The sequence below is a fragment of the Salminus brasiliensis genome, chromosome 18, assembly GCF_030463535.1.
Source record: "Salminus brasiliensis chromosome 18, fSalBra1.hap2, whole genome shotgun sequence".
Classification (NCBI taxonomy): domain Eukaryota; kingdom Metazoa; phylum Chordata; class Actinopteri; order Characiformes; family Bryconidae; genus Salminus; species Salminus brasiliensis.
In genome coordinates, this window is record NC_132895.1 from 21,993,900 (window position 1) to 22,138,078 (window position 144,179).

The 144,179-nt window shown below is 41.9% G+C and overlaps 4 protein-coding genes across 5 annotated transcripts; 2 read left to right on the forward strand and 2 right to left on the reverse strand.

The window, feature by feature from the left end:
* Window positions 1-4,942: 4,942 nt before the first annotated feature.
* cldn2 (claudin 2) lies at window positions 4,943-7,680 on the forward strand. Its single transcript, XM_072662033.1, has 2 exons — window positions 4,943-5,261; window positions 5,589-7,680. The coding sequence occupies exon 2, from the start codon at window positions 5,751-5,753 to the stop codon at window positions 6,585-6,587; it is 837 nt and encodes a 278-aa protein (XP_072518134.1). The 5' UTR covers window positions 4,943-5,261; window positions 5,589-5,750; the 3' UTR covers window positions 6,588-7,680.
* A 1,024-nt stretch (window positions 7,681-8,704) lies between these two features.
* On the reverse strand, window positions 8,705-21,915 carry rbm41 (RNA binding motif protein 41). The gene is made up of 7 exons (XM_072661799.1): window positions 21,888-21,915; window positions 16,464-16,580; window positions 16,034-16,235; window positions 12,889-13,093; window positions 12,215-12,705; window positions 11,173-11,320; window positions 8,705-10,571 (listed from the first exon to the last, which is right to left on the reverse strand). The coding sequence occupies exons 1-7, from the start codon at window positions 21,893-21,895 to the stop codon at window positions 10,402-10,404; spliced, it is 1,341 nt and encodes a 446-aa protein (XP_072517900.1). The 5' UTR covers window positions 21,896-21,915; the 3' UTR covers window positions 8,705-10,401.
* A 2,620-nt stretch (window positions 21,916-24,535) lies between these two features.
* klf8 (Kruppel like factor 8) lies at window positions 24,536-66,151 on the forward strand. 2 transcript variants are annotated; one of them, XM_072662267.1, is made up of 6 exons: window positions 24,536-25,044; window positions 44,848-44,958; window positions 53,018-53,486; window positions 58,100-58,211; window positions 61,286-61,428; window positions 62,386-66,151. In XM_072662267.1, exons 1-6 carry the CDS (start codon window positions 25,018-25,020, stop codon window positions 62,565-62,567), a joined length of 1,044 nt encoding a protein of 347 aa, XP_072518368.1. In that variant the 5' UTR covers window positions 24,536-25,017; the 3' UTR covers window positions 62,568-66,151. The 2 variants fall into 2 exon arrangements, with proteins under 2 accessions (XP_072518368.1, XP_072518369.1); XM_072662268.1 differs by lacking the exon at window positions 24,536-25,044 and adding an exon at window positions 44,473-44,605.
* Window positions 66,152-72,586: 6,435 nt separating this feature from the next.
* Window positions 72,587-84,164, reverse strand: klf5l (Kruppel like factor 5 like). Its single transcript, XM_072662428.1, has 4 exons — window positions 83,901-84,164; window positions 78,642-79,425; window positions 78,468-78,527; window positions 72,587-74,568 (listed from the first exon to the last, which is right to left on the reverse strand). The coding sequence occupies exons 1-4, from the start codon at window positions 84,156-84,158 to the stop codon at window positions 74,390-74,392; spliced, it is 1,281 nt and encodes a 426-aa protein (XP_072518529.1). The 5' UTR covers window positions 84,159-84,164; the 3' UTR covers window positions 72,587-74,389.
* Window positions 84,165-144,179: the final 60,015 nt, after the last annotated feature.

Here is a 144,179-nt window from a genome sequence, read left to right on the forward strand (position 1 = left end):
TGTAATGCCGCCAGTAAAGGAAGCTCATAGTCACCAGTTAGCGTCACACATACAGTGTGTTAGCACTCTTGCTTGGTTGCTTGGATCTCAGAAAGACTTCCAATGAATTCTCTCACTCTGGGTAACACCCCACTGTCTATAAAGTAGATGAAAGCATTATTTTATTGCTCAGCTAAAAGCAGTAGCGGCTATTCCGAGGCCCGAATTCTGCTTTAGATGGGAAGGCCATGCTGTAGTGTGTCTCTCGACACCAGGCCTCACACCTCCATCAGCACACTTTTCTCACCTCCTCTACTGCTCAACTCTCTCTGCTGGCACCTCCATCCCTGCCCATGAGCTCAGGAGCTCCATTCCCACAGCAGCACCTACACAGCCTGCCTCTAAATTAGACCCAAACATACAATTACCACTGACCTCATTTTGACCTGCTGCCAGTTAGCAGCAGAAGTTTTATTCTGCATGAAGTTCATCAAAGTAGTTTGGGCAGTTCTGGTCAATATTTCCGTGACTGTGAAGAGTTATTTGAGTAGAAAAAGAACTGATCTCTAAAGTTAAAGATTAAACATTGTTTCTAGGATTTTAAGCAAGATCAGTATATTTATTTTTGTATTTGTATCATTGTAGAGAGGGAATAAAATGAAGGTATCACCATGGAAAATTTGGGCACCCTAAGAGACTCGAGCTCTTAGAAAACATTTATCAAGGTCTCAGACCTTAATTAGCTTGTTGGGGCTATGGCTTGTTCACAGTCATCATTAAGAAAAGGCCAATACTCCTCAAACCTTGTCCAACAATCAGCAGCCAAGGTCTCTTCTAAGCAGCTGCATAACACTCCCATTAATTATGGACTAGGCAGCTGGGCAATATGACGATATTTTATCATATCATGATAAATTTTGTTATTGTGATAAACAATATGCTTTTCTAGGCATATTGAGGAAATCGTGTTGAATAACAATCACTCTATTCAGTATGGGTATTCAGTAACTGAATAGCAGTTTTTAAGAATCTGTCGCCACTGATGTACTTAGTCTATGATTACGATTATGATGCTAAATGTGATAAATATTGTGTATCGTGAAAAATGTCTTAAATATCGTGATATAGTATTTTTACCATATTACCCAGCCCTATGACAGGTAAAAGAAATTGTGGAGGTCAAGTTGAGATCTGGAAGGCCAAGTAACAAAAAATTCAGAGGGCTGCTTGTAGAATTGCTTGAAAGACAAATCAGACCCCCTCCCTGTCGGAACGACTTTTAAGAAGATTCAGCAGACTCTGGAGGGGTGGTGCACTATTCTACTGTGCAGCAACATCTGCACAAATGTGACCTTCATGGAGGTCATCAGAAGAAAACTTTTACTGCATCTTTACTCTATAATAATAATAATAATAATAATAATAATTCAGCATCAAAAGTTTTCATCGGAACAGCTAAACAAGCCTGGTGCATTTGAAAAACACCATGAACTATGGGCTGAGGAATGTTTTGTCTGCATAGAGAAAAGTTATGCCTTGAAGTAAAGTGTGAAAAATGTCATGAAAGAATGAATTCAATTAAATTCCAGCTAATTCTGGAAGCAAACACCACACCTTCTGTAAAAACAGTTGAAGATGAAGAGAGGATGGATCTAAGAATCATTATCTAAACACACCTCAATGAACCACCTCTGGTCCACTGAGGCATAAGCAAAATCTTTGGAATTGCCCTTACAGTCCTGAAACAAGCAGTTCAGCAAGATGGCCCAAGAATCTCACAGAACTAGAAGCTTTTTTTCTGTTTCCCAGAACTGAAAGACTTGCACAAGTTTTGGAAATCAGGTCATCTTTTACTCGCTTAACCATTCACAGCTATTTTAACCAGGGTGGCCAAACTTGTGCTATGCATGCCACAGTCAGCATAACGTGTTCAATGCTAAAGACAAATACTGTTCAGATTTCAGTAACGTTTCAGTAAATTGTACGCTGTTTTCATACAGTATTTGAACTGAACAACAGTGTCCTCTAGAGACAAATCAGCACAGATGTAAGAAGGGAGGCAGTGTGACTAGTTTTAATGTCCTGATTCAGAAAACTGGACTTTGACCAACTGCATGCAGCTCCAGTTTCGTTTTTTAGACCAGAGCCTTTCCTGCTTAGTTCCTTTTGCACCAGCTGAGATTAAAACCTGTGGAATGCAATCACACACTGCAGCCTTTTAGATATCTGTTACTTACAGTCGAGTGCAAGCGTTTGCCTGTCCCCAGTCAAATGATGTGTTTCGTTGATTTTCTTTACAGAGACACACGTCTGCACAGTTTATGATGGCCAGATGGTTACAAAATACATACATCAACTATATCGAAGTATAGCGATATTATGGATCACAACATTTGAGAATCTCGATTCTCCAAAAACACAGTATTGATTTTAATGAATAGTTTACATGCAAACATTGGTGGCAGACATTGGTGGTTCATTTTGTGTTGTTTAAACCCCGACCCCTAGCTAGGTAGCAGTGTTGTACTCTGACTTCAGATCCCACTGTTCTGATAGGATAGGATAGGAAGGTAACTGGTAGTTATTTTATGCAGATGATGGTGTTTTACTAAAATTGTATTTAAAAAATGCATACAGAATCGCAATATACTGCAATATATGGAAACGTAACCTCTGTGATATGTATCACAGGTTCTTGCCAATACACAGCCGATATCAAAAACATAAAAAGTTTGTAAAGCTATTGCTATCCTTTTGATCTAAGGGTGCCTTATTTTGCTTGCTATTGGTTGCCAACAAGCCAATTATTACACCGGGAACAAAGAACTTACTCAGGAAATCCTACAAATACATGGAGATGACATTACCATCAGTTCAGTGGTGCAATGGATACGTTACTATACAGACACTAATCAGCCATAACATTAGTACCACTGACAGGTAAGGTGAAAAGCATTGATTATCTTTATCTACAGTGGCATCTGTCAAGGGGTGGATATGTACGTCAGTTCTTGAAGGTGTTGTGTTACAAGCAGAAAAAATGGACCAGCAAGGGACAACTTTTTGACAAGAGACAAATTAAGATGGCTAGAGAACTGGGTCAGAACATCCGGGTTCAAAAACATAAAAAGTGGATGGTACAAAGATGGGACAGATTTTCCCCAACAGTATGTTCCCCAAAATTTGTGCCATACTGAAGGTTGTCATTTGAAAAAGGGTGCCTAAACCTTTGCACTGACCTGTGTAATGAGACAATTACACCATAAAGTTGCTGTCATACAAAATATAACCTTGTACCCGCATATTTGCCGTTTTTCACTTTTTAGGATAATGTGAATCTGGCAGTGGTTCTTTACATTGTAAAATGGACCAATAGAAATGCTTCAAAATGATGTGGATAAAAAAATTACATTGACTTCTATTGAAAGTTAAGCAGGTTTATTTCCTTCTCTTGTAAAATTGCTATTTTGGACCTACAATATTTTTTATGTGACAGTGATGATATACTGTATATCAATATTATAATTGTCAGAAACGCTAAATGAGGTGATGGAGTGCGTTGGTCTGCTGTTTGCTGAGAGTTTAACAGCTTTTAATTAAAGTTTCACAGGGTGTTGGTTTACTCTTCTAGTCAGTGAGTGGAAGCAGATGTTGGATTACGTTTTAATCTCATTACCACATTGGTGACATGTGAGCAGAGATTTGGTGAGATTAGGCTCAAGTCTAAACCAGTCTAAACTATGCATGCCCCCCCCCCTTCTCTCTCACTCTGCCACACTCTCTGGGAACAGCAGTCGTCTCAGTAACAGTATCCTAACTTCCATCGCTCTGTATCTACCTCAGAGAGAGATTAACTTGGTAAGTGTGTGTGTGTGTGTGTGTGTGTGTTTATGAGAGAGAGAATGAATGACATGGAGGCAAGGAGTGTGTGTGTGTATTTAAGATTCATTCAAAAGCAGTTGTTTAGCTGCTAGGCTATATATATTTTTCACTTACTGTAGTTTATTATACATGTTTGCTCTGTAATGAATGCAGTGCTATGGATATATTAAATATTGGAAATCAAATATATATGCCCATATGTGCAGTTTGTAAAGCTATTGCTATCCTTTTGATCTAAGGGTGCCTTATTTTGCTTGCTATTGGTTGCCAACAAGCCAATTATTACACCGGGAACAAAGAACTTACTCAGGAAATCCTACAAATACACTGAGATGACATTACCATCAGTTTAGTGGTGCAATGAATACGTTACTATACAGACACTAATCAGCCAAAACATTAGTACCACTGACAGGTAAGATGAAAAGCATTGATTATCTTCATCTACAGTGGCATCTGTCTAGGGGTGGATATGTACGTCAGTTCTTGAAGGTGTTGTGTTACAAGCAGAAAAAATGGACCAGCAAGGGACAACTTTTTGACAAGAGACAAATTAAGATGGCTAGAGAACTGGGTCAGTTTTTATTTCAGAGCATTTCTATTGGTCCATGCATCTTAGAATTTTCACTATGGAGGACAGCAAAAATGGAGAGATGAGATTTTGTCTGACAGTGACAGTATGGGATTGCACAGAAGCTTTAGGCCTTAAAGTGAAAATGTTCCCTAACTGGGCAGTATGTTTTTTTTTGTTTTTTTTTACAAATACAAACAACATTAATACGAAAAGTGGTTTTACCTCACTGTGTTCATTAAAACATCCCCAAAGATCTCCTCATGGGAGTCCAGTATTATTTATAGTTAGCATCCAACACCTGGTTTGGCAAACCAGTGCTTAATGATGGTAAATGAGGTGAGCTGGTGATGAATTTAGCAGGCCTGGAGAAATCTAGAAATCTAGCTCTCACAATATCAACTACTTTCTTCAAGATGGGAGATTCTTGTTATTTTTTACTATACTAATGTTACCTGTAGATACAGTTTTAAATAATGTGCCAGGGTGCCTTAAACATCTACACAGTATTGCACTCAGACATTTGGGCTGCAGCTTATCAGAAATTCCACTGAGTTTAATCCTTACTTTTAATCAAAAATTCAGCTTTTGTTTTTTCATGTCTGGAAGCGAAAGAGGAAGGAGCGGCCGTCCTGTGACTGACACTGTCCTTCATTCAGTGGCCTTGTGTTTGTGATGGGGGCAGTAAAGCTCTGTTTTGGGGTGAGTAGCGGGTGAATCTTTAACCCGCTTTGCTGCGAGGGACTGCATACATGGACTGTGGAAGCCATCAGTATTTAGACAGTCAAGGGACAACAGGAATACACAAACAGAAGAGAACACAGCACAGGTAAGCGGAACAAACCTTTATCACTCTGATACACTTTGCCTTCTTTTTATTTGATATACTAGAATACTAGAATTCTATTACCAGGTATATTTAGCTTTATTACTGGTATGAAGAACAGATTTTGCACTTTTATTGTCCAAACTATTGCTAAAAGCACATACTGAAAATAGTTTGGCCCAAACATGGTGGTTTAAAGGCTGGAAAAGCTTTGACATAACAAACATGAGGAAGACACATGTGGCGTTATTCTCACAGTACTACTTTTGACAGGCTGTGCACATGTAGAATAATCAAATAATTCGTCTCCTCGATTTCTTTCTTTGGCAGCTGACTTCACACTTCAAAGTTTAATCCAACCCTGGAGTTCACAAGCTTCAACTAAGCATCACTTGTCCATTTTGTTGTCCATTTTACATCTAGTAAACGGCCTTCAGCCTGTGTGAATTTGCAAGGCTGCACTTAGGTCTTTGAGGCGCACCAGGTGCTGCGATGGCCGCAGCAGCGTTGGAGGTGATGGGCTTCTTAATTGGTTTCCTGGGTATGATTGGCAACTTGGTGGCCACCATGTTGCCCTACTGGGAGACCTCCGCCCACATTGGCCCCAACATTGTCACAGCCGTAGTCAACATGAAGGGCCTGTGGATGGAGTGCGTCTACCAGAGCACTGGGTCCTTCCAGTGCGAGACCTACAACACCATCCTGGGCCTGCGGAAGGACCTGCAGGCAGCCCGGGCGATGATGGTTATCTCCATACTATTTTCTGTGATGGCCTGTGTGGTGTCCAGCGTGGGGATGCAGTGCACCGCGTGCATGGACGGGTCTTCTGTCAAGGCAAAGGTGGCTGGAGCTGGAGGGTGCCTGTTTCTGATAGCTGGACTTCTGTCCCTCATCCCTGTGTCCTGGAAGACCCACGAGGTGGTTCAGACCTTCTACCAGTACACCATTCCTGACAGTATGAAGTTTGAGATTGGGGACTGCCTCTATGTTGGACTTGCTTCTTCTATCATGTCTTTGCTTGGGGGAGGACTGATGAGTGTATCCTGCTGCGAGGACCTAGATGCAAGTCGAGGGTTCCGGCGTCATACTGGGGGTTACCCTTACCCTGAACGGTCAGGGGCTGGCGGCACAGCCCGCGGGGGCACACATTCTGTACCCTACCGACCAGCCACCCTGCAGACCGGGATTAACCTGAACACAGCCACCAAGAAGCAAACCCTGGCCAGCCAGATCAGTACCAGTAGCCACTCCACTGCTGCTGGCCATGGCTCCAAAAAGCCTGCAAGGCACAATGCGGCAGCCAGCTACGATGTTACGGGGTATGTCTGAAGATGTCTGCTTTATTAGGTACCTTTGTGCCATCGGCTTGAAAAGACTGCAGTGGATATATTGACTACTGACTGTAGTGGCCAACCCTGGTGTCAAAGTTCAAGCAAGCGGTCAGGCAACGGACTTTCTTCACAAACTGTGACAGCATGTTTGGAATACGCAGTGGGCCACGTCTGTAAATGAAAAGAATGGAGGTGTCCTAGTACAGCTGTCCAACTGTGCCTCTGTTGGGTAAACACACCATGTGTTACCATTTCCCAATTACCTGTTTTTCGGATGTGTAAGAAACGTCTGTATAAATATCGGATTTCTGCATTTTTTTGAAGTACTGAAATTGATGGAAGCTGAAGAATTTTTCTAGTATTTCACATTTTGTGTTGAACCTTTTTTTCTTTGTTTTTCTAAGACACAAAATAGGGTTCAAATGTGTGATCTGGATGTAGATCTAGATACACTAGATTATACTGTAAACTAAACTAAACATTTATTCACCGATCAGTATCAATTTATTCAAAAATAATAGTAAAGTATACAAATTAGTGGTGTTGATCGATTCAGAAGTTTAATCACGTTAATCACTATTATGATTAATCACAGGTTAAAATGCTAGCTAGCACGCCCTTGAATTTTTGGGCAGGAGAACAACTAGCTAAATTTAATTTAACTGTAGCCCGAGGCTAACACGATGAGGCTCAGAGGTCGGACACAGAGGCTTTAATAGAGAAAATGCTTTACCGACTTTTTAAGAGATAAATGGATGATCAATCATTGGGCTGGGTTACGCTAAGAGCTAAGAGAGGAGCGGCTATTGGGAGACAGCACGGTTTGGACATCTTGTGGAACGGTTAGCAAAGTCCAGTGCTCTTCCTTAACCAACACTGCATTGTCCAAGTTCTGTATTTGGTACAAATCAGATGAATGATTTACAGTTTGGGAGTGTGATCCACTGCTTTGGTATCAGTTGGATTGATTTTTTGATGAGTGACTGTTAACAGGGTGGGGGGCTATCGTCAGCTGGCTATCGGCTAGCTAGAGTGTCTGTGGAAATATTTCTTATTTCCTATATTTCCATAGATCTTCTATTTCTGTGGTTACAATGTCAAAACCACTCATCTGAAGTTTAAACCTCCAACTTCTTTTTTTTTTTTTGTTATGATCATAAAACACGTTGCCTAAGCCTACCTCGCATTCTCAGTATTTTTCCCTTTACTTTTCACGCTGATCTCACTTGCTAAGTTGTTCCTCCTGGTTCTGACTCACTGTTAGGAACATTTTTCTGGGTGGTTTGTATAAAGCTTACAACAGTCATTACCACAAAGCAGCTTTACTAGAATCCGGATTCAAACCCCCTAATGAGCAAGGAGAGGTCGGCAGTAGCAAGAGAAACTCATGGCAGAAAAGAGGAACCTATTGTGAAGATACAGTCCAAGCTAGATTTAAAGCACAGCCTCTCAGATAGAGAACATATGATATATTCCAACAGCTGACTGAACGGTATTCCTTTAAAGGTGCCCTAGAAAGTACAACGCTAATTACACTTGCCATAGTTAAATAACGAGAGCCCTTCAAGCCCTCTGAGCTTCAAGGACGGCTTGGCTTGACCCACCATCCTTTAAAATCCATTGAAGACAAGCACCCAGGCATTTTTCTGTCCCCTGGGTGTCCGAACAGCAGAGTCGCTCGCTGTCTTCAAAGAAGACCCACCTCTTCCAGTACTTGGGTGAACCTGTGTTTAGTAGCATCTAAGCTTAGAGGTATCTTTTGGATTCTAGTCTATACAAACTAGCTATGGGGATTTCCTGAGTAAACAGCAAAGCACTTTTGTAAGTTGCTCTGGATACGAGCGTCTGCTAAATGCCCTAAATGTAAATGAGAGCTTTGGTACACAAAAATGACATACCGTGAACCGTCTCTCCAGTTGGCTAACCAAACACTGTGCCAAGAGGACAGCAACACTATCCGCTAATAATAATAATAAATATTTACAGTGTTTTGTTAGAGTGTTAAAAACTATTGTACTGGGCTCCTGTGAGCCGCCACGGTGCCATAAACCAGCCAATAAAAGCAGATCTTATCATTTCCTTGAAAGAGCCCACCAGAAAAAAAAATCAGCACGTTTAATCCTGGGTCAAAATAACAGGGTTGTAAATGGGCGTGTAAAGCCACACCAAAGTCACATACTTATTATTTCTACATCAAAGAACAGGTTAAAGTAGAATAAATGCATTATATGGCACCTTTAAAGGTAGGCAATTTAATAATAGTTAAAAAGAGGGCTGCATCAATACACATTTTTAAATCAGTATCACAATAATCCCCCATTCAGTACTGATACTTAACCACTTATTCAATATTACATTTAAACTGCATTTTAAGACATACAAGCCATGAAACAGGGTCCCCTGTAAATCTGGTATTTTTGTTACTTTAAAGAAACCGTATCTAATAAAATAGTAATTGTTTGTATTCTGAATTAGGGCTGTGCAATATATCGTTTCAGCATTACCATCGCATGATGTGTGCATGAGCATTGTTTACATTACAGGACATGCATATCAAATGATATCAAACATGTCATTCTACATGTCAACGTTTTTGCTGTTTCTCTCATGTTCTCATGTTCCATTACATATCAAGAAGAGGAAGGTTATATCTGCTCAATATCACTTACTGTACTTCACTCTTGGACACATTGTAGTGCATTATTGAGATCATCATGTTGGATCACTGACTTTTTTTCTAATATTGCAGAAAAAAAAAAGAAAAATCTATATATATGGCAATGTGAGCCCCACCCCCCCAATGTTGTGCAGCCCTGATTCTGAATTATGAAACAATCTAGCAAAATGCTTCACTAATAAACAAACAAAAAAAATCCAGTGGATAAAATGACTTAAATCAAGTAATGTTAGTCTCTAGTAGTAAAATGACAACACACTGTGATTAAATTAGTGCTGAATCAGAAGCTACACTGGTAGAAACACTGATCAGAGCAGTGACACTGCTCACTGTAATCTGTAAGTACTGTAGAAATGTAGAAATAGAACAGTCTTCAAAAACAAAATAAACTAACGTCCAGAACATTGAGTGATTCGGTCTTTGCTGAACGTGATCTGCTTTGCTGATGACCTGCAGTGCAAAAGTCAGTTATCATCAGCAACATCAGGACACCATTAACAAGAAACTGCAGAGCTGCTGCAATATGAAAAGATAAGACGAATGAGTCTATCTGCATTTCAGCACATCAACTGACAAGCCAAAAATGGGTCTTCAGGGGTTCTTTGGTCAAGGCAAGGCACAGCTCAAAGAACCACTGGGATGCTTAACCGTTTTTTGTCCTGGTTATAGGGTTCTTCACATTGGTGGAATCCTACACTATACACACAGCTTTAAAATAAAAAAACAGTAGATTATATTAACTACGTTTAAAATTATTTTAGCTGCCACACACAAAACGCTGCGGTGTAGAGCATTATCTAAAAAAATCTATAGAAAACGTGTGTTTACTGAGGTCTTCCTGGCTTTACCGCACACATGTACGGTAGCCTTAAAGTAAAGGCATGCCCCTGTTCAACTTCACTGCTGTGTGTTTGACAAAGCCAGAGGAGTAGGATGGATTGTGGTGCCCTCTGCTGGTGCGAAGGAGAACCAGTATCTAAATCAGAAGAAGGGAAAACGTCCGAACTCTGCTTTACAAAGAGGTTCCACTGAGATCACCGACCATGCTTTTTAAAAATGTACACACTGTTTTAATTACACATTTAATATTTACAGTGTTTACAGACGGGTAACGTCAGTATGACAAGCGAAATGCTTAGCTCTTGCAGTCTTCCACAACCCTTTGTGCTGTAGGTGAACTGTGGCCTGCAGACGAATCCTCACTTTTTGCATTTTTCCTCTCCCGGCCAAACTCGATGACAAGAGGCTTGTCCAGCAGCCTGTAGCCATTCAGCATATCCAGAGCTGCCTGTGCAGTCCCTATATCTGCAAAGGCAAAATATTCATTAATACTAAAAGATGATTTCATGGCTGTTTAGCTAAATAAATGGTGTGAAATCTAACTAAAGGTTACATGGTGAGTGTATGCAAAAACCTCATATCTTCAAAATGGCAAATTTATAGAAGAAGGAAGGACCTGAGTGGTCCAGTGGAAGGCGCTGTCACTATGACCAGAGCTTCGCTAGTTTGAATCCCGGTCATGCTGCTAGCCAGGGCTCCGAGGCGTGTTAGCCTTCACCCTCCCAGTGTCAGGAGCATTGAATGTGATAGGGGGAGAATACGTCTGGGTCGGGTAACTGGCATTCCAGTAAGAAGTGTTTCTATTGGTCGTTTGTTTTAAATTTTGACACAGGGTAAAGAACAGCCAGATTCACATTTTGTTCAAAACTCCAAAAACATTCAAGATTTTCGTGTGACGATGACGATATGCTTCTGTTTACAGGGAAATTCTGAGGTGGTGCAACACATCGCATTAATGCAGGGGCGAGCACATATACCCCATCTAATGGTATGGTGAGGAAATACAGTCAGTAGAGCTAACAAATGCTTACAAATACAGACAAGAATATTAGACAGCAGGTAATACCAGAGAATGTAATGAAGGCTTGGCCCTTCAGTCGACCCGTCAGCAGGCGGTACAGAATCGGCTTGGTGTCATCCTTCTGAAACCTGGAGAAGAGAGACACCAGCTGGGCTAGAGACGCCCGGGGACTCATGTTCTTCACACACAGCACCTAGGCAGAAAACATGTGCGTTAACAGATGCATTTGCATGCACTTTATCCTAAGCACTCATACTACTGGAGTGATACAGCACAGATGTGCTGGTAAACAGTACATGTACAGATCAAGTATCAGTTAAGGTAGGGATGTGTGATGATATTGGAATCATATCAGTGTCAGTAGATAACTGCTGCCTGGTATGACTGGAATCCGAGATGTTTTGATCAAGGCTTTCCGTAACGGGCCTGTACCTCTCAGCTTGTCCAGAAATGAATGTAATGCATTCAGAGGTGGCATAAAGCGCAAAGTACACTTTCCGACTGAAGGGGGAGCCCAGAAGCAGGAAATGCCAGCTTCCTGCGTCTGGGCTCCAGACCACCGATCTCTGGTCCTCCTGAAATCGGTGGTCTGGAGTTCGCTTCAAGTGGACTGATGGTGTGGTCTGATGTGGGTGTGGTTGGTAATTTTTTTTCATGTGACTCCTTTGACTTCTAGCCTACATCAGGGCTGCTCAATCCTGGTCCTGGAGATCTCATCATTCTGAAGAGTTCAGATCCAACACAGAAGACTCTAATGTTCAGTTGCTCATGAAGGCTGTCATTATTTGGATCAGGTGTGTTAGTTTTGGGGTGGAGCTAAACTCTGCAGGGTGGTAGATCTCCAGGACCAGGATTAAACAGCCCTGGACTACATGATTAAAAACCTTCTGTGAGAACGGCTCCTTGTTTGCACGGTGTTCCTGCATGGTGAAATGCCATGACCCCACGTTGTTCTTCGCTGGTTCGAATGAATTCGAATGGAATCCCCCCCCCCCCCCTCAAATGAGCCCAGAATCTGTTTTGGGTGTGGACTTGTATTTGGGGCAAGTGTAAAAATGCTCTTAGTGCTGCTAGAATGAGTACCTACATTGGATGGCTCTCCACGCTGGTAGTTCTGAAAGCGCGAGATCTTCCTGATGTCCTCTTCTGTCTCCCGATTATTCCTGATTTCCTCATTGGAAATCTCCTCTATCTTACCATGGACCATTACTGGACTGTTCTGGTCCTGTCCAGACGAAGCAGTAAGACGTCCGATTGGCTGGTTCACTGTGATTTTCTGTGGTGCAACCAATCTGCTGTGTTTCTCTTCATTCTGAGATTGCGTTTGATGATTTGTGCTGGTGCTTGTGTCCGGCTCATGGCTTACTGATGATTTAGTGCAGTCTGGAAGTGGTGGCTGGTTATGACCGGAACCTGTCTGGGTCAAATCACGGTTCTTTGAAAGAGCTGGCCGAGGCGCGTAGGAGTCCGCCGTGATGCAATCAGAGTCTATCTGCTTGTCTTTGAGGAAGTCTCTATACAAGGTGTCCAGTGGGTTAGAGGAGGCAGCCCCCTGCTGGTCATTTGGTGAATCTTCCTCTAGAAATGAGAGAGAATTAAAAACACAGCATGAGAGGTCAGCAGATCCAAGAGTAATGCACCTCCTTAGAAATCAGGTGTGGTGGTACACTGCTGCAGTGAACGTCTGTGGGCCACAATAAACTGCTTGGACATATTGATCTAACTGCAGTTGACTCTCCCTTTGATTCTACTTTATCTAACCTTGATGGTAGAGGGCAGTGAGAAAGCTGCAGCGGTCGTTGCCATGGAAGAGCGCTTTCTCAATCTCCATCTCTCTGCGGGAGAGGGCACGGCTGGCTGAGAAACGCTGGGGTCGTGAGAGCAACTCCGCCCGCACTGCCATCTTATCCCGAATGACCTGGAGCCGCTCGTCCCTCGCATCTGGCGCTACATTCACTCCTCGGTTCTGAGAGGGAGGAAAAAAAATTAAATAAAGAGCCCACACTACTTACAGCTATTCTAATGTGAATAATGCATATAAAGATGCAGTATCACATTTAATATTCAGCCAGAAAAATTGTGTGGATGATCAGACTCAATTTGATGAATTTGAATTATTTGTATCTATACAATCATGCTCACCAATCTAGCTTAGTTTCATACACGCCTACCCATTTTGGCATTTCCAGATAAAAAGCCCCTTTTTAGCCTCTTTAAAGTGTGTTAAGCATATGGCTGAATGGTTCTCACTGTGCACTGATCAGCCAGAACATTTAAACCACTGACTGGTGATGTGAACTAATTAATGACCTGGTTTCAGTGAAACCTGTCCAGGGATGGGACAGCAATTATGGGATGGCAGCAAGTAAACAGTCAGTTCTTGAAGGTGATGATGTGTTAACAGCAGGACTAACGGACGAGCATAAGAATCTGAGCCACTTACAAAAGGGCTGAACTGTGATGCTAAAGCCACTGGGCCAAAGCATCTCCAAAACGGCAGGTATTGTGGGGTGTTCCCAGTATGCATTGGCCAGTACCTACCAAAAGTGCTCCAAGGAAGGACAACCAATGAACTAGCGACAGGGTCATGGGCAATTAAGGCTCGTTGATTTGATCTAACTTACAGGATTTAAAGGATCTGCTGCTAACGTCTTTGTGCCAGATACCACAGGGCGCCTTCAGAGGTCTTGTGGAGTTCATGCCGCAATGGATCAGAGCTGTTAAAGCAGCACCAGGGGGACCTAAACAATATTAGCTAGGTTGTTTTAAAGTATGGCTGAAAAAAAATAAAGCATTAAAACGCACATCATTTACAGCAGTTGTAATTCTGCAGCAGAAACAGTGGGACCTTTGTTCAGCAGCAGCTTAATGGCTCACCGATGCCCTGTAAATATCCACTGTTTAACAATCTTTGGTCAATAACAGAAGGCATAAAATAAGACTATGGTTGTTACTATTGATTTTATTAGTAATCCAGTAATCTAGTGCTCAGTTTTATTAGAATCAATCAACAAGGTAAGAGAATAATAACTAAGTGTAAAGGTGAAGGCACACGACCAAACTTTTGGAGGCAAACTTCAAAGTTCCAAATTTCACAACTGTTTTAGAAAATCCTGAAAAGTAACTGTCCGTGGCACACCAGTCAAACACCACCCAACAAAACAGCAGATTCTCATTGTTAGAAAAATGGGAATGAAGGCTTGTAAGTTTTAAGCCATTTTCAGACAGGACTACATTTACATGGGGTCCTGAGGTAATTCTCTTTTTCTCAGGAGCTCCTCTGGGAGTTAATTCCCATCTGGATCGACTAGGTCCTCTGGTTGTCCTCTGAGAAAATTACTGCCTTGAATTACCTACTGTTTTTCACTTAAACACAGCGATCGTCTGATCATTTTAGACCAGTCAGGTTTTGCATGTATCTCTGTATTTTTGCAGGCAGATGCCGCACAAAAAGCGTTGGGTCATTCCTGTGCGCCATATTTTGTTTCCAGGCACCTTTTAGAGCTTCTCCAGTGGAGATCAACAACTTTCCAAATCGCTAAAGAAAAACTGGACAATGAAGAAAACCCTGGTTTTATCTTCTACACATGTTTTGCACCGAGCAGCACCACCAGCTTTTTAAAAGGGTCAGCTACACCTCATATAAGATGGTAGAACACCAATAATAGCACTGCATCTCCCCAGTGGGAGCGTATGAAATGTTCTTTGAGTTTTTTGGCAATAAGCAAGTCCTCTCTGTCCAAAACAGTGTGCAAAAGTCTATTCGCAGTCATGGTCAACTGCCCGAACATCAGCACATGCAAACAAACACAAATTTAACACAACGAATTTGACCAAACATTTCCGGAGAAGCACAGAACGTTTGTGTTTGTGCCCGGCCAGTGTGCTTGGGCCTTTAAAAAAAAGTGCCATTTCCCCACCCACACAGTCCATATAAGACCTGCAAAAATACCCCTTTAATGAACACCAAGATACACTCAGCAATACAATAGTAACACCTGTTAGGGCCTTCCTTTGCTCTGAAACCTCAATTCCTCATGCCATGGATTCCACAAGTTGTTGGAAACATCCTTTGAAGATTCTGGTCTGTTCTACCACATCCCAAAGCCACTGACTCATTGTCATGTTCGTTAAAACCAGTTTAACCATCTGTTTGCCTCCATCCTTTGAGACCATCCTTCGGTTTCCCCATTCTTAAACTGTCTAGCTTTCTGATCTGATCTGAAACCTGGTCTGGTCTTCTGCTGCTGTCGCCCATCCACCTCAAGATTCAATGTGTTATGTATTCGCAGATGCTTTTCTGCTCACCACAGTCACACAGTCGATCTGAGTTACTGTAACCTTTCTGTCTGCTGCAACCAGTCTGGCCATTCTCTATTAACCGCGCTCATCAACAAGGCGTTTCCTTCTGCAGAACTTCCTCAGAACTTCCTGGCTGTTCTTTCTTTATTGCACCATCCTCTAGAGACTGCTGTGCTGAAATTCCTAGTCCGACCAGCACCAACACCACAATCCTGCCACACTCAAAATCTCTGACATCCCAATTTCCCCCCGGCTGATGGTTAATGAGGGCTTTACTGAAAGCTGCTGTCCTTTATCTGCATGCACTTCTGCTGCCTAGATAGTTGTAGGAATGAGTGACATATTGGTGTTGTGCTTGAAGTGTACAGTACAGGGCATCCAATCAGGACAGAGGTCATTTATATATACACACCAGTCTTAAAGTTACAATAGCCAAAACAACCTGCTTAATTGTAAGGCACCGGGGAAGAGCTGGGCAATGGTCATATGAAAACAACATGGGTGATTATGGCTGGTCAAGTATCAGCATCAATTTACAGGTCAGGCACCACTGCTGTCCGATTACACTGTCCTACTGCACTGCACTAGTATTACTGACACCTACTTTCCATTCGCTCTCTGGCTGGTCCCTGCTCCTCCACAGCTCTATCTCGGTGTCGGTGAGGCCCAGCTCTCTCAGGCTGGCCTGCTCCTTCTCTCCGTCCTGCAGTGCCTGGAACTGGGCCAGGCTGCGCACCCCCGCTGCTTGCTCACCGAAGGGTTTGTACAGGGCAGCTGGGGCAAAGCATTTCTTCTTGGCTACACAACTGTGGGCACAAGAAAAGGACTGCTTGTAGCAATGAACAAGCACAACAGCTCCCGCTGTCCTAGCTGCTGTAGTTGACTCCAATCGTCAGTAAACACTTCTAATTCTAGACCTTCTGAATGTAATCAAATCCTGCGAGCTGCAAATGTCAGTAAACAGCTTCTGATTTTGCACGCCGTGAACATGCCTATTAGTACATCTCAGTAAGTGGGTGGAACGGGAGAGTTACCGGTCGACATCGACGTCCGTATCGAGTTGTTGGAGCAGCAGGCTGTGGAGCTGCCTCTGCCCCTCCGTCTCCTGCTCTTCAGGAACCGGGCCATCGTCACACACTTGACGAGTGACCCTGCAAAAGAGCCAACAACATCATGAATGCAGAGGTTACTATGACTTACGAGCTCAAATGATCTCCTCAAATCATGTGTTTAGCATTCATCACAATCTGATTAGGAATTTGTTTGGGCCTACTGGGGACCACAAGGCAGGAATATCCCCTGGACAGGGCACCAGTTTATCGGAGGGTACCACACACACACACACACACACACACACACACACACACACACACACACACACCTAGGGGCAATTTATCACAGTCATTTCACCTTCAATGTGTTTTTGAGAGGTTGGAGGAAACTCCCACCACATTTCTCACAAAAAAGATTCCACAACCCCTGGCCTTTGGAGCTGTGCAGGAGACACACCTGCTGTACAACTGTGCCACACTACAATTTAAAATGATTACAAATCATCATCATATAAATTCTAGTTAGAGTTATTTGTGCTCATTTTTGTAATCGAAAGAAAAATCACCACATTTCCAAAAGTCATAATAATAATAATAATATTTGCTCTTAAATGAACCAAACAGGCCATGTAAGTAATGTTGTGGTACGCAGTTTATGTTTTGTGCATTGACGCGAGTAAGGGCACATTTTTCTCCCTTTTCTCTCTTTGGCTAATCTATTATTGTATAATAATATTGCCCCTACTTTGGAGTTTCATTTATTTTGAATATATATATATATATATATATATACACATATACATATATATATATATATATATATATATATATATATATATATATATATATATATATATATATATATAGTTAATTTTAGTTTTCCACTGTGTTTCCCTTTTTTAGGAACCTAAAGCTAAATTCCGAAGCTGATGGCTGCATGTTATGTTACTAAATGTTATTTAGTAAGTAACTTTCCGTACTCTGAATAATTGATTATTCGTTTTGATAATCAATATATTATTCAACTACCAAAACAGTCATTTTTGGAGCTCTAGATCATATATGTTTATAGAATATAGGATATAGGACACCAAAAAGAGTTCCACTACCGTTGGAGCAAAGAAACTGCAGAACGCAGCATCTAGTAAACCGTGCTAAACATTTTTAAACAATTACCCAACCACAGAGGATAATCACAGTATTTCACGAATACCAATTTTGACAAAAGGGAGTGGACTGTGACACACCTGCCTTACCTGTATTCCTGACTTTCACACACCCACTGACTAACTGACAGTCTGAATACCGTAAGTCATGCAGATCTGCTCTGACTTGTTGATGTAAAGCCATGTTTGTACACATCAGCCACCCACTGAGCTCCTGCCTATATGGTGAAAATTTGCTTATGTAATGCTTCACTACAGGTCAGGTTAACACACTGACATGCTGCGATCTGAGGCAAAAAGAAACTCCAAACAATGTACACTTTTCTTTTCTTACCTTTTACTTCGTACTTGAGGGGAAAGATAGGATAAATTACTACTCTTCAAGAATATATTTTTCTTCAATTTTCTGTTTAAGAAGTTTCTAAGAACTATTGGTACGGTAGCCTCAAACTTTTTATGGACAGTACATTTAGTTTATTACAGTATAATGACTGATGTGACACTACACTTATACACTTATAGATTATACACAAACTTGAATCACAAACTGTCCAGAAATGAGACTTGATATAAGAAAAACCCATCAACAACAGGGTTCCACTTCAGGACAGCCTCGATTCACACCCTTACGAACGTCCTCAGTTAATTCCGTCTTGACTGATTTTCTAGTTTGATGCTGGAGTGTGAAGTATTCCTTAAGGGTATGAGAGAATGTGTGATTTGGTGCAATAACAGCACCCTCTCGTAATTCCCAAGGTTTCATCTGGGACAACCCGATCTGTTCTGCCACACAATAGTCTTATCATGAATACCCCACTACCCACCACTCGCAATATCACCTGGAGCCTCCCCTCTAACTAGCTGAACATATAAACTACTAGCTTATGATTTAAGTATGATATGAGACCTTAAGCAGAGATTTCATGTAAATACCATTGTGTATTGTTTATACAACATGCAGTCATTTATTATTATTTATTTATGTATTTATTTTTAAGGCCCAGGTCAGTTTTGAGAACTGAATTGAAGAACATTCTTCTTACTTTCTACTTCTTCTGGTTTATCTAAAGATTTTTCATCTTAAGAATAATAACTTAAGAAGTTGTTAGGACGTTTGTTAGGAAAGCTTTTGGGAATCTTTCATGAATAATAAAAACCTTTGCCGGCAAAGATGTCTTGTCTCGAGCTTCACATCCTGCACATTGCCAGGAAACAGATATTTGCACATCAGCATTTTTGAATTTGACACATTTGAGTAATTCAACTGAATTCTGTGCTGATTTGCTGCAATTTTTTTTTTATAAATGCTGACCCACCAGACCATAAAAATAGTACAGTAAACAGTAAAACTAACCCCAGCCGCAGTTTTCAAATCCTTGACACGAGAAGATATTAGAGATAAGATTATTCAATCAAAAATTATCCTACAAAACTTGAAATTTAAACTACTTGCGTCTTATTTGTTTACTGCAATACCCATTACAGTAAGTATCAAACAATATATACAGTAGTCAGTAAGTGCTGCAAAACTAATATCTAACTTGTGTTGTTTCAGGGCAGGACCTGGGCACACATAGGGCTTAAAAGGGTAAAAACAGAAACTGTAAAAAGCTTTAAATCAAAGTACTAATGTTCAAAAAGCTGCCATTTAAAAGGTGTAATTGTTGGGAAGCAGTGTAAATAATAATAAAAATGACCGTAGTTTACATTTGTGGTCACACTGCATTTGTAAAGAAAGCCAAGAGGATAATAATGTAGCCCCCTTTTTCTTTACACCTCAGTGTAGGGATGGGTAACATGACAGCATTTTTTTTGCTATTGTGATAAATGAAACTGCTTTTTTGTGAATATACTTGGCATCTCTACCCTGGGTCCCTGAATCGGCATTAAGGTAGTGCAGTACTGCTTATATTGGCCACATTTCCTTAGTCCTTTCTTGTAAGTACAAACTGTCTCCTCCAGCTGGCTACCTGCTGAATTACAACATGGATGACTGTCAAGGTCCTCTCAAAATGTTATGTGTATGTACATAATGGCTAGGGAACCTTTTACATATGGTTTTTAAAACAACGGCTTCTTAAAGTTCCAATGTTGGTAAAGCATTCAAAGCAACCATCTTCATTCCTACACTGTAGGCCAGGGCAATAAGTAGCGGCAGATTTAACAACTGCTATCCCCGAGTACATATAGTATCGGATATTAATCATAATACGGTAAAACACTGTCATATCACCCACCTCTAGAACCCTTTTTGCTGAGAGTGCAGTTTAGGTGATCCCAAATGGCCAAGCAAGCATAACACCAAATTCACTCTTTCTCAGTTTTACCAAGATTATCTCAACACCAAGATGGAAATTAGGAAACTGGGTCCTGACCTGAATTCGCAAAAACACACTTACTCCCTCCCTCTGCACCACTAAAGCACTTTTGAGAAACTGGGCCCAGTTTCATAGGGTGACACTTTCATGTCATTTTCTTTTAGGGAAGTTTCATCTTATTCAAGACCCTTTAAAGGGCAACACAAAGCACCTGAAGCTGCATCTCTGGAGGTCAGTTTGCAGCAGTGTCCTATATGGGTGTCAGAGTTGCTAGTCTGTTCACATGGACAGTTCTAGCCAGACGATCACTGTGCTGTCCACTGTGGGTGGTAATGCCTTCTAAGACATATTCCCTGTACACCTGTAACACTGTGGATTAAGCCCCAGCTTTGGAAATGGAATGTCGCATCCATCTGGCTACCCATGATCAGGCCTCCCTCAAACTCTGATAATCTCCCTCACCTTGCTGTGAGCACATTGGCCAGTGTTCAACCTCACAACTTATAACTTATACAGGTGTGGGCATTCCCAAGCCATTCCCTGAGGAAGTACCACTGCATGATCAATTTATAAAGTGCTCAGCCATGACTTTTTGGCAGGTCAGTGTCTAAATACATACAATCTTTTTAAAAGTACGAGAAGCCACAGAATTCTATTTTTTACTGACAGGGACCCTTTGGGGGTGGCTGACTGGCTGGCTGATGCATCTGTGCCAAAAGTATCCAGACACTAGATATTTAATTCAGGGATACTGCAGAAATCTACTACCACAACACAATATTTTAACATGATGTACCTCAATACTTTGAGGTTAAACTGAAACTACAATAGAATAATACTACAAAAGTACAATATTTTGAACTCAATATTTGAAACACTGCACTGAACATGGCTAATTATGCTCTCTGTACTGAATTCAGTTCACAACATCTACAGAAAAGCCTGAAGTGACATCACTTATGCTTACAATGTCTAGAATTGTCACCATGGGCTGTGGAGCTGTGATCTCGAGTGATGAACACCATTGGGATGTGTTGGAGGGGTATAGCTAATCATCCAACACCAGCAGTAAGACAAGACAACCATGTGAACCATTTGTGACGGACACAGGTGGAATATGGATCCCGCCTTTAACCCATCTGTGCAGTGAGCGCACACACACACAAGCTAAAAACACACACACAGTGCTGCGGCGCCCAGGTAGCCGAGAGAGTCAAGGGCCCAACAGGGGAGGTATCGAACCCATCAATACCCTGAGCTCTAAGTGCTGAGCCACCACTGCCCCAGCACCTGATCTCACTAGAGCCTGTATACTGGCAGAATGCAATCAAATCCTCACAGCAAATGTACCAACATTTATGGTTAAGTCTTCCCAGAACAGAGGAGTCTGTTGCTGCAAAAAAGGTTCATGTAAGCCACTTAGAGGTACAGATCTGCACTGATAAACAGGATAAATGTGCAATGATCAAAGTTTTAAACCGGGAATAATAATGATAAGCTAAGTAAGAAGAAAAGCAGTTACAGGTAGTGAGAGTTAATGTACTCCAGACCCTTTATGCATTGTCCTGCTTACAGCAAGCCATCAGAAACGGGGAGCATGTCTAGTAAGTATTGCAGATTCCGTGCTCCACATCTCACACATACTAAAGACACCAGATCTCAAATCAAAGCATGATTCATGGATCCGAGTCTCTGTAAAAGAGAGGTCTGTTACCCAGAGGTGAGGGCTGTCAGCTGGGCTAACTGCCTACAACCGTGAACCGCCGCTTAACGTTACAGCGATAGTCTTTAGCTAGCTACATAATGCGGAGATTTACACTCCACACAAACAAAAAAAAAACAACCCATATATGTTCAGCATGTTTAGCAAAAAGAAGACATGAAGGTTTAAACAGACACTCGGTTACACGCTCGCTTCTTACCGCTTCATCTTTTCCAAAACATACCCACTTCCTGTTGTGAGCGGAAGTGTTGTTGTCGAAACTAAGAAGTCTGGGATATGTAGTTGAACGCTGTTTTAATGAGTGTTTTAATGCTGTCAATGAGGCTTCAGAAAGCAACGTGTTGTGTTAATTAAAGAAATAGCTGGCAGTCAGAATCTGTAAAAATCCATCTGTTATTATTATTAATAATAATCATGCATTTATACGGGTCTTTTTGTACAGGTAACAGCTCAAAGACACTCAAAAAAGTGCCAAGAAAAAAAATCCATGAGTAAATCTGTATTAATACAGCTGGAATTTCTATAACATTTCTATAGGCAATACCATAATTTAGCGAATAATACTGTATACTACAATTACAAAAACAATTACTATAGTTTACAACAGGTGGTATTATTACTACACAGGGGTATTATGAAATGTTATGAAAAGAATATTATTGGAAAGAAATGTTATTGTTCCTAATAGTACTTTATATTTATTAAAACAATCAATTCATTCATTTTGGCAGCTTAAAATGTACATATTTGGATTTTAGACAACATTTAAATACAGCCATTGTGGAAGGGTGTGACCATGACATGCCACACCCTTTTCACACCATCCACAGTTTGGGCACCTTTGGTCAAACACTGCCTCTACCGCTGATCAAACACCTGGGAGCTTTACAGAGTCAAGACCTACGAACATGAGGCTTATAAATCACAGCTTAAAAATGATTTTTGTAGCAGTTAAAATGATTCAGTTCTACATTTGTATATGACAGTGTCTCTTCAGGTAGTTCATGCTGGTATAGGAGTATTTTTAGGTCATTGACTTGTTATAGAAGCTATTCTCCTTTCAGTTTCAGCCTTTTAACAGATGGTTTGTGCAAATAAACCATTGATGTGCAATACTGTCAATGCCACTGGCGGCAACGCAAGTCCAAACAGAAGGACAGATTCGCCCCCATGCTTCACAATTGGCTTAATCTGCAGCTCCTTTTTTTTCTCTGCACGTACCTTTGCTGATTGTGGCCTAAATGTTCTACTGTCACTTCGTCTGTCTATAGCACTTGTTTTCAAAACTCACCTGCCTAGTCTGGATGTTCTGAAGCATACCTTAATCGTTGAGTTTTGTGATGAGGTTGCAGTTAAAGTTACCTTCTTGCGGCTCGTCCACGAAAATGATGTTTGTGCAAGCAACACACCACCTTCTTGACTCAGCTAAACCTTCATGCAGGTTCTTGGCAGTCATATGGGTTTTTTGATTCGCCTTTCATACCAGTCTGAGAGTGTTTCCTGGTCTTTCAGGTCTCATCTTGACCTTCACAGTAACCCTGATTGCCACCATTTCTTAAAAACAGTTTGCACTGTAGAAACTGCTAGCTGAAAACCCACCTTTTCAAAGCGTTCCCTGCCTTGTGGGCATTGAGTTCTTTCATTTTCAGAGGAGACCATTGCTGCTGAGAGTAGTAAAAGATTTAAAGGGTAGACGATTTATAAAGTGGGTGACATGGCCGAATTAATTATTTTTTTTAATGATGAGCCCTTGCAATACGAATAATTAAGAAGGCCAATGTCTTTCTGTTTCAGACATGCATTACGATGTGCTGAAATGAATGTTTTCTGTTGGATTCGCTATAAAGGCTGCATTTACTACAACTACGAGAAGTGCAATTTTAAAAGGTGTCCTTTGGTCAAAGGTGCCCAAACTTAGCATTAGACTGTATATGCTCCCAAAAGCACTTAGAGAACAGTGGTGCTGAATATTCAACGAGGACTGTCTATCAGTTACTGTTGCATGCATTTGCACTTGCAAAGGGGCTTTTGTAATGCACCACACTAACAATGCTTTTGCACGAGTGTGATTTTGACTCCTAACGTGGGGAGAAACACACAAAGTGTTGGCCAATATATGGCTTTTAGGCTGTAGCAACATTTTCAGTGATATTGGATGAGGAGCATAACGTCCATGACGTAACACCCTTTGAAGTGCGGTGCTCTGGTTGCCAAGTGGTTTGTTTTCACGCTTTTGTTGATATTTTCCTCTTTATTTTTGTATTATTTTTACGTTTTAACGTAATAATTAAATAATAATTCATAAATAATAAATAAATAATTAAATAATAATGTAAAATAATAATTAAATAATTAAAGGAACCGGTTGTCGATGAGATTGTGAAAAATATATATATATATATATATATATATATTATTCCAAAATGGCCTGGAATGAAATATTTCTCCTTGGCCTCCATTGAAAGTTAATAAGAGTTTTGTATCCTGTAAAGTTATTATTTTTTATATTATTTATTCTGACAGCGATGTTGTATTACTGGTGTGCATCATTCACTGGGGGGCTTTAGAAATGTGTCCGTCAACAAGTGTAACAAAGTAAAGAAATAAAGGTAAAGCAGGGCAGGTTTGTCAGATCCTCTTGAAGCATGGGGTCGTTTACTTTATTTAACCGCACGTCAATTTCATCTGATACCGAGTTTCATCAGCATCCCTCAGCTGTGCTCCGAGGAGGAGGAAAGTTGCTGCCAGTGGAGAAAGCCAAAGAACATCCGGTACGTGCTGACGTCAGTAGGTGAGGCGGCAGGGTGTGTTCAGTAAACCGAGCAGGAAAGAAAAAAGAGAAAGAAAGAAAGAAAGAAAGAAAAAAACATGGCTGCGATGATATTGAAAAGCTGCGAGCAGGCGGAGGTTGAGCCGAGGAGAGCCGGGCGCCGCCGCTGCTGCTGGTTCGAGCAGCTCTGCAGCCTCTGACTGACGGCGCGGAGGGGTGGGGACGCAGGGTGGGGTCAGAAGCAGGGGAGAGGCGGAGGAGAGACGGAGAGCCTGAGAGCCCAACCCTGAACACGGCAACAACACACTCTCTCACACACATACACACACATACACACACTGAAAGACGCTTGGGGGGGAGGAAAGAGGATTTTTTCGACGCCGGGGACATGATTCGTACGACTCGCTGAGGCGACGACCATCACCTTACCCTCCAAAAAACTGATCCGAAAGGTGGAAAACTGCCGTCGACATTACTATTATTGAAACACACCCCACCCGAGCGACCCCCCCCTCCACTCCACCCCTTTTTTAACCACCGCACCCGCTTAGCTACCGAGATGCACACGGAGACTCGGAATAAGAAAGTAAGTCCATTTTTATTACCCGCTATTGACTTGTCGAAACTGCAGGACCAGAACCGCTGTCAGCCGGTTCTGCGCTAAAGGGAACCGTGTCAACAAACCGACCTAACGCTCCTTCCTGCGGGCGGTTAGCTAGGTTACAGACTTCGCCAGCTGCCAGCCCGGATAGTGGCAGGGCGAGCGGTGAGGTGAGGTGCGTGTGCCTGGCGAGCCCGCTGGCTGCGTTAGCCGGGTCAGAGCAGCTGCTGCAGCCCGGTGACTTTACGGTAGATAACGCTCCCGTTAGCTCCGGCCACCTATTCTCCCCTCGCCGTTAGCCTAAGCTGCGCCTCCTGCGCAAAGTTGGAGAACCCGGCCAACTCCTAAACGAAGTTCTGTCGGTTGTCGGTGGCGAGCTGTAGCTAAGGCTTGAACAAGGCTGTGCTCGACCGGTCCTCGTCCTCTCCGTCTCGGGGCAGATTGTGAACCGGTCAGTGCAAGGCAGGAAGGAAATACAGCGAATGCAGCTAGCTAGTAAGACACCATCTTAGTTTCTTAAAGCGACAGAGACCTTAGAGCGATAGAGGATCTGTTCAGGTCTGTGGTGTGTGGGTAGGTATGTAGGTACTGCACTTTTGCATCTCCCTTTTGTTTCTCTCCAGCCCCTTTGGCATTTGAACACAGCTGAGGTGAAACTGAGCAGAGAGCTGTGCGAGCTGTCCTCGTTTCCTGTTGTTGGCTGTGGGTTGAGGAGCAGTTTGCCTGCAAACATGCTATGGCTGGCCCTTGTTGAAGGTCTGTGAGGGTTTTGCAGGTTTCATCCTAGTCTCATCCGTATCACCGGTCCAGTCACCTTCACACATCTCCGACTAGTCCTCGGGACCCTCGGATGGTCCCCAGCTCTGCTGTGCCTATGTGTATGGGGCTGTCCGAGGACGTCCAGAGAACCTCTGGCTTGGTGGTCTTATAGAAAAGTGAGTGGACTTAGGGTTAGCTTAATGTCTTTGAGCTACAGATCTTAAACAGGGTCCACTCATGTCATGTCTGCAGGGAGACCTCTCAACCAACCTAACCTTGAGTTCAACCACAAGGCTGGTGAATGTTCAGCACCATCGAAGCTGTCATAGATGTTCTGCATAGGTGGGTTTGGCCGGGCATCACGTGCATTAAGCATGTATTGCTGTTGTGGCCTGTGTGGTGGCATTGACATCTCCTGACAAGATCTCCTTGCTAGCTCATTTATCTTCACCCTCCTTCTATTGTATAGATTGCAGTTTAAGGCAGGATTGTGCACCATAACAACCAAACAGGTATTTGTTTTGTTACCACTCTTAAGTGCAACGCCCTAAGCCCTTTTAATGTAGCCTGGCTTCAGGGGTGTAATCTGGAAGCATGTCCTGAACACACACCCGCTGGAGTGGAGGCGCAGCAGCAGGCCCTACCGTTGGTGGAGTCGGGGAGGTGAGTGGAGTGATGTACTGCCATTGGAGGAACGGGGAGTGCTCTGGCCTAGGCGTGCCCAACAGCTGGCAATCATTAACAACTGTGGACAAACTTTGGTCAAACTAGTTAAACACTCACCGCCTGTCCGCTGGTCCCAACCCTTGGGTGTTGTCAGGGAGACATCGTGCTGGGGTGGCGTCACGGGTCGAAGTGTCTGCTGCTGGCCAGTCCAGCCGGCTGGTAAAGGCTTGTTATGAAGGGGCAGGCTGTTTTGGACATCGAGACAGTTAGGGTCCATCACTGTCCTAGAGAGGGCATCTATTTTTAGGACCTGGGTGCCATGTCTTGTCTACGGTACTACTTGCGCTCTCTCTCTCTCTGGGTGTGACCAAGGTTATGTTTTTGCAGGGAGGTAGAGGTGCTGCCAGGGCTTTAAACCACACCTTGCAGTTTCTTGCATTCTCCTTTCCTCACTCACTGCCTCAGACTTCTATACTGTGTACATCTTTTCAGTGTCTCTACCACACCCTTAACATATGCTCAGTTCTTTGGCATCAACTACACCCTTAAAAATATGGTGCCGAACGAGCTTTGAAACAAAGCCTCAGAAAAACCTGTTGTATCCGAGGCCTTTTGACCTTTTCAATGGGAATTCCCCTGATTTTTCAAAATATCTGCATTAATCAATCGTTGAGAGATGGTTTAACATTTCCCTAGGTTTGTTAACACTAGTGGTGATGGGAACCAGGGGTTGTGATGTCCGTAACACAAATATAGCCATTTTATGTACTGCCCAAACCACTAGTGAACCCATGTATGAAAATTACAATCATACAGTCTGAAAATGTTATGTTTTCTTCAGGGACTATTTTGTCTTGTAACGGCCTGCGTGCACCTCCCTGTCACCAAAAGATTAAACAAGGTCTAAAATGAAACTAATGTCAAATGTAAATCGATGGCTCAGGCATCAGTCAGCATATTGGTGACCACTTTATGTAGTACGTTTTTGTGCTGTGGCTTTTAGAGGCATTAAACTCTTCACCACCACTGTAAACCGTTCTGACTCAAAGAGTTTCCCTAGAAGGGAGCATTTTAGACCAGACCGCTCTAAATGACTTTCAGTACATTTTAGTCATTAAATTATGCAAAGATTCGGGGCTCCTAGTGGTCCAGCGAATTAGCGAAGGCGCCATCGCTATGACCCGAGGATCGCTGGTTTGAATTCAGAGTTCTGCTGCCTGCCATCAGCAGCCGGAGCCCAGAGAGAGCACAATGGCCTTGCTCTTTCTGGGTGGATGGATGGCTCTCTCTCGTTCTCTCTCTCCCCACATCACTTTAATGTGAGGTTAGGTGATTAATCAGAGCTGGGTACCCAAAAAGAGGCGGTGGATGATTGCGCATGTGTTGGAGGAGGCATGTGTTAGTCCTCACCCTCCCAGTGTTGGAGACATTACATGTAATGGCAAGTACTAATGAGTGGGTTGGGTAAATTAAAAAAAATTTAGTGGAATTCTTTCTTAAATCAAGGTAATTTTTCACTACTACGCAAGTCTTACTAGTCGTCATTAGAACTGTACCTTCAAGCCAAGAACCACTTAGAAACCATTAAAAAGTATACGCTTTATATCAGTTGGTTTTCTGTATAGAACACTACACCACTCCATACTTTACTCTATAGGAGTAGTCATCAATCACCTAGGTCCATCTAATTTGCTGACACGCTTTCTTAGTAGGCCTGACCAAATACTCTTAGACCTTTACCCCTTCTTAAATGCTTTCCAGTTGTAGCTCTTCCTTTTCAGTGGCCGTATGCGGAATGACGTTATGAATGACGTTATGGTTGGTGGGAAAGCTTCATGTGTTTCGAGCTCTCTCAGCCGAAACCGCGTTTTCAATATGTGTGAAAGTCGGATCTGCCTTTTATGATCTGGTAATACGGAGTCATAAAAGATAAAAGGTTTTCACACACAGTCGAGTGTAAAACCTCTTCTATGCAAAGTGCAGCCTGGGGTCAGTTTTTACACCTGCAGATCTGAAGTTATTGTTCACCGCATAAGGCCGTACTTGGTACTTGGAAGGTGCCTAAACTACAGGAGTTTACGCATGGATACAGTGGAAATGTTGGTGTTTCGTTGAAGCTGTCCTGTTCATAACAGACAAGCAGATGTCATAACCCATTACAGCTGTGCGCCCACATGGCACGTTACGTCTGGGTGATTGATGGACTCATAAAGAAAACATGAGGAATGACATCACTTTGAGATCTATTAATTGACTGCTTTGGAAATGTATCAGGTTGATAAAATGCAGTAATCTGAGCCTTTTTTTCTGCTGCTGTGATGGAAATTTAGGAGACCGTGGTTGGCACCCTTATTCACCCTCCCTCACTCACTATTGCCTTCGACCTCATCCTTGCACTCTGTTTCTGGCCGCTGTAGTTTCTCTCAGATGCCTCAGACGCCTTCTTCCTCTTTCACCCATCAGTCTCGCCTTGATGGTTCTCTAAATTCACTCAGCACTCTCGTTCTTACTACCCTGACGGAGCCCTGCGTGGGCCGAGCAGGTAAAGAAACATCTTGGGTGGGGGGGGGATGCAGGGTCTTGGTGCTTTGTCGTTTCAAGAGCTCTTGAGGTACCCTTACAAATACCCTGGGCTCTGAAAACGTCTCCAAGCAAAACAATGTCTGTAGAAAACCTAGGGTGTATTTCACAAAGCAGGGTTAATCAGTTTCACAGATAACTAGCACCCCGAGCTAAGCGTTGCCCAATAGAAATGACCCTCAGCTCTTCACCTATTGGACAGACCTGCCGTTTACATTGTCGGGCTGAACTTAGGGATGCTTTGTGAGATAGACCTCTTGAACGTAAGGCTGCATAGTAGTGTTGTTTATTGATTGTTATTGCAGTATTGCAGCTCTAAATGTTGACCATTCTGTCCAATCTAAAGCTTTCCAGACGGGATTGTGGTGGGGCCCGTGAGTCAAAGCTTTCACATTACCCCAAATGTAGTGGATTAACCAAGACCTGTATATTTGTCTGAACTGAAACCCTGGAGTTTGTTGGAGTTGACTAATAATTAATGTGGGGCTATAGGCTAATCTAGGTGATAGTGCTTCAGAGGAAGTGTTAGGGGAGGTAGTGTGAAGTAGCACAGCAGTTTAACAGCACTCAGCAGCACCTTTGAAAACTTAAAAAATATATTTAAAAAATAGCCAAGACAAATCAGTAGATTGAAGGAACCTTCCTCTGTTGAGGCACTAATGAGAGAGCTGTTAACTTTTAGCCAACTTTAACTTCAGTAATTGTCATCTAGCTAACATCAGCTGTAGCAGTTTAACATCTAGCTAACATCAGCTGTAGCAGTTTAACATCTAGCTAACATCAGCTGTAGCAGTTTAACATCTAGCTTACATCAGCTGTAGCAGTTTAACATCTAGCTAACATCAGCTAGAGCAGCTAGCGTGTAGTTAACATCATTTAGATTAGTTTTAAATCTAACTAACATCAGTTAGAGCAGCTGACCTCTAAGTGTCATCAGCTAGAGTGGTTAACATCTAGCTAACATTAGCTATAGCTGTGTAACATCTAGCTAACATTAGCTATAGCTGTGTAACATCTAGCTAACATTAGCTATAGCTGTGTAACATCTAGCTAACATTAGCTAGAGCTGTTTAACATCTAGATAACATTAGCTAGAGCTGTGTAACATCTAGATACCATTAACTAAAGCTGTGTAACATCTAGATAACATTAGCTAGAGCTGTGTAACATCTAGATAACATTTAACTAGAGCTGTGTAACATCTAGATAACATTTAACTAAAGCTGTGTAGCATCCAGATAACATTAGCTAGAACTGTGTAACATCTAGATAACATTTGCTAGAGCCGTGTAGCATCCAGATAATATTAGCTAGAGCAGCTTTGCATCTAGCTATCATCATCTAGAGTGGTTAACATCTAGATAACATTAGCTAGAGCAGTGTAACATCCAGATAATATTAGCTAGAGCTGTGTAACATCCAGATAATATTAGCTAGAGCTGTGTAACATCCAGATAATATTAGCTAGAGCAGCTTAGCATCTAGCTAACATTAGCTATAGCTGTGTAACATCCAGATAATATTAGCTAGAGCTGTGTAACATCCAGATAATATTAGCTAGAGCAGCTTAGCATCTAGCTAACATTAGCTATAGCTGTGTAACATCCAGATAATATTCTCTCGAGCAGTTTAACATCTAGCTAACATCAGCTAGATCAGCTAACCTTGTTAGAGTTGCTCAGTCTCTGCCTTCTTGCCTTCTCAGGCTTATCCTTCACAACCCTCACTCACCTTAGCAAATATAACATAACCTACATAACTATGGCTTACATATTATCAAGATGTTCTGAGGCGTAACGAATACCAGTATTCGGAGACTGGCACTGGCACTGGGTTATCCGAGCACTCGGGTACCCGTGGGCTCCTAGTATCAAGTGAATGGGGTGATGTGGCACCTCTGAGAGCGTGGTGATTGCACAGTGATACGGTAAAGCTCTCTGAAGTATTAGCATTCAATGATTACACTTCTCTGTTTTTACACAGCCCTCAGGATGGTCCCTCAGGTGATCACACATGTATTCCTGCATGTGGGCGTGCTGGCAAATGTCTTAATTTGCCCCTATGCGGAGCAGAGAAGATAGAAATTGCCGAATGTGAGAGCGTGTGAACTAACGCAGCCAAATGGTTTTTGCATTGAAGCTGAAGACCAGAAGAGTTGAGTGGGCTTTTTCGGAGTGAACTTTGGTGACAGCGATGGTTGTGTGTGTGTGTGAGCCTTTTTTTTTTCTTGAGTGTGTGTTTCAGGCCTGCTGTGGTTGCTCAGAGTGGTGAAGAGTGGCTGAAGGCGGAAGCGATGAACATGCAGGAGATATGATCAAGAGCTGCTGCGTTTACTTTGTAGGAGCTGCCTGAGGAGGAGCAGTGCGCTTATGCATATATATATATGTGTGTGTGTGTGTGTTTGCATGACCATGTTGGGGTCTTTTCAGAAGCCTATTTCAGGCCGGAGGAAGTATGTGAGGGTTAAATAAATGAGCTTGTGCTGTGTTGGGTGGTTTAAAGGAAGTGTTTTTTTTGTTTTTTTCCCCTCCTCTTTCCCTGGTGTTGGAATGGGTGGTGATGAGGCTTGCATGGGTGGGGGCTGTAGAACTGAAAGCTTGTAGAAGTGTGTGTGTATGTGTGTGTGTGTTGGGTTGTAGTAGTGGTGGTGGTGGTGGGTGGGGGGGTGTGAGGATATTGTCCATGTCTCCCCAGATTAGAGGCGATGTGACAGAATGACCCCCTACCAATGCAGCACAATCATTAACCAGGGAAAGAATCTCGTCCCCATAGCAACCCCTGCAGTTCTGCCAAACTGGCTTCAATGAGGGAAAAAAAGGAGCGGAGGTGGAGGGGGTGGGGTGCTCAGGGGTGGAGAGGGTGTGTCTGAATGTGTGTGTGTGTGTGTGTGCGCGCAGCTATTGATGTTGGACGCAAGCTAGCAGCATACAGCTGAGTTTTTGAGGGCGAGTGACTTGGTAATTTAGGCTCAGATCCTGTTTGTGAGGCCGTCTAATGCGCATGCAGGTTCTCCCAGCAGGCCTCTTATAGACCTAAAGACTATGTGGGTCAGATTACGCGTATTAACGTGAATTTATTGTGGAGGGGTGTGGGTGGGTGTGTGTGTGTGGGGGGGGTGGGGGTGCAGAACAATACACACTGTAAACCGAATGCAGTTAGATTTTATGCCATGGAAAACACTCACCGACATCAATTGAAAGGATTTCCCCTTTTCCTAATAAAGACGCCCCATGACGGTTCTTAAAGAGACAACCGTGAAAGTAAGGAATGGCACTCTCCTGTAATGCACCTGAAACCAATTACACACCAATTGTGTGTGTGTGTGTGTGTGTGTGTGTGTGTGTGTGTGTGTGTGTGTGTGTGTGTGTGTGTGTGTGTGTGTGTGTGTGGGTGGGTGGGTGTGTGGGTGGGTGGGTGTGTTGCGTGGGGGTGGGTTTATCCACAAATGAACTGAAACCACACTGTTAAAAATACAGGTGCCAAACTGGGTTCTCTGGTGCAGCCATCTCCACAGAACCTGTGTAGTTCTCTAAAAGCAGTGGTCCTACTCGAACCCCAGGTGCCAAAAGGGGTTCTCTGGAGCAACCTTCTCAGTGGTGCTTTCCGGTGCTTTCTTTCCTCCTAGCACATCTGAATCAGCTAACTAATTAACTCGTTAAAAAGTGAGTGTGGCAAAGCAGAGGAAATAGAAAAATATGCAGGGCAGTGGGCCTCTAGGACCAGGGTTTGGGAACACTGCTCTGACCATTTTTGTAAACAAGATGTAAAAGTGTGAAGAACCTTTTTTTATAGATTAAAGAACTTCTATGTAATGCTGAAGGTTGTAAAGAGGGATGCAATATTTTTCGGTTTAGTAGTAAGAGGGAGTGGCTGAAAGGATACTTTATGTTAATGTTTCCGTTTTTTAGTTTAGTTAAGCTTTTGAAAACCAATTCTGGGCTTTGCGGTGTCAATTTAGGGCTCTAAGCACAAGCAGCTTATACACCAACCACAAGCTAACATGCTGGTGATGATACACCAGTACCGTGGTATGCACTTTCCACTGTATTGTCCCATATGCTTTTTGGTACCTGGCACCTGGCTAGTTTTCCAGTACTAAAGACCCCCTTAACCCCCCCGAAATGTAGCTGGTGATGTCGCTAAACACCACCACTACGCTTCAAAGACTCAATGACATTATCTAAACATGTTTTCAGATGGTTGAGATGATTATCTTATTTAAAACAGCCTTTTAAGAGAGCAAAGAAAATTATTAGCTGCAAATAAATCTCTTTGGTAGCTAGTTATGTTCGCATCAAGCTAGCCAGGTCAGCTTGGCGCTATTTGTTATTCTAAGGCAGCGCTATTTAGACATTTTTAGCTCGAAACAGGCACACTGCTAACATTTATGCTGTTATGTGTCACATATATGTCATAGATTTTTTTAAGGTAACCCTTTATTTAAGGGTCTAAATTGGAAGTGGGTTGTTATTACTGTACCATTAGGCGGTTAGCTGGCTAGCTTCCTTCCTCATGTCCAGCCAGATAGTGAGAGCAGAGTATACTGCCAGGGAACAATATACAACATAGACGTCATATAAAAGCATTAGTAAAATGCTTCTATACAAGACTTTCTATTCTAAAAAGCTTAGAGATTTTGGTTATTCGGCAAATGGCTAGTTCGTGCTGTATCTCTAGAGTAAGGATTCTCCCTGGCCAGCCAGCGCTTCTCAAGGTTTACATGTCTCGTTCTAGTCCATATTTGGCTCATTTGGAAAGATGAGCAAGCAGGTACCAAAACGTACCTCGTACCATGTGCCAGGTTCCAGATTTGTGGAAAAGGGGAAAGCAAAAGCGCCGAGTAGAGGCCTTAGAGTAGTGTAGGGTAGCACCATGCAGTGGAAAAGCACCATTAGATGCAGTTCAGTACAGTCTGATACACTGCAGTACAGGTCAGTGTAGTAACAGTGTATTAACCGTGCATATGAATACAGTTTTTAGTTCATAATTCAGTTCACTTCAATTAACTACTCATCTGATTCCATACGATTCAGATGTGATCGAATCTGATTCAGTTTAGTTCGGTTTCAGCAAGTGTTGAGGCTGTTTACACCAGTCTGTTTAGTTTGAATACACGTTGGTGGCTCCGTCTAAACAGTTGAATGAATCTACCCTGACTTGTAGCTCACGGCCTTGAGGCTGACTACCATGTGGAGTCATATTTAAGGAAAGAATCTGGGAGAATCAATGTTTCATTCGGCTGTAGCGAGGGGGGGGGGGGTGGTAAATCTGGGTTCGAGAGTCGCTCCGGTTGTGTGTGAACGTGTTGTTCAGCATCGAAGAAGTGTCGTGTTAAGCTGCAGAAACCACAATACAAATCATGAGAGCTACTCATCACTGCAGCCCTACCAGAGACCAAACACGGTAGGCTTCTCCTGCAGCTGTTTTTCCATGGAAGTCGAGTAGACCATCTACTCAGGTATGCACTCTGTGAATAGCAGTGTGTGCCCCTATGCCTCTAAGGCTGACATCACCAGTTCTCTCTCTCTCTCTCTCTCTCTCTCTCTCGCACACACTCGTTTGCTCTCTCACTCACTGTCTCTTGCTCTTTCAGGATGATTCTGCTGCAGACATGAGCTGCCCTCTCGCTTGCTCTATCTATTGAAAGAGAGATAGAGAGAGAGAGAGAGAGTGCGCGCGAGCGAGCAAGAGCAAGAGAGAAAAACTTCCTTCCTGTCTCGGGTGCTAATCCGCCGCACAGTCAGCGAAGGGCTTGCGGAAAAAAAAAGACCAGGCTGACAAATATAGCCTGTATGATCTGTAGAGGTTTTTATCGTCCTGCTGGAGTCGCGTTATTGTTAGGGGGAAACAACAGAAGTTCTTTGCTTTTTGGTGGGTTGAGGATTTAGGCGGCGGATTTTGTGCCTTTGTGTATCTTCTGAATTTGGGCCATGATAAAGGAGCCCCGCGTAGCTGAAGTTCGGTTGGGGCTCAGTACTAGTAAGGCCTAAATAAGCTAGTGTGATATGGGTGTGTGTGCGTGAGGGAGGGGAGGCCTGTGGGAAGTAGCAGCAGGGTTTGCGTCAGCAGGGTGTGGTGAGATAAGAGCTTGCTGTCTCTGCTGTGGTGACTGTGCCAGCCATTTGGGAGACACTCCTAGGCGTGTATGTGTGGTGTGTGTGTCTGTCTGTGTGTGTTTGTCTTAGCATTCGCGTCCAATAAACTGTTGACTCCCAGCTGTCATCTGGGGGGCTGTTAAGTTTTGAAGTGCTGTGCCGAAATGTGTTGATGGGGTTTTAGTGCATAAGTGACAAACTGAAATAAAATACTGCCACCATGGGTGTCCCGGGTCTGTCCGTCCGTCCCTGAGGTCGTCTTGATACCAGAATTTAGGCCTTAATACCGAGATCAAGTGTAGTTTATTAAAGCGCCATACCGAAATGAGGCTGTACTGTAAACCAAACGCCTCTCATTGTCAAAGTCAAGTGGCCTTCATTGTCATTCCTCAGTGTTCAGAGTAACGTGTATCCACTGGAATGAAATGTTGCTCTTCAGGCCCATGATGCTACACACGAAAGGAGCACGTTAAATCCGAGGATGTAGAGGGCTGAAGGGGGGGCGGTAAGATATCGAAGCAAAATGGAACTTAATCAACAATGGCCTAAACTTAAGCCTGTCCACTAGGACAAGAACTGATGGACATTCCTACTGGACAGTCCTTAACTTTGGGCTTAAGCTATCTGGCTTTGGGACAATAAATACACAAGACGCTAACTTGTGTCTCAGCGAGCTGCCACTGTTGGGCCCTTGAGCAAGGCCCTTCACCATCTCTGTTCCCTGGGGCGTCGCAGCGATGGCTGCCCACTGCTCCGGGCACGTGTGCTCACTGTCACTGTGTGTCCACTGAACGGATGGGTTTGAGGCGGAGGCCAAATTCTATCTATGTCAAACACTAATGGTGAATACGGTTGTCTTACCTTGTCTTATCTAAACAAGACAACAAAGTGGGGCTAGATGGTATGGCTAAAAATGTGTATCACGGTATTTTAATTTATTCATATATTATCATAAGTTTTGCCAGTAAAACTGACTGTTAAATTGCCTTTCTTTTTGAACTCGAGTCCTATTAGAAACCGTAAGCCTGTCTTCATAGGTTGCCAGTGGCTTACTTTACTACTGACCTCAACAAAGCAATAGCAGGATGCATCAAGTAGCCTATATGGATGGGTGTAGTGGTAGGCTAGGGTTGCATCCAAACACAGGGCGTCTTGATGGTGTTTAAACCTGGCTTTTCATCCCAACGTGATCCAATCAGCAAACACGCATGTTAATGCCGGGTGTAAACAGGCCCTCTATGTCTGTTGTCCCTGTTTTTATAGGTGGGGGGAAAAAAGGTAGGGGGATATTCTAAAAATCTTTCGATGTAACTGAAAAACTGTGGAGTTTCTGTGGAGCCCTTTCAATTGTTCTCTGTCACATGAACTTGCTGGTGGACATTTTCTCCACCTTGGCCTCTGCAAATAGAGGTCACAGCTCCAGTTCACGCCCTGCTAAAAAGGAAGGGTGGAGTTGTCAAAGACGAGGCCTCGCCTTAGTAGAGTATTCATGCATGCATGCCGTTTGGGGAGCGAGAGCAAGAGCGAGAGACTTCGCTAGTGTATCAAAGGACGGATCAGAGGGAGCTCTGCGGCCACCGACACAATCAAAAAGTCTGGAGTATCAAAACGGGGAAGAGCCCGGCGTGGCCTAAAATCAGAGAGACGCAGTCGCGTACAGAGGGAGAACAGCAGAGTCGCTTCAAAGGCAAGTCAAGAGGAAGCGTGATGTGGAGACACTGGGAGCGCGGAGCTCGAGCCGCAGTGTGCACCCGTGGGCATTTAGATGGAGCTTCAGTTGAACTGACGCTCTGTAGGCCTTAATACCTGTCAGAACAGCGTCAGACAATACCATACTAAAGACAAGAGTAAAATAGGAAGGCAAGATTGATTGATTGATCGATCGATTGATTGAACATCAATATATCTGTTGACTATTATTTGATTTATCAGCCTTAGCGCCCCCTAAGCTTTTTGTAGTGTACTGCAGGCTGTTGAAATGAACGCAATTCATTTGGAAGCCGGTTTTTGAAGAGTTCCCTGCTCTGACACATCAGCGTAATCAGTGAGGATCAGTTGATAAATAAAATTAGGTGTGTTTAAGCTCTAGGTGTGCAGCCGTTGATGCCGTGTTGGCTGTTGTTCTTGGTTCTTGAGGCAATGCATCTGCTTGTCCAGATTTCAGCATTTTGACAGATCCATTTTTTACATGAACATTTTGAACAGTTAAACAGAATGTCCATCTTGGGCAGAAGGGTTTCACAGTTGTTCACAGTGCTCCCAGTAGGAAAACCTATTTGGGCATTAGAGACTGGATACTGGAGTTAGCGTATGCTGAGGTAGAAAAGCAGCACTGTCACACATCAACAAATGCTTCATAGTAAATCATTTGAGAGGTTCAAAGATATCGAACTGTATGACATAGGAATCCTTAAAAAAACAATAAGCTGCTTTCCTAATGTCAGGATTCCTGAATGGACGGTCACTTATCAACCCAAGCAGTCAGTGCCAACTAGTTTAAAGAAGAATAGTGTCTCTGTCATTCCCTGACTGCTTTATGTCACTCTGGAGAGTTTGGCAGGACGGTGCTTGCAAGAACTACGTAATCTATTTCTGTCCAATTTCTGTGACCTCTTGGGTTAAAAGCAAACACTTTCACTTTCAGTGACAGTTCGATATCTCTCAGCTTGTTCAGAAATGCATGAATAAAATGTGTCCTTTAGGGTACGTGTCCACTGCATGTAAATTAGTCATGCAAAATCTGGTATAGTGCTGTTGGTGAGGACAATGATGTGCAAGGACAAAATAGGGGGTTATTCCATTAAAGGATACTGAGAGAGTGCACTCATGGGAGAGGTGTTCAGGGCCTTGTAGCTTTAAGAGAGTAATGCAAAAATCCAGAGGGAGAGAGAGTCCTTGCTGCACAGCCCTCTGCTGTGTGTGTGTGTGTGTGTGTGTGTGTGTGTGTGTGTGTGTGTGTGTGTGTGTGTGTGTGTGTGTGTGTGTCACTAACCCCTCTGCCTACTCATCCCCCCTCTTTTCCTCCCTCCCTCTCTCTCTTATACACACCACACAGCTGTGACCTTACATGTGTATTCTCATTCTCATTCTCTCTCTCTCTCTCTCTCTCTCTCTCTCGCTCTCTCGCTCTCTCGCTCTTTTCTCCCACTTCCTTTTCCTTCTCTCTCACTCACACACTCTCTCTCTTTCATTCCCTCCCCTCTTTCTCTCTGTCGTTCTCTTGGACCGCCGCTTCGGCCACATAGAGGGACGCAGCGACAGCGCTGACTGGTACACAGAACAAGATGTGCCCCAGGGCCTAACAGACTGCATTAAAATTACACTGCCCTGACATATTTAAACAACACGAAACGCATACGCGCACACTTGCAACCCCCCATCCCCACCCCCAATCCCACCAACACCACCATCAGGGGGGCTGCTCGCTTAACTTTAATCCCATATTTTAGCAGTAAATGGCCACCATCCTGCAAGAACAGTGCCTCCAAGAGTCTCTCCAAGGGCAAATTTTCCCATTTGGTCAATAGACCCCTTTCCCAGTAAACCTTATTTGGTTGTGCTCTGTGTTTGAGGATGTGGGGGTGGGGGTGGGGGGTGTGTGGCTTCTGGAGAAAGCAATGACAAAAATAAGTTTACATGTCAGTCACTTACATCACTGAGGTCAGTTTGCATTTTAGTCATGATTTTTGCATGTAGCGAAAAATTTGAGTGTAAATACAGGGCTGTAAACAGGCTCCTGAAGTGCTTATGCACTGCAGAGCCACTAAAACCATGTTTCTCCTCACGATCTGGCTGTATTTGGCCGCTGAAACTTTTCAAATGATGGTGTTCATCAAATGGAGAGCTTTGTTTGGCTTTCCAGGTTTGACCTAGACCTCTGCTGGGGCCTCTTTGCGTACCCCATTAGCATATGATAGCTTGCTCTTTAATTGAGATGAGAAGGGCCGAGCTGACTTCATAACCTAGTGGCGAGTGCTTTCTCCAGTAATGCTTTCAACCGGGTCGAGTGTGCTAGCTTCGACTGTTTAGTGTCAGACGGGAAAGGTATGTACCAAATACAGGCTTAAAGGAGCTGCTTCTTCTACACATTGTCTATTTTTATAGATACGACCCATAAGATAAGATTTGGCAATTATTACTGGTGTTTGGGTCCTGCTGGAAGGAGTTTTGGTAGTCGAACGCATTATGGAGAGACGGATGTGTTTACACTGCTATAACGTGGCTCAAATGCGTCAAAATAGTCCCCCAAGGAACCTATTTTAGAAACCTTCTTAGATCCACAATTTGTTTTTAACCATTATCAACATTACATCTGAAAACCAGTGTAAAGTCTGTTTTTGAAAATTCTCCAAGGTGGAGATTTTCGAAAACGCTGTTTTCAGTGTTGTTGTGTGGACGGAGAAATCAGGGTTTAATGAAAACGCATGCATGTTTTGGGTCGAGTCTCAAATACCGCTTTACTCCCTATATAGTGAACTAGGTAGATCATAAAGCTACAAATTCCACACGCAGACAGTACTAGATTTCAGATTTGAACACATGAAGAAATGTACGTACTGTTCTATTCCAGATATATAATACTCTTTTTACACACAGAATCCGTACTTTCATGACTTGCGTAGTACACTACATAGTGAGTAGTGGGTAATTTGGGATTAAACCTCTGTTTTCTTCCTTTTTCATGGGCATTTTTACTCTCTTCATGAGGTCTTATCGTCCCGTACAGGACTGGCATGCTCATGCAAGCTTTTCTGCCTCTATGGATGTAAATATTCTCAAAAGTGGAGAAGGGGAACTCTCCATTTAAAAAAAAAAAAAAAAAAAAAAAAAAAAAATCCCAAAACGAGTGGACGGGGACGAGTGAGACGACCTGATTTCCAAAAGGTGTTATTGTTAAAGTTAATGCTGGCACATATTGCAAATATTTGAAGCAACTTCTATTTCTGCCCCCCCCCAAATTTCCAGAAAAGGAAGAGGGCCTGAAGCAAATGTTTGGGCTCCCTGCATGGTCAGTACTTGTCAGTACCACAGCAACACCCCCTTTGGCAAGTTGTCTTAGTCCTCAATTTGACCTCCTTACGTTAACTGTCATTTCTTATTTACATTACGGCTCCCTGAAAATGCTTTGCTGTCTTCTTATTGCCTTCTCCTGCTTGGTGGCCATTAGTTATTTTAATTGTCAGGGTGCTAGTCAGCTGCTAAAAGGACACAAGGTTTGAGGAGTCAGTGTATTCATAAGTTTTGAAATTAGTATCATCTGGTCTTTCCAAACGGTGGCTGGGAACAAGCCGGAGCCCTTACTACCTAATTAAGGTCTGAGATCTCGGTAGAAGTAATCGGAGAGCTCGAAGAGCTTTGTGGTTGACCATTTAGGACAATTTCATATTTACCCAAACAGAATGTGGTTGAGATGAGGAGGAACATGTTGATTTTTTATTTTATTTTTTTCCCCACCAAGAATTACCATGCTATGGTGATGAGAACATTTGGGGAACTTCAGACAACCACAAGGTTGATTAGAGGGGATTTCTATACTCAATCTAGATCATTGAAGCAGGGCTCAGAAGGTACGTTATGCTTGTTTCTGACAGACAGACAGAATATGCTACATGTGCTCTGGACACTCCCTTTAGACAAGCGATCAGTCTGTTGTTTGGTTGCTGGTCACATTTGTCAGTATGCGCTGGGTCTCCTGTGTTGTCCTCTCCTATCTCCCCAGCACCCCCACCCTGTTTTCCACTGGCATTGACTTGGGGAGGGACCGCATTGTTGACCCCCGTCTTACCCTGCCTCACCCCTCATGTCAAACCTTACACTCCTACTCTCCCACTGCATCTCTCACAAACCCTCCCACCTCCATCTCACCACCAACAGTAGGAGGGGCCTATCCAAGGGCCAGGTTTTGCCTTCTGGAATTTGGCTAGAGGTTTGGCTTGTGTGACTCTTTATGGACATTATGGAAAGTAGGAGTTCCCCGTCTGCCCTCTATAAAGTCACCCCGTACAGTTCTGAAAACCGCCCAGCCCTGGCCCGCGATCGTCTACCCCCAGTGATGTGTGTGTGTGTGTGGGGGGGGTGTCCAGTCGGGGGCCCGAGCCGGGGCGAAGCAAACTTGCCAGCTCAGGTTACGTGATTGTGCAACGCGCTGCTTTGAACACACACAAGCAGTGCCCTTCGGAGTTGACTCTCGCTCTCTCAGGGCCTCATTTGGTATGGGTTTAGCCTCTGGTGGTTTTATTAGACCTAAGGAACCTTCTGCTGTGAAGAAGCAACCCCCAATGGACATCCTCACGGGTTTATTGGTAACGGTACAGTCGTTTTGCGAGTTTTGTCGAAGTGGGACTTTTTAAGACTGGAAAGCCCCGAAGCTCTGATAGGACCAGCCTTGTAGGATAGTAGCAGTCATGTGGCTTTGGGCCTCCGAGTTCTCTCAGAACGGTACAAAGCTGCATTGACTCACCAGAGGTGGTGCAGTGGTGGGGGACTCCACATCAAGAACCAGAGGCTTCCTGGTTCAGTCCCAGTGTGGGCACCAGGAATGCTGACCTTCTCTTGGAAGGTTGTATATTCAGATGTCCTTTTTTTTTTTTTTGCCCAAAGACTTGTAGCCTGAAGTTGCCCTCGAAGGGGTGGAACTAGGCAACATTTTGAGTTCCATAAAGCAGTTCAGACGGTTACACAACGTCAGAGAGGAAATGCTCATTTCTGTGGTAGAAAAACTTGAGCAAACATGACTTTCCAGTTTAAGTGAGTCACAGCAAACCTGGTCCTGATGATAATATTAACTGAGAAGCTACGTCCTATCCTTAGCAGCGGCAAGATTTAAGACGGGTCCTGTGGTAAACAGCACTAATTAGATTGACTCTCCTCAGGTCTACGGTCAGTCTGGACATGGTCTGGACTGGTCTTTTTGTATAATAAGTTCTCATTATACTGATCATGCCTGAGGGTTTTGTTTCTCAGCTGTGATTATATAGAACCTTTAGAGCAAGCTTCAGCTAATGCCAATGCTGTGAGTGCATTAAAACATAGGATCAGTTCAGTGGATGGAGATGGACACTCACTTGCAGTACAGCCTTTGTGAAGGTTGTTTCCCATTGAGGGTTTTTATTTTGGTATTATTTTTGTTATCTTAAGCCCTATTCCTACGGGATTACATGGGAAGGTGGGGGTAATGTCATTTTACCACAGGGGGTCTGTAACGGTAATGGCTGATTTGCACAGGATTAGAAATCTCGGTATGAATGACATAGAGGCTTAATATATGAGTGTAGGGGATTTCATTTTGCCGGAAGTGTGGCTTCTCTCAAAGTCCTCTGGAGAATCGTCTTGAATGGAAGATTTGAATGTTGTATCGTACAACACATAGACTTGCTTTCAGTAACTTTCACTTTTGCTATACATGCATGACAGCTACAGGCCTCCTTACTTGAGAAACCCTCCAAAATTCCATTTTTACAGCATGTGCTGGGATTTTCTTTTACCAGCATGTCATTTTGTATGGGATTAACGTAAATTAACTTTACCAGTCATTTTATAGAAGGTATAGAGATCTGTAAAAATGAATGATTTGAGGGAGAGAATGAGTGTGAGAGACTTAAATCGCTCAGATACATTATTAATAATTATAGTCCCCCCACATCCCAACTTAAACTGATCCCGTCTTACTTGGTTGGATGTCATTGTGGAATTCTGTGTCTTTGAATAAGCTTAAACCGGTTAAATGCAGAATGGTTTCTATTGCACCTTCCCCTTGAAGCCGCATGCTGTGCTTCGTTTCCGGGATGGACATGGGGTTCCTTACTCAATCAATTAGTTCTGCTTCGGTCTCCCTTGCCTTGCCTAAGGTACTCTGCTAGGTGTCATGGAGCAAAGGGCAAACCTAATGGAAAAGAAGTGTCGCTGATGTCTTCGCCCTGGTCACTGTGTTTAATAAATAAGCAGTAAATCGTTCACTGCAAGCTTCCCAAGTGTTGATTTGTGTGTCTGAAGCGTTGCTAAAGGTAACGGCTCATTCAGTGAAATTAAACTCATCAGTACTTCTGTGGCATCCCTGCCGCCACACTCTGCATTAGGCTGGCACTGAGGGGCTAATGCTAATACCCATACAGTTGATGCTTTTCTGTACATATCTGTTGGTGCTGATGCTGATCCACACATTTATAAACTGCAGAAATGACCGCTGAATCTACCTGGACCAGCATTAGCATGGAGAAAAGGTTTGGTCAGAAATGTGGAGCAAATCTCCATTTTGGTAAATAATATATATATTTATTATATAATATAATATATAATATATAATTAATATATATTATTAATAATAAAAAATATATATAATATTTGTGTTTATGTGGGCAGCAATGGGAAAATGAGAATAGGCCAAAAGGGTGTGTGTGTGTGTGTGTGTGTGTGTGTGTGTGTGTGTGTGTGTGTGTGGTGAGCACTCCCTGGCGCTCATTTGCTACCCACGCTCCACTGGGGTAGGGGCTTACTGCCATAGGGGTTTGGGAGCAACTGAGTGGCACGAGGAAGCCATGACCCAAATTGTGCGCTCGCTCTCTCTCTCCCTCTCTCCCTCGTTCTCGCCTTCCCTTCCCCTCTAATCCCTTCCACGGCCATTCTCTAAACCTCCCACTCCCCCACTTGACCACCCCACCCCAACTCTGTAACTTCCTGCTGGGGTGTGGAGAGGCCTGGAGTCACACCCACCCCACCCTCTTTTATTCCTTAAACTACCCACAGTGCAAAGCTCCCCAGGGAGTTCTAACACCACACACACACACACACTCACACTCAGGCTATTTCAATCACAGATACTCTCAGTCACTCAGGGATAGATTGGTCTACAGAGAACTGGAAGCTTCAATTTCTTTTAACTTTAAAGATCACACACACACACACACACACTTTGGGGACCTGATCACACTCTCAATAACGATGGATGTTTATCTTTGTGTGTGTGTGTGTGTGTGTGTGTGTGTGTGTCAGTGTCACTAAGGTCGGGGGAGGGGCACATTGAGTACAGCCACACCCCAGCTGATTGGGGGCCACACCTCTGTGTGGAATCTACTGCAGCTGGGTCACATGACCACTGGCACCCACCCCCATGCTTAAGCACTACCACATTGCTCTCTCTCGCTCTCTCCTCCCTCTCTCTCCTTCCTCACCCTTAAAGAACTGGGTGTGACTGCTGTGCAGAGAGAGAGAGAGAGAGGGAGGCTACACAGGATTGCTGACTACTCCTCCCTGCTCCCTGTTTCAGTTGCTCGCGCGCTCTCTCTTTTTCTCTGTCTTTCTCTCTCTCACTCTGTCTCTTTCTCTCGCTGCCTTTATTTCTTTCTTCGGTCGCGTCCAGTCTCAAGGCCTAGGCTAGGGCACAGTCTGTCCTCCAGTTTGTTGTTTGTTAGCCAGGATCTCTGCATTTCTCTCAGTATAGCTCGTCAAAGGTAACATGTACGTTGCTTTTATATGGCTTCATATTTGCTCTTTGGCATCTCTACCACCTTCATGAATCATCTCTCTGACCCTCTCCTATCTTCTGTGCATGATAACTAGCAGCACCTTCCTCTGTTCTCCATCAGTTCCCCTCTCACTTATCCATCTTCTGAATCAGCCTCAAACTTTTCTCATGTGAACTTCTCAGCAGCTAGCGGCATGTGGCTAACGGTGCTCTGCTTCTGTCTTCCAGTGCCAGTTGTCGAGTCCTGAGAAATCCAACGCTGCCACCTCAGATCCCCCCGCCGAAGAGATGCCATCCATACAGATCAAGCCGGAGCCAGAGGAGGTGGAGTGCACGGTGGTGAGTGGCCTTTTGTATTTATGTATGTGTGAGTGTGAGTGTGTGTGTGTGTGTGTGAGAGTTTGAGGGGTGGGGGGGATGGGGATGGGGATGGGGATGGGGAGTTGGGTGAAAGATGGAGTGGGTGGAGACAGGATGGAGGGGGTTAAGGGGGTGTGGTCACAGGGAATGAAGGGGATGTCTTTCAGAGCTTTTGTGGAAGGGCATGTATTATGGTGTTTGTTTATTGTAGATGAACAGGAGAGACTAAGCTTTGAAAGCTTCCTTGATGTTATTAATGATGCACTATTGTCTTCTCACTCCATTAGTGATTAGTCTTTCCCAGCAGTACCATCAATCCGGGTGGGTGTGGGTTCTTCCCACACGTGCATAGCCTACATTAACCGTCCCGTAGGCATACAGCACTGCCAAGCGCTTCAACGCGCTTGAAGGAGAATGCTGATCAATGAAATTTATCATGGCAAGCTTGTGGACGCCCAACCAGCTGGGTCTGCTTGCCACCCTTACTTTGCAGTTGGAATGTGGCCAGATAGCACAGTTGTCACATGACCAACACACCCCTTCAGTGTTAAGTCACTACACGTTCACTAATTATTTACGCGACCCTTTGTTAGCATTGTGTATTCGGTGGGCATTCTGGGATAATGCGAGCCATCATACGCTGTTTGGACAAAAGTATTGGGACACCTGCCTATTCATAGTTTCTTCCGGAATCAAGGGAATTAAACAAGAGTTTATCCTGCTTTTGTTGGAGTAACTATGTCTACTGTCTAGTTATCTAGTTTAGGCTTTCTACTAGATTTTGGAGCATTGCTGTAAGGATTTGATTGCATTCGGCAACAAGAGTGTTTGTGTGGTCAGGATGTTGGACGATCACCACCCATCCCCAACTCCTTCGCTCATCCCAAAAGTGTTATACTCCTCTAAGTCCATACCTGCTATTCTATTGGCAGTACTGGGTTCAACTTAATGTCCAAATCTTCTAACAAATGCATTTAACTACATGTAGTATAGTAGGACTGGTCATACGCCAAATTTGGGACATTGTGAGGCCTTCATGAGGCTAAATATGTGTGAATTTAAAAACTGAGTTGTAACAAAGGTGCTTTTGTACCGTGTGGCTACAATTAGAGCCCTTTTTTGCCTCTTCAGAATGCCCGAAAGCTGTGAAAAGCAGGGTTGTGCGCCACAGCTGGATGTTCCCCACTCAGAATATCTACTCTACGTCGACTAGAGCGTTCATACTTGCATCGTTGCATGCTTTTTGTCTTTTCATCTCTCTCTCTCTCTCTCTCTCTCTCTCTCTCTCTCTCTCTCTCAATACCTTTCCATTTCTGTCCCTCTCTATCTGTTCGTTCCAAGTCTCGGCTAGGCCCTAATAGGATATATCGAGGGAGGCTTCCGTTCTGCTGTAGTCATGGCAACGGGGCTCTGGCGGGAGTTGGAAAGGCTGTGATGTAGGCTGCCCACACCCCTCCTTCCACACACACACACACACACACACACACACACACACACACACACACACAGACACACACACAAGCACACTTGCACACTCCTCACTCTAACCCACCCCCTCACAACACTCCCACTCCCACACCCACACAGTACACTCCCTTAGCCATGAGGGACACGCTGAAGACCACATACCTGCAGGGGTGAGCACACACACGCAAACACAACCACACAACCACCACCACCGCTACCATTTCCACCACCAACGCCATCCAATTGCACGTGTGTACTTTTACACGCCATACATGGCCAGTGCACACAGCGCTCGTGTGCACATAGGAACGCACTCATCCTGGAGCTAACGGGAGCATTCATGCACAAAAGATGTGCTCCACACCCTTTTCATCCTCCTCGTCATCGTTACACGCACACATACTCACTCACACACATACACACTCGCAAATGTGTGCTTCTAGCCAGCCAGCGATGAAGTGAGGGGCAAATATTGCAGTGAATTAGATCTAGTTCACCTCTTGTGAAGCTGCTAACTGGTAATACTCTCAATACACAGCCACTGTACACCTTTGATTGAGCGATATCTTTTAATGCAGTGTTATGCAATAGGTCAGGGGCTTTCAGTTGCAGTGCTAAAGGGTCACAGTCCAGCACAGTCTAGTGATTTGCCGTTTCAGAATATTATGAACATTAGAAGTGGGAATAGCCACCCTTGGCTCGGATGACTCTTGCAAGATGTTGTGGCATGAACCGGATTAGGTGACGGACGGTGTTCATTGTAGAGGTTAGCTGGTCCGCTGTGGCACGGTGATTGCTCTTGTTCCCCTCTGGCACCAAAGGCCCGTGGGGGACCTCTCTTATGCCATTGGGAGGCACTCAATGTGCCAGAAATCCATTCTCAGAACACCTTCACTACAGCGGCTCTAGAATATGAAGTTAGCAGTTCTAGAAATGCTCAATCCAGCCCTTCTGGCACCAAGCAGTCACACCACGCTCAGCATCACTGATCGAGCTAATTGATGAAAGAGTAGGTGTACTAGTGTTTCTAATAAAGTGCTTGGTGTGTGCGTGTGCGTGTGCGTGTGCGTGTGTGTGTGTGTGTGTGTATACACATAGAACTGTAAATACACTACATGATGGATGTTAATAGTATTACTAGCTGTGGCATTTGAGCAGGGCTGTGGTCCTCTCGCTTGTTGGAATAGTTGTCTCAGGGTGCGGCTGGCTGCCACGCCCTCTCTCCTCTGCCGGGCAGGGCATTAATATCTCCCTCAGCTGCCTCTCCCTCCCTCCGCCTCCTCTAGTTTATCATCCATATCTTTGCTTTCACACCCCGCCCCGGAGATGTGGGCCAGGCACCACACATGGCAAACAAACAAACGGTCCTGGCCAACAGAATCGACCGCTGCAGTAGTGCCGTGTCTTTAAAAGAGACAATTCGAGGGGAAAAAAGCCTGAAAAGTCTGACTTCTCTTCTCTACCATTAACATAGTTGATCCGCCATGACGAATATATACAGTTTGCTTATTTACTTTTGCACTTGAACTACTTGTCTAAGCTAACAAGTGAAGGAAGCTTATAGGCATCAGGTCAGCAGCATTTCCCACTGCTTATTACCTGCTATGTCTGTCTAAATCAAACCAAACGTTTAAACGTTCAGTAAACACAAGCTAGGAGCTAGAAACCCTCTTTAAAAAATAGGAGAACTGTGGTGTGGAAGTTCTGTGAATCTGGCCCCTGGTGTTCGGCATGGCCTGTAAGTGGCTGTATTCCCCGCCGTCGTTGGCGTTGGTTAGGAAAACCAACTTGTAATTGTTTAGAAATAGGAGCAGGGGTTCAGCGAAGGGAAGTATGCAGCGTGAATGCAGTGTACTTGCCTCAGTTGAGCTCCTGAACATTGGACAGGGAAGCTTTTGTGGCAGGTTCGCTACACAGGAGAATGGAAGGCGGAGCAAATACAGCAATAAAAGTATCCAGAAGAGAAAAGCAGAGACTGCGAGGAGAGTGCACTGCAGTTTACCTGGTTTAATAGGGATCGGTTCTATTTCTTCAGCTACGGCTTTTCTCAGTAATGTGATGAATTGTGCAGTCCTCATCGTTTATCCTCATGAGCTGCTATGTAAATGTGCTGTAGGGTTTGGCTAAACACAGAATGAGCTCCAGCACTTGTTGGAGTTTGTTGTTTGGGGACCGAACATTTCACTGGGCATGGGATGGGCCTTAATTATGTGTAAAATATTCATATTAAAAACCGCCATTTTTTCCCCCAAAGCTGTTGGTTAACTGATAGCAAGACCTAGGCTATTACAAGTACTTAAAGCATATAGTTAGTTGGCAACCTTTGAGCTCATTTGATTAATAATCTCATTGCTAACCGCTTTCCCCTATAACTCAATTTAGCGGGCAGCTGCCGAACGCAAACTTGGTTCCCTTCTCCCTGAATAACCCCATGAGGGTCACACTGCTCCATCATCCCTTCCTTCACTGGAAAAAGTGTTTTTTTCCGCAGAAAACTGACATGCAGTTGAAATGCTACCAGGACACTCTCTCTCTCTCTCTCTCTCTCTCTCTCTCTCTCTCATATACACGCACTAACGCTCAGTCATTCGTTCTGCAGTGCAGTAGTAGGAGCTTAGCTCGGAGAGGGGCAGCTTTGTAAAAGAGTGCCGCGTTCTTTCTTTTCTCTGGCAGCCTTTACTTAAAGAAACTCCCTCTTCCATCTTCTCCATCTCCTCTGGCTTGGAGGAGCTGATCCTGCGGATTGTAGTCTGATGTAGTCGGACCACTCTGGAGGATCAAGATCAGGCAACGGACCAGAAAGGCCTCGAAAGCTGATCTTGTCCTCCACCCGTTGTAGCTGCATGGACTCACAAACCAATTGATGCTGAACACCTTTGGTGTTCACGTCCGTGCCTCGCTGCTCTAAAGGGCTACCAACTCCATCTGGCAGCACTCCTTTTTTTTTTTTTTTTTTTTTTTTTTTTTTTTTTGGGAGTGTTGTGCTGCCACTTTGTACTTAGCTGCTAATCTGGCACTTTTTAATTAAATGTACAGAAATATCCCTTTCTGGGGGGCTTCTTCCGTGGCTCTTTCATCGTGGTCTCCTCTCAGGCTCATCAGATTAGCTAGTTAGATTGGCTGGTTTGCGCTGCCTTGCAAAACATGAAGTATCAGTCATCTGTATCCAATATGTGGGAATGTTCTGTTTGCTTGGGATGCGTGATGATCTCTGAATCACATCAGGATGGGAAACTGGAACTTGAGCACACACCCATGCGGCTGGGACAAGACGCCATCTTGTGAGGACTAAAAACAACTGGATCATTCGGATGTCTTCATTTCATAGTACTACATCAGTCTACTTCCCGCTATGCTACATGAGCCCTACACCAGCCTGCTACCTTACACTAGCTTACTATCCACTACTATGCTACACCACTGATGTAGCCACAAGGTACACCAGCTTAAACCCCACTACTACACTACACCAGCCTACTATACTACCCACTACTATGCTACCCCAGCCTACTACCCACTACCCTACATGAGCCTGCTTACCTGCTATGCCACACCAGACTACTTCCCAGTACCCTACACAAGCCTACTTCCCTCTACCCTACACAGGCCTACTTCCTTACACTAGCTTACTATCCACTAGTACGCTACACCACTGGTGTAGCCATTATGGTACACCAGCTTAAAAACCCACTACTACACTACACCAGCCTACTGTACTACTCACTACTATGTTACACCAGCCTACTACCCGTTACCACGATACACCAGCCTACTACCCACTAAAACGCTAAACCAACCTACTACCCAACTATGCTACAGTAGACTACCACCTACAATGGCTAATACTCCCCAATCCATTATTTGGAGAAGCCAGACCTTCGTGTCTGACGTAGTGCTGGTGATCCTGGTGGATTTCCTGGTGGATGTACTTATTGTGCTTCAGACTGTTTAACTGACACTGGACTACTTCACTAAAATAAGGCATGTTTCTCATACAGCTACTGTTTGTTGCCTGCATACAGGTGTTGTTCACACACCACACACACATGTACTGCATATGATCACGAGAGATTACCGCCCGCCCCCAATCTTCCAGCACTGAATTCAGCGCCGGGGTTTTGTTAGAGCGTTAGCTGGCATCTTATCGACTCGCCAGTGTATTTAGCTGGCAGCTGACAAAAGCTATTGAACGTACGTTAAACACCATGCACAGATACCTGATAAGAATCAGGTCACTTTACTGATGCCTTTCCCTCCCAAACTGAAGTGAGCCTTGAGCAGGGGGTGGGAGGACGGGTGGGAAAATAATATATATATATATATATATATATATATATATATATATATATATATATATATATATATATATATATATATATATATATATTCACACACAGCTGAAAGCAGAGAAAGAAGAGAGGCGAAGAAGGAGAAAGGTGGAGTGGAGGAAGGGTGGGGATCGAAAGAGGGTGAGGTGACAGGGTGGAGGACCAGAAAGAGGGAGAGGGAGAGAGGGGGCGGGAACGAGGGAGCGAAGGGGGAAAAAATGAGTCAGCTGATACCTCCCAGTTTCCATGGCAACCAGAGGCCTTTCCCACCCACTCTTCTTGCTTGCTTTCTTTCTTTCTCTCTAGCTTTCTGTTTTGCTCCCGCACCCTGCCCACTCCCTCTCTCGTTTTCGTACTCGTTCCTGCGTCTGTTTCCCTTGCAGCCCCTCGGCTAGACCTGGCCACCTTCTATTCCCATCAGCTCCTCGAACAGTGAGGAGCAGGTATGGGTCTTGACTGCTTCATTTGGCCCCTTTCTCTCACCCCAGTTTCTCCTGTGTTGGGCCTGTACCGCTTGAATTCTTGTCTGAGTTATGGCAGTTCAGTGCCTTGCCCCGTGAACCGGAAACGGTGTAATCCCTTCGTTAGTGCGTGGAACTCCAGCGACCTCATTAACGAAGGCACGGAGCTCCCGCTTTGGCGTTCAGTGCTAGCTTTACAGGGGCTTCACGAAACAGACAGCCGCAATGTAACCGTAAAGGGCTTTTTCTAGCGAGTCCAGTGCCTCGAGTGGCATACGCAGCTTACTCAGGCTGTGTTTTGTAATGAGGTGTTTGGCTGTTAGCGTTGACCTAATAAGATTTGGTTGAATTCTCGAAGGCACTGCCATGGCCTGCACTCTGGGTCCTACTAAGTAAAACCTCTCTGCAGCATGATCTTATAGCCCTGAGCTGGGGGGACTGTTGGAGCGAAGCTCTTCTACACTTACACATACACAGACACACACACACACGCGCATGTATGCAGTATGTCTAGATGTTTGTGGACACCTCTTCTAATGAATGCACCCTGTGATGACACACAAAGTCCCTGTAGAAAAATCAATGCCAATAGAAAAAGACTCTCTGGATAAACTCTCAGATAAACCTCGACATATTGATGCTAGGCCTGGGCTAGAAGGGTATAAAGCCCCCCCCCCCAGCACTGAGCTGTGGAGCAGTGAAACGGTGTTCTCTGGAATGATTGTGCTTCATCCATACTTGGGATCATCCAACATCCTGACCTCACTAATGCTCTTGTCGCTGAATGCAATGTAATCCTCACAGCAATGCCTTCCCTGGACAGTAGAGACAGTAGAAGGAAAAAAACAAAACAAGGAATGAGCAGATGTCCCAATACTTTTGTCCATATAAGTGCATGTACATACACTCTTAAAAATTCAGATGATACCATTGTAATAGAAATGTGTTGAGTGTGTGTGAAGAACCTTTACCCCCATACATGCATCTCTGTTGCACATGGTCCTTTATTATTTTGTGGCATCTATCCTAAAAACCAAGAGGCTTCAAATGGTTCTTCAAGTGTGTAAACTCCAGTTTGGGCTGTACGTCATGTCTGTATTTGTGTAGCCGATGTGAGTTAGTGCTTTGTGTGTCTGGGCAGGGCTGGGCTGGGCTGGACAAGACTGGGCTGGACCTGTGCCAGACCCAGGCCTGCTCCTCTACTGCATTGAGGCCCCATCAGGCCAGCCATTGTTCCTGAGCTTGAAGAACTTTCTGCCCAGTCCAGCGTTCAGCTCCCCAACACTCCAGCCATCCGATCACATGCCAATCACCTCCTCCCTCTGCTCCTCCTCTCCCTCTATCTGTGCGACTCTATCTTCATCTTCCAACCTTTCTATTGCTTGTCCTGTTTCGGTTTCTCTCCTGCTTTGTGGTCTCAGTCTCGGTTTCCTCATTCCTTTGTCTATTCTTTCGCTCCTTCTTATCTCTGTTCTATCTGTGTCCTCTTGACCTGTCTCCTCCTGCTGTCCTTGCTGCTCTTTCCTGTCTCAACCTCATCTTCCAGCACTTTAGTTTCGACTTGTCTTCTGCTTTCTGTTCTGTACCTCCTGTTTCCTCTTTTCGGCCTTCTCTGTTCCTTTCTCCTCTCTGATCGTCTCTCTGGCCTCTCACTGACCTTTTCTTGTTGTCTTTCTCTTTTGTTCCTGCCTCTTTTTTTTTTTTTGTCCCTCAAATGTTTTCATATTCTTTCAGTTCCTCTATTCCGTGCCTTATTTTTCTTTCTCTTCTGTGTGCCTATAGAAGGAGGAGCCTGTAGATGACTGCCCCGAGCCGACAGACCTCAAACTGAAGTCCTCTCCGCCTCCCCTCTTCGTCATCGACACGCACCCGGCCGACGCCGACCAGACAGAGCCCGTGGACTTGTCCCTCAACAAGCCCCGGCCCTCCCTCCCAGTCTCCACCCCCACCATCGCTCCGGCCAATCCGCTGCCGGCTCCTGCCAGCATCGCCACGGGAACGGCCATCCCAGCTGTGCTGTCGCCGGGCTCCATCCTGGCCTCCACGCAGGGCGTGGGCGGTCAACAGATTCTGCACGTCATCCACACCATCCCCTCCGTCAACATGCCCAGCAAAGTGGGCCAGCTGCAGACCATCCCCGTGGTGGTGCAGTCGCTGCCCGTGGTCTACACCACCATGCCCACCGACGGTGTCGCCACCGCCGCTATCACCGTGCCCCTCATAGGAAGCGATGGACGTTCTGAAGGATCAGGTATGGCTTGGGGTCCGCCTTAATCTACCTGTCTCTCTCTTCTCCATCTCACTGGTTTATTTAGTATAGCACACACTGCCTTGGTGTCAGGTAGCTGACAGCATGTGTTCCCTTTGTAGGGAACTGTGGAAGTTCTGGTGGAGGACTAACAAGGCTGAGGACTGTTTAGGGACCTTATTTGAGCTTAACTGAGCTTAACTGAATTTGTTTAGTTACACGTCTAGGGCACATCGGTCAACAGTCTTCAGGCATTTACATACCTAATTATGTCCAGATCTCCTGATCTAGTCGGACAGATCTGTAAAGTGGCCCATCAGGCCAGATTTTTTTGGGTCATAAGCCAGATCAAGCTCGTTCAAACACAGGTGGTGGTGTTAATTAGCTGATGAACTCAGTGTATTGTCTTCTGCAGGACTGGATCTTAAACTAAATTAACAGCACAGCCAGAACCAAACTCAGAGGTGCAAACAGATGTAAATGATTTAAATACACTCTGTCCAAAAGTTTCCAGACACCCTTCTCAATTGAGGTTGAGTGAATTTAACTCCTGTTATGTGCACCTGCTGCTGTCACAATCATTCCATTGTAAACACTTTACGCATTATTCTAAAGCATTGCCCATGGAATGGGACACACTGGAGAATTATAGCTGTAAATGGCTGTAAGGTCACCATGTCCAGTGCCAGGTGCCAGGCTGTGGTTCTCATTGAGTACCGTTATGATTGGTTGAAGTAATCATCCAACATCAGTAGATGACCTCACGAAAGCTATGGTGGCTGAATGCAATCAAATCCTCCTCGCAGCATTGTCTCAGTGTTCCAGAACCTGAGAGAACCTGAAAAAAGAGGCTGTTGCTGCAGGAGAGCATTATTAGTACTAGACTAGTCTTTTAGTGCCTGACTCTGGTGGGGGGTTGTCTCCACCCTCTGGTTCACCACTCCCTCTCTTGCACAGTCACACCCTCCCTCTCGGCCTTTTTTTACAGCTTTGAGCACATCCTTATCACATTATCAGCGCACAAGCACATGTTCACGCACACCAAAGAGAGAGCCAACATACAAAAGCCTGAAACAAAAGCCAGGAGCTTTCACTGACAAAAAGGTGCCTCAGCCAAACCTGCAGAACAGTGTCACATGGACGTGGCAGTGACTCATTTCTTACATTTTTTAAACACTTTTGCCTTTCATATGGTGGATGTGATGTGGGGGGGGGTGCAACTCTTAGAATTGACACCTGTGGTCGACATTACGTCAGAACCTGCAGTGTTTTCGCTGCAGCTGCTGGAAGAAGTAATCAACCAGTTGATGTTGTTTTTTGCACAATTATTCATTAATAATCTTTGGATGTAATACAAGCAATGAAGTTTAATTTTAAATGAATGTAAATTAATAGCCACTAGAGGTGTAATTATGGGTGGGCTATATGGTAAATATTACTATATTATGATATTTAAAGACAATTTCACGATACACAATATTTATCACAATACATGCTATCACAGATTAAATAAATCTTAAATCTTAAAAACTACTATTCCGATACTCTCCAGTACTGAATACGGTGCTTTTTTTAGTTAACATCTGCTGTACCATTGTAATTACACTGTTAATAATGAAACCTGCAGTTGATCAGTGCTCATTAAACCCTAACAATATCATTGATATGCTTAAAAAAGCATAATGTCCATCATGATAGCAAAAGTTATCACGATGATAAATGTAATCGTACACAAAAGTACAGTACGGTGCAACAGTGGAGGCGGCGGGGTTAGAGCAGGAGCTGTTGGGGGTAGCGAACAAGACTACAGGTACCATAGCAATATTCCTAAAGCACTACAGTTCCCACAACACCAGCCGAATCCAGCGGTTCACTGCTTAAGGTTTTCGGGTGGCTTGTGTGTGCTTGTGAAGGTACCGTAGACCCCATTTTTTACTCGTGTACCTTGTATTCTCCATTTGACTGCATGCACCAAACCGTGGCCCTGTACCGTGACCTAGCGTTCCCAGACCCATCCCTTATAGCCACTATTTAGCAGCATTAGCTTGTGTCGCTGAAAATGAATGTAAGCCAGTAGCCACCATTTAGCATTATGTTCGCAAAATGAAGCTTCAGCAGATTGCGAGGTTGAACTCCCTGGTTCTTCATGGGTTCTTTTTTTTAAGAGACTTTAATGGTTCTTAGCCTGGTTAAGAGGTCCTTCACACATTGCTGTTAAACATTTTGTAGATGGTACCACTTTTTAAAGGTTCTATATAGCTTCTGTATATCATCACGAGTTAAGGAAGCCTTTTTCAGTACTATACAGATGAAGGAGTCACCGGGTACATGTGCTGACTCCCACCCCCCACCCCAAGTCTTCAGGCCGAAATGGTTCGCCTGAACTCCGCCTCTGGACTTTTTCTTCGCATTGCCCTTTTGACTTCACAGCTTTCCACTCTGCTCCAGAAGAGGCCAAGAAGGAAACTGATCCAAATGATGACAAAAAATAAGTGAATACTGCAAAGAATGAAAGGAAATGAGCATAAAAACGACTGAATGACACTCGATGCGGAGGGGCTTTAATGGCAAAACATGACTCTGGGCTAATCTTTGGGAAATGGAGAGAATTCCTGCATTTTTTTTTTTACTGTTTAGTTAAAAAAAGACTGGGAGGAGTCTTCTCTGGGCATTACCGAAAAGCTTTGAATTGGGCTGGTCCGAGCTCTGCACCCAGTTCATTAGATCCGAGTGAAATGTAATGGGTATGAGTATGAAGACTAGCATGACAAATTATGTTTTTTGGGTGGGGTTCTCCTTTGGAGTGGCTTGTAAAGAGGATTAGTTTCACTAGCTTTTTGTGTGGAAAAATATGGAGGTGGAGGAGAAAGTGAGCTGTGTGGAATACTGGTGTAGAAATGGCATGCACACACTTGTGCTAACACAAAGAGAGGTCCGGATGTGGGGCATATACAGTTTATGTATTGTGTGTGTGTGTATATATATATATATATATATATATATATATATATATATATATATATATATATATATATATATATATAAAAATTATATATATAATTTTTTTATTTTTTTATTTTGCATTTCTGTTGAATATAATACTGACTATGATCATTTGTGATAAAAAATGTATGATATAGATATATAGATGTTTTTCATGACCGTATGCCCTCAAACTGTATGGACTCTGAACCACTTTAGAAATGTCTGAACATGAGCTTCAGTAGATGTTGTCAGTGTCCCACCCATCTTAAATATTTGGTAATTTTACTACTCATATACATCTTTCATATCTCTCAAACAGCTAGTTTTGGACCGAACTATATTTTTACGACTAGCTATATATGCAAAAATAACTAGAGATGGCAATATTAGTGTTTTTGGTGCTGATACTGATTGGCATGCGTCTTTCAGCTTGATCGGCCAATAGCTAGTACTGATTGAGGGCGGGGCAGGATGCCACATTAACCTTTCCAGGCAAACTTGGTAATGCATTATCGTTCATGGCTTCTGTAATGTTCCTGTACTGTCTCTAAAGATGAAACGTACTTTTTGGAATCAACCACGTTTACATTTACATTTTACGATTCTCACTGCACTGGCCTGTTACTTTCAGTGAGTATCCGGTTAGTGGGGTTAAGAGTCGTTACTGTGCTTCGCTAATGAGTAGTGGTCATTTTACACATTCTAACATATTTGGGTTTTGAGTCTGAATATTTGGGTCTGAAACTGTAAAATAAAAATATTAATACATTAATAAATAATAATAAATGCCAGACTGACTGAGTGGCCAGAGTTCAACACTAGCTTTAATGAGCTGCTGCAGCTGTGCGTTAGCTCTATAGTTTCTCTGTAGCACCTAGTGGTTGAATAAGGAACTGCGGTGCCCTTTGACAGAGAAGCTGTAATCCTTAACTCGCAAACATGATCTGATCGGCTTTGGGGTTGGGCTAAATTAGAGACATATTGGCTGATTTTGGTCTGAAAATAATCTGATATCGAAACATAGCCGATTGAGTGTGTGTGTAGCGAGGAGATGGGATGCTTTGCTTTTGAATAGTGAGAGTTAGCTACCACAAACAATGGACTGTACCCATCCCCCTTTCGTCCGAGAGAAGATAAACTTTGAACAGCGAGGAGCTGCCTCTGCTCTTCTTGCCCCCCCCTCCTTCCTACCTCCCTCCTCCCTCCTCCCTCCAGGGGGTTAAAGGTTGCCCCTAAAGAGAGCTCAGCCCACATCCTGACCGGCCACACCTAGTTTTAATTGGAAGCTTTGAGGCTGATTGAACAGTTTCTCCCTCTCATGGACGTGCTGGAGGAGCAGTGTGCATTCCACGGCCACACCTAGTTTTAACGAGAGCTTCTCACCAGTTGGGCTGAATGGGAGAAAAGAAGGGGTCCGGTCATGTTCTGGAGGCGATGTTGTGTGACTTGCTGTGTTTTGGTTTAAGGGGTCATTTCAAGTGCCTTCTCTGGACACCCAGCTCAGAGACCAACGCACCTAGCCTTGAAGTGTCGGCCATTCAAGACATTTTTTTTTTCTTCTGTTGGATAAAATATGCATTCTTTTTCATCTTTTGTTTTCCTTTCTCTCTCTCTGTTTTCTGCGTATTCAGTGCGAATCAAGCCTGGCTCGACCTCTCCAGTAGAGTACCAGAGTGACAGCGATGCGGAGAGCGGCACAGAGTCCGGATCAGCCACCTTCAGGACACAGGGCATCGACAACAGGTGAGTGTGTGTGCCTGGATGTAGGTGTGTGATCTCAATTAGGACAGTCTCTATAGGCCTGTAATTGTGTTTTATGTGTGTGTGTCAAGTCCCACTAGAATGGCATGACCGCATCACTGCTATGGACACTTATATAACCCCCCCAGCATGCTGGAGCACCACCACTGCTCTGCTCTTCTGGGTGCATGTACTTTGTGTGTGTGTGTGTGTGTGTGTTGCTGGGCAGGGTTCTCTCTCCAAACTGGGTGTAAACAAGGTTATGTAACACGGTTTGCCGTCACACCTCCTTATAAGTGCTCTGAAAGAGGGAGTAATAGGGGGAAAGAGAGAGAAAGAAGGAGAAAAGTGGGGGTGGAGGAGAAAAAGACAGGATGCTGGACTGAAATCTTTACTTTTGCCAGCATGCTGAAGTGTGTGTGGATAGAACGGGAGAGCGACGAGCAGATAGAGACTGAGGAAGAGGGAGAGAGAGAGTGGGGGAGAGTTAGGGAAAAGGGAGTGAACTGGTTGGCAGGCAGGGAGGGGTGAGGCAAGGCCATGAGGAGAGAGAGAGGGAAAGAGAGAGGAAGGAAAGGAGGGGAGCAAGAGACGAGCTGAAAAAATCGAGGGGGAGGGGTACTTGGGGTGGGAAAGGGGAGAGTGTAGAGAAAGAGGGAGAGAGAGAGAGATCAGCATTGGACTGGAAGCACTCCAGCTGTATGGAATTTCAACTTTCACACTCATTAGCCCCCTCTGGTGGTGGTCTTCCAGGCCAGAGCATATGGATACCCAAGTGCCTAATATCCCTTTACTGTAATAATGAACATTTACAGTTGCGTACTGTAAAATCTGATTTCGTTCAGCCTTGTGCGTGACAGCTATACTGGGTTTTGGCAGATTCTTAAAACTTTAAGGTCGTGTTTTATTTTACCACTAGCTGTATTACACTCTCAGGCAATGTCTGAAGAATTGGTGGGCAGCCAATTGTGCCAGAAGTGGTCCTGTGATCAGAATGTGACTATTGATGAAGGGCTAGAGCAGCACAACAGAGCTGCTAATAAAAAGAATCCTAACCAGCAAAAGAAAGCAGTTAGTTGGTTGGTTAGCAGTTGCACTAGATGGGGAAATTGAGACGAGGGCTAGAGACTTGTAATAGATGTAATCGGTGTGCCTCGTTTGCCGTAGTCGAGTTGGTGGGCATTGCTTTATACTGGAAATGTTGTTCTTGTACCTTTTTAGTTAAGTTTTTAAGAAGGCATAAGAGCACTGAATTTGATTAGATGTTGTTGGGAATGGGTAATACAACAAAAATATGACATCACAGCCTCACAGTACTTAAAGACTTATTACAGCACCCGAATAGGTGAGTTGGAATAGAAGAGTTGTTCCTGGAGGTGTCGCATTTTAAAATACCATCAAAATACATAAATTGTTATTTAAACTTGTACGCAGATGACGTAAGCATATCTTTACAAGAATACACTGATGTCTCACACTGATGCCACATGTTTAAGCCACAGCGCTAGCATAATCACTTTATAGCTTCTTCTTAGCGCTTCTAGAAGAATTGGACTAATTTCACTAATTATTATTTCAATATTTTTATTTGATCAGTTTTTAGTAATTATTCCTAATGGATATTGCTGCTGTTCTGCCTGATAGCTGATAGTGGCCTCATCTAGGGCTAGCCTCTTGTATCCTGTGCTTTCACTTCTTTAACTCAGAGGCCTGGTTTGTGTCTTTTCTGAGATCCTGCAGAGGATGTGGTTATGTGCTGCTCTCCGGTGTTACTAATAAACAGTCATGGCAAAGATTGTCTCTGGCGCTGCCATCTTGAACTAGAGCTAGAATATGAGCTGTGTTTATGTGCACTTTGGGGGCGTAAATATCGATGAGTCAAGACTGTCAGTTTTGAGCTTTTGGAATTGGCCGGTTTCACAGGCTTATATGGGATTTGCATTTGAATGCAGACCCAGCCGTGTTTGAGGCTCATGGTATGTCACTTACTGAAAAATTGAGTTCTCCATTCTAGGGCCCCTTTAAATTAAGTTCAGACTTTCTGGAGCTCAGTTGACTCGTCCCACCATTTAGGCTATTACTTTGTATCGTTAAGATCTTGCATACTTACTGCAGTACTGTGTAATCACCCGTGTTTTTAAGTGCACAAATAAAAGCGGTTGACTGATGGCACAGAAGAGAGCAGACTCTGAGTATTTGTGCTGGAGTGGACAGAAATTAATTTATTCCCACCAGTGCCCATTACATGATTGGATCAATCGGGGAGCATGAGGTAATAGAGAGTGCTGCGGACGATGCAGACAAACACTGAGAAGGTGTCTGGAAAGTTTCACTGCAACATGCGCCGTAGGCTTCTTTTAACCCCTTGAACCTCAGCACCATTGCATATTATTCAGTTTCTAGTATTTATTAGTAGTAATACAAGTAGTAATTCTCAGTACACAGTTTCATACTATTCAGTTACTAATTCAGTACTTACTGTGTACTTAGTACATACGACTTATTCAATTATTAGTAGTTATTATACAAATAGTAAAAATTTTCATCTCTATTATTTATTCAATTAAAACTAAGAATTTAGTTCCTACTAATTACTCAATACCTGCTAATTATTCAATAAGTATCAATAACTATAAATGATTCAATAACTAAGTATTCAATAACTATTCATTATTCAATAACTACGTAATCAGTACTTGCTAATTATTAATTATTATTGTTATTATTGAATGAATTCATTATTTTTATTAAAGCTCAGAGGCATGACTCTTTGACAAGACAGGTCAAAACTGTCCTGAACATAAAACAGGTCCAGTAGACTTCCAGTAACCACCAAAACCACCTCTAATATTTCATCTTATGGTTGATGTGAGTGGATGAATGCTCTAGATCCAGTATCCATGCACGTTCAGCCCTGTAGTCAAATCATTTACTTTTTGGCTCTTTCCATAAAATTCATTCAGTCATTCATTCCAAAATCAAAGTTGGTGTTTGGGATGGATTTTATTCATGTGTGTAAGGTACAGTGTTTCAAGCTGGAAAGTCCAACCTAACATCTGTTCTCCTCTTCTCTTTAGTTTAAACACAGACGTCGACATCCAAGCAGACCCTGACTCCCCGGACATGAAGAGACGGCGCGTGCACATGTGTGATTATGACGGCTGCAACAAAGTGTACACAAAGAGCTCCCATCTAAAAGCCCATCGTAGGATACACACAGGTTTGTGACTCGTAGTTCCTTTTTAAGAGAATAAAAAAAACTCCCCAAGTGTGGATATCAGTAAAAAAGAGCTAAAACAAAACAAAATGAGAGAGTTAAGAGGAGCTATCTGACAACCAGGGCTGCCACGAGCCAATGAGGTGAGGAAAGGCTTATCGTATACTTAAAGCCCCGGTGAACCGTAATCCGTGATTTCTTTCTAATTAGGTTAAGCCTGCTCTTGTGGGCCCACAAGGTACATGTGCAAGGCATGCCTTGTTAATAACCTTTACGACAGTCTGCGATCTGTAGCCAGTGTATTTCACCATAATTGGCCTCTTTAAATGTGAATTGGGTGGTTCTTATGTTATGTAAAGCTTACATAAGCTGTACCTTCACCAAGCACAAGGCTGATGTTACGTGTCCAGGCAAAACAGCTTTAGCAAAACTACTGCGTTCCTCTTCGTCTCTCGCTCTGGGAAGTGAAGGCTAGAAAGTGAAAGCTAACCTTCCAAGCATAACCCCTTCACCCAGTTCCCCCTTCTCATGGCGTCGTGCCTAGTTCTACAGACTGAAAGTGCAGGGTAAAGAAATGTTAAGCAGATGTGCTTGTTACAATATCAGACAGTTGTCAGATAGAGAGAAGGCCTGGCTAAGACACTTTTCAAAAATCAGCTCACTGATCAGACCTGAGACTAGAAGATATTAGGACAGATCTACAAAGGGTTCTTTAAACAATACCATAAGGTTTTTGTTTCCATAAAGAACCATTTTGCAAAACCAGTATGCAAAAGTTCTTTACTCACATCTTATAGTTCTCCTATGGCATTGCTCAAACAGCCCAAAAGAGTTAAAGAACCAGTGTAGTTAGCAATTAGCGTCTCTTTAGGTGTTTCCTGTGTGCTCTCTGCTAAGCTGATGAAAGACCTCAGTGCACTGCCTCTGCCCCTCGCTGATGCCGATTTTTGTCCTCCGCAGGAGAGAAGCCCTACCAGTGCACGTGGGAGGGCTGCACTTGGCGCTTCGCTCGCTCAGATGAGCTCACACGGCACTTCCGCAAGCACACGGGCATCAAGCCCTTCCGCTGCACCGACTGTGACCGAAGCTTCTCTCGCTCGGACCACCTGGCCCTTCACCGGCGGCGCCACGTCATGATGTGAGCTCGGGCTCGGCCTACTGCTCCACTCTTAGCCTCGCCTCCCTCCCCTCCCACTCCTCAGGAGACGCGCCACCCCTGAGAGGGACTGAACTGTGAAGCTGTCCCTCCTTTTCCTCTGATCTGGATAACGAACGTACTTGTCGAAAGTGGCGCCGGGGCGGCTCTAAAGGCTTTCGGGCCGCTCTCCCTCATCAGTACACGCCCGCGGCCGCCTGCTCGCTCTTTCAAGAAGCCACAGCCCACCCCGTCCACCCCTCACTCTTCTGCCCAGGTTCCTCCTCCGTCTTGACGCTCGCTTCGATGCCCATCGCTACAGGGACTACAGGGAAATGCACTGCTGTTAACTGAGACTGAAGGGAGAGGCGGGGGTGAAGGCCTCCCCTGACCCCAGAGATGGTGAAGCACCATCCCCGTACAGAGCAGAACCAGAGAGCGGAGCGGAAAGGAGGAGTTTTTCTCAATTGATTCGGATTGTTTTGAAGGGGGGCAGAGATGAGTCTTGAAGCTGTGTTCTTGTCACTTGATTTGTACCTTTTTACTTGTCCTTTACATTGGTCATTGGTATGCATGAGGTAGCCTCTGTGTGTAGTGGTGGATGTATGTATTTCTGAGTGGCTGAAAGTTTGTGAAGAGGTTTTTTTTGTTTTTGTTTTTAAAGATAGTTCAAGATATGTCCCGCCCCTGTGTTTTTGCTGTCATTAAATGAACAAATGTGTAGGGGGTGTTTGCTGTTCTGTCTTTATCAACCACCTACCCCGAAACCGCCTGCGAGGTAGAGACAGGGAGCTAAACAACAAGACTGTGAATTTTTTATAGAATTCCGTTTTTTTTCCTTCTTCTTCTTCTTCATAGTATCAATTGCAACTGTAGCCTGGCTAATAAGCCATACTGTTCTGCTGTAGCAGCCCGCTACAAACAGTCCAAACAGTTGAGGAGGCGCAGTTAAAGAAGGGCCTGGGACTTTCCGATGATTGGATAGTGTAGTTTTGATTGAACCTTTGTATTTGCCCCCGTAGTCCAGTTGGCTTTTGGTCGTTTAGTGTACTATGTTGATTTTCTGAGACGGATCGAAGTCTCTTCCCATGCAAATAAGCAAATTATGTATTGTGGAGGCTCAGTGAGCTTGAAATGCTGGGTTGGCATCACTGAGCATCTCCCACAAATGTAGAAATTATTTAAAATTATATGTACGGCATGATAACAGTATTTTTTCCCCCATTTTTGTTCCTTACAATTCTACCATCTAATGGAATTAACCTAATTTAATGGATGTATTTTGTCTAACCTCCAGATGTTTCCAAGAGGCTGTGAAACGATGTTCAGTTACAAATATGATGCTCACAGGGAACGGGGGAGCTCAATAAGTCTGTGTGTATATGTGTGTGTGTGTGTGTGTGTGTGTGCGTGTGTGTTTTTAACAAAGACATAATCAGAGTTTTAATAGTAGAGAGTGTGTGTTGTAGGCACATATTGTTACTTCTAGCCCGTCAGAGCCTTAATTGAAGTGAACACGCAACCCGGCTTTGCGCGTCTGGTTTTCGGAGTTCCTCAGGGTTCTAGGTTGGGACCCCCCCTAGTGAAGTGAGGCACCCTTAAAACCCATATTTGCACCTAGCTCAAGAATAATTATGTCTTAAATTGAACAGTTTTAGCTCCTGCCCTGAGTTCACTTGATTATGCAAAACTACTCTAACCTTATACCACCCCCCCACACACAACCCTCTACCAACCCGCTAATCCCCCCACCCCCACCCCCGCTCAATTACCAGCCATGCTGTTCTCTGACGGGGTGGGGGGTGGTAAACCGGTGAAATTGTTGAGTACAGTCCGATGATTCTGATTGAGACAGTTGAGAGAGGGCAGATTCTTTTTTTATTTTTCCCTTTTTTTATTTGTATTTTTTAAATATACCTTGACTGTACCCTCCCTCCCCACCTCATGCTAGCACTCATAGCCATGGTCATGATTTCAGCCGCTAGCAGTTTATGAAGAGTGTGTTATGCCTTTTTTTTCTCTTCCTTTTTTTTTTTTCTCCCTCCGAAGCTATAAAACGACGCTTGTTTCGATTCCAGCCTTCAAGAGTTGACTGCATGTCTGCAAAAACGTGGCACGATCTTTGGTCCAGAGAGCAAAGCAATCTTCAGACTTTCTATCATTCTCTTGCTTCAACTCGAAAAATGTTACTAAGCACATCTTTGTAGAAAAGTATATGCATTTGATTGCGATCCTTTCTTTTTTAAACTGTTCATAGGCATACAGACAATTATGACAAATGAAAGAATAAATGTACATACTGTATATAATCAAAGTTCTGAATAAACGTAACGGGTGGATTTCTATTTTTAACACTGACTAGACAATGTGAAATATTCCTTTCTTTTCCCTTGGTTGGTTCTATGACTTGTTCTCTTTTCTTTTCTTTTCTTTCCTTTTTTTTTTTTTTTTTGGGAAATCTCCTAAGTTCCTAATGTGTTGTACTCCTGTGTTGCATGGAGAGTCCGTTTTTTTTTTTTTGTTTGTTTTTTTGTGAAGTTGGTGAGCATGTCGGTGTGTTGGTGCCCTGACAAACGTGGCCTGTAAGCACTGAAAATCCATGACCTCTGCAGTACGGCGCGTGAGACTAAAGCCTTTTCCATGCACGTACTTCATATATGCGTTCTCTGGATGCATACAGTAATCAGATACACATTATGAATGATTGATTGATTGATTGATTGATTGATTAATCGAATCCCTTGACTCAAAGCTGCGAATGAGAACGCTTTGGCATTATGTCACTTTGGTGCCGCAGAAATGCCGTCAGAAGCCTCGAGTACGCTCTTCAAAACTGCCACAAATGGTGCTTAGGAACAGCCACTTTTGGTTCCAAGAAGAACCATGTTTGTAATGATGCAAGATGCGAGTATGAAGAACCTTTATCAATAATAATAATAAAAATAATTAGCAAAGAACTTTTACGTCTACAGCACGGCCCTTTTTGGATCCATAAGTGGTATCGCTCAGAAAACAACGTATGTGGCATCTTTAATGTTGAGAGTGTATAAAGCCTTGCTGGTTCTCAATTGAAGGTAAATTGATTGATTAACACCACAAATTCCCTTTCACTTACCGCAGTGTAAAGCGTTACGTCCCGCAGACTGAAATATGCCGACATCCCTATCTTTCCAAGCATGTTTACTCATTTTACACTTTTGACTGATTTGTTAAACAGAAAGTCTAATGTTGAGCTAAAAAAGATATATATATATATATATATAGATATATGGGGGTTTGTGTGAGTGTATGTGCGCTTCTCATAAATCAAAGTCATCTTTTAAACAAACAAACAAAAAAAAATCCTAGGTATTTTATATTGAATGCAGTAACTTATGGGCCAGTACTATATTACTCAGTGCAATGCAGTTATCATTATAATAATACAAGTAATTAATGTTATTTCTTTTGTATGTGTACAGAACAAATGTGTAAAGATCAGTGAGGCAAACACAAGCTTTTTGATACTGTGAGAAATGGTGTTAAAAGTCAGTTTCCCCTGTACAGTTGTGATTACCCACTCCTTTTATAGAATAAAATGTTTTTGGTGCAGATGGTTTTGGTGGCGTCGCTTCATTTCTACTGTAGGTTCCGAACCCGGTTGTAAAGAACCATCAAGACATCCCAGCTAACATGTCCATGTAAGGCCTGTATATCTAGTATGTCATTTTTACCATTGGAGAAACCAGGCCTTACAAACCTCACATAGTCTCGCTGTATGTGGGGGCAAAATAGCCCATCTAAGAACCAGAACGTTTTGTCCTTGGGGGTTCCGCGCTGGTTCTGCATATGGATGCCCACCTGGGGTTAGTGATGGGAGGTGACAGGAGGGGTTAAACTTGGGCCCCATCTGGGTTGTGGTCCAACTGGATTCCAGTAAAAATGTATGTGCAGACCAACTCTGAGCCCATGCCCAACTGGAACCCACCTAGCCCACCCATGTGAGCCCGTCATGAACATGGTTGGCTGGGATTGTTTGGTAAGATCTTCCAGGGTCATTCAGGATCATTGGAACCCTTGGTATCTTTTGACCATTAGAAAAGAAAATTAATCAGTGATGAAGGTCTTCTGTGCTCTGACATGAAAACAGTGCTGCTCCTTCTCTCATAAGGCTGATCTGAGACCATTCGTAGATGCAAAATCTCTTCAGATCCTTAAGTAGTGGTTGGACTCTTCCAATAAGGTTGTTTTAGGGCTTGTGGTGGCCACTGCTAAAGCTTGCTCTGGGTCGCTGTCCTCCTGGAAGATCTAACCCAGTCTTCACATGCTAAATGATCGAACTTCTCCTGGTATTTGAGCTGAGTTGACGATTATGCCATTCTAAGAGGATTCTTAAGACCTTAAGTTTTATTTCACAGTGACTTTCTTTATGACCTCAATTCTTTTTCACCAAATCCACTACTACCTCCAATCCAGGGATGTTCAGAAACCAGCAGTTACCTAGATTTAGTGATTTGAGGACTCCAGAAGGTTCATTCTGTCTTCTTTCTTCTGCAAGTGGTAAATGTGTAGCATTGGAGAAACCTGGCCTTACAAACGTCCCATTCTTTCACTGTATGTGAGGGCAAAATACACTTACATCCTATCCCAGGCAATCGTCCCCTTGCTATTGCTTTATCTGGCTAGCTAAGTGTGTAGGCAACTGCTCCAGCATCTAAAGTTACCCCTTTCAATAGCAACAGTTTCACATTTGAGAGAAACATTCCAAGACCTGTACTTTTATACCTTTTATGCTTTTGGAGGAAGAGCATACACAGTGCAATCATCTGCCGAGGTTTGTCACTGCATTCCACCATGTTCTTTCTTTCTTTCTAAGGACTCAGACAGGGGTGGAGTGAAGGGACGTTGGGGAGTGTCTGTAACAAGACTAACAGGAGCTCCCTGTAAACACAAAGTTTCCATTCCGGACCTCAGCTCTGCCAAACAGCTTTCTCTGGTATGATCCATGAAGTAGAGAACTGTATTGCAGTCCTGCTGAGTTAACCGTGGAAGTATAAGGCCAGCTGTATATTGAGGGTTCATATAAAAAAATAAAGGTTTTCACATTTAACCCTCTAACAGTTACACTAAGAAATACATTTGATCCTCATTAAGCAACTTTTCCATTTGTTTACTAAAGATAAACCCATTCAGGAAGCAGATATGCAAGTCAACCAGCCGGTTGAGTTGGCCAGTTAGGGTAATTCTACACTGAGACATTATTGTGGTTTTCACAGCATTACTACTGTAGGTTTTACTGTAGGTTACCGTAGACCTGTAAAGCACCATGGTCAAAATTCAGTGGCGGATGAATTCTGCTGTAAACATATTTATCCTGTAAATCTCAATACCTTAATTTTGTTCTCAGCAGTTTGACCAAGTCTAGTTTTTTCATTATCACGCAGACAGACGGACGTCTTTATGTCCCTTATAACTGTAAGTTGGGCCATCTGTAGTGAAACATACTCAGAGAAAGGCAGAAACCCAGGCCTTTAGATAAACAGACATCTGCTAGCGTCTGTTACCTCAGCCTGCTAACGTTACTAGCCAAGCTGATGAACAGTCAGTCGGTGTAGGAGTAACATCACTGAATAAAATGTGTGAAAATTTAATTTAGCACAGTTCTGGATAGTTTCATTTCACACTGAGGTGAGTTTATCGATATGGGGAAACTGAGCTTGGGCACATGGCACATGGCACATGGCAGGAGTACTCCTGAACAACTAAGGGGGCATGTCCAGTTCACCTAGCATGTGTTTTTGGAAGTTGGAGGAGGAACCCCACATGGACACCAAATTTGTCACACACAGAGATCAGTAATTATCGAACCTGCAACCTCAGACACACACATAAGTATTAATGTATGTATTAATATATCAATAAAAATACAATGAATTGAAATGTTTTGAGATACATATCTAGAAATAGGAACTGTAATTAAGTAAAAAGTGTTGTAATACTAGGGTAAAGTAAAAACAGCAATATTTCAGTACAGTTAGTGTGGCTGTCCCTCATTACTTTTTTTTGTGGGGGGTTCTGCTTATTATCTAAATAGTAGAGCTGGACATTTTAGATGTTAAGCTATATTTACAGCAATTGTTTTATATTCATTTAAAAGATTTAATAAAAATAGTAAAAATAAATACAAATAAAAAGATATGATAAGATAATCCTTTATTAGTCCCACAGTGGGGAAATTCACAGTGTAACAGCAGCAAAGGGATAGCAAGACATTCAGATGTAAAAACGTAGATAAATTACCAATATATACACAGTATAAATAAAAGAAGTCATAAGCTCTGAGGAAAAACTATATTATCATATTATTACAGATTATTTACAGATGACAGATGACAAATTGTCATATATATATATATATATATATATATATATATATATATATATATATATATATATCTGCGGGTGGGTTTTTTAGGTAGCTTTATTGAGTAGAACATGAAGTCAACAGTTAACCGACTATTTTTTCCTGCTTTATGCACTTCACTGTAGTGACCACAAGAGGGAGCAGTGTGTTTACTTGTGTAACAAGAGTCATGGTAAGAGGGTAAGAGCAAAACTGTCAGACTGGACACTCAAGCTTAAGCTTCACTCCACTTTATGGCTTTGCTACTCACAGTGTTCTTGCATGTTGTTTATGAATATTTCCCTTATGTTGTATCTGTCACGACTTATCACTCTTCCTGAACCGACCTGTAGCACCCTGAGCGCTGAAAAAGTGGTTCATGTATGGCTTAATTATGGTTAAAGGTGACCTGTGCTGAATTCATTTTCACTGTAGTGGACGTCTCTCTGCACAGATGTACCACGAGACAAGCTTTTACTAATGAGGAGAACACGATAAACATGGGTAAATATGAACAGAAGACTCTTAGATTAGAGGGAGACGTCATTGTTGGTTGCTAGAGTTTCATTACCCCAAGAACCCAACAAAAAGGGGCCAAACACAGCCTTTACAGCATTTACTGCCTGACTGTAGGAGAATGATTAACATGTGTTATGGCTCCTGAAGAATGTAAGTAGAAGTGGAAGATGAAAATAGTTGTTGTTCATCATGCAGTCAGAAGAATTCTTTGGTAAAAGCATGACTCTTGTTACATCTATGAATAGTAAAGAAGACCAAACTGAAACTGAATGCAGCACAAGTTCCCTTTAACTATAATTGTTTGGGCCTTTAGCTATTTATTCACATAGTTCAGTGATCCACTGGACTAAAACATCATATGCAAAAAAACAGTAGTTATGAATGGGTAGGATACACAGGATTTGGGAGTGAATCACCCATAACATGAAAACCTCATGCCTAATATTGTGTAGACCCTTCTCATGCTGCTAAAGCAGCCCTGACCTGTTGAGGCATGGACTCCGCAGGACCTCTGAAGGCATCCTTTAGTATCAGGTACCAGAATGTTAGCAGCAGATCCTTTATCCATGCTGTAAGTTGTGAGGTGAGGCCTCCATAGATTACATCAGTGAGCCTTGGACACCATGGCCCTATCGCTGGTTCACAGATTGCCCTTCCTTGGTATGTACCGACTGACTGCATACAGGGAACACCCCAACAGGCCAGTTATTTGGAAATGTTCTGACCCAGTAGTCTAGTCTTCACAATTTGGCTCATGTCAAAGTGTCCAAATTCTTATGCTCAACCTTTTTTCCTGCTTTAACAACACATCACCTTCAAGGACTGACTGTTCACTTGCTGCCCAATATATCAAATTAAATTCACTGTAATCAAATAACCAGTTGTTCACTTCACTTCAGTGGTTTTAGTGTTACGGCTGATCAGAGCATATTCTGCAGTACTGCACATAAGTCTTCTGTGAATTCCAGGCATTGTATGGATTAGTTCAGGTGAAGGCCCTGACTGTTCCTATAGAGACACAGCTGGAAGCATAGATTGCAGGTTCAAACTTTGTCAGCAACACTGGCTACACTACCTGGACGTGGCAGAACTGGGAAGTTATCACCAGCTGCCACCAGGTTCTAGAGGAGGCAAGAGGTCAAAAACCCTTGAGTGACTGCAAAAGACCTGCAGCAAGATTTGGTGGCAGCAGACATTCTAAGTCTACCCTTACTAACCCAAAAGCACAAGAACAGTCTGCACCAATCTGCTTAAAACCATAGAAATCCACCGAAATCCTGTTCTGTGGAGAGATGAAACACAACTGGAACTTTTATTTGGGCCTATGGGTCAGCGGTATGACTGGAGGAGGAAGAATGAATGGAAGCATGCACCGAAAAGAACACCCTGCCTACAGTGAGGCATGGTGGTGGCTCGCTAATGCTCTGGGGCAGCTTTGCTTCCTGTGGCTCTGGAAACCTGCAGAGTATGGAAGGGCAAGATAGATTCAGTGAAGTATCAGGAAATCCTAAGAATAAACGTCATGCCTTCTATGAGGAAGCCGAAGTTTTTGCGTCATTGGAACTTCCAACAGGACAATGATCCCAAGCATACTTAGCTTCGATTCAGAAGAAGTGTTGGAGGATTCTGGAGTGGTCGTCACAGTCGCTTGACTTGACATCGATCTAGAAATCCTTGGTGGGATTCAAAGCCAAACTGGAGGCCATTGACCATATGAGGAACGGACTAAGATTCTTTAGGAATGCTGCCAGAAGCTAGTGTCACGTTCGCAGGAGGTCGTAATAGCAAAAGGCGCTCTAATAAGTACTGAAAAGCACTTGTTCTAGTAGTTGTGCTGAGCTTTTCGGATTGTCCTTCCTTGTTGCTAATAAGCCTAACGTGCAATGGAGGTTGATTCAATTCAACTGCAACTGTACAACTGAACAACTGTCCTAAATCTGTAGGTGCCTTTTTATCAGGAGCGCATCCAGTGGCCCTGTGGTACGTCACTACTTAGAACACATAGAACACAAATCCCTGTGCAGCCAGGCTCATCTAATGTAGTGTCATGCGGAAGAGCCAGGCAAGTTTTAACTGGATTCTTGTGCTGTGCTAATCGCTTATGAGGCCACAGGAATGAGCAACCAAGAGTTTATCACCCACCCCTCAGGAGATGGCTTACAAGGGTTTCAGTCTCTCTCCTGAGAAAGAAACACACAGGCAAGGATGAGCACATTTTGTTAGAGGGAACATTTGTTCACTCATGAGTTCAACACATGCACACACACAAAACCGAGGGTGTAGCACCTCCTTCACTCTCCAACAGGCATTTCTGTCCATTGTACACATGCTACAGTATATCACTAGAACAACAAGGGTGGCTCCTCACTTGAGTAATCGCCTCGTATTGTTTAGGGGATCTCGTCAGTAAATGAACTTGGCAGACAGTGTAATTATTATTTTCAACGTGAGCTAAGCCCTGTCCCACCCAGTTGTTTTATTTTCAAACTGATGCTTTTCTTTTTTTCTTTTTTTTTTTTCTCTCTCAAGTAAGGTATTTGCTCTCTGGAAACCGGTATGCTGTATTGAAGTTCTCATGTCCAAGTTAATCCAAGTTAAACAGGCCATTTTTTTATGAGCATACCTCTCATCGCAGGTCAGTTAAGATATGTATTAACTGAAATATCCCCAAAGAAAGGTGCTATCTTTGTGTAGATAGCACCCTTGGGTGTCAGGACTGGTTTACTATCAATTTCTTTAACATTCTTTCATGATTCAAAAATGATGAGAAGAAAAAAAAAACCCAGAAGATCAACAAACACCGGCGACTGGAACAAATACGTCTTAAAACTGAAGTCAAGGTTATGGTAATCATTAACTTTGGTTGGTTTCCACTTAAAGGCAATCAATCAGTCTTTTAATACCTCACCAAGTTTGCTAAGAAACTATTGTAAGACAATGCCAATCCTTCTGAAAATACGATACACGTTACAGATCCTCCACAACGGGCTTTACTGTGCTATTCCCAAAGGGAACATCCCCTTGTAGGTCTCTTGACACCGTCAAACATAACATGGCTAATGTGTAAGTCAATGAACTTCACACAACACCTCCACTAGAAAACAAATGAAATTCGGATGACAACATTTGATTTGGGTTTTTAATTTGAATGATTTCTCATTTTCAAAAACTAAAATACAAAATGATTTCTGTGGGCCTCGCTGACATAGTCGCCGAGCATGGTCAATACATACCCTTTCAAAAAAATCCCATTTTTTCATAATAAAAACTCAATCAAACGAGAGAGAGGAAAAAACAACATATTTACAGGTTATTTTAAGTACAGTATGTACAATACCTCATGGTACATTAGAGTCCCCTCCATACAGTTAATGAAGGAAATGTACGCAGGCACACAGAGAACTTTAAGCTGCAAGCAGGAGCAAGTGCTCACAAACTGCCATCAGAGAAACCACACAGACCCTACTAGTGGTCCTTGAGGCACACCGTTTAAAGACAATTGTGAATTCAGTTTCATACAGAGATAGTTTGTTCTTTGTCGTTGGCGAGAGGTAACTGTCGCAGTCCTTAGTCGCTGAAGTATGGTCCATTATTGTTTTAAGGATCTGGAAACGTCTTATGTTTTTTTTTTTTGTGTCCATATTAGGGCATGAGCAATCACCCACTGCCCAATCATTTCTGCTGGAGAATAAGTACTGAAGTATTAGCAAAGCTAATCTACATATTTGTACATTCTTAATCAAACATTCCTAGTAATTTGGCACAGATATCGTGATAAGGTGACATGATCAACAGCGCATGTACGCAAGGGCTGTTTTGGAATAGATCCATCATTACTGATGGAGGCAGATTCAGGATTATTCATTAGCCTTGCAGAAAAAGACGTGATCGAGAAACGTGTGGTTTTGGACCGTTTTGCATATGAAACAACTGCATATCGCATTAAAAATAAATATGTTTTTGTGAATCCGATATGTAACTACATGCGAGGTTTGGTTTTGGGAAAGGTGGGCTGATACAGTTGGTGAACATTAAGGCAGTTTTAGAAATGTCAGTTTAGTCAACTTAAGTTTAGCAAAAATGGGATGGCTATTTTTTCTTCAAAGGATCGTGAATCATGTTTTTTTTTTTTTTGTAATGTACTGGTTATCTTCTGGCTTCCTCGATCTCCTTGGTTTTAAAGGTGGAACACAGGGGAACTATGTTGTCATGAGTATCACTGTCAGCAGCAGGCTTAAGTCCTGGACATACTTCCTTTAACAGCGCACAGTAAAAAGAACGGCCGAACTGGTGATCAGAGAGAGTGATACTTTGGTTACCCAAGCTCCCCATAAAAAGCTTTGTTTCCATGGATATGAAGCTCAGAGAAAAACAAACATTACTCAACGCTGTATCTTAACTCCTTAGCAAACAAGTTGAGATTCTTATTATAAAAGGAGAAAAAATACATTATAAATAGTGTAGGCCATAATACACTGGCATCTTGAGCAATGGCCTAACCTGACTTATCATCTGGAAGGGGGGGGGGGATTCTCGGAAACACGATCAAGTCAAGAGGAAAACAATAACAAAACCAACCAACGGATGAAGGGATCTCTTTCGCAGACCTGGCTGTGACTGCTGTAAAGTAGCACTGAAGGATGAGGTCAGCTATAGCTGTGAAAACATTCTTCGTATAATACAGAGAGCACTCACGTCCAAACATACAGTATTTACAGTTGTGTACAGATAAGAACCATATCTATCTGCTGTGGGTGACACTCCAAAAGGTGTTGGGTCCATGCTGAAGAGATTCCGCATGGAATTGGCAGCTCTTTTTGAAGGCGAAGACGATTTGATCTTTGATGAAGACAATGAAATATATACTTAACAATAAAAAATATTATAAAAAGTAGGAGAAGGGGGTGGGAGGCAAGAAACAGTCAGTCTCAGTTTTGATGACGCTTCATGTGGAGTGCCAAGTGATCCGAGCGCGAGAAGCACCGGTTGCATGCGACGCATTTGAACGGCTTGGCTCCCGTGTGCTTCCGGTAGTGGCGCGTGAGCTCATCGGAGCGGGCGAAACGCCAGTCACATCCTTCCCAAGTGCAGCGGTAGGGCTTCTCACCTGACACACAACAACAACAACAAAAAAAACATAATCAGATCCGGTCAGACCACTACCGATAGCAGGCTATGCTAAGATACACATCTCTTTGCTGTTTTCCATTGAGAAACATTTGGCAGACGTTAAAAGCTGAAGAATCTAGAGCCGGACCAGTGCAATAGTATTACGTGTGAATAATGTTCACAACAACAGTATTCATAATCATCCCCATTATTAATACTAGTGCTACAAAAAGTAAACAAGCCTATTGGGCCATCACAACACAACTGCCAACAAGAGTACTTTCAAGGATGATTGCCAGGCCCTGCACCATCATACATCCATAGCCACAGCAACACTACATCACTTTAATTCATCAGGGTGCTGCGAACAGATCTGGGTTCCAACATGTAATAGTGGGAATGGAGCAGAGTGAAAGTATACTGTGGCATTTCTGAACGCCAGTTAGAGAGGAGTTATGTGAATAAGTGCTTGCGGTTTGGAGAGCAATACACCTCCCTTGTGTAAACACTAAAGTCATTTCCATAGCTGATAAGAACAAGTCGCATGGAACAGTTTGGCGTAGCTGCTGGTGATTCCTAAAAAGTTGAAGTATGCTCACAGATCTGCAAACTGCTCACTGAAAAGTGAGTATATTGGGTAGTACACGACAATGTGTGAAAACCTGAGCCAGATACTGGTTCTGTCATACATAAAACCTTGTATGTCTATTTTTTTTTACATTTATGACTTTTCGACATCGGGCAGTTCTGCTTTATATTGTGACCAAATTTCAACGGACCCACAGAAATGCTCCAAAAAGACTTGCAATGAAAAAATATTTTTCTATTGACTTCCAGTGAAAGTTAAGGAGTTTTTTTACCTTCTCCTGTAAAGCTGCTGTTTTGGAGATACAATTTTCTCGCATGACTATGACTGATGATTATAGAACTATTGTAAAAGAGAGAGAGAGAGAGAAAAAGAGAGAGCGAGTTAGACACTGTGACTCAGTCTGTGTCGACGTGTGAGAGCCCAGTGGTCATTCTTTTGCGCTCTAATCTCTATGACTGTGTCTAAAGAGCTGAAATATTAATCTTTGCTTACTCATTATTTACTCATAGATTGTCTATGACAGAAATGAAGCAATACTGTGCCCCTTCATCAGATTACCGCTAGTCTTATTTTAGGCCAGCGTAAAGAGCGTTGTCTTCTGGGTGTGACTGGTAAATATTAGCAGCTGCTTTTGTGCTTCATTCATGCGGCATGGGCCAGCGTTCATTACCTGATAGCATGCACTGATCGGCACAAACATCTTGAGATAACTCCCGAATTCAGAAGATTTCTTTTCTGTGAGAGGCCCTAACTCAAGGCTTTGGTGTCAAGGGCAAGAGCAGGTAAAACCCTAGGGTCAAGTGTTCACGTGAAAGGCGACGAACCAGGGCGGCCTTACAAGGCCCGTGTTAAGCAGGTGTATTTGCTTAAACCCTGGACCTTCTCGTGGGGTCAAAAGCATTAACGCTAGCCTCCCGCTCAACCAGACCTCGAGAGAAACTACTATCAAGAAGATCTGAGAGGATTCCGAGACCAGTGAAATATCGCAGACTTTAAAAGGACGGTAGTTAATAAAAGGACCTCTGGAGCCTGTGGTATCGGCTTGTGTTTTTAGAAACAATAGAGGAAACTGTGACATTATTTGGTTAGGTGGGAGTTGTGCAACGGGTGATTTGTTATCACTGAGACATTTTACTGCTCTTACACATGGGCAGACGCACACGTACATACAAGTACAACCCAATGTGGAAGTGGGATAGTTAAGGTGATATCAGAAGTGCTCTTTTTGTAATTCACAAAGTTATAAAACTAATATAAAGTTTGCTCACAGACAATTGTCGCTTTTTATGAATGTCTATTGTCTATTTTACTCAATCAGAGTATACGACGCACACTTACAGAGCTGCCCATAAAAACACAACGCTCCATTCAAAGGACTTTAGCAACTCCTCATGTTTGAGGAGGGTGGGCAACAAGCTTAAGTTTCCAAGATAATACGGTTCTCTACACAAACATAACCCTGAGTGGCCATGCTCACGTTCACAGTCATGTTTTCCTTTGCTATAAAAGAGCTGTAGCACTTTTCAAGTCTAACATTTGCAAGGGGGTGGGGGGGTAAAATCAAATATGCACTGAGAAGCCCGGCTAAAATTAGTTGGGAGAGAACTAGATAACGGCCAGATAACACCATTAGATTAAAAAACTTATCTTGAACACCTAGTCATGAGGACTTGAGTATATTTAGCTCCCAACCCGGCGTCTTAAGGCCAGATGTGGCCACCGCACTGCTCTCCTGGAGCAATTCTGCTGCTTTTATTGACCATCTATTGTCAGCCCAAGCTCAATTCTTTTGCCAGCACTTCTACAGCTCCAAAGGTGTCTTTGACCATTTTTGGCTTGACGGGGTCAGCCCCCAGGTGTATCTCTTGAAACCGAAACCATGTCTAGTTGGCTTCCATTTTCTGATACATCTTATGGTGTCTCAAATGCTTTTCCAGACCTGTATGGAAGACCGAGGTTGATTCCTGGTCCAGGATTTGGTTTTTACTGGGTGGGCAGGAAAGACATTCGGTGTGCAATCATCTGTCTTCTTTAAAAAAATGTTCTTCATGTCCCTTAGTGAACGAACCATTTGAATGGCCGGAAAATCTAGTAGATCTAGAAAAAATGGTTTGCACCACTAGCGAAACTTTCTTAGTGCTGTGTTTTCTTAAAGTATACATTAACAGTTTATTTAACTACCAGTGATTTCACAATCCAGGACTGCAAACTGGATTCGAGGTCTGGATTTGAAGCTCACAGCTACACAGCTACAAAAGAACCACTTTTGGTACTGTAAATCCAACAACTATTTGCTTATATGCTTATTTTTAGCATAGTATGGTGTAGAAAGTGACCAGACCAGCACAGTTGCCCAACAGAATCTAGAAACGCTTGGCTGACAGCACTACAATCCCACCTTAAGACTTGTGCCACAGATAATTCTCCCTACTTAACAAAGCTCTCTGACTCAGCAAGGCAAAGTTGCCTGTGCTTTGGAAAGCACTTTGCACATGCATAATAGGCATGTGTTTACTTATTCAGCTGACATTTGTAATTTACATTTGGGTGGCCAACGCAGGCAGAAGAATCCACGGTGCATCTCGATAAGATTCACACTGCCTGAATCTTTTTTGAGATCTAGAGCGTCATCCTACCCTCGCTGTTCCAACAAGCTTCTAGAAACGATGAAATGAACTCCTGCTTTCTGTTGTTAAGCATAACAAGGCAACAATGCCCTAGGGTAAAAGGGAATCCCTCCGTACCACTCCCATATTAAGAACAAGCAAGGGGTACCAGGGACACAATAGACTGGGAGGTCCTTTGATAATCCTACACATCGCAAGGCATTGGTGGTTCCTTAGTGCCTTACTGGTCGCTCTTCTTCTCAGCTGAAGCCACTGCTTATTGAGTATTGGGGGCAGTTCTGAGTCTTGGTCTGAGAAGCCATCGGGCAGCTTGGTTTCAGCTTTCGGAGAGCTGAGCACAGTGAAACTGCAGCACTCTTTCACTCCTCCCCCCTCAGGGCAGCACAGAAAAAGCAGGAGGAACAGGTTTTTCCTCCGCCGCTCCATGATCTCCCCCTTGGGGAAGCGTGCAGGGCTTGTACGGGCATGCAGACACAATGTGTATTAAAAAGCGAAAAAGAGAGTCAATTAATCTCTGCCTCCACCCTTGTCCTCTCATTCTTTCCTCATCGCTGTTTTCCCTAGGCCATCGTCTCTGTTGGTGCGTCTGAGGCTTGTGTTGGTGGTACATAGCATGTGGTCAGGCAGTTACAATGGCCTGGGACCTGGAATGTATTCAGGGTTGTGTTGTCAGTTTCTTACCTGTGTGTGTCCTCTGGTGTGCTTTCAAGTGGGAGCTCTTTGTGTAAACTTTGGTGCATCCTGTCAAGAGAACAAGAAGACCTAAAAATGAGGCAAGGTATCGAGCCACACCTCAGGAGTGTTTACAAAAAGCCAGTGTGGAATAGGCTGGCGATACAAAAGCATGTCGCTAACCTGGGAAGTCGCAGTGGTGGATCCTCCTCTTCTCCAGCTCGGGGTTGTTCCTTCGGTTGTACCTGGGCCCGGTGAGGACACCCTGTCCGTGAGTCATCAGCACAGAGTGAGGGGTCATCTGCCCCACCTTAAGTCCGACTCGGGCCTGATATGGAGGGGGTGGGGGAACTGTGTTGATCAGCTCTGCTTGGTTCTCGGGACTACCTGGCTGGGAGTTGGGCGGCGATGGGGGAAGACTGTGGGGCTGTGCCTGAGCATAGAACTGTTCAGGCATCACAAAATCGACTGACGGCGTGGTGAGGGCCACAGCGTTCAGGTTGAGCATGGTCCTGCCCGTGCCGTTGACAGCCTGGCTGTGGGAGAAAGTCATTGAGGTGAGGTCGCTGCTGCTGACGGGCATCTGGTAGACCTGGGGTTGCTGGGGACCAATGTGGAGGTCGTCTGTGGTGCCCATATCAGGCTTGATGAACAGACTGTTGACGGTCTGGGGCACACTGAAGACCGAGGTGAAGTCAGGGAGCGTCTGGATGCTGCAGGGAGCGTCCACTCCAGGCTCAGTTTTGATCTGTGGCGCCATGGGTTTGGTTGGACGGTAAAGCCCCGTGCGGAGGTGTGTGGTGTTGGGTAGGATCACGTTGATGTTAAGGCTGTAGGGTGCAGGCTTTTCGTCCGCAAAATACTCATCCACCACGGAGGCGCTCTCCCGGCGGTATTTCTTGTCTGCAAGGGTCGGGGACGGCATGGGTCCATTTTGAGGCAAATACTTGTCCAACTCCATTGGGGTCTGAAAAGAAATAAAGAGGAAGTAAGCCAGATGCGAAGACTCTTTGATCTTTACTATTTCTTAAGTTTTTATTCAGTGGCCTTCACTTCTCTAGCAAGCTTCTTGACATGGAATGGCTTGGACAAGAGTTAGTAGAAGGTGTAATGAATTGGAAATGGCTACACTGTCCTATGAAGGACACATTTGAGTCTACCACTGATGTTGGTCCAGTTTCTTCCATAAATAATAATAATTAGTGCCAGAAGAGGTCAAACAGACCCTGTCTTTAGCAACGCCAAGAATGAGGCGCCCTCCCTTTTGCCAGTCTACCATAGCATGCATACTTTGAAGGAAAGGCGATGGAGAGAGTTGAACTCTCTGTAAGGTCTTTAAGAAGGTGTGGTAACCTCAAGAGACTAGCAAAACAAAAAGCACAACCAAAACAATGACATGTGATAAGAAACATGGGTTCGAACATGGGTTCATATAAAAACAGAACAGTCCGAAAGTGGTTGAGGAGTAATCCCAGTAAACTGTTGGGTACATAAGAGATAGCCAGGTTTAAATCTGTCCAATTACAAGAACCTCAACTAACCAGTCTTTTTTCCCCAAAAAAGTGACTAAACACTAGGGTAACACACTTCCAACTTTTGGGTCAAGCAGTAAAATGTGTCGCAATGTGGCTAGAAATACGTTAAACATGCCCCCAAAAAAACCCCAACAACAAACCCACCAAGTATCAAAAAGCTCATGTTCAGCTGATGTGCTGACAGGATCTCCAGCTGCCTTCAGTTATTAGAGTATTGGCAGTCACAATAGTTGATGATGACAAGCATTTCAACAGCATCTCTGTGTACAGGCATGCACCCACCTATGTCAACAGTGGTCATATTGTTGATTTTCCAGCACATTTCCTTAGCAACCTTAGCACTTATTTCATGGTTTCATAAACACACACAATGATTCACCTCCACGGGCACCACATACCCTAACGTGTTAAGTTCACATACGTCCCAAGCGCGTCCAGTTAGCGCTGACACTGACACTGCAGCACGCCATGAAGCATTATTTGTGGTGGATCTGCCTGTTGCTCTCTTCTGTGTTAACAGCTATAATAACACCGACAGTAGGAAAGATTAAGTATTTGGAAATTTGGAAAGATAAAAGTAGGTAATTCATAGAAAACATGCGATTTGTTTATTTTTTGATATCCCCCACGGCCTGGCAAGAATGGTGTCCATGTTATTAGGCCTGAGCACAAACAGGCCTTGTGTTGTGGTCCTGCTGGCAGCAAGGGTGACCTTGGCTGTGCCCCCTTTTGGCCCATGTGCCCTGCTCCCCCTCTGAGCAACATTGCCTGAGGGCTCTATTCATTATGCCTTTGTGTCAGGAGAATGGAGGGCACCTGAACCCTGGCCCAAGATCCTGTGGGTTAATGATTGGAGGACATTTACAACTGTGCAGTTATGTATGGCAGAGGCTGATAACACACGAACGATGGAGAGCATGAGAATAGTGAGAAAGAGTGTGCGAGAGGGGGGAAATATAGCCGCTGGCATAAATAAACTCCACTTTTTTTAAGTCATATATGTTTTCAGCACTGAGGAGAACAGCCCACAAGGAAGGAGAGAACACTGTGAGTGGTCACTTAATGCTGCGTAACTGAGTAATGCAAATAACAAAATCCAGGCCCCTTTTTCACTCCCCCCCCACAAACTGTTGCCGTTTGCTCTCTTGGGCAACCTAATTCAAAAGCCAGGTAGCCTTAATAGTCCAAAGACCTCGTTCCTAATCGCAAAACAAATGCTCTTGTCTCTGTCCTAATGGCGCTTTATGGCCGAAAGGAATGCAGAAAGATGGCGATTTGTCCAGAATTCCCCATAAAAGAGCACTGATAGACTCCTTGTCTGTTAACCTGAGCAATAACAGCACAAATCATCTGAGGATGGCACAGAGGGAAAACAAAACCTTTGAGACCAAAAGGGTGTTTTATTGCTTCGGGGAAAACAGATAACGGCCGTTTCGGCTTTTCAGGCCGTTGACTTATAAAGGAGCCGTTCTGGCTGGTCTTCAGGGCGCAGAGCATTAACGCTGACACGACCACACTGGTCATAGCCGCATTCTGACTGCCATGAAGAGGAGTCCAGACAGAGGACTTGATTAATACAAGAGACATGACATGGCACCAAACGCAGATAATGACTCAGATAGCCGTATCTACAGCAACTGAAATGAAGATATCATTTAATAAGGGCAGATAAACTTGTCATGTGACCGAAACTATCAGTTTATTGCAATTCCAATTTGACCCACTGTTCCTACTCTCCACTCTTGTTGACCTCTTGTAATAAAGGCGGCATTACATCTATAGAATATAAATGTATTATATATTGTCATCATATATATATATATAAGTAACCACTCCTTGAGGAGGTGTGGTTTACGGCTACCAATCAGAATCTAGTTTATCTAATCGGACTTTCTATTTATTTAATTGGTCTTATATTAAAGTAAATCAGGTGTGCTGCTGGTGGACCTGACAGGTTACTGAGAAATCAGCAACCAAACCAACGTACCAATAACTTTACTGACAAACAATACATCCAGACTGTGTTCACTATTTTTGCATTTATATTAGTTACAGTAAAATTATACATGTATTTATGTATGTATATATATATATATATATATATATATACACACACACACACACACACACACACACACACACACACACAAGTAGCATGACAGAGTAACAGTGGCAATGCTAGGAGCCATATTTAGCTCACCGGAATACCACAATGACTCAGGTGTTTCAGAGACACAGGGGACACAAAGCATACACACCTCAGACCTGTCAAATGCTAAGGCCTCACACAACAACCGCAGGCATGTTTTCTTACCATGCCACGAATACAGCACACAACTTTTAACCGCTAACACCACAGAAATGCTTCGTCTGCTCCTGCACCACAGTGGAAGCAACACTGAGAGGTGAGAGGTACTTCAGCCGACTGCAGTACATTTCTCAATATACGGGCCTCGACGCAGCCCAGCTGATGTCATGGTACAGAGAGCTGTGCTTCGAAACAAAATATCGTTTAAGGTGTAATCATCTTCGGTGCAGTGTGTAATTTAAGGTTGTCGCCACAATGAGAGCATTGTGGACCATAAATACCAGGCATTTGAAGGATAGCAACAGGTTTTCACTTATTTCCACTGATATACGTGTGTCATGGCCCAGGTGTCCATGATATCTGAGGCACTGGGGCATTATTGGTGAATAACATGACAGTAAAACATACTGAGAAATGGTGCTTTATAGAGACATGACTCAAATGTGTTACTGGGGTGCACAAGAAGGAAAACGAGGCATTAAGAAAATTCTTCACTGAAGAAGTCAAAGATAGTAGTTGATGTAATATATTTATATGAGTACCCAATGGCTGTATTTATGTTACAATCATGTACATCCAAAGCATTTTTAATAAAGATGTTAGGTAAAATATGTCATTTTTTGCATTTATTTATAGTGTATATTTTTATGTGTCAGTGTTTAGAAAATTTCAGATTACAATTATTCTTATTATTATATGCAATATAGCAAGAATAATAGCAAGAGAAATAATTTTACGTCACTATAAGCTACTACTACTACTAATAACAATCGGAAATAATAATTATATTATTATTATTGTTACTACTACTACTACTACTACTAATAATAATAATACTACAAAATATAAAGCACATTATTATTGTTGTTATTATTATTAGTTAGTAGTATTTTGTAGCACTGTTGTAGTTATTATATTTACAACACTAAAATAAATCGCTATTAATATTTTTATTAGTAGTAGTATTATTGGTAGTAGTAATATAGTATAGTAGTAGCATTGTCATTGTTGGTATTATTATTATTACTATTGTTATTTACAGTATTGACGTTAGTAGTATTTTGTAGCATTATTATAGTTATTATTATATTTACAAAAATAAAAAATATAATAATTATTATTAATAGTATTATCGTCAGTGGTAGAAGCATTTGCAATGTTGGTATTTATTATTATTATTATTATTATTACAACTATTATTGTTGACGTTATTAGTATTTGTAGTATTGTTATAGTCATTATAATATTTACAATAATAAAAAAGTATTATTATTGTTATTATTATTATTATTATCAGTATTATCGTCAATAGTAGCAGTACTGTTTTGTATTATTATTATTATTATTATTATTATTATTATTACATGATTGAACCTCATGCTTATAAACACAAACAAGAGCAGCTAAACCAGAACCATCCTCCATATCTGATCCCACTGCTACGCCACACACAGTGGTTTCTGCACAGTCTCTCTAACCCTGCTGTTCACAGCTCCCGTGGCACAAAGCTAAGCGTGTTCAGCTCTTACGGAGCTCCCCTGTGTTGTAGACCAACCCGCCTTGGCTCTAGTGAAGGCCTTGGCCCTGCAGCTCTCTCACCGTGGGCTTCACGTCCTCGAACACTGACGAGTCTTCCGCCGCGTCCGTGCCGGAGAGCCGCACGGGCTTCAGCTGGGTGAAAACGGCTCTCTCCTCAGTGCTGGAGGTGCTCACGGCCACTCCTATACTCGCCATGTTGATGAAAAAGCGTCGTTTTCTGAAGCGCTCGTCCTCCTTTCTGAGCTGCTCTCGCGCATACAAACGTGGAGGAGAAGAACACCGTGTGCTGGTAAATCCGTGTGCGGGGGATCCGTACATCCACTGTGTTTCTTCTGTCACTCAGGTACGCTCACCTGTACAGAAGTACATCACCCTAGGCCAATAGAAAGTGAACGGAGAAGCAGGTAACCAATCGAATGTAGGAGCACAGGATCTGTGCGCTGTGGGTGTGGCTCACCTGGGCACCGTGAAGCTGGAGGCGGAACTTTAGTCTGTAAATCTGGGCAGTTTTATTGCAGCTGGACGATTTTTGTCTGGTGTATTATTTGATAATATGCTTAATAATAATTTAATAACGTCTCGTTTTGACACATTTGGCTGAAAGCTTCAATATTGGTGCTTTTAATAATGATAAAACGTGAAGTAATGCTAGAAGCTGATTCCAGATGTTAATAGAAAAGACTTTAATGAAGCAGTTAATTAAATTGTACTGTTTTTTTGAAAGCTGAACCGACAAACAGTTTATTTTTCAGTGTAGGGATTACCTACACCCTATATTTTTTACTTATAGGCCTATCTAACAACACAATCCATTCCTTTGATTGACAGCTCCATCAATGCTGTCCTGCATACAGTGTTAAGATAGATCCAACCTGCATGAACATCGCTGTGTTTGCCTTGCAGACAATGTTCTCATGGGCTAAAGGACAGGTTAGGCTCTGTTTGTTCTCAAACAGCACCGCTTCATTACCCAGCCTGCCTCTGAGGTTGACTGACATTTTTGTGACTTGCTGTTGGTAAATCACATCCAGCTTTGTGCAGGTTCTCTGGCTGTCCTCCAGAGCGCCGGTGGAGACAGGAGAAGAACCGACATGCCTTAGAGAGACGAGGATGGAGAAACCTTCTATTGAGGCCTAGAGTTGATTTGTGAAGCAACACATATGGTCATCATAGGGAGCACACACACACACAGAGATACTGAGCTCGGTCATCATAACGTCATGTCAGCACATGCTCTGTCAGATGTTCTCCACAGCAGACTCATTTTTCCGTAACCGGAACCCCTTACAGTCTGCTCGTCTGAACACATCTACTAAGCATTGCGAACCTAGGAGACGGTATTAGCTCTGAGATGTGTTACGTCATTATCATATGGATCCAACCTCACAAACGATCTCAGAATCCAGATGAAGCAACCGACTGAGCTCTGTTTTGATGACTGTGCCCGTGACATGTTTGAAGCTGCATGGAAGCAGGCATGGAATTTAAATTGCGGAGAATCATCTGGTTTGTGTTCTCAGAGATGAAGATTTCTTTGCACAAACTCCGCTTTAGGTTCCAAGGTAAACCTGGGTGATGTACATTTCGTGCCGGTTACGCCGGGAATTCTGTTTTGACTGCGCAAACAATATCTTGGGCTAAATCAGTACACTCCACCAGACTGACACTGAAGTGCTTGTCAAACCAAACCAACCAGTTCTTTTAGGACTCCTTGATCAGTTTAGAGCGACAGGTTCCACATTTCTGTTTTTTTCCACAAATTCCCTCCAAAACAGCCAGAGAGGAACAGCGAAGAGCAGCAATATGGAAAGGGTGGTCAGATGAGCGGAAACTGGATCCTCTGCATTCCTGTCTTTGTGACAGAACACAGTGACCAGAGGGCAGGATTAAAACAGATGTTGGCACTGCAGGTGCGATACCAACCTGTTCAGGGCAGATAAGGTGAAAACATCTTCCACCTTCTACGATCTAAGGTCAGAGAAGGTCGCAGCACCTGTGTTGACATCAGGGCATTGCCGCTCGCTCAAGTTTCACCTTTTGTTTATAAGTTCAGCCTGGACTGATAGCTAATTTTTGTCCGCATGCTTGCATCTTTTTGAAACACACTTATAGGAAACAGTTATTGCTGATGATAGACTGTAAAAAATGGTATCTAAAAAAAAAAAGACTGGTATAACAGGCAATTCAACGAGACATGGTTTCCTGGAAGCATCTCAGCACAATGATGCTTCTTAAATGTTGGAGTTAGCACCATCACCGTTGAACACTCTCCCAGCCAGTTAAGATGATCCTAAGGCTGTTCTCACATCTAGTTTGTGTGCTAAGGTCCACACCAGAGTCTGGCTTTTGGATCTGACGTTGTATCTTTTTCATTAGCGCCAATCGGTTTCACACAGCAACTGCTGAAGTGTACTCTCTGATTGGCTTGGGAATGTGCTGGGAATGTAAGCACTCTGCTACCTTCACCACCCTACCACTGGTAGTCTACAGTCCAGATGTCCATACAGTACATTATTGATAAATGGATAAATGGATTATCTGTGTTGCATTAATATATGTATAATAAATACTTAACATATACACCAATCAGCCATTACATTAATACCACCTGCCTGAGGGAGTTTTTCCATGCCACTGTTGCCACTAGCTTGCTCAAAAGCGGCTCGGACCCGGATCTCTGTAAAGCTGCTTTGTGACAACGTTTAAAAATATGAATATGAATTCAATTGAACCTGCGCATTTGAGGCATGGACTCCACAAGACCTCTGAAGGTGTCCTGTGGTGTCTGGAACACTAAGCTAAACCTTGCATGAATGGCCAGGACCACTGCATCCACTGCATACCCTGCAAGACCTGCCTGATGTTCTGGAGATGTCCTGACCCAGTCGTCTTGCCTTCATGATTTGACCCTTGTCAAAGTGGCGTAGTGGCAAAGTGGAGTATTTTTCCTGCTCTCAACACATCACTTTCAAGAACTGACTGTTTACTTCCACTACCATTATCCCTTTCCCTACCAGATACCACTGGAGACGAAGATAATCAGTGTGTGGTGTGATTTTTAGTGGTCCTTGGTTCAGTTGTTGGTGTGCAGCTGAATACGAGGAGAGTGTTCACAGCTGTTAAAATGGACTGAAATGAAGGAAAAGTTAGTTTGGTCCACACCAAACAAAGGAGTATGTAGTTGATAGAGGTCAGTATTTGTGTGACTTCGGTTGAGGCAAAAGAAAAAAAAAAAAAAAAGGCCATGTTTTAGACATTGATTACATTTTATAGCATAGCTTTGTTTTTAGCACTGCAACAAGGACATTCATTGCCAAGTCACATTGGATAGTCCTCTCAGTGTCCTCTCAGGGTCTTCTCTGTGTCCTCATAGCTGAAGAGAAGCTAGCTGAAGAGAAGCTAGCTAAAGAGTGCTCTGACCTAGCATGGATATCCGGTTGCTTTCCAGCTTTGGCTTACTTTTGTGGTACTTTTCAGTACCCCTTGTGTGTTTTTAGCTCTAGTTTGAGGTAATCCAGTTGGCTAGTGTTAGCTTTTAGCCTAGCACAGACACCTGCTGGCTTCCTCAGCTACAGCCTCCTCATGATATCTTTTGATGTGTGCACATATCATCCTACACATTTTGCCAAATATTAAGCGCTGACATCAAAACAAAACATAAAAAAGTCTGATACAATCAAATGCAGCTGAGAAGAGCTGTTAATATGTGAATCAGATGTAAACGTATAAGCACAGAACTCTCTATGTAACTGTACTGGCACTGTGTATTTAATCATTACACGTCTAAATGATATAACATAACTTGTTGCTCCTCCTTACTGATTCATCTTAAAAACAGTTTGGACTCGGGAGGTAAAAAGCGAGTAAGAAGAAGGGACGTGCGAGGGGAGAAGGGGCAGGGCTAGTTGACAGAAGAGCCGGTGGATGTGCTCTAACCACTGTAATTAAAAGCAAAATGGCGGCAGTCGGACTACAGCCTGGAGGCTTCTTACTTCAAAGTGAGAAGCGCGGCTTACTCAAGTTTCATGCGCCTTTCACTTGCTCAAACATCCAAGCACGAATTTCCACACGCTTCCTTTCGATGACATCAACTCTAACATCCACAGGCATCCACTGTGCTTCACCTCTAGCCCTGATATTTCCCATACATTGTGAGATGTCTTAATAACTGATTCACTAAAACAGAATTCCTTCAGACTGACGTGTGGCTAAAGTTTAGCTTACACTGAAACTGATTCAGCACTCTTTCTAAGTATCAGCAGAGCAGAGTGAATATGCAAACTTGCGGCTGCACTATTAGAAGTAAGGGTTGTTTTTTGGGCTTTTTTAAATGACACATTAGAAGCAACACGTTCAAGTTTCCCAAAGAACCCTTTCAGTGTACGGTTCCTGTTAAACATTTGTGGAATAATTGAAAGTGAATGAAGTTCATTGTGTCAGGAAACCAAATGCCAAAGCAAGTGGCACTTCTTTTAAACATACATATCCAGACCTGTTGTGATTGTATTTTTTGCCGTTAGCATCTGGGATTTGGAGGTCTGAGAGTGTTCTGCTATAAGCTACAAGGCCAAATCCCTCTTTGCTGAACAGAGATAGGATCTGGGGAACAGGCAGGAGATGAGGTGGTGGTGGATTTGGAAGGCATGGAAGGTTGAGATGGAAATGTATAGGACTTTAGATTGGAGGGAGGAGAAATGTCAGAAATGGTCCTCCTCCCAAACATCAGTTATTTTATAACTCATTTTTGAAGTAGGGTCATAGCAGAACAGCAGGGAAATGGCTTTGTGGAGTTCTGAATTCATTATTCCATCAATAAGCTTAAGCTTAACATCACCAAAACAGCCCTTTGGCCAATTGTTCGACTTCTGTGTTTTACCTTAGTCTTAGTGCAGTCTTCTTGGCATTCTAGGAAGTTTACTTCACAAAGAGTCTGCTAAACTTTTTGTGTTTATTGATGGAGTTTTTTGATGAAGAGTGTAAACATCAAATTATGTCACCTCTTCAGTCCATAAAAGGAAACTAAGGGCATTTTCAAACCTGCACTTTTTAACTTGGTTAGTCAGGCCTTGATTCGATTCGTGGTTTGATTCATTTGGGTTGTAAAGTACATACAGGAACACAAATACAAGGTCCCGCCCCAGGCAGATCTGACCAATAAGCAGAGAGAATGTGCTATTGTGATTTGTTGTGAGCTTGAATTTTTCCCTGTGTGAATTTGAATCAAACCAAAGGGGAAACGCTCTTCACCTAAGCACCCTAAGCTACAGAGTTATGAACTCAAACAGCGTATACATTAATTGAATACATGAATTAGCATAATTTTGTGATGTCACAAAAACCAAGGTATTTGCATACATCCACTATGCAATCGCACCCATTTGCCCTGACATCATAAGAGTGCTTAGTGTTTTGCTTAGACTGCTTTAAGAAAGAATCATAATACAATGGCAGAATTGCAATCAGAATTTACATATATATTTTACATATTACAGATTTGCATATATAGTCACAGAATTCCACTAATTTACATATATCAGAAATATATCCTAAAGACGCAGGAACAAATGCAGCCTGTTTATTTCTCAGGTATATAGAGAGTTTAAAAATGGTCATGTAAAAAAGCATTACAACTGTTTGTGGTAAAGGAACCCAGTGGACATCAGGACAAATGACAGCTTATGTAAGAAAAATGTAAGATACTGGCCCTTTGTCAGTGTCTAAACACACTCTGGTGGCACTGTATATCCAATGTGCTCTAATTACTGCCTAATCTTATCACCTGTGCTTAAGCTGGGGGTGTGGCCTAACGACAATTGTAGGCAGGCTGCATAAACACTTAATGCCCTGGGGTTAGACAGGATGTGTCCTGTCAACTGTTGGCTACCTGACCACCTGTTTGTATGTTATGTTTCTTAACACCAAAAAGAGTGTAGTTTGTGATAGTTCTGAGAATGAGGCTCAGTGACAGTTGGTCTTCAGAGGTGAGGTCCCTTGAGGTCACAAATTAAACTCCTGTGTCTTTGAAGGCACAAATGCTGCCTTGGAAACCTGCTTTCAAGCACATAACTGCACAGCAAATGCAACCAGTCAGCCAAAAAGTCATTATTTTCAAAGAAGGTCTATAGATAGCATTGGATTCTAAAAGTAGATTTCTCAACAGATAGAGGCCACTTCAGGTGCCGACAAGATATTGTCAAGTAACCTGGTTTCAGACATCATGCGCTGGAATGCTCTTCTTGGGAAAGAGTTTATTCATGCCTGATTCACTAAGCATAGTTCCACTGTACCAGGAGCTTGCAGGGCAGAGCATGTGTGCTTGTGTAATAAACAAGGCAGCCTTTGCTTGGCTGGTTTCACATTTGCATAGGGAATTGGTTGATGGACTGCGGTAGGTTTTGAGTATGCGGTTACCCAGGCTTTACCTGAGATTGCTCAGCTGGCCGAGCTCAGGTTTCAGAAGCAACTTGCTTACTCACAATTCTCTGGTTCACGTGTACAGCTGGGACGTACACACTCAAGTGGGAGTTTTAACGTTGCTCTTCGGCCTGGTTATGAGAAATCTCACCTTTTTTTGTCTTTGAATTTGTAATGAACATCCATCATTTCACTGCTGTGAATATAAACACTGAGAAGGCCTGGATACCGTAAACTGATCTTGGCACAACCCATAAGAAAACCTATGTAATAATGGATTAGTTCTCTATATATAACAGAGTTCTTCAACTCCGGACCTTTAGTTCAGTTCCCTCTCCTGGATTTTGCAATCATGACACTAGAAGGCCAATCGGTTTCACTAGTGGTTCCCAATCCTGATCCTGGAGAACCCCTGAGCCCTGCTCCTGGTCCACACCTGGTCCAACTAGTGATCTAAAGTCTTCCAGAGTTAAAGTGCTTGTGATTAAATATGTGTATTTCTGAAAGCGAGGGTTGAGAACCTGTGAGTTACACCAACAGTTTAATTATTCGCCTGTGATTACAAAATCCAGGACTAGAAACTGGATTCAAGGTTCTCAGGCATGGCACAAACCATCCACCCCCAGAGGATTGAAAAACCTCTTTCTCAAAGGCATGACTGACAGCACGGTACAAGGCACAAGCACATTAGAGGAGACAAATCCCGGTCAAGGTCTGTTTCTGATGAAGCTTGAAGAATTCTATGGAGTCTATGAAGCTCACTGCTTGTCCACCAAGAAAAATGGCACTAATATGTAATGAAGCCCAATAAGAGTTCAGATCAGATTCTGATCTTCCAGCTTAGCAACAGGAGTATCTGTCCTCTTAGTACAGCAGAACGGATGATCACAGATCTTATAATCCTCAGTTGGCAGCAAACTCTGTCTTCCTGACATGGAAAAAACTGAGGATTTGAAGGTAAGTGATGTCAAACATCACTTTGTCAAACCCTTATATTGAAGAGGGTATTGTTGAAGATAAAGGATACAGTCACATCCTATAGTACACTGTGGATTTGGGGAAAACTACCTCATCACCCTCATGTTGCTGTTATGCTTATATATATATAAAAAAAAAAAAACATCCCTTGTAAGCATTCCTTTGCAGTTTTCTGCTCCATACGGAAGGGGGATGGGACAAGTTGCCATCATCTTAAATCAACAGGCCTTACAACATCACGCTGATTAACGGTGGCGTAAGGATTCGCTTAAAAGATACAGAAGATGTGATGGAACTTGCAGCCAAAGCTGACAATCCACCACCACCTGCAGGAATAAGATAATAAAGACCAGCTAAGTTTGCTGGGTATCTGTCTAAGCTTCTAAGATTCGATTTTTTCGTAACTATGATTCCACTGAAAATGTTTCATCATCTCTTGTGATTATACTTTAATGTTTAAGGGCTATTTGATGTTTCACAGCTGTGGTAAGTGTAGCGTACGCTCCAACTGTTTATTTTTATACAGCTTGCATTTTGCAGCACTGTACACTGTAGGCTGCAAATGTTTTTACAGAAGATAATTATTGTGTGTTATTGAGTAAACTGCGGACAGTACAGTGTGCATTCTAAAAAGTGCTTGATGCTTCGGAGGTGCCCCGCATTACATCTAACGTTTTCACCATTCTGCTTTTCAAGAAATTGTTTTTATTGTGGGAATCTTCTAACATCTTACAATATCACATCAATACGTTGCTTAGCTCTTACTTGTATGTAGACTAAAAGCTGGTTAAAACCAGCTTAAAATGGCTAAAAAGTCCAGTTGTACCAGAAGCATTTCAGAAGTGAAGATGAAAAACTTTAATTTTAAGTTTTTGATGTAGGCCCCGTCATCAGCCCAGGACTTGGAACATCTGGACCCTCGCAGATCCCGCAGATGCATGGAGGGCAGTGAGGGGAGAGGCCAACAACCCTGGGCAAGCGACTGGGCCCAAAATGGTGGCGGTTGGGTGGAAGGAGGGCAAAGCTGATACATCAGCATCTGAAATAAGCAAAGAGGTGAGTGATTAGCTGTCTGTTAAAGACCAATGAAAGCAGGTGAATGGGGGATATAGCATCAGAGTCCCTTAGCAGAACATTTGCCAAGTTTCATTTCTGAGGCAAAACAAATACTGTGCTAAATAGCTGGGCTGTCAAGGTAAGCAAGTTAAGCTTAGTCTATTATAGAAGTTGCATAAAACTATACACTATATGCAAATGCACATAAATACACAGCTTGTCTAGTCCCTGTATAGAAGTACTACCAATAGAATAGGACTGTGGTGTGGGCTAGAGGGGCAAAAAAACCCTCTCAGCACTGAGCGGTAACTGGAACTGTGTTTTCTGAAATAATGGAGCTCCAGCCAACACTTTTCAGATCAGTTGGGGTTAAGGTGGAGTGGTGCTCATCCAACATCCTGACCTCAATAATGCTCTTGCTGCTGAATACAATCAAATTCTCACAGCAATGCTGCAAAATTGTGTAGAAAGCCTTCCCTGGACCAAACAATGCTGAAGGAACAATGAATGAGCAGGTGTCCCAATATTTTTGTCCATATAGTGTATATCATAGCTGTCATAGAGAAAACTTTATACCTCCAAAAGGGCAACTTTACAGGAGAAGAAAAAAACCTTCATAACGTTCAGTGGAATGTATAAAGATCTGTATGTTGTGTATGTGTATGTGAATTATAGAAATCTTTGATTTCCAAACAGGCCACGGGCAAACAGGCCACGGGCTAAATCGCTCGTCAGACACTGAAACTGCTTCGTCACTAGGTGCTTCCGCTTGGTTTGGTCTAACTCAGCTCTAATGGTTCATGCGATGCATCATGGGTGTGCTTCGTACCTCTTGTTATTAGAAGGGATGACAGATAAGAGACTGAAAGTAAGACATTGGTGTGATTTGTTTTACGCAGAATGTGCTTTTGCATTGAATTTGATCACTTATTAATTTATTGCATTTATTATTTTTCAGAGAGTGCAATAACAGTCACTTCTTCCCTAGCCCAAATTTGCCTAATAGAGGCATTTAATTGTATTATAATTTATTATTGCTTTTCCAAATGATTTTTACAACATACACTATTTGTCCAAATGTTTGTGGACACCCCTTCTAATACATGCATTTAGTTGCATCCATGGCTGACACAGATGTGCAAATGCACACAAACACACAGCTTGTTTAATCCCTAAAGTACAGCCAATTAATAGAACTCTCTGGAGCAGATAAACATGAAATTGATATTGGCACCATGCCTAATGCCAGGTGTGGGCTAGAGGGGTATAAATCATACCCCCAGCACTGAGCTGTGGAGCAGTGGAAATGTGTTCTCTGGAATGATGTATGGTGCTTAATTCAGTTATTTTTGGGATGAGTTGGGCAGTCGGGGATGAGTATGCTTTTCTGCATAGAAGGCTGCACTACTAAAATAGTTCCAGGATAGTACTGAGCAGGTCAGTGTAACATTTATCAGGTCATTTCTCTGACTGCTTGAGGCTAAATTTGAAAATAATAGTTGGATGTAAAACTTGATTTTTTTTTCAATTCGTTCAATAAAAAAAGGTTTAATTTGTTTTTCCAATGTTCTAGTTTTCCATTTCTGCTCCTCATAATCTGAATTTCAGAAAAAATGAAAAAATGAATCTTTACTCGATTTTATGATTTTCCCATTTTTGCATCTTGTAATGAAAGTGGTAGGATTGTACTGTAATCAGATTTGGGGAGAACACCACGTCTGTCTGTAATTGGTCAGTGACTGCCCATCACTGTAGGGGGGGAGGTTAGTGGTGTTACCCACTAGTGCCACACTACCCAGCAAGCTGGTTGGCTCTTTTTGTTGAAGGGCAGGACTTTATCCGTAAACCGTAAATCATTTTAAGAGAGCTCTCATTCATGTTTGATATAAATTCACCCTGCACAGAGAAATAATCCACAATATTTCTGCTTTTAGATTTACAGAAAAGAAAAAGGAACTTTAGTATAGGGTATGTTTTTGTTTGGGTTTGATGGTTTAACACTAATCCACCAGCATAACCAGTTTAATAAGTCTGTAGAAATGGGCCTGTAGAACATCTGTAGCACCTGTCTGCATGTTCAGATTGTGAGGAGCAGAAATAGAAAACCAGAAAATTGGAAAAACCATCATATTAAATGCATTAAATGTCATAGTTTTGAGGTTCAGGCTTGTTAGTGTTGGACATTGAGAAGGCACACATTGGTTTTATATAGTATTTTTCATATTTCATTATTAAAAAAGCTATGTAATATTACAGCTGTTGGACCCATCAGAACAACACATGGATCTAATGTGCCAATCAACAAAACAGCCAGTAGAAAAATGTTTGCACTTGCAGTCAGTTATAGTGAACACCCTGAGTTTCTAATGCTCATATATGATTAATCAAAGCAAATCCAGTAGCACCACAGTCTTCTACCACTTTCTTTTTCCATTTTTGCTATGAAGTTAGCACCGACAAAACGGCATGCGGTCACAATAGACCTGTAAATGAATATCCAAAGCATTGAAAGTAAGTGATGCATTCTGGGGCCAGAGAGCTTGAGCTCACTATGGTTCTGAGAGCCAAATGTTGACTGAGGGAGGGTGTCCTTCAGTCCTGAATAGGCCCTGATTGTTCTCCTCTACTACAGCGCAGCGGTTAAAATGTGTACCTTTCAATAAGTTCAGAATCAGCATTGATCTGAGCAAACCGAGGATTGCTGGCAAATAACTCAACAGAGCTAACCAACCAAGCACACGCCCAGGCTCTCATTGTGCAATGACAGAGCGGGCTGCGTGACAATAAACAGTGAAAAATTGCTCTTTTTCGACGGGTCACTTTTCAAAGCTCATATGTGGAAATGTAATGAAGTGTTCAATAAATCACTAAAGCATTTGCATACTGCTTACATATGCAGAGTACATAATGAGACAGACACAGAGAATCTGTACCACAAAAAAAAATCTTTATTTATTTATTAATTTTTTTAACTGCATTATACTGTTGCCAGACTCAAGCTCTGGACTACGACGTACTATTTTCAGCTATATGTATTCAGAAAAAAAAACACACTTCTATGATAATGCTAATTTCTGCTAGTGCCTCTATGGTAGCACCAGTACTAGGTTAGCATTAAGCTATATGCAATGCCTTGGAACATTTTTTTGGCCAATCCTGATTAAACGCAGACATTTAAAGCTTGTAGAAGACACTGCTGCCACTGTTTTCCATTTCTAACAATTGATCTGATGACGACTCATGTTTGGTCCCACCCACTGGAATCGAAAAATCGGTCTATTTGTCCATTTTAAAGTCAAGTTCACTGTTCGTCAATTATATTATATAGTAAAGGTTATTCTAAGTGAGCCTATTATGATACATTTGTATCCTAGTGGAAGTGGTCTCTTCCAGGATCACAATGCACCCATCCACGGGGCAGAAGGAGGGGTCTCATAATGTGAGAGTATTAAAATTATGTAAATCATGTGCTGTGGCCTTCACAGTCACCAGATTTCAACCCATTTGAACACCTGTGGGCAGCACTTTCTCCAAAAACCATGAAAACACTAACTGTAGGAATATCCTTTGGAAGAACAGTGCTGCATCCATCCAGTATAGCAGTTCCTGAGACTGTAGAACAGCCCTGGTGTGGCTGCAGGCAGCTTGTGGTGGCCAGAACCCTAACCAAGATACGTATATATATGCTCCAACAAGTGTAACCCACCGATCCCCAATCACACACACACGCAAACACCGCCACAAACATTTGCAATGATGTTAATGTCATGCATTCTTTCACATTATCCAGTTCAGTGGAATGAAGCCAGGCATACCCAATGACACTTCAATTTTATTGGCATCATGGTGACAGGAAGACGCTGACTAATAGACTTTATTGCCAAGCTCTATGGTGCCTCATTAGGACCGTGGGTGGATCTGAAAGATTGCCACAGAGATCTTAACATTGGCACAGTACACTTGTAGACGCTGGTCTATATCAAATGCGTGCGCTTAACTGTGATACCTAATGTTACTGATGTCACTGTGGTTTGTGCTCCAGTGTCTTAAGCAACATTCAAGCTAGCCCTTAGGCTAACTCTCAAACCCTTAAGTGATCTTCCTGACCTTCTCTGAACTCCATGGAGATGAGCGTTGTCTCAAGTTCTGTACGTTGCTCTTTTTTCATGAAAAGACCCACCTGGTTAAACAAGATCAGGAAAGCATAATAGAAGGGATTCCAAACAGGGATCAATTCAGACCGCACAAATACAATGCAAACAATAAAGGTACAGTGTGCCAAGGCTTCAGTTGGAAATATAAGTCCGGCTCTTTATTTTTAAGCTATTCTCTGCTGTGACCCTGAATGGTTGATCTTTTGTCATGAGGGGGGTGAAATGTTTCAAATCGAGTTAAAAAAAGTATTTTCTTACATTGCACTCTTTTTAGCCACTAAATACTTACATTTCATATCAATATAATAGGTTATATAGTGTAAAATATGTTTGTCCTCTCATTGGATGAAGATTGGAAGATTTGAACATGGGTCAACTTGCCCTGGCTGATATTAGAGCACTGTGGTTCATTGAGAGTGGTGTACTATAGGACACTCTTCCGTTGGTCCAGTCAGTTGAGCAAATTTCCACATTTACATATGTACTGCTTTGATATCACAGTCACCAAGGTGGAAAAAAGATTGCAAAATCTACCAGTAAGTGTTCATAAAGTACCAGCAATCCAAGATCACTTGTTTAAAAAGTAACAAAGCACACAAACCAGCCTGTAAGTTCTCATTAGGGATGGGGTGAGTCAGAACATGAGTAAGTACAGTGCAGGAAATAAAAGGGTTAAAAGGAAACACCTGGCATATTTGCGTATTGCGCTAGTGCAATTGTATGTGCGTAGGTAAAAGGATCCAGATATCCAGCAGGATGTGGCCTGTACCTTTAAGAGGGGGAGTTAGACGGCTTCATGCACAGGACTCCAGTGGGAAGTGACCATATTTGGCTGAAGGAAGTTCTGGAATTCCTTCAGTGTTGAGACAGAGGAATGACGTCACAGTGCAATAGGGGTCAGAGGACATCAAGTTTAGTGATTACTGCGATTCGTCTATATAGCACGCAAGATTACCTTGCTCGCTGCCTGCGCGCCCACGTCCAGCACACCTGCCTGTCTAGCAGCGATAAGCTATTTTATGGGCAAAAGTGTGAGGAAATGTTAGCATTTCCCTTAAAGTGGAGTAAAACACATGTAAAGTACAATAGCGGACGTTTAAACACACGCAAATGCAACAGGGACGTGATTAGTATCACTGACATGATAAACATTAAGCAATTGCTAATTTAAAATAGCTAATTAAATAATGACTAATAGTGGTAACTGATGTAACAGGCAGGGCCAGCACTGTTCACAGAGGACCTTTCACCTTACTGCATGTCATCTGGTGGGCGACACCTGAACATGTCGTATATCTGTCATGTTTGCAGAAGTTTCTTTAGATAGTCTCCAACAGTGCTGTTAACGTGGTGACCACCTGGCAGGTACACTAGGAACATTTTTATGGCCCGTCCCCAAGAGAACACAAAACCAATAGATTAACCCCTAAGATGTCTGGAGCCATTGTTGTCAGCATGTTAAAGAATTTAGTTGTAATTATACAGTATTTAATTTTTTTTCATATTTTCATAACATAATACATTTGTTTTGGTCAATGTGTGTTTCGATGATACGTCTCTACACCCTAATGATATGAAATAATTTGTAGGAAACAATTAAGATAAGAAATGGTAAATGCTTCCAGAGTGAGTTGTATACAATTGCATAACAACTAAGAAAGCTTTAAAACGCTGAGAATTTATAACAGCATTTATAACAACAAATTTAAAATGTGAAATGATATCATAAATTGAAATGCATATCGTATTAAGAAATTAGTATGATTAGATAATTGCAGAATTCATTTAGCATTCCATCTCTACTTGGAGTTTGTATGAGGTTTCTCCACAAGACATAGTCAGCATTAACTATGTTGTACTGCAGTAGTTCTTCTGTGGACAGGTTGGCCTGTGTGTTCCCCATACACATAAATGAGTCTTGGGTGCCCATATCCCTGTTGCTGGATTACCAGTTGCCCTTCTTTCGACCACTACATTCTGGGGACACCCCAGAAGACTTGCCTCTTTGGAGATGCTTGGACTGAGTCAACTAGCCATCCCAATTGGGCCCTTGTTAAAGTATCTCAAATTCTTAAATTTCTTTCACTTTTAGACATAATTGAATCTGGCAGTTGTTCTTTTTCTATGAAAAGTTTAATTTGTCATTTTAGATTTTTTTTTGTATGACAGAAAAAAAAGAAAAATAAATTAAGTGACTGCAAACTTTTGAAGTGCAGTGTACGTTCTACATCCAGTCCGAACTTCTCACTTCTTTACATTTCTTTTCATGTTAACAAAAAGGAAAATGTCACAGTTCAAGAATGTGCTCAAATCAATATCTTTTCATCCAGTATTTTCTTATGAACACAGATGTTGTAGCGTTGCATAAAATCAGCACTTTTATTATCTGCTGAGAAACTGCATACAAAATTTCAACGTCTAGTAGTATACAATGTTTTTATCGCATATGTTAGTGATAATCTGAGGACTAATATAAAATACATGATTACTCTTCAGATCAAATACACACATTTGTAACAACAATCTGCAAACAGGCTAACACATGCAGTTCATATAAATGGGTGGGTCACTAGGAGGGACATTGCTAGTAAGGGTCCTGGTGGTGCTGCATCTATACTTGCTTTGTAATTGTGCTTGTGTAATTTCTGAATTTTTGGGTACCAACACAATTACTGTTGAAGTTAATGGCTAACTACACACATTGGTTGCTGCATTAGTAACTTGTAGAACTCTATTGTCGGTGTGTCATCTATCTACTAGTCATGACTTTGTTCAGGCATGCTCCAGTTGATGGCAAAACTTCACTGAAAACTGTAGCCTCTGAGTTTACTTTAATTAAATAATTTCAAAAGACTTTTTTAATGACATTAACCAATTTATTACAGGTTGAGTATACTAATTGTTTTGAACAAAACAAACAGTTAGCTAATTTAGGCATTGTCAGCGGTTCACTCTCTCCCCCTGCTCAGATATAGCTGGGATTTCACTCTATCCTCAAGTAACACTTTTATGCTGGACGTCTGCGTTTCAGCTTGTTACACTGGTAAGGCAAAAGCAATGTACTTTGTAGAACGCTGCCTCTTTATCAGCTCCAGATTAAGACTGTGGCAGGACGTTTGCAGGAAACAAGCTACTCTCTACCTACCCTACCAGGCCTAATTACCTTCAGCACACTGGGGCTGTACCACTTTCGTAGAGTTCAACCGACTTAATCCCTGGATTCCAGTCCAGTTTACAGTTTCTCACAGCATTCTTGACCAACATACGTTTCTGTTTCAGACTGAAAGTTGATCTTATCAAACAGCATAACCAGCATGGCAAAGCTGGTCATCCAGCATCACCAGCTTGGCAATTTAGCTGATTGACCAGTTTGTTCAAGCTGGTGGACCAGTTTGTTCAAATACAGGGCAATACAGGGCAACCAATCAAAATGTATATCTTATAGTCTTAAAGGTGCAGTAGCGAAAACAGCCTGTTTCATACTAAAGAATAAAGAGAGGCCATGTAAAACATGGCCACCTAAAATTTCACGAAAAATAAAGCATCCAGCATCACCAGCTTGACAATTCAACTGATTGACCAGTTTGTTCTTGCTGTGTTATGCTTGTGCAACAACATTGTCATACTGGTCAACCAGCTTGGTCATTACCAACTTGATAATGCTGGTACTGCTGGAGGACCCACTTGGTCTTGCTAGTTATAATGGTTGACGCAATCAGTCATGCTAGTCATCAAGCTTGGTCAAGTTGATCATGCTAGTAGACTTGCTAAAGCATCAAAACCTAATGAGAACGAACCCTATGTTGGTCAGGAGCTTACCAACATTACCAACTTGAGCCATCCAGGCTTGTAATTATTTAGCAGCACAACCAGCCCAAAACATTACCAGCCCACCAGGAAGTCACTCACCCTAGCACCCCAAGATCCTTACTTAAATTCCATGTGGAGTATTGTGTATACGATATGTGTGAGTACACCAATCCTGTATTGTAGTTTTTTTTGTCCACCCCCTGGGTCTTCTTTTAGCACCTTTAGGTCTCAGAGTGTCAGATTACCTTAAGTTCAGTTTGAGAGCAGTCCCAGGATCGACTCTCCATTGTTACCCAATAAACTAACAAGAATTAGGCTGGGAGATTCCCACAGTCAGAGCTTTAAGAAAAGTCTTTTGTTGGCTCTCTCACCTGCATCCCAGTGCCTCCTACTTAAGCTGAGCAAAAATCCCACTTTTCCTGGTCCAGACTGGCCCTGATTGCACCAGTAGAGAAGAACAATGAATTCATGGTGATAATTCCTATCTATTGCACAAACAGTGTTGACATCTAGATGCAATAAAATGCATCTGTGTGCTCTAGGAGAAATGTCATCATATTCTCTTGAGTCAGGTTTTCAGTGCATCATCCATTCTTAAAGCACATAGTCAGTTGTAACATACAATAGCTGTGGGAGCTAAATAAACAAGTGCTTGAGAATTATTGGCTGGTTTCAAAAGTACTTGCATGACCAGCATGGAAGAATATCTCAGTGACAGTGATGGTCTAGTACACACCGATCATGCTGTAGATACCATGATGTCATCTGAGGAAACGTTAACTAAGTTTCAAACAGTATGAAAGCTTGATTCACTGCTGAGGCAATAATGGATAATTCCATTTCCATTCAGGCGTTCCCTGTTTTGTCACTGGAACCTATTTAAACAATGTCTTTAACACTGGAGACAAACTCAAACTCCACAAAGGTTTGTTTCATTCAGTTCAAACCTCAGCCTCTCATTTGCCTAACACCTTATGTAGTTAACGATGAGTCTACAAAAAGTCCACATTGCAAAAATTGTGTCTTGGTCAACATCTTGAAGGTCGCATGTATTGGAAAACTGAGGTTCTTCGATTTTAATAAATTAAAGGTTTATGAATTGTGCAACCTCAAGACTAAGCTGCAAAATAAACACATTCCTCTGTGCCCATCTATTCATTTAACAGTAGTTCGCCCCACCCCTTAAAGCTGAAGTTATACGTTAAGTTATTCATCCTGGATGGCTTGCAGGTGAGACACAATACAGGACAACCAATCAAAATGTATATCTTATAGTCTTAAAAGCGCAGTAGCAAAAACAGCCCGTTTCATACTAAAGAATAAAGAGAGGCCATGTAAAAATGGCCACCTAAAATTTCAAGAAAAATAAACAGTTTAAACTTTTTAAATCTTATCAATTTAATATTTCTAAGTAGAAGATTTTGGGATGTGTTTTAGATTATTTAGATTATTCAGTGTAATTCTGAGTATTTTAAGCTATTTTATTTTGAAAGATAAAGAGAGGCCATGTAAAAATCTAAGAGCAAATGTTCAGTTTAGGCTCAATTTGATATTATTAGATATTATTTAATATTAATATGAAGTAGGAGGTTTAGCTGAGTATATTGGACAATTATAAGATCAGTGCAATTCTGGGTATACTATCAAGATAATTTGCTTGTTTTATTTTAAGGAATTGTTATGACAATTTCAACAGATAGAACAAACAAAAATTGCATTCCTTTTAGATAATTTAAATTTTTTTTTATATAATTTTAATAATGTTAAAATTAGATTTTAGCCAGATTTTACACTTTTTCCCAAGATTTAATTTTTAGCAGTTAACTGTAAAGCTACATAGTCTCCTTCAACAGGAAAATACAGGTGAAGCAGATGGATGACCAAAAAGGACCTACCAAGGTGACAGAACTCAATGCCAACCCACACAATCTTTCCACAAGCCCACTGAAAACAATGCACAATGCATGACTTTGCCAAAGTGTAAACGTAATTGTACAGAGCAATAGCCCGGCTTTGTTGTGAAGCTAAAGTCTCTCCTTTGTAAGGAGAACTTTTTGTAGGTTTCTGCTCAAAGGGGAAACACACACAGAGTTCTTCTGCTCTGCTATAACCTGCATTTAGCATGGCTTGCTTTTTCAGCACAGATCCAAAAGAACCTATTTCTGTAAAAAAAAAAAAAAGGATTAAAAAGATTAGCTGCCAAAATGGGCTGATTTAAAATCAGTCCAGAAGCTGGATCCAATCTTAAGTCAACTGTGACTTCTGTGGTGTCACTTAACACTGCAGACAATTTCATGCATGCCGTCTATGTTTGGAAGCAAGGTTGCCGAATCGTTATGAATAGCGCAGAGTTACGTAAGCAAAGAAAGCCTCTTACGTCTGTGACTAGAACTACAACCTCATTCCTAGGCTACCCACAGCATTCCTTTGGCTTTTCTAATGTAAATCTTCCTTTAGCTTCATAATGAAAGCTTTATAAACTTTTCTACAGCAGTGGTGGGTGAAATATGTTGCTTAGTTATGTACCGCAACCGTGAGAACGAAGAAGACTAGCTTAACCAATTAAGTAAAGTTTTAAAGAGAAAGTCCACCTAGCCCACGAAATGTCTGCATTGATACTATGTTTGCTGTGGCCTGGTGTGAAATGGTTTATAGTGGTGCCGAACGAAAACAGGGGTCACAATATTTAGAATATAAGTCTAGCCATTTCATTTACTATCCCGAAACACCAATTGGACCAGTATGTCTTCTGAGCTTCATATGCCCTGTTTGTAATGACGTTAAATTGGTGATTAATCTGAAAATCCTGAGGACTATTTTGCCTTATTAATTAACTATTAACTAATAAATGATTTTATATGTTATTTAATATACATTAAATAAAAAATATATTTTTTATACCCTATACATTGGCCTACCTCTCCAACATGCATGGTTAAAAAAATGCTTTCATTTAAAATGTAAACATTTTATTTTATGACAAAACATTACAAATTATGATAAGACTATATCTCAGACATCAGCTGGTAACAGCTTTCTCTGATGTAGCTCCTTTAAGTCCTTATGGCATTAACTCCTTAACGCAGAAAGGTTTATTACACACTAAGGCGTATTACTCAGTAACTGCAGGGACTTCTCTACAAACTGGTGGGGCCATTCTTTGGTAATCTAAGCAATAATACTGTAGACCTGCTGGCGGGTCATAGGCTGTTGAAGGGGTTAAACCCTTCAGATATTGGTTCCTATCACCCCCCACTGTAAATAATTCCGTAAGAGTCTGTACATTTCTCCAGAACAGAGCATTTTACACCAAACCACTTACTTTCTTTCTTCACATCGTGACCATTTAATTATGGTGAATTCTGGCTTATTACACACTAAGGTGTATTACTCAGTAACTGCAGGGACTTCTCTACAAACTGGTGGGGCTATTATTTGGTAATCGAAGCAATAATACCGTAGGCCTGCTGGCGGGTCATAGGCTGTTGAAGGGCTTAAACCCTTCAGATGTTGGTTCCTAAGGTGTATTACTCAGTAACTACATGGACTTCTGTACAAACTGGTGGGGCTATTCTTTGCTAATAGAAGTTTGTAATAACACTTTCTGCCCGTTGGCAGACCATAGGTGTTCTAAAGGGGTTAAAGACCCACTTTTGGTTTTATATGGAGCCGTGTTTGAAAAAGAGAGATGGATGTGTCTATATGTGTGAAGAACCTTTTGCTTTTCAAAAACCCTCACATTGTGTAAAGGTTCTTTACCAGTTTATGTGTCCTTCCTACATAAACTGGTATAGACTGGTACTGGTAAACCATCACAACATGTGTAGGTAACTTCCAAAGCTCTTCATACTCACACATACTGTATCATATAGTTACTAAAATAAATAAATACATGAATGACAGTTCTCTAAGAAGCTTGGATTGAAATGGAACTGTTCTTCTACAGCGTTGAAAAGGTAAAGAAGACTTACTTGACCCCTTTCTTGTAAAGACAGTACAGTTTGTTCTGGACAGTATTTTAATGGTTGTTTATTTGTGTTTTCTTTTTTCTTTTCAGGGCCTACGTTGTTGTTGTAGTAATCATTTTGATCGTTTGTCTGGAACACCGTGTTTCTTTGCTGAGTCGTAAAGAACCCTTTAACTGCCTCTAACGTGACTCCACCTCCCCATGCCCTGAGGCTTTCTGGGAGCCGACTTGCGTCAGGACACTGAGTGTGTGTAAAGAGTGGGGCGGGAGTTGTACTTCATACCTGCGGTTAGAAGCTTTGCGTGTGATTTAAATGTTAGGATGTCCTTTTTTTTGTTGCCTGGGTAACCAGACTAACACAGGTACAATAGCAGCGTGAGTGCAGGAGCTGCTGAACGAGTGGAAAAATAATTTGACAGTAAGGGGAGGGAGGGGGAGGGAAAGGCCTAAACGGCAGTTTAGGGAGTGTGTTTTGGAAGTGCTGGGAAAAAAAAGCATTTTCTGTAACTATGAATTAACTTGCACTCACAGAGAGACAAGCTAGTTTTGTGATGAAGCTAAATGCTAAACGTGTAAGATATGGAAACGAGGCACAGAATCCTCACACTCAAGGTTTCTCAATGTAGATTTTTTTTTTACTGGCTCTTAAAGTTTGTAGACACCTGCTCGGCAAAAGTTTCAAAAGGTATGAATTGGGGAGTTTGATTCTCCATCTAGTCTCCTTCTATAGTCTTCTGGGAAGGCTTTACAAGGAATTTAAGAGAGTTTGGAGCATTGCTGTAAGACCTGATAGCACTTAGCTACACGAGCATTAGTGAAATCAGGTACTGGATGGAGATCCATTACTGCAGACAATGCAGTTCCACTGCTCTACGGCCCAATACTGGAGGACTTAGCAGACTTAGTAGTGTGCATCTGAACACCTGTGTGAGTAATGACTTCACTGTAAGTGTCTGAAATCGCTAATTAGAAAGAGAGTCTGGATCCACAGAGTGTAGATTAGGACATTATCACATGCTGAATGGATTCAAGTGTTTAAATAAATTCCATTACTGCAAAAAGTACTAAAATCTGCTAAAAATATAAGACTGTGTTGATTCTTCTCTTCTCATTTCCTTTCTTCTCTTCTCTTCTCCGTCACACCATCGGTGTGAAGTTACCCTCCATACCGGACCTGCACACGGCCAGAATCAGGAAGCGTGTAGAGAACATCATTTGTGATCCGTCACACCCTGGACATCACCTGTTTCAGTATCTTCCCTCAGGTCGGCGTTTCAGCCAGTTGAGGATCAAGACCTCCAGACTACAGAGAAGCTTCTTTCCACACGCCATCACACTCATGAACAGCTGAACATTACACTACATTCTGAATACAGTCTATTACATACATACATCCTATCCAGATGTTCTCTCACTCTTCTTTCTCTGTACTGCACTTTTATTTATTTGATAGTGTCTCAGAACAATCTGTACTGCCGTCTCAACCAGTGACTCCTCTGTTCTCCATATTTATATCCATTTAATCCAGTCTGCACTGTTCTTTACTGCTGCACTTAGCACTTTACTTTAAATATACAACTCTGCACATGTTAAGTTTACAGGTGTGTCTGTGCGTGTATGTCACTGTGTGTGTGTGTGTGTGTGTGTGTGTGTGTGTGTGTAGGTTGGGTGTGTTTGTTACTTCTGTAATGTCAGTTATCGTCAGCTACTGTAACCAAAAACAAATTCCTTGTATGTGTAAGCATACATTGTCCTCTGATTCTTATTCTGATTCTGATTCTGCTCTTCTCTTCTTTTCTCTCCGTCTCTTCTCTTCTCTTCGCTTCTCTTCTTATCTTCTTCTCTTCTCTTCTCTTTTCTTCTCTTCTCTTCTCTTCTCTTCTCTTCTCTTCTTATTTTCTTCTCTTCTCTTCTTTTCTTTTCTCTTCTCTTCTCTTCTCTTCTTTTCTCTCCCTCTCTTCTCTTCTCATTTCCTTTCTTCTCTTCTCTCTCTCCCTCTCTTCTCTTCTCTTCTCATTTTCTTCTCTTCTCTTCTCTTCTCTTCTCTTCTCTTCTCATTTTCTCCCCTTTCTCTTCTTTTCTCTTCTCTTCTATTCTCTTCTTTTCTCTCCCTCTCTTCTCTTCTCATTTTCTCCTCTTCTCTTCTCTCCTCTTCTCTTCTCTCTCACTCTCTTCTCTTCTCTTCTCCTCTCTTCTCTCTTCTTTTCTCTTCTCTTCTCTTTTCTCTCCCTCTCTTCTCTTCTCTTCTCTTCTCATTTCCTTTCTTCTCTTCTCTTCTTTTCTCATTTTCTTTCGTCTCTTCTCTTCTTTTCTCGTCTCTTCTCTTCTCTCATTTTCTTGTCTCTTCTCTTCTCTTTTACTTATAACAAGCCGCTTTTTGCCAGATGACAGCTGACATATGAGAGCATGGTGCTATTTATGGCACCTTCACCCATCAGCATTACACCGCTCAGGTGTTTTACCTTGTGTGCTGGTGTATCTCGATACGGTAACATCACACTACCCGAGCAACTGCCCAATAAACTCCGCTGCACACAAAGCGCAAGGTAAACCAAGGTGTCAACAACCGTGTGACAGCCAAACAGCGATTACTTTAGCTGTTGATCCTTCTGGAGGTGCGAACACAGTGACGCGGCCAATCAACTGCTCTCCGTGTGGAATTTCAGCTTGCCGCCTTTGTCTCACAGCACGAGCGCTGGGATGCTGTTTCCTCACTTTGCACCCAGGGCTATTGTGGTACCACCATGAGCTAGCAGAGGTGATGAATTATTTCTGTGGCAGCACCTTACGGGTCAGCTTTCTCATGTCTGCAGTGTGAACCAAGGCCCCAAACAAAAGCTTTATCAATGACCATGAACTGTTAAAGACACATTGTCCTCATGAGCTTGTGATTTGAGATGAGGTGGCTTCCACAGGGATTTAAGAGTTGTATTTGGCTTAATAAGCTCTAGATTACCTCTTTCAATACACGGGCATTGGGTCTATTCAGAATTTGAATCATATGGATGCTTGAAGGACTCTTTGCCAAGTTAAAGGCTTCTTCATTGTTGGAAAACAGATAGGGCTCCAAAATGGGTTCCACTCTCATTAGAAGTCAAAGACCTCTTTGCCAGTACTATGTAGAATCTTTTCTGCTGAGAATGTACTTTAGATCCTGAGTTGCACAGGTGGTTAGCTGCACACACACATACACACAGCTCCAGAGAAAAGCACTGCCAATAGAATGGGAGGCTCTGAAGCAGCTGGACATCAGCCTAAGACCACCATGCCCAATACTGAGCATCCTCTACAGCGGTATAAAGCCCCCAGCAAAGTACCGGTGCTTTCAGCATGAATGGAGACCCAGTACATTTGGGATTCATTGCGGTGGCATTTGTGATCCAAAACTAATCATCAAACATCAGTACCTGACCTCATGAATGCTATTGCGTCTGAATACAATCAAATACAAATCAAGGCACTATTTGGTGACATATAAGTCAAATATATCATACATCAGTCAACAGAGGTCACTTGTGTGATCGTTAAGGAGCTCTCAAGGTTACAAATTATGCCCACTGATTTATGAGACTGTAAAATTCCGTAGCATTACACCCAGGTCAAGGGCAGATTACATCATTCCATTACAGTCATTCCACATTTTTGTTTCCACAGTTTGATTCCAAAGAACTTTTCTAAACCTTGTATACAAATACCATAAAACTTCACACTTGAGTTCATAAAGAATTGACTCACAGTTCATTATAAGAGCTTGATTTACTTGTGTTAACCTGTTGTAATAAAGCTAAAGTATCTGTAGAGAATAAGTTCTATTTGGCTACAGCAAAAAGAAAAAGCACAACAATAAGAACAAGTCTTTAAGAGTATCTGTATTAGATGATATTCAGTCATTAACTCTAAGCACATTTTGAAGTCTCACATATATCTAAACAGTTAGCATTAACATGATACTTTAAACATGATGGCTAAACTTTATACACCTTTTTAGAAACAATGGGACTTATTCATCATTTTCCTCTTAAAGCCCATTCCTGCAGTTCCCACAAAGATTTTGACATTCACATGTGGGATTGATTCAATTTCCAAGGACACTGGGATCCATCATTATAAGAACAGAGCAACAAACAATTCTGCTTAAAAACACATCATGAATCTGACATTAGGACTTTCTTTCTCTGGAACAAATTTAAGAAAACTTGATAAAGGATGATATTGATGAATGGGGCCTATTGTTATCTAATGCTTAGTTATCTAAATTTAAACTGTAGAATATAGTCAAGCACATTAGACAGTGCCTACAGACAGTCCTAGCCTTCCTGCCTTCCCAAAACTTGACTTGTACCCCAACCATTACCATCACCTAAATTAAACTTTAACACCCATCTCTTAGCTAGCAGCTAATCCTTTATCAGACTTTTAAACAACAGAGTCGGCCAAAGACATACTCGAATTATGCGGCTGTTTAGGGCCCCAACGCCACCAGGGGGCCCCCAAGAGCACCAATATATCATGATAAAAAATGTAAATTTTAAAAATAACATTGAATAATACAATGAAATGGTATTACACAGGTAAAAACAATTTTTATATTCATGATTATATTTAATGATATTGGTTATGGTACACGCACAGTGTAGCCTATGTAATGATGATGCCAATTGAAAAAATTCCCCAAATGAAAATCTGCTTAGGGCCTCATAAAGTTTTGGGCCGGCCCTCATGTGTGTTGGTTCAAAGAACATGGTTAGAAAAACACAGGTTTGGTTCCTGACTTCTGTGTGAAGTCCAGCTATGCTCGTAAAAATAAATGTGCTACAAATGGTTATCTTGAGCACTGCCATAAAAGAAACACTTTTGGTTTCTTAAAGAAACCAACATTTGAGCCTAAACAGGGTCTTTAAAATGTTCTTCACATCATTAAGCTCTTATAAAAACCTTATCCCCAGTGAGAGAACACATATATGTCCATACATTACAGTCTTACAATATTTAAATTCTAATTTTCCTTTTAAATGTGTATTTCGTGAAGTATTGAAGTATTATCCTATATACTGTACATCCAGTCAGTATGTGTTGAGAGTATTCTGATTTATGAGAGGACACATTGATCCTGTAGAAGCACCTGGTGGGGCCTAGTCAGTGTTTATCCTCTCTTCAGGAAGAACCTGATTAAAAAGTAACTCAGGACGCCTGTCTAGGTTTGGCACAAGGCCTGGCATGAGGGTCTCAGTGACAACCCAATGCTACATTAAATCAATCAGGCCTACAGCAAGAGGAAGCAGTAACCTCCTCTGGTACTAATCACTAAAGCAGGACGGGATACCATTCAAAACAAAACACTGACTGCAAAACAAATAGGTATCTCTTGATCTCATCTCAATTGCATCCACTCCCTGAAAATGCAAATGCTCCACTGGGACCCATATTCTGGCTGTGTTTGTGGCTCTGGGTTCAAAGGGTCTAGATGTCGATATGAAATCTGATAGACTAAAACTACTCTCACAGCTCAGTGCCAACATCTAACCATGGAAAACATCCAATGTTTGGATGTAAGTGCCAAGACGGAGCCACGCAATCAAAACACCTGGTTGGTTAAGGTTCTCCTCACTTATATGTATATATCCATAACAAACATGGTTCTTTACAGAAACAAAAGTGGTACTTCAATGTAATTGCTTAAAGAACCATTAAAAGAACCTTTATTTACAAGAGTGTATTTAACTCTTCAGAATGTCTTGTCCCTGTACCCAATGAGAGAACACACACATTTTCATACTATAAACTTTAGTAGCTTCTTACAATATAGAATTTTGCACTCTTGCCCAGGCAGGAAATTGTATGAACCCTGGTCTGCTGCATGCTACCCACCCACCATGCTAACCACCAAACAAATGGCCGAATGTCATGTTTTTGCCATGTCATGGAAGAACCTGGAAGTTTTTTTTTTAAATGTGATGAATGTGAGGAACCATTAGAACCACATTAATGTGAAAAGGTCTTCCTAACAATTAAAGCCATTTCCTAGAACTTTAGGTCTGAGCCAATAGCTATTCAAGAACCCACTAAAACTGCAACAGTTTTGGCCCCCGACACTCTACACACTCCTTCTGAACCTCTCATGGGTGCATGGTTATGTCACCTCTGCTGCGTGGCAGCGTCTGTCAGTGCAGAGCACTGAGGCTTCATTGTGCCAGAGGGAGTGTGTATGAGCACTGAGAGCGTGTGATGCGTGCAGTCGCTGTTGTCTCTGTGCCAACGTGGAAATCATAGAGGCTTGTTTCAAAAACAGGAAAGACGATCTGTACCAAAGCCATGCGACTACCGGATGGTGGGTATTGAGCGGGCGTTTCATCAGAACGAGGAGACTAAGGAAGGGGGCTAGTGCTGGGTTTGGGTTTTGGATGCACTCTTCTACTGTGCGATTGCAGCCGCTGTCAATTGCATAATAAAGCTTCAGGGCAAAAATGGAAAAAGCAGGTGCCATCTTGGATCTTGAAGTCTACATTTCATCTAAAAACCCTTTCTCTGTCTCATGCGCATGCACCCACACACACACACAAGCACACACACACACACACACACACACACACAATATGTAACAACCCATAGCACTGCCCTAGCATGCTACCCTGTTGTAATACATCTCAGCTGGTATGTAATCAACTCTATCAGTGACAGGTGAAGATAGATGCAAGAAGGCACTGAAATACACTGGCGTGCACATACACAAACACACACACACACACACACACACACACACACACACTTACACTCACACACAGAGATACAGATGTCATGTTAACAAACTCCAAAAGTCTCAGAGTCTAAAGAGTTTACCAGGTCTGCTCAGGTGAATGTCTGAAGACGCTGGCAGGTGAAGTGTCTAAATAAATAATTTCTGGAAACGTGAACCAGCAATTTCATTATAGAACTTATCTATTGCCCAGCATTTCTTTACATCCAGGGCATCCTCTTATCCAAAACTCTTTTCTAACTCCAGATCCAAAATTCCAGACCTAGATAGCAGAATCTAAATAGCCACTTATGTTGTCAGTGATGGTAATGCTGAATATATTCTTGGCCAAACTGACCCATATGACCCACTGGCCAGGTGAAATGTTGGTTGAGCTCAGTTGCAGATTTTGATGGAGAAAGAGTTTTTATTAGCAGAGTTTTTATACAGAGGATTATTGCCCAAGGGCAAGGTCTATAGCATAGCACTTTTGCCCAGACAGGGAACTGAACCCTGGTCTGCTGCATGCTACCTGCCCCCAATGCTAACCACCAAACAAACAGCCAAAGTCATGTTTTGCTGTGTCATAGAAGAACCCATACAGAAGCTCTTTGAAGACTTCTTTTTTATTAGATGTGTGAGTGTGAAGAACCATTAGGGCCATGTGAAAAGGTCCTTCCTACCAAGTAAAGTAATTTACAAGAACTAGAAAGTAAGTAACTGGTAATTTACTTGAAAAGTCTGAGCCTATTTAAGAACCTTAAAAGAACCTACTAAGTTGTGCTGTCATGTCTGGATCTGGTGGACTGGCTTAGCATCATTTCATCATGTCTTTGAGCTGTGTTTCCGCTTTTCCTAGAACTCCTAGAATGTCTGAGGCATGAAGTATTTAGGAATCTTTACAAAACCTTATTGTTAAAATGTTAGAACGCACTAGAGCTTACTGAGTTATGCAGTCATGTCTGGATCGGACAGAATTTCACTGAGTGGATCTAAGTGGTTTGGCTTAGTATAATTTCATCATGTCATTCTTCTGTGATTACTGAAGTTGGTTGGAAAAGATCAAAAATTTAAGTCTAGCACTACACGAAGGAGTATGTTTGGAATAATGTCTTCTGATTAGAACCATTAGAACCATGTTAATGTGTAAAGATCTTCCAACCAATTAATTGCTTTTTCCTAGAACTATACGTCTAAGCCATACATTTTAAAGAAGCTTTTAAAGAACCTAGTGCATATTAAGTTAAGAGTGGACTGGCTCAGTATAATTCCATCATGTCATTCCTCTAGGATTTATGATATTGGTTGGAAAAAACAAGGATTTATTTGCAGCCCAGGTCATGAAGTGAAGTCTAGCACCACATAAAGATGTATTTTGTCTGTATAATGTCTCAATTTAGGCCATGGATGACACCTCGAAACAGTGCTCAAAATAACATAGTTCGAGGATTGCTGGTTTGAATCCCGGGTCATGCTGCCTGCCATCAGTTGCCGGAGCCTGAGAAAGCACAATTGGCCTTGTTTTCACTATGTGAGTAGATAGCTCTCTCTCTCTCCTAACATCGCTTCAACATGATGCTGGCTGGCCCGGGTGTCTGCTCGCCAATGCATCAGAGTTGGGTACCCGGTGTTGGTCATGTGTTGGTTGCCTGGTGATGTTGCATCGGCGGCAGCTCGAAAAAAGAGGCGGTGGCTGGTTGTGCATGTTTTGGAGGAGATGTGATGGGGGAGAGTACTAACACGTGAGTTGAGTAACTGGCTATCAAGAATTGGAGAGTTAAATTACATTAAAAAATTAAGCTGTTGACTACAGATCTTAATAAAGCACACGACTGCACTTGCACTGTAAAGTTGCTGTCATGATTTGTGAGGTAACTCCACATTTGAGTTGTTGCACAATCTAGTCTGATGACAGGCTCAGAAAGCAGTAACGCTTCTTAAGCAACATGTGCCACAGAGATCTATAACACAGATCTGCAACCTAGCCTATGCAAGTGCTGCCCACTGGGAGGCAGCCATTGGCTGTGGCAGAGAAGCTAAGACAATCCCTCGCTCTAATACATAACAGGCTAGACAACATTTTCCTTCCCAATTAGCATGACAGTCTTAGGTGGGGGTCTGTGACCTCAAACATGGTGTCATCCATTCACTGTCCATGCTGACTCAGTCTCTTCTTTTTGCCCAGACACGCTTGCTTTAAGAAACAGCGTGTCAAACATAGTTTGTTACGTAGTGGAAAACTAGAAACTAGTATTTGATCAGGGAGACTCTTTTGTGTTGAAGAGAGTGAGGTAAAAGGCCGTTAACAGCCTAACCCTTATTTGATTGTTGTCTTGGCGACACAAATAACAGACATTCAGTTCAAGTTCAGTCTGTAGAGGAGCTCAGGGCATAAGCTTTTTTTTTTTATTATTTTTTGTAGTAATTATCTAGCACCTGCAGTTTGTGAAGAACTCAGCCCAAAGCACTGTGAGTTTCAAATATATACACCCTTAAAATAAGGGGTTCAAAGACTTTTAAGGTGGTAGTTCTGTGTTGAACCACTGCAACTCAAGGAACCTTTTAAATGCATGCATGGTTCTTTGTCTTGTTCAAAAGAGTATTTAAGTGATGCCATAGAAGGAACACTTTTCCATTTTTGTAATAGAGATAAATGAATGTGAAGAGCCTTTCAAAGGTTCAACGAACCCTAACTCATCTCCATTTTAAAAAGCATGGTTCTTTAGGGAACCAAAAGTGGTTCTTTAATGGCATATCTTGAAGAACAGTTTTCAGTACTGCAGTTTTTCTAAGCACAGCTATGTTGTTTGCTGCATCTACATAAATACCCTATATAGACAAAAGTATTGGGACACCTGCTCATTCACTGTTTCTTCTGAAATTAAGGGTATTAAAAAAGAGCCAGTCCTGCTTTTGCTGAAGTAACTGTCTCTACTGTCCAGGAAAGACTTTGTATTAATTTTTTTAAAAGGGCATTGTGAGGATTTGATGGCATTGGGTGACGAGAGTGTTGCTGAGGTCAGGATGTCATCCTTAACTCCTCAGCTCATCCCAAAAGTATTGGATGGCGCACCACCATTTCAAAGAAAACAGCTCCACTGTTCTACAGCTCAATGCTGGGGGGCTTTATCCTCCTCTAGCCCATGCCTCATTTTAAGCAAAGTGCTAATATGTTCATGTTTATCTGCTCCAGAGAGTCCTACTCTATTGGCAATACTTCTCTACAAGGACACGGACTAGACAGGCTTTGTGTGTACATTTGCAATAGGTGCAACTTTAAGTAGTAGAATGCATTCATTAGAAGGGGTGTCCACAAACATTTGGATGTATAGCACAGGTGTGGCTTTTAGATGTGGCTTTTACTTAATATTAAACAACAACAACAACAAAAAAACACAACAAATATTGCATATATGATACAAAAAGAGTCTTCGGAGTGAATCTTGGGAAATTTCTGTTTACTGTCAGTATTCAGTGATGGCACTGCTAAGGGAATTTGAGGAGATGATGCGTGCAGAAGGGATGCATTGACCTTACCTCAAGTGTGTACACAACTCCGGTTTGTTTAGTTGTCTGGCAATGTTTGTGTTGATATGGTTGATTTTATACATGTGGAAACAATGGACACATTGGAATGAAGTATATTCGGTGCTCTTGTGGGACTTTTGCATGCAATTTTCCATTAATCCAGAATCACCTCAGGATTGCTTCCCTTTCTTTCGTTTGTGTGTCTTATTTTCTCACTGCTTAAGTCAGATGCTGTGCAAACTCCAGAAGTGCAAACTGACAGAAGAGCACTAGACCTACTCCTCAGACATGAGATGAAGAGGAAAGATAGATCTTGATAACCTGCTGTCAGTGGGTGTTTGTCTTATCCACTGATCTGACACCTTCTTTCTTTCACTTTTATTGTAGCTCACGCTGAAGTTTCTCTGTTATTCCTAATAACCGGTTATGGTAAGCCTTCGAGAAGAATAGCATGTGGAGCAACATTCTGACTAGGCGAGAGAGCACCCTCTGGTGTACAGCTGAGACGTTAGCATGGTGCTACCGAGGCCTTTTGTGGGACAACTCCAGGACATTTCATGATCGTAGAAATAAGTGGATGGATCTTTAGAAGAACTATTGTTGTGGGTGTAAAAAAACTCATTATTTCTTATCTTACACTCTTTTAAAGGGGGTACTTCAAGGTCTCTTTAATATAGACAATGGTTCTGCATAAAACCATGACTTTTTTTAAATATAGCATTAAAATAGGTTTCCACTATTGCTATGAGTCTAATAACACCTTCTCAGGACCCTTTTTTGCTAAGCGTTCTTCAAAGATTAAAGGAAACTGCTATATATTGAACTCTCCAATAAATCTCAGTGAAATGGTTCTCGTCCATAATGGATAACCTCTTCAACATGTCTCTTTAAAGAACCTTTTAAAAGAATGGTTCCACTATTGTTCCACCAAAAAGAGTTGCTCTTAAAATTGCTGCGAGTGAAAGAATGGTTTCCAACACGTCTTCTTGCAAAATCTTCTTGCAGATTTAGGATGCAGCCCTAATCCACCCCACCTGATCCACCTAAACTAATGACTGCTTTCAGAAGTTCTTGATTGGCTGAATAAGGTGTGTTCGGTTTGAGTTGTAGTTTGAACCTGCAGGAGTGTAGCTCTCCAGGAGGAGGGTTAAAGATCACTGATTACCACTCTAGAAAATTAGCTTTAATAAAGACAGTGGCTATGTGTAGAAGCGTGAATATTCAAGAGAGTGTTTTAGGATTTTTTCTGGTGTCAAATAGAACATTAGTTAAGCCGGTCTGAAACTTTAAAGTGTTAGCAGTGTAAACTGTAACGAGGCTGACATGAACCACCTGGAGAGAGTGTTACTGACTGCATTCAGCTGCTGCCAAGGAATTCAGTGTCGTCAAGGGAAACCATTCACCTCCTCCTGACACATGAATCATTTCCCAATCGGTAGAAATACGTGGCCAGTTCCAACAGGTTCTGCCAGCACTGCATAAAGAAAAGGCACATAGCGTCAGTCTCTAGCAGATGTGGATGGGGTAGACTTTTGCAGTCACTGGCACAGAATCACCCTCATCGATAAGAATCAGAATGAGCTTTTATGGGCCAAGTGAGATGTCGTACAAAATTTGTCTTGGCTGTAACTCAAATTAAATAAATAAGTGATTAAACACTCATCCTATTACTGAGTAGAGACTCCCTTTGCTCTCAAAACAGCCTCAATTCTGATTCTGAAACATTCCTTTGAGGTTCTGGTTCCTGCTGAATTTTCAGGACTTCATTTCCTGTTCCACCAGATCCCAAATATATCCTATTGGATTCAGATCCAGTGACTGGGAAGGCCACTGGAGAACACTGAACCTCTTGATATCATGTTTAATATAACCAGTTGGAGATGACTTTTACTTTGTGACATGGTGCATTATCGTGCTGGAAGTAGCCATCAGGTAGATTATGGCCATAAAGGGATACTCATAGTCATCAACAGAACTGAATTGGACTATTAAATTCAAGTAATTGGTATTGACTGGCTCAAAACATGCCAGGAACACTTCTCCCACACCACTCCACCACCTCCACCAGACTGGACTGTTGGCACAAGGCAGGTCGAGCTGGTTTGAGGTTTAAGCTTGGTGCCAGACTCTGTCATCTGTGTGTCTTAGCTAAAATCGAGATTCATCAGACCAGTCTACGTTTTTCTAGTCTTTAACTGTCCAGTTTGGGTGAGCCTGTGTCCATCCTCAGCTTTCTGTTCTGAAAAAATGTCAAAGTTGAGCATACTCTAGAGCTTGGTTATGACTCATCACACAATGAAATACTAAATGGAAAGGGATGAGCTACTCACGCCTAGAAAAATTAGAAAACAAATAGCACAGATAGCGATATCAGTTTCACATCAATGGCAGCAGGAGAACTTGTGTGTGTGTGTGTGTGATGGCCAATCAAAGATCACCACAGGTCACTTCCTATTCTTTCCTAAAACAGATTTGTATGTTAATATTTTTTTCACCAACCCGCCCTATTAAGATTAGTATATAGTCTATACACACTATACCTACATATTATAGTATTAGTGTGCAGTACGTAATTGGGATGCAGGGGATGTGTACATAAATAAGAATACAGTGAAATTGTGATTTCACCCTTTATTAACATATATTTAAAGATCAGATTAGTTTGCAATACAAATCATATAAAAGTATTTTTTTTCAATCAGGCATATCTGATGACTTTTAGGAGGGCTGAATTAATTTGCAAGGTATTGTGCATCATCGCTGTACCAACAAAACTGACAGGGATAAATGATTAAAACTCCAAGACGGTCGTTTTACAGGGATGTAAAGAAATGTAACAAGACTTTGTTCAAGTTATTTTGGACCATTTCTATTGATTTTATAAAATTGGCACACAATATAATGAAAAAGACTGTCTGAAAAAGATCTGAAAAAGACAAGAGAACGTTTTTGAATGGACAGTAACAATATACAAAACACTGAAAGTGGATTGTTAGGGGGTCTAGTGGACTGTGTAGATGGGTATGCTTGCAGATAATAATACTGCTGTCTGACTCTGTTTTTCAATTCACACCCATCCAGTGTCTTTTGTAAGTAATATAAGCATTCAGATTATATCAAATTGTACATTTAAACTGCTTTAAACCAAAGCAATATACATTTTTTAAAATATACTATTAAATATAGAGTATGTAGTGTGTGTAAAACATGGTAAAGTATACGTATAGTATAAGTTAATGTGTGTATATTCTGTATTTCTATTTTGTAAACATTTGTGTTCTTCTTTACTACCATGAGGGACGATGCATAAGATTTTTCACTCACCTTAACTGTGTAATGTGCCGTTAAAATAAATGTGATTTGGTTTGATTTAAATGAAGTGCAAGCTTTGACCAACTCTATCATGTTTTATAAGGAAGAAGTGACTAAGGAGAAATGCCACTGTTGGCAGATTCTGACAGTCAGAGGAAAGGAATTTATGTTTGAAAGCAGCCAAAAAAAAAGCATTTTGTTGTTTCTAAGAAACAGAGCATGAGGGTCAATGATACTGGAACAGGAAGTGACATAAAACTGCATAGACTGAAGCTGATAGGACAGACACCAGAAACCATGGGTTGCGTAAATGATCATTCAGAAGGAAATGAATAATGGGAATGATTTGTGAGGTGAGCGGTCCTCGAGGCTTGGTTGCCATTATACGCATATGTGTGCATGCACACACTCTCTCTCCCACACACACAGACACACACACACACACGCAAATATTGAATAACTGATGTTCCAATCTGTTAGTCAGGTAATTTTGAAAAATCTGCTGTCACTTCCCATACATCAGTAGACAGAAAAAGAGAGAGACAGGGAGAGAGACAAGCAGCGAGTGCATTACTGGCTAAAACCATACTAGAATGTGGTAAAAATTATAATATGTCGCATACGTTATTACCTATAGTAAGTACCTATCTGTAATTATAATGTTTTGTGTGTTACATGTATGTAATAATATGTTTCATGTAGCAATATTTATTTATTTAGATATGTAATGGTACGTGATATATATTTCACACACACACACACACACACAAACACACACACACACATATATATTTAAAAATAAATAATTTTATATACAGTATCTCTCTCTCTCTCTCTCTCTCTCTCTATATATATATATATATATATATATATATATATATATATATTAATCACTACACAGACTACCATTTCTGTGTCCTGCTCTGTGGTGGTTCTGAGAGGTCCTGACCATTGAAAAACAGGGTGAAGGGTGGAGGCTAACAAAGTATGCAGAGAAACAGATGAACTATAGTTGGTAATTGTAGAACTACACAGTGCTCCTATATGGGAGGTGGAGCTGATAGAATGGACAATATGTGTTTAAACGAAGTGGTGGTATTAATGTTGTGGCCAGTATGTACTAATAAGACATATCAAATGTTATATATAAGAAATTGTATGGGATCACAGTGTCCCACACACACAGTATATGTGATGCTATGCCCCATATGTATTATGAATGAGTACCAATATGTAATAATAATAAAGTCCCTTATGTATTATTTATGAGTAACTCAGTCTTCTGTAATTAGACTTTTCTAAACGTAATCTTAAAACTAATCCTAACCTTAGCCTCGATCACCAAGAACTGATTTTGCCCTTTGAGACAAGGAAAAATGTTCTTCAAAAGCAGGTTCTCCAAATGCAGGTTCTATGGTTTGCTGGTCTTGACATTGTAGGTTAGTCAAGACATTTTTGACTTAAAATGTGTGAAAACACACACTCACACACACACACACACACATACTTGCAACAAGCGATTGCTCCAGTTCAGTATTAGTAATGCTGAGAGGAAATGGGAGTGGGGGGGGGGGGTGCATCCCCAATGTCTCCCAGGACCTCTGGATTAGAGACTCTCTCTCTGGAGGGGTCATTAGCCCGTATGATTATCTAAAGATCCGATGATCCACCGCCACCCTCAAGCCCCCTTTCCCCACTCTCTGTGCATACTAGGTCCCCCGTGGTTCAGGTGGGGGGTTGGAGGGGATAGTGAAGGTCCTGTCATCTGATACTGCAGTGTGTGTGTATGTGCACGTTTTTGTGAATTTTGAGGACAAACATGTCCTTACTTTGGAGGAACACCAGAGTAAAACAGGGACAGTATCAGGGCCAGCAAAATCAGTTTTACTTAGTAAAGAGTTTTTCCTGTTTTAACTGCAAAGACAACACAATTTACCTTACTGGGGTTACGGTTATGGTTACGGTCAGCTTTAAGGCTAGGCTTAGAAGATGGTGTTAAATACGAGTAGTTGCGTATTAATAATACATATGCCCTGGCATATTGCATAAGAGAGCAAAGCTGTGAGTGTGTTAGGCACAGAAAGACCAGTCCATCTGTGGAAAGAAACCAGCGCCCATTGCTGTGGACCTTCATGAGGAGGTTTGATATTGATGAAGCTTGCTGGCCAGAACGTTTTGAGTGTGTTGCTTTTAAGCACAATCAAACCTTTCAGACTTCTCTTCAGATTTCTGGAGGTAAGACAACGAACAGCTCCAGGGCACGTTTCTGAGGAGCAAGTTCAGATGCTGTCGTGGCAGAGGCGACCACCAGGTGGCAGTAGTCAATCAGAAGTCAGGGGGTTGGCAGGACAACAAAAAGTTACCTCTTGTTTATCAAATGCACGCTTGGCAAAAAGCCATCTTTATATCAGAGCCTGTTTTATGGGCTAATTAGCACCTGATGTTCTCTTCATTAAGACTACTCTGAGAGTCCCACTGAGATACTCTTAATCTCTCGACAGATTGTGGAAATTAAGCCAAACACAGCCATAATTAAGACATCAGCACAAACAAACAAAGATCTTTTTGCAGGCACTCACTCTCTGACTTGTTGGATTTTGAGCAACGGCTCAAAGGCTCCAAAAGACCCCCAGTGTCGATTTAAGAGGCTTGAATCCAGTGAGTGCTGGACATGTGAATGTGTTTGTAATGAAGGCTCCACTCTCAAATGTGTAATACGCACTGTGAATAGAGAGCTATTGCATTAATCTCCAAGTGATCAAATGAGTGTGTGTGTGTGTGTGTGTGTTACATGTGCTAGCTGCACAACTTGGCTTGAGTGCGAGCACTGTGTGTTCACGAGGCCTCGCTGTCCCATCAGCAGAGTCCAGCCTCTTTCCTGCTCTAATCGTTCCAGGCCCATTAGTGCACATCCATTAGAGCACTCCTCCGTTCTCCGTCTTCCTCCCCTCCCTCACTTTAGGGCACCTCTGAGACACACAGCGTACATCTGGCGGGACAGGAACAGGTGAGTGTGTGTTTGCGCTTATCCGTATGAAAATTCACAGCCTTAGCAGCAATGGTCAGTTTTTGAAAATCAAGGTATAGACAGACACTATATGGCTATATGGCTACAAAACCAGCCAGTTTGGAATTCGTTGTGTCACAAGTATTGGGACACATCCCTATATAACATCCTATTCTAAATCCATAGACATTAATATGAAGTTGAGCCCCCTTTGTAGCTCAAACAGCAGGTGTGGAACTCTCAACGACCCCGCTCTGTAATTTTAGTGTGTAGTTGCTGTGGTTCCTTAAGGCTTCCACTGTTGAATAATACCACTCACAGCTGATTGTGGAATATTGAGGATAGATTGTTGCAATGGTGGCATCCTGTTACAGCATTACGCTGGAATTCAGTGAGCTCTTTATAACCATTACAACCCATTCCTTAACATATGATCGTGAAGACAGACTGCCTGATGGCTACATGCTTGATTTTATTATACACCTGTGGCAATGGAACTGAATATGAAACACCTGAATTCTTTGATTATGAGAAGTGTGTCCAAATACTGCATGTTATACAAACATATTTGCATACATTCTAGGGCCTACAGCAGTTTAGCACTGCCCATTCAGTGATCCACTGACACTGCTGCTTTCTGTGGCACAAAACAGGGCGGCCAATCAGAACAGCGGCATTATACATATATCAGTCTTAATGGAACAATAGTTGTAACACCTTGATGAGTTCTAAAGGATAAAGAGAGGCCCAGAGACCAGACCTCAGGAAAATTAATATATCAAGGCCATGTGTTGAAAGGTTTCAGGCAACTGAAAAGGTGGCTCTTTTAAAGTGCATTCAAAGAAACAACTTGTTAACCTGGCAAGCGACTGTGCTCGTGACTGGTGTATAAGCAGCACTTCTGAAAACATCAAGACCCTCCACAACGTATAGCTGAATGCTTTTCTCATGTTCTTCACCCCCACCAAAATAATTAGAGCTGGAGTGCTCGTCTTCCGGCGCGCTGGCGAGGCCCTGCGTGAGCGCCTCAACATCAGAAACCTCACAAAGCGTTTGAGGCTCCAAGACTTGTCCGGCCTCTGATCAAACGTGTCAAAACAACGGCTCGTGCGAGGAAACACGGCCTCGGCCGGGCGCTGGAGTTTCCTCTTTGTTCCGACACAGTGGGTGCCTGGTGTTACATAAGGCTAGCACACCTGACTCCGGTACAGCAGCGGCAAGGCGGAGAAACATATTTATTTCAAGCGCCAGATCAAGCCTCGTCCCCGTGGTAAAATTCCCATACAGTGTCAGCGTCTGAAGATGCATTTTTCATAGGCCGCCGTGTGCCTCTCTGTCACTCATAGCTGCGGGGCATTGGAACCGGAGGATAATACGAGAGGAGGAGGAGAAGAAGTAGGGGAGAAAAAAATCGAGAGAGAGAGGAGAAAGATTAAATATTAAAGTCTTACTCTTCCCCAACACCAGGAGCCACTTGTTCAGTGGTCCCAAAAGAAAGGATGTAGGAGCTCCAGGATCAAGGGTGGGGCGCAGGGGTCACAGCCATGTGGACGGTTCAGGGAGGGGGGGGCAGGGAGAAGAAATGCACAGGCTGTCTATCAGGCAAAGCCTAATGATCTCCTGTGGTGAGGCTAATCTAGAAAGCCTCCGGACCGCGAGGTCTGGTTGATCGAGAGCAGATTAGCCTGTAGTGTGGCTATGCAAACAGTGCCTAACTGAATTCAGAGGAATGCTAAAGTTTGCTAAAGGCGAAAGTGTCTTGTCTGATAGAGGTTTGCGTGTTGAGAAGATCATCCATTACCAACAAGCAGGCCTGTCAGTCAGGTGGCCGCTGAGGGAGCATACCGCATACGACAGGCTGTCAACGCAATGATGCCCCAGCAAGCTGACTTCACTAAGCTTCATGAAAAATGGATCCGCATGTGTGAACCAAATGCTGCCACAAAGACACATAACGCCACACAAGCGCAATACAAAACAGGCAAGGACACTCACATCACATTCGTCAACACAAGGTGGGGCTCGAACAGTAAAAACGCAGGGCAGGCATGAGCGAAAGAGGGTCAGGGAAAGAGAGAGAGATACAGACTGGAACAACAGAATCTGCTCAAAAATATGTCTATATTGGCACAACAAGCACAATTGTGCTTTATTGTCTATTGTTGAACTTTAGGGCCCCTGTACAGCCCCCCAAATCCAATAAACCTGATTTTGCTAGTTTGTGATGTCACATTTACATATTAGGTTTGTCCCAATTTAGGGGCTGCATCCTCCGAAAGACACGGTTGACAAAGACGTAGTTTTACTCCTAATTTTGTACTTTATCTATAATATATATATTATGTATATGCAAACCTGTATCAGACAAGACAATTTAGCCTTTAGCAGACTTTAGCATTGTTTGCATAGCCGCACTACAAGCTTACCAAATAATAATAAAAAATAACAACAACAACAAATTTCAGCAAAAGTGTGTTTATTGGCATCCTTGCCGGCACGCAATGAATCTTGGGATATGTTGGCTGCACCCGTACCCGGAAATCTCAAAATTCGGATTTCTCAGCTGCACGTGAAGGAGCCTTCGAAATGGGACAGTTACTGTGATACAAACAGCCTTAAAATACAGCCTCCGAAGTATGTGGGCCCTAAATTGGGTTCAGCCACTCCCATTCATGCTGAAGTTATAAGGAGTGTTTCAGGCTGGAGTGTTTCTTGAATAAGGCTTAATACAGGGCACCCAATCAAAACAGATGTCATTTGCATATATAGATCTGCAGTCACAAAAAGAGGCTATATAATTCTAAATGATAAAGAGCATCATGTAACATTTCATTTGAACTGTTTTGTGTATGTACATGTACACTAAGGTTAAAAAAAATATTAATAATTTGTGTAGTAAACTGTAGTAAATTAGCCCTTTAAATATACAAGGCCTTAAGTTGCTTTTTTGTACTGGTCTCTATGGAAATTCTATACAGTGAAACAATTACTCAATTTTCAGTCCATGAATAAAAACCTATGTCCACATTCCACATGTCTCACCACTAAACTTGAACAGCAGACCTCTTGATCTCCAATAAATTACAATCACCTGTACAATTCTTGCTGTTTAGATGACTGTGTATGCCTTTACTAACTCCACCCTCAAAGCTACAGAAAATCGTTTGCTGCTTACTTCTGGGCAGCCTTACGGTCCGCAGAGATGTAAATGTAATTCATGTCAGAGACGTGTTCTTGAACTTGACTATGAAGGAGCAGACAGCAGGGAAAGGGGCTCCATTAATGGGACCCTGGCAGAGGCCCTTAAATATTGCATAGCTGGCAGAGTGAAACATTTCCACTTCTCTCTCTTTTTCTCCCCAAGAGCAGTAGACACGTGGGTCCAAGAGCAAGCTGGACCTCAGGAGGAGTCTGGGAGTAACCTCCAGGGAATGTTTTTCCATTTTTTTATTCATGTGCATCATCCTGCTCTTCTCTTCTGTAAGGGAACAAGGGTCTTTAATTTTTTTTAATACATTTTTAATGTTCTAACATTTATTTTAATGTTTATTTATTTATTTCATTTATTTAGATGTTGTATTTCATTTTTATTTTTGTTTGTTTTATTTTTATTTATTTAATTCATTTTTTATTTCACAAAAACAGTTTTTCACTAAGTAGGGCCTGATAGCCCACACAGATAAGGAGAAAGCAAAAAAAACCCACACGTGTATACACACTCTTTTGCATTACTAATGTGATTAAAAAGGAATCCAACCAAATGAATACAACAATGTCTTTTTTAAGGCTATAAATTTTCATATATTCTTTATGTAGGCTATATCAACATCTAGGCACACTTCACTTGGCAGTGTTTCTCAAATCTTATACCTTTTATGCCATTTTATCATTTAACTGTATCTATTAACATGTCTCTCCAATTAATTCACCTTTATTTTCCATAGCCTTAACCTCTGCCCTGATCTGATAAAGCTTTACAATAAGAGTGAGAAATAATAATTAATTATGGTTCTGTTAATTTCATTATTGCCCATTGTTGGTATGTTATTTTACTGTTTATTAAGCATCAGTTATTGTTTAGTAAGAATTTAGCAAATAGGAATTGAGTAAACTGTTAACTGTTGTTTTAGTTTGTCATTAACTCAAACAACATTCATCCATTAACTGTGCTCTGGGAATATTAGTGTGTTTAAATTCACATAAAGCGATGACATATGAACTAACAATACTGTTAAATAAAAAATTGTTAAATACTGACTTATGACATTTTCCTCTGTCATAAGATTTCCCAAAACATATAGCTTCATAAAGTTATGTAAAGCCTGTATGAAGTCACCAAGCATTATATAACCTTATAAAGCCTGCTAATAAAGCCTGTATGTAGTTATCAAGCTTCTAATATCCCTAATAAGCCAGCAAATAAAACCTTTATGTAGTCACCTAGCTTTATATAATCTTTTAAAGCCTGCTAATAAAGTCTTTATCAAATCTTATTAAGGTCATTAAAAGCCTGATGACTACATACAGGCTTTATTATCAGGCGTATTAAGATTATAAAAAGCTAGGTGACTACATAGGACTTTATTAACAGGCTCTTTAAGGTTTTATAAAGCTTGGTGATTACATAACCAGTTTATTAGCTTTTTTTTTTGGGTTATATAAAGCTACATGATTACATAAAGGCTTTATTAGCAGGTTTTATAAGGTTATATAAAACAAGGTGACTACATAAAGGCTTTATTAGCAAGTTTTATAAGGTTATATAAAACAAGGTGACTACATAAAGGCTTTATTAGCAGGTTGTATAAGGTTATATAGAACTAGGTGACTACATAAAGGCTTTATTAGCAGGTTGTATAAGGTTATATAGAACTAGGTGACTACATAAAGGCTTTATTCGCAGGTTGTATAAGGTTATATAGAACTAGGTGACTACATAAAGGCTCTAATAGCTTTATGATGTTTTGTAAAGCCAGATAATTATATAAAGCTTTATGAAATTACACAAAATTACATTAAAAATGTACTGTTCACATTTGAGAAGGAAAGAAAACACACATTGACCACCAATGGCCATCATGGCCTGCATGCAAAAAAAAAAGGGAGTTCATTTTTCTCTGATTTTTGCTGAATATGGCACATTACCTATAATAAAACACCCATATCTGGATTTTCCACATTCTCTGGTGTGCATTAAAGACATTAAAATTATTAAAAGTAATATGAATATAATACTTAAATAATATGACATGATAACTAAACTAAATAACTAATAAAGGAAAGTAAAAAAGTATTTTGGTGAAAATAAACAATACCCTTTTTTTTTTTTTTTTACAAAAGGTAAGACTGCTACAAGGTTTATTGATACAGTTTCCTAGGAATTAAACAGAATAACAGAGATGACTCAGAAACAGGTCAATTGAGATGTGTTTGTTTGAAAGGTATGAAATAGCATTAACAGTTACATTAACGTGCCAGATTGTGAGCAGGGATGTTTCTATGCTGTCGCAGTAGAGCAAGCGCCTGAGGGTGGGGTGGCCATGAGTCAGGAGTCAGTAAACCGCAGCAAACTCCTGGCGCTTTAGCAGATGTTCCACTGCTGTGCTTGACCCTACACTGCTGAGTGTTTTCAACCTCCCACTGGTTTACACACTTAGATCCACTTGTTCACTAGTCATCTACATATGCTTACATATATCTACACTTTATGAAGAGCAGATGTAGAAAAAGAGACGACCTAGATGACCTAGTGACTGAAGTCATTCTAAATGGATCTTTGGCTAAGACTAGACCTGGGTTAAGTTTGGGATTCTCAGATTCATTCATTAAGACTAGATTTATGAATTACTGAATGCTATGAAACTATACTGATATGATATAGTGCATAAGACTCTCTCAAATCCGTGTCCTGGAGTTTTAAGTGCTAAGCCACTAGTGTCATTATCCAGCCATCAACTAATCAATAAGTAAGATAATGCAGACTCTAGAGGGCTTATAGTGAGACTAATCATTTCCTCAAGGGAAACCATCAGTAATCCAGGTTTTGGCAAGGGAAACATTGACAAGACGTCAAAGAGTAAAATAGTTCTCTGTGGCAGGAATTCTACACCTAGAGGCTCCACAGAGGAACACACTCTACAGCAGAGAGCTAGAAACTCCTGCAAATGCTAGTATGTATTGATCAAGGGTTATAGTTAGGAGGTTTTCCCTATACTGCAGTATCAGTGTCTACTGTATATACTATATCTACTGGAAAGGCTTTACACTAGAGGTTGGACCGCTGATTGTGAAGATTGTGATGATTAGTTTTGGATTTCAAACATCACTTGGAACTCATCTCTGGTCTTCAAGGTATTGGATGGGGCTCCAATCACTCCAGAGAACACAGTTATTTCTACTGCATCACAGCCCAATGCTGAGGGCTTTATTCCCCTCTAGTTGACACTTGGTATTGGGCATGGTGACCTTAAGCTCATGGTGACCTTAAGCAGCTGCTGCAGAACATCCTATCCTATCCAATCCTATCCTATCCTTTTGGAAATATGTTTTGAGGTGTGCCAGATGTTGGAATATACAGTGTAGTTCACCAACTTTGTGGTGCTTATCATACATATCATAGCTCCACCATGAACATTTGCAAGATCACGAACCACAACAAAACAAAGCAGGAGCCGAAACAGTCTGTGACCGAAAATATTTGCATGAGATGATTCATCAAACGGTTTAAATATTCCTGAGAATGACTGATCTCCAATGGCAGTTCCTCTTTTGCCACTTCTCAAGGTGTTAATCTCATCATTTGATCAAAAGTTTGGGGTTTACTGGCATCATCCCATACTGTACACTCACTAAAGTGCTTCTGCTGTTGTTATTGAGTAATTGGGATAATTAGCTCCAGGGCCCAACCATACCACCCTTTGCCTTCCTTGTATTCCACACCTGCTGCTACTGGTGAAATGGTGAGCTTTACAATGGCAACAGATTGTGCTTTTTTCTTCACTGGGACAAAGCAAGAGCAGGCTCTCTTTTTGCCAGAGGGTCTATTATTCAACTCCTTATTTCACGTCCTGAAAAACAGCATTTTCAGTCATGCATCTGCAGTTGCAGCAATTTCAACGAACTGCGCAAGTTTGCTTTAACCACTGGAGCTTCTTGTCATGTGGATAGGGCAGAAAAGTCAGCTAAAAAAAGTCAGTTAGCAGGGTGTAATTACATATGGAAATGCAACCCTATAGTACTGCACGTGTGTGTATGCCTTCAACAAAGTGGATGTCTACGCCTTCTATTCTCTACTGATGTAGTTTGAACCATGGATTGTCAATGTATTCCAGAGAATACATTAGACACAATAGGTCTATCCTTATAAACTTGCTAATAGGTCATTAACACCGTACGAATCAGTAATAAGCAGTTATACCACATACATACGAGGGGTAAAAGTGACCTGCTGTTGATCAAATAGGGATAGTTAAGGTAAACCAGTAAAGGAAGGCTATGGGACTCAGTAAGTAAAGTAAAGTAAGTCAAAATATGCAAACCGGGTCACTATTCGAGGTTTACCAGCATAGATGAATGTGGGCTTGCTATTTGGCAAACAACAAGTCACTGTTGCCCTTTTTATTAGCATTATAACTGCTTAAGGTCTGATTAATAATCATTAATGAACTAATTGGACTTTATAAAGATAGGGGGGCTCTTTTTGTACCTTTGAACCCTTATAACAGGCCTATAAAGGGTTACATTTAGTGTATTACATGTTATTTATAAGATCATAAACACATTAAGCAGTTATAACACACAAATAACCACTAATAAACTCTTTGTAAGGGTAGAGTAGTCTTATTGTAAATTGGAACCATTATAAAACATTATAAAATAGCCCTTATTAAGCAGTTAAACACACAAATAACCATTTATATGCATAAACTTTTTTTTTAAGGAAAGGGTTCAGAATTTACTTACTGTAAAGTGGAACCCTTTTTAATTCAGTCCCATTTCATTTACATGAAGATTAGTCAGTACTGTTTTGTATCTGTACTGACCCTAAAGCCATCAGCTTGAAAAAAGAAAAACATCCCATCATATCCCTTTCCACAACACTTGTTCTCTCATGCTGAGAATGGCCTTTCCCTTCACAAATCACAAAAATCCCAATAATACAAAGCTTGGCGATTGTCACAAAGGGTGGCTAAGTGGTGCTGATTGATCGAAAGTCGGCTAGATCGGCCGTCCCGCAGGGCTCTGCTCTGTGATCCAGGTAATGTTGGAGCACGGCTGGCTGGCGAGGCCTCACTAACAAGAGCGGACTGTCTCATCCATCTTGGGGAAGTGTTCCATGGAATGTATTGATCTGGCAGGGGAGCAAATCCCAGAAAAGCTGTTCTTTGACGGACCCCCGACTCTGGACCACGTGGTGACAAGGCTCCAGAGACGCCTCCCTGTGTCCCTGAGATGACACGGAACACAGTGGGATTTGGTGGGTGATGATCTGAGGAGATGTCTCTCTGACGACTCCTCTAGCACTGCTAGCACTCCAGCACTCTTAGCCATTCGCTGGCCAAGCGAAATCACCTCAGGGCCACTAACTAGAATCAGAGTGGACAAATTACTAGCAGCCAGTCAATACCATTCACAAGTAATCAGTAGGCCTCTGAGGCACATGTGCAGTTATTGGCACATGCTTCAATAAAAACCACAGAGGCAGATTTGAATATAATACCTAACAACATTAATCAGAGATCATTATCACAAACTACAGGTTAGCTCTAATTTTCATTTGGAATTTGCTGTCTGAGCGCGGCAGTAAATGGAACGTGAGTGATGGATCACAGACCTTTGCACTTGTTGGCGATTAATCAGCTGAATAGTAGCCCTTACTACGCAATTGTCTAACCACAAATTGAAACAGTATTGGGGTGTGAAAGGCCTGCAGGTCCAAGAGACCTGTATATACAGAGTATCTGCGGAAAAAGGAAAAGCACTCAGCTGTTGGTCACACATCAAAGATCAGTGTTTCACATAGTGATAAAAATTCATGCATGTCATAATAAAGCCATCTACTAGAAACCAAAACCTGACCATATATGAATTTATGGAACTGCCAATGAGAAAGCAACAATAATTATTGGCCTCTCTTATACTGAAATGAACCTCTAACATGAAAAGAGTGTTCACTTGTGAGCATCTAATGTTTTTCTGGTTCTTTTGAACATCAGACTTCAAATAACAATATCACATAAAATGCATCAAAAGGCCTTTGAATAGGATTTAGCAACCTTTCATATCACAAAATAAGAGGTTATTAAACGAGTGAGGGAAATGTATAGAAACGATGCGCTACATTCATATTAGGTTTATATTAATATTAGTTAGGACTATAAATTTATTGTATTTATTTTACAAATGTGACAACAATGAGGACAAGGAATCATAACTGACCATTAGGTAATGCCTTTTAAAAAATATTTGACCTACACTGGTAATAGATAACACATGCAGGAGCACTGAATATTGTATATATAAAGCAGAGTTTCAATATTTAGCTTTTGCCAGTCGTCACAAGATGACATGCAATGTTATATGATGTTGATTGAATGTATTTACATACAATAAGGGCCTTAATTCAAAAAAATAGGCATTTGTTCAGTTTATAACACTGTTATTTAGCATCAAGTAATGGAACTAATGCCTATTAAGGAAAACTGTCTGACTATAGGAATGAAAAAGAAGTCAACATATCTGCAGCCATTTAGGTCTTGTAACAGTTTTGTAACTGCAGCATGTATCACTCTAGTTTAAGGTGCCTTATCAGTGTGCAATTATAAGAAGGACTTAAGTTCTCCTTAAGTCCTTCTTCCTCTTCTTCTTCCACTTGTTTTGTTGTTAACTCAGGCTGCACTTTTGAGATATCAACGTCGTTCCTTTGATTTTGCGCTTTGTTATTGATGATCAAAACCATTGTGGCCAAAACACTCCCATGGGAATGCATTGAAATGTGTCTGTGAACTTTTAACCAAAAACCCTTAAACTAGCTGTACAGTTTTGGTAAAATTACTGTACATTTAGTAACAGGAATGAATGATGGGATATTCAGTAAGGACACACTGATGATGGATTGTATATAGCTTTTGGATAAGTGCAATAGAAGAAGTGCTGTAAATATCCAAAAAACTATTGTGTTAGTTTGTGATACAAAACTATTGTGCCCAAAACACTCCCATTGTCTATTGTCTAATGGGAACTTCTCTACAGGTCACATTTTTCAAGTTACAATCATCAAATACAGTCAACTAATAGTGTAGCTTTTTGAACTGATCTGACTCACAGTTTTTGTTAGCAATTATTAAACATTTTTTTCCCATAGGATTGAATGGTGGGATGCTCAGAAAAGTTTTACGGTGATGATGTCATAACGGGCCGCTCTCTCACACACAAGCTTTTTGGAAAAATATTAGCATAAAACATAGCAAGACCTTAGCTACCACCATAGCCACAACCACTTAGCAACACCATATCATCCATTGAGAAACCGACTAGCAACCCCTTAGGAACCACCTAGGAACCACTAAGCAATACTATAGCAACTATCTGGAAAACCATGGCAACTTAGTAACAGCATAACAACCACATAGTACCCACTTAGCAACCACAATGTCAAATGTCTAAATATACAATGTGATTTACCTTATGACATATGTTTGGTTTTACTGACTCGTTATTGATGAATTACTGCTTTATTAGCAAGCTATTCACTGTTTATGGATGTGTTAGGAAGTCAGCTTTCAAAAACAGATATTCAGTTGCTAAAATCGAAATATATAATATATACCTGGCTCCGGTCATATTTACTTCGTTCAGTTCTACTATTAAGCTACAGTTTCATAGATAGAAGACTTTTTTGACAGTGACAGTATAAACCAGTATATTTGAGCCAGAGCTTCAGCAGGTTGAAGCGTGCTGAGATTGCAGGGATAACAGTATCCCTGGAAAGGTAACTGACCCTAAGCGTGCTGTAAAGACAGATGTGACAAACTGTTACAAAGTTCCAGTACATTATCTCCAAGGACCATCGGTTAAGTCCCCCTGAGGGCTCGACTTAAAAAAGAGCAACAACAAAGTCAAGCTCACAGACAGTGGACAGGCTGAGCAGTTCAAAAAGCCCGCCACAGCTCAAAGTCCGGATCTGCTTCTCACTTAACAGCCGAGAAGAAAAGACAATGCAGGAAGCTGCGCAACAACAATGCAGAGGGTGTACCTCACGCTTCCAGCAACAGAGGGACAGTGACAGGAGAAAAGAGTAGGAAAAGGAGGGAGGGGGAAAAAAGAAGAAGATTGAATTTGCTATTCACTGACAGGCTTCAAAGTGGCAGCCCACTGGAGATGGTAAAGACGGAGGCTGGCAGACATTTAAAAGGCCAGAGAACTTGCACTCTCTCATCTTCTATTTGCCATTCTCTCTCAGCTCTGTGCTCGTCCCGCTTTGTCCACAGCGTTTGATGTCTGACTCCCGGAAGCCGAGCAGATGAGGAGTTTGAGTGGAGGAAAAAGGCTGTTGATGTCGTCTGATGTCTCACAATTGTGAGATCTGGATGTGCTTAATGGTGGCGTGTGAGCTTTTTAAAGACATAAGTGCCTTCTGAGAGATAGCCTGGCCAAGTCTGTTAATGAGAAAATACTTCACATTTGCACTGGTGTCATTTTTAATTAAGCATGCTCATAAGCATGTATGAACACAGTTGGAATTAAGCTAAAATGCAGGCATGTGGCTCAGGTTTCAGACATGGTCATGGGCCAATCATCGCCTTTTCATGGGCCATTGAAGGCTTCTAATATAGAAAACAAATGCTAAGACAGCATTTTGAGATATTTTCACAGCTTTTCAAAGGGCATAAAAGGCTGTAAACTAAAAAATACAAATGAGTCAGAATCATCAGTTTTCCTCATCATATGCAATATCATGTATAACTATTGGTGACATGTACGAATTGATTTGTCCATTCAACTTAAGTACTTATCAACAACCACTGTTTAATTAAAACAAATATTTCAGTTGAATAAACCCAGTTAAATTGCTTGTTACTACATGAAGTAACTGTTTAGGTTTTCTCATTTTTAAATGTAATGATTCCAAAGTCGATGATACAGGTTTATTGAGGAAAAAATCTGCATGTGAATGGAATACATGTAGCATTTGATATAAACATGGCATTAGCTCAGAAGCTCTATAAGTTTTTTAGTCACATATTTCCAGTCATGAAATGTAAAGACTAGGGTGAATCAATAACAACATGCTAGTTTGTCTGATGATATGTTCAATAAAGGAAAGTCACAGAGGCCTAAGTCTTAAATATGTGTACATTGAAGATTATTATGTAAGCCCTACACACAATTTAATGGAAAGTTCCCCAACATTCTCTGCTCTCCATAAATTTTCTCTCAGAATAAACCCTCTCTTTTTACCTTCTCCGAGTAAATGGCCACCCGGCCCGACCTGCTGGAAGATTGCCTGCTGAGGTCCCCTCTACCTTCGTCAAACCGGCTGCCACCTACCGGTCCAACCAGCAGGAACCCCACCCACCACCACCCATAGCAGACCAGCGGCTCACCCGCCTACCACTACCTGTTTAGTGACCATGTTAAAACCATTTTTAACTATCTGTTATACCTGGTTTGGTAATTTTTATCATTAATGTTTAAATAGTTCTGACCAGAGGAGAATGGGTCGGGTCCCCCTTGTGAGTCTTGGTTCCTCCCAAGGTTTCTTCCTCCAGCTCTGAGGGAGTTTTTCCTTGCCACTGTTGCCATTGGCTTGCTCACTGGGAGTCTTTGATCCATCATGTCTTACGTTATTTTCTTCTTTCTTCTTTGTCTCTGTCTTTTATTAATCACTATTTATGTAAAGCTGCTTTGTGACGACAACAGTTGTAAAAAGCGCTATACAAATAATTCAGGCTGCATTACTACTAACCCAAGGCAACATTACCAACCCAGACCTTTCCCCCCATTTTTAAGCTTTTATTTTCTGGCAGAAGTTGGACTTTGTGTCTGTGTTAGATATCAGATGACAGAGATAAAATCACGGTGTGAAAAGTGACTTGCCAGACTTGATAAACACATTTGCCAATACTGTGGTTAGACAATATCAAGCAATTAAGTAATCAATCAAGCAACATTAGCATGTGTTGGTAAATTTAGACTCTAGTCGACAAACTTTAGCGCAGAACAAACTTGGTTTATTAACTTGACACTATGCCCAGTGGCTCAGACGTACATATATTCAGTTCTTTGGGTTAACAGGCAGTGTAAGTAGTGTACCTTTCGTGGTTTAAAAGATTAGGGCTCCAAATCAGACAAAAAGGTAAAAACAAGACAATAGACTTTTTTTTTGGAACAGAAATGTAATATGTGTGAGCTTATTATTTAATTAGTTTATTATTTATGTTTTACAAATAAACCTTGATTAAAAGTATGTCTTGCATGCTTTCTTTTGTGACTCCAGGAGTGAGAGAACTCTAAGAACTTCAACTGGAGTTCTGGGTGGTTCATGTCTTAAAGTCATGAAGAGAAGTAGGATTTGAGAAATAGGACAGAGTAACAGGGTGCTGGGGTCCAGAAATCTTGCCACAGCTTCAGGTGTGATCCGCCTCCCAAATTTTAGTTATTTCACAATTCCATTTTACATACTCTGTGAATCATTTACAAAGCACTGAAAGATTTTTTTTTTATCTGTTGCTGTGCTGTTGCTACACAGTTGCTATGGTGCTGGGTGCTATGGTATCAAAGGTGGTTGATAAAGTGGTTGCTGTGATGTTCCAGGTGGTTGTTATGGTACAGTGACCTAGTCTGAATCCTGCTAAAAATAGGCCATTGAAGGCCATTGAAGGCCATTGAATTCATTGATAGTCCAGCCAGAGGGCACAGCATGCAGAGAAGGCCACACATAAGCTCAAAGTGCAGTGGACTGACACTGAGCATATATGACTGCTCTGGACGGACTCATGTCGGTCCTGCATTGTGTTGTACTTGTAGTTGGCTGCTGTGGCCCAGCAGGTTCTATTGTGTTTCCCCTCTTGTGTCCCACTGGGAACAAGGCCTGGGGGTCAAGGGGGAAACGATGCATCGAAAGAGAGGACTTGTTCCACAGCTGACCCACCACTCACCCCCACTCTTTCTTAGCCATAACACAGCCTTCTTTCAGCTCTCTCTCACACACTCACTCACACACACACACACACACTCACTCACTCAGAGAAAACCCAAAACACGGCAACACACAAACACACATTGTTTTGGGCTACACAGGCTGTTGTGTAATGAATCTAGGCTAAGCTGGTAATTAGGAGGGGGGACACGTCACCGCCATGACCCAGTCCTGGACACTCAGGCCGAGTCCGCAGTGCCAGCTCTCCAGCTGACAGGAGCTCACGTGACCCCGGTGAGGCAGCCCTGGAGGCGGAGGGGCCCCCCGACGCCCATCATATGGCATGCCCTGGAGGGCTAAAGAATAGAGCCAGAGAGCAGAAGTGGTCGTTACAGGAGCTGGCCAATAAAACTTAGGCTTAAAGTGGTGCTTACATAGTCCGACCTCTCTGCCCCAGGGTAACTTCCTCACTCGCCTCATCCTCTTTTTTCTTTCACTTGTTCTTTTTACATCTCTGTGGCTGCTGAAGGCTTGCAATCTATGACCATTTCATCCCTTTGTAATGATGCCAGCACTCAAACCTTTCAGTTGTTTAAACCACCTGCAAAAAAGTTCCAATAAATACTTTCAATAGTTTAGAAAATTTCAGCATTTTTTTAGGCAACACTATCCAAGACAACATCTGTGCCAAGAATTTTATGAAAAACAGAATTAGAACTTTTTGGCAGTGAGTTAAATATAGCCTAAATCTAGACTGAATTATACGTACTGTTACTTTATGAAATAATGGAAAATATATACATTTCCAACAAAAAATAAAAACTTCAAAAACCCCACCAAAAAAAACCCAAAAACAAAGTAACTAGAAATACAGAAATTCTTTCCTAAAGTCAGTGGATCTATTCAGAACCATAACAATCATTTGAAAAATCCTTTTAATGCATAAATGAAATTCCAATATGGGAAAACAATATATTCCTTATAGCAACAAAAAGAGTCTCATTATTGAGTGAATATGTCTTTTTTGATTCACCCCACATAGAACCCTTGTTGCTTGAGTGTAGCAGGTCAAGAATAGATTAAATCACATGATAAATTATTATATAATCTTTACTACAAAGCAACTATAAAAGTAATAAAAATGATATTTTACTTAAGAAACGGAATAGCACATTTCCAGCCTTAGATAAGATAATCTTTTATTATTGTACTACTTTGTTGAAGAAATATCCTATTCATTTCAGTTCAAATGTGAGAGTTAAAATCAACATGTAAACCATATAAATCCATGCATTTGCATTAATTGGAGTGTTCTTAATAAGTAATAGATAGAACTGTAGTAGAACTTCACAGTGTCTCCAGCATCTGTCAGCATAGGAACTGAAGTTTGTTAGGCTCAATTCTTTCTTCTCTCTTTAACCTCTTGAACCTTAGGTTTATTATTCAGTTATGGGACCTAAAGCAAAAATTGCATGGTGAATGATTTAATAACTTTTTGGTTTAGCATGTCTTGTGGAGTCCCACAGGGTTCTATTTTGGGGCCTATGAAATTGATGTTAATTATGACAGCAGAGTAGTTATGAAAGAGAAGAAGTGTGGGCCTACCATGGCATTAAAATGTGATCAATATTAATAAAAAGCAACTGCAACTTTCGACAATACACCGATATCATTGTTACAATACAAACAACAAACCAATGTTCCTGATATATATTTTATATATATATTTTTACTAAATCCACAGTAAACTGTAGTCATATGAAATGAGAATACCACAGTCCCTTATGGTCAGAGAAGAGGATTAATGAAATGAGAAAGAAACAAATGAGGGCTGGGTGGTGGAGATGTTGAAAAGCATGCAATAAGAAGCATGTCTCAACACTGTCACTTTGAAAAATGAAAAAAAAAAACACAATGCAAGAAATGCTTCATCTACTAAGATGAAAAGGGCATCTGAATTTGAATGAATGTTTAATCTTTTAAGAGAATTCGCTTTCTCTTCAGGGAGTTTCAGCCCAACTGGAACCTTCCAACTACATAGTTGCGGTCAGGACTTTACACACAACTAAACTTTCAGTTATTTCTTTGAACTGTTTCTGTTTATCTGGGGAAGAATGAGTGTACAACACACCCACAATAGCTTTCATTTTGAGCATTTTTCTGAAATCAACATACATACAGGGACATCATACATATACAACACACCTAATATTTGGCTAAAAGGCCTTCAAGTTGCAAGTTGTACTTTGAACAGACAGTTTTACTATCTATCTATCTATCTATCTATCTATCTATCTATCTGTATGTCTGTCTGTCCGTCTGTCTGTTTGTCTGTCTATCTATCTATCTAACTAACCATCTATCTATCTATCTATCTATCTATCTATCTATCTATCTATCTATCTATCTATCTATCCATCCATCCATCCATCCATCCATCCATCCATCCATCCATCTATCTATCTATCTATCTATCCACTAAAGTTCACTTCCCCTCCCATGCTGGACCTCTGTAGACACCCTTCCTGTTCCCTGTTTGACCAGCTCAACCACTGGCAGAAGCAGTCACCACTTACACATCAGACAGAACCTCTCTGTAAGTACTTGTGTGTCTCTAAACGGCTAATGCAGCTCTGTTGAGGGCGTGCCGCCGTGTTGAAGTTTACCGAGAGGCGGCGGGCCTGCCCCACTGCCCTCTGGAATGCCCTCTTGATTGTGAGAAAATGTAATGAAGCAGGACTATTCATTATACATCAGCAACATCATTTATTCATCTCCCCTCTCTGTCTGTAAACATGCCTACAGCTTCTGATCGACACCACCATGCCCTGTGCATGTGCTTGTAAGTGTGTGTGTGTCCAAAGAGAGACTGTGTGTTTAAACCCTCAGCCTCGTACCTCATGTATTAAATGTCTGTGTACACTGAGTCTGTCTGTAACTGTTCACAATTATCGATGGTATTCTCTGAAATCAGAGAGGACTCTGTAACTCTCTACTGACTGCATCAATTATTTAGTCTAAAAGTCAAAATGATTATTCATTTACTCGTCAGGTTAAACAGTGCTGCAACACAGGACACTGTGTGTGTTTGTGTGTGTGTATGTGTGTGTGTAAGAAGAGACATGAAAAAAGTTATACTTTTGACTAAATGAATTTGAAGTAGATATAGAAATCTGCAAAGGCCAAAAGTCAAAGTTAAGCAATTTAAAGTAAGCTAAAACATTATTTGTTTGGATTATTTTTGAAAGATTGGTCTAATAAATGCTTTGTTAACTAGAAATCAAGTTTTGCATTACTGTACAAAGAATCCTGCAAGAATAAAAGAGAAGTCCCTGTATTGCACAAATGAGTGCTCCATACTTGTATTTCAAGGCCAAGTATGCATCCTAATTGCATACTAAGTGGAAATACTAACTAGTTTTTGAGTGTGTAATATGTAATATATGTAAGAATGGCAATGCCCAATATACCTAGTACACCTGTCTGTACAAAACAGGTAAGTATATTAATATTTTTATCTATTAACCTGCCAAAACTGTACTGTTATGATTAATATACAGTCTATACCTTATAGTATTAGTGTGTAGTATGCAATTAGGATACAGCCCAAGATTAGCTGCTGGACAACAGAAGATAGAAAAATAATATTTTAAATGGGTAAAATGGGTAAAACTTTCTTTCTTTAAATTACATCAACTAATTGTTTATTAACCCCATGTTTATTATTCAGTTATGAACCCTAATGCAGAAACTATTGTAAATTAGGCTATTAGGGACTGTTTGGCTATAGAGTCCCACTGGGTTCTATTTTAGGGCCATTACTTTAAATCTTAAATCTGAGCTGTTTAAAATATAGAAATGTTGCACATTACAGTCCAAATGTAAAGATTATCTATGAAAAAAGGCATTTACTAATGTCCTGTTCCAAAAAAAAAACCTTAACATTCAATGCAAGTCAACTTAAAGTTGTTATGGAACATATCTATTGGTCCAGTCATCCAAAAATAAAGGACAGATATCAAAACATAACAATATGCTGATTAATACAACCTAATAGTAAATAAATACCCCAACATTACAAGCTGCTGTATGCTCGGGTCTCTGTGGGTGTATCAGAACACATTATGATGGACTGTGGAGTTTGCCTGGCAATATGCACAACCCAGTGCCAGTGGCAATGGTGAGCAACACCTCCAACAATGCTTAAGACAGCAGGCAGATTCAGGTCTATTTATATTAATGCATCATGAAAATTAGTAGACATTTGCTTTAACCTCAATCCAAATCCTAACCCTAAACCTAACCTTGTGTCTTCACCTATCCCTGGTCCTAATAAAAACTCTGACATGGTTAGAAGTAAACTTTTTTAATTAAAAAACATCTTTTCTAGTGTTAGGCAGTAACGTTAGAACCGTGGCTTCCATGCACAACTAAAGAAGCAACCTTTGGATACAGAACATGTCATGGTTGATTAGCAGGTCTGTCAAGATCCCGTCCTTAGTAAGTCAGGGCATGTTATTGCAACTGAACCAATGGCAAAGAATAAAAAACTATGATTAACAAACAAGTAAGGACAGTGATGCTGACCACATGACATCAGTTCATGTTATTAGTTCACCAGTGGAGAAACCTGATTATTTTAAATCAAATAATGCCTTTTGTGAATGAAGCACTGTGGCCTTCAATAACGGAACCTGCATCGCTTCGGTCTTAACTGTTCCCCACAGTCCCCTCCTCCAGTAAATAGAGGCCTCACCGATCCAACATGCTTCATATTATTGTCAATGCATTTTCTCTTAATGGCCTCAGAAGTGCTGATATCCACAATAAGACAAACATTAATGCACCAGTGAGTGAAAGGAGTTCGGCATTGGCTGGGGATGTTACATGCATTACAAATATTGAGTCCTTGAGAGGAATAGACACTACTCACATACAATAGCGTCTCAATAGTGTACTATTAAAATGATGGCTAAACAATAGATTTAGATCACTGAAGAGAGGTTTAGGGTCCTTGGTTAAATGCTAATGTAGATAAACAGGAATTGGCAAGTCTGCAGATATAATCCGCAGCTAATAAATGATGGAATGGAGGGAAAACTGAATAATTAAGCATGAATGTAAACCATTTTTTCCTTGAAGTCCACCTGTTGCCTGCCATCATCTGTTCTCTATCATCAATTTGCAACTAAACCCTTATTGCGACCCAAATTTACAGAGTGAATCTCAGAATCACAATGCTACTCTCACCAAACAACATTTATCCAATAATGGATTACTGACTGAGCCAGTGAAGCCAGTTCATAGGGGTCTGTGACTTCAAAGGGGACATAGTCCACAAGGCTCAAGGTGCATCAAGGACTCAATTCACTGGAGATGTAAAAGTGGATAAATAGTTGTTGAATAAGTGTCTAAATGAAACAAATGAATGTTTTTATAGTTAGATATGGTGTACAGAGTAAACGTATAGAATCCTTGAGGAACTTCTGGAGGTTCTTCAATTTGCACCTGTGGAGGAACCTCTAGAGGTTTGAGGAACTTTTAAGAAAAGTATTTTAGAAGAAAAGGGTTCCTTGAAGGTTCCTCAAAGCACCTTAAGAGGTTTCTCCACAGTTTCAAACTGAATAATCTTCAAAGGTTCCTCAAGAATACATTCAGGGGTGTAATTAATGTTATTGTGATGTTAGCATTTACCCTTCCATGTTTGTCGCGTTACTTCTGTCTTCGCATTGACTGATTTAAAAGATAGCCTGACTTAAAAAGCTGGCCTGACTCCTTGTGAGTTTCATGCTCTGAGTGACTACTGCTCAATACAGTCCCTACTGTTTCTTGTACAGGCACTTACATCACAAGATTCATGGCTGGATCTACCATATTGATGACCTGGGTGATTGTCCAGGGACAAGTGACACAATGTCCAGGGCAACCAAAAGGGTGCTCAATGAAGTGAAGCTGTTTTCAATGACTGAAGAAAACATGAACAGCGCATCGTCTCTCAAATGTGAAGCAATCAAAGGTCTGGTGTCTATACTGGCTGGTTGTAGTATGATGTTAGTTCTGCCCATCCCCATGTGTTTCAATGACAAAACAGCTCACTTTCCATCTCCAGTGTCTATTAGTTTTTTCCTGTGTTAATATTGGCACATTTTATATGCTATATCGTAAGAAGACAGCATCGACAGCCTTGACTGGAAGCACAGACAAAACAAAAATGGTCATTTTGGCCTCTTATCCGCTGTGCATTACCACTCTAGTGATCTTAATGAGTGAGGTGATGGCCTCTTGTCAGCATCCCCAGCTGACCTCGACAAGGCTTAGCTGGGGCTATTATGCGAAGAATGAGTTCAGTAAAACTGCTGCAAGGTCTGAGGTTATTATCAGTGTTGTGTGTTAGGCAGAGTGTGGTGCTTGTAGAGTTTGTGGGGCACCATACTGTACCTCCAATGCCCAGGGCAACCAGATGATCTTAATCTGGTCCTGTGTGTCTGTAAAGCTGCAGCAGACTTGATTACCATACCATTAAATATTACTGCCTTCAGGTCCGACCTGAAAGTTCTGACTTGATATGTGGTCAAATGGTTTTGGTCTAGAAACAACATAGACAACAAAGAGCTGAGGATGTGCTTTAGGTAATCAATGTTTTACTATTGTATGTGTTCATGAGAGGCTGAATAATTGAATACATGAAATCAGTTTACAATATAATTATAAGTGGCCAACATCATTTACAAACTTCCAACTCAAAGAATTGGAGCTCATAAAAAATTTCCCAGGAGTAAAAACGGCGTTGTGGTCCTTACCTTGTACATACATGACTTTAAAGTAGCATGCGAGAACATTGTCTTTCTGAATTTGCACTTTCCTCCTTTCTAAAGAACATGCTTTTGACGTGCATTTTACAAGCTGAAGAGCTGAAGAGAACCGGCATCTGAAGTGAAATAAGTGTATGGACTTTTGGTATAGTAATATTACTGGACCATACTGCCCTATACAGCTTTACACAGTTCTCGCAAATGTTGTCCAGCCCGCTTTGCCTAAGCTACATAGTGCAACCGTAACAGGTGTGCCGAGCCCATAGTAGGAACGATAGTTTTCGTTCCTTTCAGAAGTGAGGTCACGTCTCTCCTCCCCACCGCCACCAGTTTGGTCCTGACGGATGCTCAGGGGTAGGCTCTGCCCCCTGCTTTAAAGTTCGAGTCCCGATGGGGCAAGACCTGGGCTGATGACGGGTCCTACGCCAAAAACAATCAACAGCTCTAACTTGTTAACAATTGTTCCATCACGTTAATTGATAAAAAATAAATTCACTGCCTCCTGTCTTCAGAGTCTTCTGGTAGAAATGCTCCAAAATAACCTGGAGTAAAATCTTTTTCAATTAATTTCCACTGAAAGTTGAGAAGGGTTTTTTTCCTTTTTGGAGTTTCGAGATTTTGTTGTGTGACAGCGACGCAATCGCTAAAGAGACAGTAAGGGCTTTGAGTGATTGCCATTACACTCTGGATCTTTTCTCACCAGGCTAAGTGTTGAACTGCTTGATGTGCTAATGAAGACCAGAGTGATCAGTGTCCATCCTGAGGTTTCAGAGAGCAAATTGTCTCCAGAGCACGCTACAAGTTCTAAAAGTGTCTTTGCAATGAGTGATAGTTATGATTTCTACTGGCCCTCAGTTCCTGACAGTGGAGTAGAGAAAGCCAGACAGAGAAAGAGACAGACAGACAGTGAGAGAGCGGGAGAGAGAGAAAGAGAGAGAGAGAGAGCTGAGAGTGCAAAGCTAGTGCCACATTGCCCTCTGGTATCTCCTTTAAGTGGAGGAGGCTTTTCCCTGTTTTCTCTCTTTACCTTGCTCATCATGAAAAATTCACGACTCCATTCCCGGCTAATTGTTAGCTACAAGACAGAGTGTGCTGCCTGGTGGAATTAAATTAACCCATTAGCCGGTGCCTCCATCAAAGCAAGGAACCTAGCGAGTGTATGAGCAGAATTTTAGATTTCGCCATTACATCGCCTTCAAATGACCTGGATAACAAAACACCAGAACTGAATTTAGTCCATTATTTTATGATAAAAATGTCAATCTTCCTTTTTTTTTACCACAGTAAGAATGCATTTTTTGGCAAATCGACAAATGTGAAGATTATGTGAATACCGCAGAAGAGAGAATAGCACACCAACACATTAGTGATTAGCTTCCCTCCCACCACGTTCAATCATATCCGTGCAATCTGGGTCATATTCAAACACAACGGATGTGTCACTCCACTCTTATCATGGGAATTGAGCGAGCTAGTTTGATTCCAGTCTGTCTTCTGTCACTGATTATTAAGCAAGTCGTCAGCAGCAACATCCCCAGGCGGAGGAGAGGAAACACACGGCCCCTACGAACTCGACGCACTCACTGAGCGCACAGATCCCCCATGTCACAGCTGAGGTCAGTGATGATATATTGACAAGCAGAAATGGCCTACTTAGTCCTCACTTTAGGCAGCGTGATGAGGGAACCTGGTGACGGTTTCATGTGGCAGACACATGAGCAGAGGCAGTGGGATCTGATGAAGGCATGTAGGGTAAATAGACCTCATCGAATGACTGACGAGACTGGAGAGCACATTGTGTTGTACTCTGCATTAGAGCTGTGTTGAGGTCAAGACTGAGACGTCAGTTAATTTATGTTTCATATCAGTGTTTATATCATAAACACAGGCATTCAGACGACAGAGTGCTGTATACTGTAGTACGGGAAGCAATGGGAGTGACTGGCCTTTCCCTTATTTGTTTCAGTGTGAGAAGATGGGAAACCAAAGATATAAATGAAGTTAAGGATAGAGTTAAGTTTAGGCTTTGGGTTAAAGTTAAGGTTAGGTTCAGACTTAGGAATAGGTTTAGAGTTTAGATTTAGGTCAAGGTTAGATTAAGCATTAAATTTAGGTTTGATGTTGAAGTTAAGGTTAGGATTAGTTTTAGGATTAGGTTAGGGTAAGATTTTACATTGAAGTTAAGGTTAGGATTAGTTTTAGGATTAGGTTAGGGTAAGATTTTACATTGAAGTTAAGGTTAGAATTAGGTTTTGGGCGAAGGTTAAGATTAGAATACAATTTAGGATTAGGTAATTAAATTATTAAATTAAATTATAAATTAAAGAATTACATTTTTGGGTTGTCATGAAAGTTAGGGTTGAATTAAATTTAGGTTTTACGCTGATGTCAAGGTTAGGATTAGTTTTTGGGTGGAGGTTAAGGTTAG

Excerpts from the sequence above, each read along its gene's own strand:
- cldn2 (XM_072662033.1), top strand. The coding sequence starts at position 5,751 with ATGGCCGCAGCAGCGTTGGAGGTGATGGGCTTCTTAATTGGTTTCCTG.
- klf8 (XM_072662267.1), top strand. The coding sequence starts at position 25,018 with ATGCACACGGAGACTCGGAATAAGAAA. Across the intron at positions 53,487-58,099 it reads TGGACGTTCTGAAGGATCAG|TGCGAATCAAGCCTGGCTCG; the intron begins GTATGGCTTGGG and ends CTGCGTATTCAG. Across the intron at positions 58,212-61,285 it reads ACACAGGGCATCGACAACAG|TTTAAACACAGACGTCGACA; the intron begins GTGAGTGTGTGT and ends TCTTCTCTTTAG.
- rbm41 (XM_072661799.1), bottom strand. Across the intron at positions 16,236-16,463 it reads ACGGACGTCGATGTCGACCG|TTGTGTAGCCAAGAAGAAAT; the intron begins GTAACTCTCCCG and ends TTGTGCCCACAG. Across the intron at positions 10,572-11,172 it reads AGCCTTCATTACATTCTCTG|ATATAGGGACTGCACAGGCA; the intron begins GTATTACCTGCT and ends TTGCCTTTGCAG.
- klf5l (XM_072662428.1), bottom strand. The coding sequence starts at position 84,158 with ATGTACGGATCCCCCGCACACGGATTTACCAGCACACGGTGTTCTTCT. Across the intron at positions 78,528-78,641 it reads CCACCACTGCGACTTCCCAG|GATGCACCAAAGTTTACACA; the intron begins GTTAGCGACATG and ends TTCTCTTGACAG. Across the intron at positions 74,569-78,467 it reads ACACCAGAGGACACACACAG|GTGAGAAGCCCTACCGCTGC; the intron begins GTAAGAAACTGA and ends GTTGTGTGTCAG.